This window comes from Acipenser ruthenus, chromosome 23 (assembly GCF_902713425.1).
Source record: "Acipenser ruthenus chromosome 23, fAciRut3.2 maternal haplotype, whole genome shotgun sequence".
NCBI lineage: Eukaryota > Metazoa > Chordata > Actinopteri > Acipenseriformes > Acipenseridae > Acipenser > Acipenser ruthenus.
The window spans coordinates 5,374,704-5,518,882 of record NC_081211.1 but is presented as its reverse complement, the minus strand read 5'-3'; the positions used below and the strand labels follow the sequence as shown (position 1 = coordinate 5,518,882).

The 144,179-nt window shown below is 39.3% G+C and overlaps 8 protein-coding genes across 13 annotated transcripts; 5 read left to right on the top strand and 3 right to left on the bottom strand.

Moving 5' to 3' along the window:
* The first annotated feature begins 27,356 nt into the window (after positions 1-27,356).
* Positions 27,357-41,474, top strand: LOC131699717 (serine/threonine-protein kinase Sgk1-like). 2 transcript variants are annotated; one of them, XM_058997587.1, is made up of 13 exons: positions 27,357-27,407; positions 31,989-32,064; positions 32,772-32,844; positions 32,984-33,027; positions 33,137-33,194; positions 34,316-34,399; positions 34,722-34,853; positions 35,246-35,358; positions 35,909-36,032; positions 36,461-36,556; positions 37,117-37,272; positions 37,909-37,998; positions 38,277-41,474. In XM_058997587.1, exons 1-13 carry the CDS (start codon positions 27,374-27,376, stop codon positions 38,442-38,444), a joined length of 1,248 nt encoding a protein of 415 aa, XP_058853570.1. In that variant the 5' UTR covers positions 27,357-27,373; the 3' UTR covers positions 38,445-41,474. The 2 variants fall into 2 exon arrangements, with proteins under 2 accessions (XP_058853570.1, XP_058853569.1); XM_058997586.1 differs by lacking the exon at positions 27,357-27,407 and adding an exon at positions 30,697-30,926.
* A 1,663-nt stretch (positions 41,475-43,137) lies between these two features.
* Positions 43,138-64,590, top strand: LOC117413320 (eyes absent homolog 3-like). 3 transcript variants are annotated; one of them, XM_058997582.1, is made up of 19 exons: positions 43,138-43,349; positions 50,364-50,461; positions 51,761-51,810; positions 52,330-52,439; positions 52,958-53,026; positions 53,757-53,811; positions 54,324-54,469; positions 54,767-54,904; positions 55,463-55,530; positions 56,236-56,413; positions 56,677-56,813; positions 57,084-57,167; positions 57,730-57,819; positions 58,525-58,583; positions 59,544-59,704; positions 60,124-60,238; positions 60,406-60,527; positions 60,807-60,907; positions 61,211-64,590. In XM_058997582.1, the coding sequence occupies exons 2-19, from the start codon at positions 50,429-50,431 to the stop codon at positions 61,289-61,291; spliced, it is 1,797 nt and encodes a 598-aa protein (XP_058853565.1). In that variant the 5' UTR covers positions 43,138-43,349; positions 50,364-50,428; the 3' UTR covers positions 61,292-64,590. The 3 variants fall into 3 exon arrangements, with proteins under 3 accessions (XP_058853565.1, XP_058853566.1, XP_058853567.1); XM_058997583.1 differs by having other exon boundaries at positions 43,139-43,349; positions 56,680-56,813; XM_058997584.1 differs by lacking the exon at positions 43,138-43,349 and adding an exon at positions 51,038-51,080.
* Positions 64,591-66,937: 2,347 nt separating this feature from the next.
* On the bottom strand, positions 66,938-71,645 carry LOC117412975 (XK-related protein 8-like). The gene is made up of 3 exons (XM_058997585.1): positions 70,942-71,645; positions 68,864-69,045; positions 66,938-68,154 (listed from the first exon to the last, which is right to left on the bottom strand). Exons 1-3 carry the CDS (start codon positions 71,247-71,249, stop codon positions 67,376-67,378), a joined length of 1,269 nt encoding a protein of 422 aa, XP_058853568.1. The 5' UTR covers positions 71,250-71,645; the 3' UTR covers positions 66,938-67,375.
* Positions 71,646-72,837: 1,192 nt separating this feature from the next.
* LOC117412976 (XK-related protein 8-like) lies at positions 72,838-78,594 on the bottom strand. 2 transcript variants are annotated; one of them, XM_034021646.3, is made up of 3 exons: positions 77,920-78,594; positions 74,919-75,106; positions 72,838-74,838 (listed from the first exon to the last, which is right to left on the bottom strand). In XM_034021646.3, exons 1-3 carry the CDS (start codon positions 78,249-78,251, stop codon positions 74,105-74,107), a joined length of 1,254 nt encoding a protein of 417 aa, XP_033877537.3. In that variant the 5' UTR covers positions 78,252-78,594; the 3' UTR covers positions 72,838-74,104. The 2 variants fall into 2 exon arrangements, with proteins under 2 accessions (XP_033877537.3, XP_034764475.2); XM_034908584.2 differs by lacking the exon at positions 77,920-78,594 and adding an exon at positions 76,467-77,059.
* Positions 78,595-79,321: 727 nt separating this feature from the next.
* LOC117964550 (transmembrane protein 244-like) lies at positions 79,322-84,117 on the bottom strand. 2 transcript variants are annotated; one of them, XM_058997580.1, is made up of 6 exons: positions 83,989-84,117; positions 83,484-83,569; positions 81,658-81,731; positions 81,199-81,324; positions 80,905-80,949; positions 79,322-80,720 (listed from the first exon to the last, which is right to left on the bottom strand). In XM_058997580.1, the coding sequence occupies exons 1-6, from the start codon at positions 84,019-84,021 to the stop codon at positions 80,626-80,628; spliced, it is 459 nt and encodes a 152-aa protein (XP_058853563.1). In that variant the 5' UTR covers positions 84,022-84,117; the 3' UTR covers positions 79,322-80,625. The 2 variants fall into 2 exon arrangements, with proteins under 2 accessions (XP_058853563.1, XP_058853564.1); XM_058997581.1 differs by lacking the exon at positions 81,658-81,731 and having other exon boundaries at positions 80,618-80,720; positions 80,905-81,015.
* A 515-nt stretch (positions 84,118-84,632) lies between these two features.
* Positions 84,633-91,109, top strand: LOC117412956 (serine/arginine-rich splicing factor 4-like). The gene is made up of 6 exons (XM_034021615.3): positions 84,633-84,796; positions 86,193-86,335; positions 87,377-87,489; positions 87,570-87,784; positions 88,197-88,292; positions 88,650-91,109. Exons 1-6 carry the CDS (start codon positions 84,690-84,692, stop codon positions 89,179-89,181), a joined length of 1,206 nt encoding a protein of 401 aa, XP_033877506.3. The 5' UTR covers positions 84,633-84,689; the 3' UTR covers positions 89,182-91,109.
* Positions 91,110-92,474: 1,365 nt separating this feature from the next.
* On the top strand, positions 92,475-111,877 carry LOC117413029 (lethal(3)malignant brain tumor-like protein 4). Its single transcript, XM_034021730.3, has 22 exons — positions 92,475-92,958; positions 95,198-95,322; positions 98,026-98,191; positions 98,754-98,907; positions 99,386-99,548; positions 99,741-99,792; positions 99,978-100,072; positions 100,205-100,309; positions 100,410-100,545; positions 100,985-101,076; positions 101,389-101,540; positions 101,933-102,009; positions 102,140-102,225; positions 102,469-102,579; positions 103,101-103,215; positions 103,524-103,623; positions 103,941-104,126; positions 104,633-104,764; positions 105,133-105,197; positions 105,581-105,747; positions 106,189-106,251; positions 106,543-111,877. The coding sequence occupies exons 2-22, from the start codon at positions 95,212-95,214 to the stop codon at positions 106,669-106,671; spliced, it is 2,457 nt and encodes an 818-aa protein (XP_033877621.1). The 5' UTR covers positions 92,475-92,958; positions 95,198-95,211; the 3' UTR covers positions 106,672-111,877.
* A 2,106-nt stretch (positions 111,878-113,983) lies between these two features.
* LOC117964047 (transmembrane protein 200A-like) lies at positions 113,984-120,436 on the top strand. The gene is made up of 2 exons (XM_034906287.2): positions 113,984-114,708; positions 118,569-120,436. Exon 2 carries the CDS (start codon positions 118,585-118,587, stop codon positions 119,893-119,895), a length of 1,311 nt encoding a protein of 436 aa, XP_034762178.2. The 5' UTR covers positions 113,984-114,708; positions 118,569-118,584; the 3' UTR covers positions 119,896-120,436.
* Positions 120,437-144,179: the final 23,743 nt, after the last annotated feature.

Below are 144,179 nucleotides of genomic sequence, written 5' to 3'. Positions count from 1 at the left end.
ATAGGCTCCTTCAAGTCATTCTTATGAAGGAGTGCTGCTGATGACAAACAGTAAACTACTCAGGACATGCCACGCAGATTGTACAGTATTTATGCAGCCTTGGCTTTTAAAAAGTCACCTCTGGTATGACAGAAGGTCCTCAAATGCACTACAGTATTTTTAGGCTAGAAATGTCAGCAGGTTTTATAACCTACAGGCAAATTAATATAGCTGGATGGTTTATCGAAGACTAAAATCTATTCCTGCCTTATAGCAGGGTTGGCATTATTATTATTCTCTTTCTATTGTGTTAGAAATCTTTTATCTTTGTCCACAAGCTTTCTTATAACATACAGTATGGGGACGGAGAAACGGTTTGTTTTTTTACAAATGAATTGCTGCAAACACTTGATATGTGGTCTGCAAATATAAGAATTATTCCAATGAATTAAGATTAATAAGGAATAATAACACAACCACATCATTTTTATTACATACAACTTGCAGAAAGCTGCATTCATAAGTATTTACAGTAGTTCCATGTTTGGTACTGTTAAAATGATTAATAAGCAGCTAATACACTTGTATACACTAACACAATTGCGCTCAGTACAGGATAATATATGGGGAGTTGCCTTCAAAGACACTTCCAAGACAACTTGAAAAGGTTTATGTCTTTCACTGTGGTAACAGAAGTTTAACTTCCTGAACGTTGTATTATTCACAATGCGATTAGTTTTACTCCCTATAAATATCTCCAATTGAGGCTAAGTCAGGATTATTTTTATTTTTTTTTAACATTCTGGACTCGTTCCTAACCTCTCTCAATACGGTTCAGTCTGTTATCTGCAGTGGATGTCTCTCTGTGTCCCTGTTGTCAATATTCCTAACTTGATGTAACCAACAACAAAATCAGGATCCTGGGGAGGGTTTAGCTGGCTATGATGAGACCAGACATCCACTTTGTGTTTTATACTGAACAAAAGAATCCTTTTTGAGGAGGAGGTTTGAATACTTTACGTTGTCAACACATTTTCCATACAAAGTACCACTGTATATAGATAGATAGATAGATAGATAGATAGATAGATAGATAGATAGATAGATAGATAGATAGATAGAAGCACTGTTCAAGTATAGTATTAATGTTTTGCTATTATATGTCAATAGCCTGAAAGCTGCAAGCTTATTGGTTGAAACAATATTCCCTGGCAACCCGCCTCAGACCTCCACACCAGAAACAGGAAGTAATATCCACACACGCCACAAGGTGAACAAAAGAGTAAAATACTACAAAGAAAAGACGCAAGCAAGAATACCTGAAATGCACATTCTATATCTTCACATAACACCGAGCACACTCCTGTTATCCCCCACTACTGTTTAAGATTTACACATTCTGAACATTGTAACTACGCATAATAACATTGTAATTATGTGTTACTACACATGTATTTTAATAAGTAACTACTATGTAAATACACAGTAATTACAGACACTTAATGTAAAGTGTTACCGAAAAAACAAATGTGTGAACCCTGTTTTTTTTCTATCCTTGGTCCTTGTATATTACTTTCATACATTGTCTAGTTAATAAATGCGACTATCTAGGCCAGTTCAATGACATTTCTTTCCAGCACATTGCATCCGTCTGGATTAAGCCCTGTAGACAGACTGGGGTAAAGTCCATATCCTGTCGGACAGAGCTGGAATTCATGGTATTTCTCACATTTTAACTTCCTTCACAACTCCTCTGCTACGGTAACACTGTTTCCAAGGAGCTTGTTACATTTCCATTTGCTGTGCACAGCTTTAAAATCTATTTAATTTCCTCTAAATAGATTTTATTTTTGCAGCATTATCACCGGTCTTACTTTTCTCTTGTAAATGGAGCACACTGAACTCCTCACCTTCCCTTTCCAGTTCTCTTACCCAGACTGCACGGATATATTAAGAGAAACCCTGCACATGATGTAGTGGCTTATATAAGAGATTGAACACCTGGAGGTCTATTTTAATGATGTAAAACTGATAAAGGGATCAGTACATTATCCTTGAAGGGAAAAAAACAACAGGATTAATATGGAATTCATCAGTGCTGATAAATCATTCAGTTTGTCCAAAAACTTTCTTTCAGTATTTCTACTATAGATTGTGAGATTTAAAGTTGAATAATAAGATTTATTTATAATGCTTAAGCAGAATAAAAAAGTTACAACCCCCTTTGCAAAGGTAGTTATTAGCGCTTTTATCACATTGTATAACACTGTAGTTCACATATCAGCATCAATGTGAATCAAATCCACCCAATTTGATGATGGTTATTTTCAAGAGGCTGATGTACCCTCCACTGTGAACCAACTGCATGAAATCTAAATACTGAATTGAAAGACATCCTTCAAGACACTCTCCAGCCTCTTGTGAAGTCTATGCCAAGTCGTGTCAAGGCTGTGACCAGGGCATAGCCCAAGCTGGTGGTACAGGTCCTAATGAAGTGGCCATGCTGGCTGTATAAAGCAGTGTAGTTTTTTTGGCACGATTGCATGAAATGAACGGTTAGATGAGCTGTCTTCCTCACAATCTCCACACTTTGCAAATGATGGGCCCCAGGCCAAAATGTAAAACCAGACCAGATTGCACTCTTTCTGAGTGCCAGTGACAGGGTGATTCATCTCTTATTGGTTCCGTTTGTCGTTTTTTCAGTCATATGACATAAGAGGAACTGTCACTTGCATCCCAAGGTTCCCATTTTGGATTTTGAAAAAATTAGAAATCTGCAATACATCATGATCTAAACTAATATCATTTTTAATATTAGCAACTCGATAATTCACATATTCATGTTGACAGTAAATGTAATATACCCTGTCCTCAATGTTTATGTAATATAGGCTTGAGTGTCTGGCTATGAAGGAATTAATAAATAACATCTGAATACCATGGTAATATTGTTAGTTTTTGTGAAATGTTACAGTCTGGCTCTGATTATAAAATATGACACAATGTGGGTCAAATATGGCTGAAGGGGGTTGATCTATGGTGTCACATTCTCTATTTATAGGCACTAAGATGGACTCTAGCACTGGTTTGGTTCTGCATCATCAAAAAAGGAATTTGTTAGCAACGTTAACTGTGTTTTCTAGCTTTGACCTGGACTGTTTTAAAAGATGAACTGATGCCCTGGTCTCTATTGCAGCATAATCGAATGGACAATTTCTTCCTGAGCTTAGAGATATAGGGGTACGCTGTTGATTTATCCAATCATTTTAAAAGCTATACTTTAATACAATATATATATATAATATATATATATATATATATATATATATATATATATATATATATATATATATATATATATATATATATATATATAGGATAAAGTAGCTTTAAAACTGTAAAATAATGAATAATGTGAATTATTCTGTGAAAGAAGCTGTGAAAGCCTCAAAGCTTTACTGCAAATACTTCTAACAATGTACGATTGGTCATGTATGGTTCATTGTAATGAGTAATGAGTAATGCATTGTTAGGATGCTTTTAAACAAAGCTTGATTGCAAACGCACAACGACATGGCCTGAAATGTGTTTTCTTTGATCTGATTCAGGCCATTCGATGGAGGAGTCTGACATGTTGAGCCAACCCAGCTGATCCAAGCCTGCTAACCACTCTCAAAAGGATAGCTTCCTGGAATAAATCTCCCTCAGAACTCTCTCTCATTATCTGCCTCTCAGAACTGAAGATGCAATGATTATTAAAATGTGCCTCGTCGGTGGCAGCGCGCCAGTGTTGAGCTTGGTGCAGCAGAAAGCTCTTTCAGATTTTAACAGTTAGACCTTATGCTGTTAGTATACCATGTGTTTGATCAGCCTCTGCCCTTATGTCAAGGATGTCCTTGAAAAAAATATGCCGATCTCAAGAACCAGCTTTTTTTTTACTCTTTCTGTTTCTAGAAAATATTTTTCTCTACCAAAGTACCCTTCTCCCGCAGTTTGATAGGCATGCATCAGAAAAGCCAGAGGTAGGATTCTCTCGCTGTCACAAACCCTTATAAACGTTGCCGAATCCAGGCTATGGATGTCTTCAAGCTCCTGGAAAGTGTCCACTTGTATACTCTTGCGTACAAGTTTATTATATAGGAATCCTGAAGGATTTCACAAATGAGCTACAATTTGTGTATCTGTGATGAACCACTGTGAGTTCCAGTTTGAATCCATCAATCTCACTCCCCTTTCTCTACAGTATTCCAGCTCATTAATGATCATTAGTATGAGCAGTGAGCTGTTGTTTCTGTGTAGCAATCCTGTGCACTCAGCAGGAAGACTGAAGCATTCATCTAGAGGAGAAGCAGCAGGAGACCTGCCACAGGTGCCTCCAGCACACAGAGGTGTCTCACGAGGAGCAGCACGCTCTGAAGAGGAAAGACAAGTGCAGGAACATTATACACTGGATACAAGGCTGGGCTGTGTGTCTGCTGATACCAATGCCTCCTGCCATGGTCTTGAGAAACATGGGACACAAAATAGAAACACTGTGACTTTAAACAGCCAGGATTAGGCAATAGTCTGCAAGGTGTTATAATGCGCAGTCAAAGAATAGGTAAGCAATGTAAAGTCCAGAGTATAGTAAAGCATATTTAAAAACATGGCAAACCATGGTCAAACCATGGGAAAACTGCAAACATACCATGCCAATTTACTTTGGTATACTTTTATAAGGGATGGCACATATTTCTTAATGAAAACTGCCATCAAATGAAGCATTACCATTACTGCTGAGACTGTACCTCCTGCAATATCAGTATTTTGTGCAGGGAGGCACCTGCTAACTGAGAGACCAGCTCTGTCCATTTTTGTGTCTTGCAACAGAGAGACGCATCTTTTATGTATAACACATGCAACACATAAGAAATGAATCACGTAAGGGGCCGTTGTGAACATGTCTCTTGTCTCAAATACAAAGATAGAATATTTTTTGCACTTCAATCAAATCCCTCTATTACTGCTGCCAAAGCTCTGCATCCAAAACACTGCACAGCTGGTTCTGCAGCACTTTCTTAATTGTACTGTAAATCCATTCCTATGTGATTTCATTTGGCCAAGCTTACTGCTGTAAACAAGCATGCACAGTAAACTGCTTCCCTAGGATCAGGGTGCAGCTAGCTCTATCTCATACTCCGGAGTCTGTGCATCTGTGCAGAGCTCCCTGGCTGTCTCTCTGCAGCCCCACTCACTTTATATTTGCTAATTAAATAGAACATGTAACAGGAACAGGCAATCTGCAGTGCAGGATTTACGATGGACTCCGGATATTGGACACCAGCCCACCTGACAATACATCATGTTATTAATTAATGAGTGACGACACAAGGATTACCTAACATTGAATCCTACAGGGTTTCATTCTGCAACCTCAAAGAAATGAACTCCTCATGCTCACACAAAACCAATACAGTTACGTCCATACAGCAGTAGAACTCAGTTTAGTAATGTGTATTGTTTACTCATACTGCTTTAGCAACATGCAATATAGATATACACCACATCTGTGATATTCATGGCTGACGGTACACACTCTAGCAGAAGAAAGGAGCACAATGTTGTGTGATGCAGTCAAACTAGTAGTACAGCATTTCCTCTCACAAGTCCAGCTCCAAATATTCTTATTAGTTCCCTCTGGCTTTGGTCCTGTATGCGCGTGATCTGTCCCTGGTTCAAATCCCACCTCAGCCACTGATTCATTGTGTGACCCTGAGCAAGTCACTTAACCTCCTTGTGCTCCGTCTTTCGGGTGAGACGTAATTGTAAGTGACTCTGCAGTTTGCACACCCTAGTCTCTGTAAGTTGCCTTGGATAAAGGCATCTGCTAAATAAACATTTTGAATCCTGCCAAGATCAGAGGAATCCTAACATTGATTGCAGAGTGATTTTCATCCCGTCCGCTGGTGTTGTTTACAGTGATGTTGGCACTAACGCGACTGGCAGTAAGTGGGCACACGTGACAGATGCTACCTGACTTTTGCATCGCAAAGCTGCACTTCTTTCAATTAGCTTCCTCTCAAGGGCTGAATAGAACTCAAGTCAAATGCACAGCAGGGTCTCAGCTGAGCTAGTTATAATCCTGCTTCAAGGCAATGCATGCACGACTCCATTCGTGATGAAAACAGAAATTGTTGAGAAAGAGAGCTTAAACTCTGTGTGCATGTGCCTGCAATGTATTCCAATAGGGATCATACATAAGACACAATATAACTCATTAACCTTCCACCTTTAGCTTAAGCCAACTGGTTCTAGCACTTGGTTATAAAGAGTTTAACTAAATATTTAGCAGCTGAAATCCTATCTACAAAAAAGAAATTAACAGAAATGAAGTCCTGGGTCCGATCCTGTATGTTCTTACCCGGGATAACATCTCAACACAAGATGGGATACATCCACAGCGGTGATTGGTTTATGTCTCTTATCCGTGGCCTAAGAACACTGACCGTAGGGTATTGTTGCCCCTTTTTACCTAACCCAGAATAGCATTGTATCCCTAAATAAAAATACTTTTGCTTGTATCAAAAAGATTTTGATCAGCATGCTGTCCCACCAACGCAGTGCTATCCATTCCCTGCCAATGCAGAAAGACTGAGAGACAGAAGCTCTATATTTGACCCTGCTAAGACTGGCATCACTCATACCAGAAGACGTTTCAACTCAACGTTAAGAAAACCTCTTAGAAATGGAAAGTTGAACAAACAGTTACAAGCCATGGAAAGGATAGGGAAGGACATAGATTTTTGAACCTTACTTCTAGACTCTTGAAGTGGTGCTATCCAATGCTTGAAAATGTATTTATGATCTCTTAGCAACTTTTTAACATTATTACTGGTTTCCCTTTTTATTGTGCAGAGAATCTTTTGTGTTTTAATGCTAATTCAGGATATGCAATGAACTACTACAGAGGAGGTGATAGGTACCAGGACACAGCATCAACTTTTCATATAGAGCCGTGCTTTTGAATTTTCTGCGTATTCCAAATCAAAGTATAAAAGCAAAGAACTGAATGATCTTCGGCAGAAGGGCAGAGGGACCAGTGATAATATTGTAAGCACGACTAGGAGGTAAGAAAATGGGTTTGGAATCATTTGTAAGCAGTTCAGAGGTACCTTTGTACTTTATAATTGGCTGGGAAATTGCTTTGGCTGGCATCCAGTTTGTTTTTTTAATTGATAAAACTTAATCCTTTCCTCCCACTTCCCCTCTCTCTCTCTCCAAAAAAAACAACAACACAGCTCTAGCTGAAAAGTTAAACTGAAGGCAGCCACAAATGAATCTGAAATTAATTTAATGGAATGTATTATGCTTAACATGCTGACTTAGAGCACTGACAAAGGGACCCTGATCCTAAGGAAGACTCTGCACTCAGTGATGCCATGTGACCCTTCAGCTGAGCACCAGCCTGTTCATTACAGACTCCATAGCCCTCCAAACCCAGAGATGCTACCTTGCAGCTTCACATGATCCCATACAGGACAAAAATATACATTTTAATATATAATAAGAAATGTGTGATACTGATATTTTCCCAACATGATTTTAATTAATTAAATAGAAAAATGTATGAGATATATGGTAAATATATATTGTATTTAAAATATATAAATATGTATATATGTTAAATATATCATAACGCTTTTAAAATGTAAAGTTAATATATTGAGAAATATAAAATTCATATGAGAAAAATGCATTATCTATACATTTAATACACAGTATGATGTTGTGTATGGCACATAATACAAAACAAACAATATTATAGACAAGCATGGTACTTAAAATCGCTATGGAATAATACTGAGCTCTTGTGTGTTATTTGACAGAGACTGCCAACAGCAATAACTCACCTCTCACCGATGGCAAACACATGCGCAGGGGCACCTCCCCCACTCTTTGGATTTGGAAATTATTATGTTCTAATGCTTTGTATAATAAATATACTGATTCATGTTAAATTAAAAAAGGTAAATACATGTTTCAGTACAATTCAATATATAATTTATGTACTGTATGGTATGTGTATATATATATATATATATATATATATATATATATATATATATATATATGTTTATATATATATTTAGTTAATGTTTAATCAATGTCTAAGGTCAACATCACATATTAGCATCATTATACATCTCAGGGAAACTTATGAATACATTCGTAATGTATTTCTATTCAGTTACAAAATATTTACACCAATTTGTTGCTAAATATATATTTTTAATAAATAATGTTTTTAAAATGTATGACAAATTTAAGGCAAAAACATAATATATTTTAAATGTATGATAAGTCTGTTGCAAATATATATTGATAACAATATATTGTAAAATAGATCTTTTAGTCAGTTAAATAAAATGAATTAGTAATGTATAAAACATATCTGGTGCATTTGGAATATATTTTAAATATAATTTGATCTGTGAGCCATATATTTATTTTATATGTTGAAAATATATGGTAAGGTTATAAATATAGTATTCATATATTTAACAAGTTTCCCATTCATAAAAAAATATATTTAAAATATATTTTCTTTCCGTATGGGATTGCAGTGTTACACAAGATCTCACCGTATATCTAGTGAGTAACATTCCATCAAATACACATTCCAAACTGCAACATTCAACTAGTTATTTATATACAGTGGGAAAAGGAAGTTCTGATATTTATAAAGCTCTTATCTGATGACCTAGATTATCGATCTGTAATCTTTCCCTGGGGTTTAGTTTATGGCTTGTTTATGGCTCGTACAACAGGAGTTGTGTAAGCACTGGATAACATTCCGATCCGAGAGTGTGCAATGTTTTGTTTCAATATAACAAAAGGTTATTTATATATGTATATATATATATATATATATTGGGTTTATGACTTTAGCATTGAACATGTTGCTCAGTATGTTTTACAATGTGTTGTATATTTTATATGTGTTGTATGTTTTAGTCAATAAAACCATCTATCTCCAAACATTTGTCCCACTTTTGAATATTCACCACTGTTTTTATCTTAGATGCATTTAACTTTTCAATATTATTTGCTTGCGTAACCCTTACAAAAATCTTCCATAGTAAAACCATAGCAAAATGTAATAAAGCTTAGTGAAAGCATGATAAAACACTAAAAGTAAATACAATAAAATTCAACATTTCCACTTTGGGGGACTGAAAAAATGTCAACAGGAATAAAATGGTGTGTATCATATTTAGGTAACCCAGCACTTACAGAAACATATTGTAACACTGTTCTGTAGTACTGACACATATATATATATATATATATATATATATATATATATATATATATATATATATATATATATATATATATACATACATACAGTATATATCATACTGAAAAAAACTGTATTTCTTTGCATTGATTCATTTATTAAACCCTCTATGAGATTAAATAAAATCTCCCGCTTTATTACCACAGGATGTAAGCTTATTCTGAAAAAGTAAAAGGCACTAGCATGGAAAAAAAGTAGCTGGCTATGGGGGATCCCTGTACAGAAAGACACACTATTTAAAACCTGGCCACCCCCTGACTTTCTGTACAATAAAACAGGTGTGCAGAGGTATCTCCACAGCAGGCTGGGAGGAAAACTGCAGTGTGGAGTAGTGGTTAGGGCTCTGGACTCTTGACCGGAGGGTCGTGGGTTCAATCCCAGGTGGGGGACACTGCTGCTGTACCCTTGAGCAAGGTACTTTACCTAGATTGCTCCAGTAAAAACCCAACTGTATAAATGGGTAATTGTATGTAAAAAAAAATAATGTAATTGTATGTAAAAATAATGTGATATCTTGTAACAACTGTAAGTCACCCTGGATAAGGGTGTCTGTTAAGAAATAAATAATAATAATAATAATTCACATGGGGGCATCTGATAACACACACGGTGCAAGGTGTCCCTAGATAACGTCTGAGAGAATTGTTTGTCTTTCACCTTCCAAATCCATGTCCCCTTCATAGTGAATTGTTCCACACTTTCCATAGTTTTCCCATAGGGTTTGTTTCCAGATTAACCCAGTTCAGCCTGTTATAGAAGGAATGAGTTCCTTTGGAATCCACACCACTCTTCAGTGCAATATCGGCTCGCTCATTTCATATTGGACTGATTTTGCTTTCCTGTTTCACTGAAACAAACAAACCGAACGTAACAAAGTTATTGGAAGTGGGTTGAAGTTTGTTAGAGCATTAATATGCCCCCCTCAAGCTAACCAATCCACACTCAGGGGGTTATTTTTCCAAGTTTAGTAACTTACGATTATTCAATCATGTAAAAAAATAAAATAACATAAAGCAAAAAAATCAAGCTTAATTATACTTCTCTCAAATTGAGTACTTTTATTCAAAATTCACTTACCATAGTTTGAAAATAACCCAATATAAACTGCCCACTAATTGAAACAGTATCTCTATTGATTCACCCCACCTACAAAACAAGGATGAAAATGGACTGAATGAATGTATTTATAATGTGGATGGATCCCAAACTGTGCTAGGTTTTGAACTTGGTATACTTGAAAATCTGCTAAGTTATGCACAACTCAAATATATTGATATTATTTTGTCAGTAGCGCCTTCCTGTATGAATACACAAATGTATGGACGGATTTAAAGAAAATCCGAAGGGGACTTTTCCGAGACAGGGGTGCACTTTCTGTTATGCCTGGGAGGGTATTGGGTTTTTAGAATTATATATCACTTTCTGGATGTTTTGGAATGATATTTCACTTTCAAAATAACCTCTGAATGAGCTCAGTTAAAACAGGGAGAAACTCCTTATATTAAATCCAAGCGTTAAATATCTTTTTGATATTAGACGCAATTCTTTTTTTTTTTTTTACAGTATCTCGTTTTGGAATCTTGCATTCATTGGAATCCAATGGCTGGGCGAATCACACTGTTCCTAATTACACTGCGTGAAGAAGCAGAATTAGAGCTTTGTTCCGTATAAGGAATGTTCCCTGGATCCAGCTGTTTATAAGGAACAAACAGGAACAAACGATCAAAGGGGCAGAAAAAAAAGAGGTGACATTTTGACCCTGAGTTGATTTTACATGGCACGATCCAATTCATTTTTTAAGGGTTACTTTGTATGCATTTAAAGAGAAGTGTGATGAGAATCAGAGTGCTGTCTATGCGGCCCTGCTTTATTTAGTCAGGCATTCATGCCCAAGGCCTCACCCTAATACTAAAACCAGGGACTCTGGCTAGCAGCTGTACTGTAATCAGATGCAGGTTTGTTGTAAGAAATGGTTGATGTTTAATATTTTACTTATTATACCCTGAAGAGGTATGTACTGCTGTACTTGGTGCGCCACATACAGATCCATCTGTATCATTTTGACTAAGCCTGCCCTGTCTTATAGGAGGCAGTGTGGTCCAGTGGTTAAAGTCCAAGCCTTGTAACCAGAAGGTCAAATCAAATCCCACCTCTGCCACTGACTGACTCACTGTGTGACCCTGAGCAAGTCACCTAACCTCCTTGTGCTCCATCCTAAAAGCTCAAAAGCTAAAAGCAAATATGTCACCCCACAAGGTGAGTGATTTATTACAGTATATTGTGAGCTCCTCAACAATCAAGAAAGAAAACAAAGAATCCTAACTCTATATAATACTATAGCCTGGGTAATCTGTACCCCTCCTATCTAACATGCAATCCACGCATTGTATGCAGAAACTCTTCTCAAGTCTATAATACTCTGAAACATTATGATAAACGGGTATAGGTTTGACTCAGGACAATATAAAAACACATCTGATCGAATTGGGACGACTCAGGCTATATTAATCAGAGGACACGGTTTTCCCTCTGTAAGCACGTTTTTATATTCCAGCACAAGGATTTATTCAGCACAGCTCAGTTTTTGCATACTTCCCTAGCATGTATGTGTCTCTTCTGTAGAGACATGCTTCATCCAGCACACCTGCTGCCTCAACAGTGCCCAGCTTGTGAGCTGAAATATCACTTTCCTCCGTGTCTCGTGAGCAAGGGGTGCTGCTTAAATAAATGACAAGGTCAAAGCTAAATAATATTGTGATCCCTTTTTTGGTTATCATTGGATTTGAATGGGATTTTTCACTTACACAATTATTATTATTATTATTATTATTATTTATTTCTTAGCAGACGCCCTTATCCAGGGCGACTTACAATCGCAAGCAAATACAAATACATTCAAGTGTTACAATATAAGTCATACAATAAGAACAAGAAATACAATAATTCTCAAGTGTGACAAACCACAAACCACAATTCAATAATTATAACAATATAAAACCTATTACCCAGAACAAGCCCCCAGCCAAAGTATTAGCAGAAGACTACCATGATCGCTACCAGCAATGGCGATGCAATGGTCCTGATGGCACACTGGTACTCACGTGGCACCATAGTACTGGAATGGAGAACCACCCCCATACCATTGGTATGTCAAAATATACAGCATTTACCATTCTACCACTGGAATTGCGCTAGCATTGCCTTTTAGTAGAGAACCGTTGTATTATCACCGTATTGCCATTGGCAATCATCTGATAAGGAAATGGCTGTGCAATATCCCCATAATGTCATGTGGTTGAATGCACACAATCACACATCTGTGGCATTCTTGACTTGCACTCAAATGTGAACATACTGAGTCTCTACATTCCCAGTACTTCACTAGGCCATGTGACCTTGCTGGACGCAGACTTTCCAATGCATGAGTGAGCATTTCACGCCCACATGACTAGTAAGAGCTCTTTATTCAAGAGTTTGTGTTTTACAAATACAGGAAGGATTTTATGTAGGGCGTCTTGATTGCAAAGCCTATTATATAGGATCGTGCAATCTTAGAATTACCTGAATTGAATCTGTAATATCTATAGCGCAACAATTCAGTAGTTGTTTTCTTTTTTTCTTTACATGTACAGTTCAATTTAGAATAGTAATCAAAAAATAATGTAATTGTATGTAGAAATAATGTGATATCTTGTAACAATTGTATGTTGCCCTGGATAAGGGTATCTTCTAAGAAATAAATAATAATAATAATAATAATAATAATAATAATAATAATAATAATAATAATAATAATAATAATAATAATAATAATAATATAAACTACTTAGAAGCTTACCGATGAGAGATGCCATTTTTTAAAGTCATATGAGTGAGCACCAGAAAAACGACATCAGGTCCCAGTCATAACCTGGTTCCATTACAACTGCACACAGTTTGTCTCGATTGGATGAAACCGGATTTCTTAATACTGCATGCAAGGGAACTCATGATACAATCGTACACAGGGGACTGTATTAGAAATGGAAGGATATTTTTTTGGTACTGCAATCGTGTTTTTTTTTTTAAATCTATACTAATTCTCTAATTCTGTGACATCCAAGGAAGCAACACAGGGAGGGAATTAATGAGCTGTCAACCTCAGATTCCTGCATCAAAATACACTTCAGAAAACTAAATGCGATTCGTCAATTACATTTAAATGAAACGTGAGGCCTATCGACAAGCTGGAAATAATAGCTCTGGTGGACATGAAATATGGATGAGTTTGTTTCTGGAAAATGCTAGGACATGTGTATCTCAACATAACACTGCAAGGCACTGTAAATATTATACACTGACTGGATGGTTTTTAAAATGTGCTAGTTCATTTAATTGAAATATCATTTTGATTCATTCTATCTCTATAATATGGCAATGCATTCTTTTGAAATAATTTCTCAAATTCAGACGGTAGTCAGTCCTGGTTTGGGGTGCTGAATTATACTTATATTAAGGGTGAACTCTTGATTGATTCAGTTAAACATATACAGATACTACATTGTATTAAATATTATTTTATCAACCTGCCAGACTGTCTGCCAGCCCCCAACCCAACACCTTCCTGCCTTCCACCAGCAACCAGAGCCCTTCTGTCTGTTACGCAATTAACTCAGTAGCTATATAAAGTGGACCACTTATATATAACTCCTACTACAGTATACATCAAATATCGAAAAATCTGATTGTTTTCAGTCATAACTATATTTTTCTTTTTCTCCATGTCATTTGGTTTTCTTTCATTATTAAAGCTCTCTTCCCCTCCTTCAAAAGTGACCTTTGTTTCTGTTCTGGGCTAAATCATCTGCTCTCAAGTCTGTGACCCTACTGTCCTCCCCTCCCTCCCTCTGAACCCGTTTCTATTTGCCCAGTACATGCCCTCCCTTCCCACTGCACCCCCCACTGTCCTCCCTCCCTTCCCACTGCCCTCCCCCTCCTCCTCTCTCCCTAACGACCAAGCTCTGTGTCCTCTGTCCTTTCTCCCCTCTCTCTCAGTGTGTCCCGGCTCCCCAGACACTCTCTTAAGCCCTCTGATACTCTCTGATTTATCAGCAGACGATGTTCTCATTCACAAGTCACTTAACAGAGATGCTGAGAGGATTGCTGGGGAGTGGATGACGCACACAGGCAGCCCACGAGTGTTCCCTGTGAAAAGGATTTATCCAGCGGCCGCTGCTCTCCAACAACATTGGTACTGTACAGTAACAATCTGCAATAAAACAATCAGATTGTTCAGTATCTGACACGCTCTTGTCAAAGCATGCTTTTCCTTTAGACCCTTCCCCGATTTGGGGCTATTTTGATGATCTTTAGCAGAGCAGAGATGATTCATTGACACGTTTATTTAATACAGTACAAATATAAATTCACAAAAAATGTGGTTTATACATTTTTTGGGTGGCGGTACCAAGATCCACCACTGTTTAGATCATTACAATAGACCTCTGTGCGTCTGATGGGATTTCAGGAATATCTGAGAACTGAAAACTACAGCTCTGCGGATGTAGTCCAAGCTGCTCCAGTGTTGTTCCAATGAAGCGTGTAGCAGGTCTGCTCTGTGGTAAAGCTCTTTCAGTTCCACACAGCTACTCTGACAGACTGCAGCTAGTTAAGCTAATGATCCTGGAGGAGGCTCTATCACATTGATCGATTGGGGTAATGGAGTGAAATCGTCGTCACTGCTGACGTCCCGCCTGCTCAATGAACAAGTCCAGCTGGCACTCCGTGTGTAATTCAGGCTCCCTGTAGATCTGTGGATCAAGACAAGAGGTGGGGCAGATCTCCAGCATTTACTCTCTCATGTATGAGATTCCCGCTCACCACCGTTGCTGAGGTTGTGTTACGTGTGGCTGTGGCGGAGTGTCCCGCCCCTATGTATTATTATTTGTATTTTTGTTTGCGGCGCGGATAAAAGCGCCGTGGCTTTTATTATTGTTTTTATATTTATAATTTAAAAACCCTGTGAGGATGCATGGCTGATCAGCTACTGATTATTTAACTAGCTGACAGTCATGCATCCTTACCAAACGCGTGCAGACTGTGGCCGAGGGGTATAATTAACAGCCAATTAACCCCTCGGCCAGAGTATAAGAACCGGCAGCTGTCCGTGCTGCGGGGTTGGTTGTTGGGTGCAGAGAGGAAGTACGGGGAGATAGAGAAGAGACATAAAAACAATTGCTAAAACGTGCTGGATTAGCCAGCACGACACTTACTTGTTTGTCTGTTTATTCGTTTGGCCCTCGTGCCCTTTTGTTTTGTGTTTTGTTAAAATCATTTGTTTTGTTTATTAATAAATACGCTGAGTGCCGTTGCATTCAGCTTCACCCGCCCATCCATTGTTTTGGTTTCTGTATTTCCTGGTCCGTGACGTCACCACTGCGAGCCATCCTGTCACACAGCTATGGCCAAAGGTTTTGCATCACCCCATAGAATGAACTAATTTTGCTTCATAAAGTCGAATGAAACCTGCTTAATAATGTTACGTTAACATACTGAATTACAAAACTGCTTTGTAGTTTTCCATATACTTAATGAATAACTGATTTTGTTTTAAATATGGCATTTCTAACCCTAACCCATACTGTACATGTACTATAATTGTGGCTTCTGGTAGACTTGAAATATAATTTTGTAGTTTCTTTGATTACATGAAGTTAAATAAAAGATCTTAATTATGTTCATATAGTTTTATTTATTTTTTTTAATTATGTCTCAATCCTACAATTCTAGGTGATGCAAAACTGTTGGCCATAGCTGTAGACCTCTCCCAATGTACTCTTGCAAAATAATATCTTATAGGAAATTACTTCAGGACAGTCTGGATGGGTCCTCTATATATTAAACACACCAACGTAGTTGATCTTTTCTGTTTCCATGGACATGTCTTTATTACTCAGGTATATCATTCTCATATTTCATGTGTACCATGCCTTGATATTGTGTTACTATGCTTTACTTGGATTGCCTGTATCCTGGTGAAAAGTCCTACACAGTTTTATCCTGGTCACAGCTGGTAGTTTGCTGATTCTCAGCCGTTCTTGCTTGTTCAAGAGACTTATTGGTGGAAGAGCCAGTTAAGCTGGATTTAAGAAAACCATGGATTCGTTTGTCAGTCATCAATTCCACAATAGTTAATTGCTTGATTTCCTCTCTGAAACCATGGATTCCCCTGCCGACCGAAGCCCTCCCTACCCGGGCGGCTCTCTGACAATTGTGCACCGGCCCCTAGAAACCCCCGGTCACAGCAGTGACATAGCCTAGATTCGAGGGTGCATCCTGTGGCATTTTGAATGAATAGCTGTTGAATTAGGAATGTTTAATGCACAAACGAACACGTATTTGCTATTGCTTCATTTACAAACACATTATGACCACATGCAGGATGAAATATAGAGGGGAATCACACTAAGATCAATTTTACCTGCTTTAAAAATATAAAAAAATAACTAATTTAAACTTCAAGCATTGAGAAGCTTGTCAGATGGATAAAATCAAGTTTTTTTTCATCATTTAATAGACTCTAAAGTGGCTAAAGTTTCAGAGACTTCTCTCCTGTATGTCATCAATGGTTTAATTCACAAGTTATTATGTTCTTTGATCAGTGTCCTTAGTTTGTGGACATGCTATAATGACTAGAAGCACAATTAGAGGATTTCAGTGTTTCTGTCACTGGTCCAGCTCCAATCTCTGTGGTTAGCCATGGGTAACCATGGGCAGAAAGGGAGACTGGCGAAGCATTGTACAAAGACTAAGTATGACAATGGTTCATCTGTGCTGTAAGATCAAAGTTTGTTGGAAAACTACTCAAACAGTGGACCAAAGGGTTTGGGAACTGCAATAAAGACGACCCATATTCACAAACTGTGCCAAGCAAATAGAACGATTGTGCTCCCGCTGTGCAACGTTATGTCTTGGAATACTGGAGCATCCAACTTTGTAAAGGGAAACTTCTTTGGTTGGTTTTACAGACCCTGATGAGCACTAATCTTGGCCCTACCTAATGTATCACTGGGTCAGGTGGGCCATGATGAGTACTAATAGGGGTCTGTGAAGCAAGCCCTATATCACCTATATTTTTCTTAATATTGAATTACTTTCCTGTTATAATCACGCGACTCGCAGGAGACACAGCGGTTGGAATGGCGCTGCAATGGCTTATGGGTACCCATGCGTTGAAAACAGTTCAAGTATGGTTTTACTATAGTAGTATAGCAACTGTTTGTCTGTTCTAGATGGACAAGAGCCAAGTCAACCTTGAATCAGGTATGTGTCATTTAGTGCATGCATATTAACGTTGAATGGATTATTTCTAAAATGTGCAATGCATGTAAATCATCTTACTGGAAAGTCAAGGTTAAATCTGAGATCGCAGTGTTTAGGTGGAGTACAGTACATCTGTGAGAGTGAAGTTTCTGTTTACGCTGAGCTAAAGCTAATGTGCTGACAGTCCACATTCATTCAGTTTCGTGATTGCATCACAATCATTCATGTTTAACGCAAAAACAGGTCCCTCCCTAGTTATGTTTGTGTGTGTTTAAAGTTCATACTAGAAGCGAACTAGCAATGACAGTATTCAGATTGTATTCAGCTAAATTGAAAAGGAAAGAAACTGTGAAACTGTTTCAAATGGACGAAAGAAAGTCCAGTTGTGGGAGCAACTCATTAACACATGAATGACATTTCAGATCATTAATAAAAAATCCAAACTAGTTGTACCTTTCGACTCTGTGATATTAACAGTCGTTCTACCCTTAGCATCCTGCATTTATTATTATCTATGTACTTATTTTATTCTAGATTGTAGTTAACATTCTAGAATAATAATAACGCCTAGGCATGCAACCCTTTGTATGAAAAACTGCCAAATGCCTGTGTGAGTGTGTTTGTGTCTGGAGCTTTTTCTCACGTTAGTGTGTCAAATTTCTTCTTAGTGTTGTTTATAGCAGCACTTATAAAAGATAAATGCAGCTCGCGGTTTGTACTTTCATCCCAAGTAAAACTTGTTGCCAGTCAGCCTGATCTTGTTGCAGATTTGCCAGAGCAGGGCAAGGCTGTGAAAACCATTGCTTCCCTTATATGTGCACGACAGCATTCTCTTTAGTCCCTTGTTGATTTTCATAGATTTCATTGATACTACCATCTATTGCAGTGCCAGAGTGTTAGCGTATCAGAACCACTGTACAATAATTGTGTAAAAATCTGTTTTAATTTCCCTTTCATTCACAGAAGCCCTGCTACTTGAGAACAATTAGTTTTTTTCTGGAGGGGCAATGCTTTTAGACCAAATGAAGGGCTGACCAGATAGGATCAGTAAACAGCTCTCCTGGAAATGCGTCAGGTGACTCAGTCTGAGGTACAGAAGGTCTTTGTAATTTTCAATGGGAGTATTGTGTTAACCCACATTCCCCGTCGCTCTTTGTGTGTGGTTATCAAATATGCTTATGCAACTATGGGGAGGCTATTTTACCTGGGGACCTGGGATAGTAAATTAAAACCATTTTTTTATTTTCTTTGTGCGTATCTGTGTTCAATCTAGATTGAAAGAGATTAATAGATTTTAAATGCTGTACGCTACGTCCAGCTGTATATAAGAAATGAGCACAGTAATCAGGAAAAAAAAATGACGTCAATGAATTTGAGGGATTACTGCACAAAACGTGAATACTGGGCTTATGAGTCTAGTCTTAATCAAGACTATAATAATGCAGTCAGGACACAAAAGCTTAGAGAACTAGCTGTATGTGCCTGACATCCATCCATATATACAGTGTTGAGAGTTTTAGTGTTCAATGCAAAAAAAAAACATTTATCTACCTTGCATTCATTGAAATTCAAGGACAGCATTACTTGTCAAATCACATTGTTAAAAATGACCCCACAGTGTTAAGCTGATGCACAGCTTGAACTGAGGAAAGTGTAATTCTCATAATTCAGCTGCTTACTTTAGGGTTAAACATATATAAAGCTACTTTATGATCTGAATTCTTTCATGAAGCCATTCACTCAAACCAGACCTAGGAGGACATGCTTTGAATATGCTATTTCAATAGCAAAAAAGTAAAAAGAAACTTTTGTGAAACTGTTATAGACCAGCAATGCTTTACCTTTGCTTTATCACACGCTGTTTGTATCGCATCAGTATATTTTGGGGGTCTATTCAAAATTCAAAGCAGTTCTCAATACTAGGACCCTCTCTGGCATTTTACATATTCTTACAGAGAGAAATGCTTTAAAGAGACATGGATGCACTGATATATGTTGGATTTTCATGATGTTACACACATTTAAATTTGACAGTGGCTGTATTGAGATCGCCCTGCTGTTTCGATCAATTGAATAGACCTCATGAATCAACCCCTAAAAAAAACAATAATCTACTTTTACACAGTAGCATTTTCCAGGAGAATTTCTCTTATAAACACCATGGTGTATCACATTCATGCTTCCTCCTGAAGCGTTGGTGCTATGACAGAAATTAATGGTGTATTGTGGGAACAGAAAACAACAAGCAATGTGGCAGGAGGGAGCATGATCTGGATACACTTGGATGCTTAAGAGAAATTCTAAATGTCCAGGCGAATTCTCTTGAGTAAAAGTTGAGAAATGTGTTCCCTACAGGGATTTATGACCCATGAGATGGAGGAATAAAAAAATCATTGATGCAATGTAGGCAACACAGGATACAGGACAGAACGTGTTAATGTAGGGTCATATTTGTTCAAATGTACTGGGGGTTCAATGTACTGTGGGTTCTATGAACCGTACAGCCCCACGCTAACATGAACCCTGATAGAAACACCATGAACTCTTACACTAACCCCAGTTTAGCACCATTGCGTTTATAGCATTGGCACAACTGTGTCATGTCCTTGCCAGAAGACTGCTTTCATTACTTGTCAGCTAATCCCATTCTCAATCATTCAAACCGCTATGTATCACAGGACAGCGTTCTTCTATGTTGCATTTATCATATAACATTCCCAGGATAAAAGCTATGCAAGAAAGCCAGATACCAAAAGGGGATATTAATAGGGCAAATCGCACAAAAAAAAAGAAAAACTCTAAATGTTTAATGTATATTGTTGGTAAGTTTGTCTTACATCACACCAGTGAGAAATGTTTCCAGAATTTTGTAATGTCCCTGGAAATCTCTGTTGACCAAGGGTTGAGAACCACTGGTCTACTTGACTAATTTGTTATTTTATTGTTGAACTAATGAATGTTTCCACCACAGCTGGCTGATCTGCCATTTTCACTCACTTTTAAAATCCATGCCACATTTTTGAAGTTCCATGCCGCTATGTCAGCGCTGTGTATTGCCGGCTCCTCTGCTATCTGATACTGGCACAGTGGATCTTAATATGAAATAAATTCTTCCTTGCTCATATTTTGTAGTCAGTCTAAGCTTTTCATGTTACATAAATTGACAAGAGATCACATCATTCTTCTCAAGTCATGAGGGACACGCAGTTACATTAAAAAGAAATATCCTTTATATAATATCATATCCTTAGTATTATATTGGCTTATGACTGCACAAATACCCTTTAAAGATGAATGATTGGTGTTGAAGGATTATTATTTTGAGGGTTGAGAATGTAGGCGTCTTCCACTAACCACATTTGTTCTGGGGTTATATTAGTTTAGTAAACTAAGTGCATTTGAACACTGACTCATCATGACTCACTAGGGCCCTTATTATAGGATGGAAGTTATTTGTGAATCAGTTGACCTCACTTAAGAATGACAAAGAGCAGGGCCATTCTAGAATCAGAACGAACCTATCAGCAAGAGAATCTCTGCAGGGGGAACTCGGGGGGCAGTGGCACTGGCTACAGTGAGACACGGTGGAGGTAGGACCCTTAGAGATTCCACTGCTACCAGCCCAATCCTGACCTGAGCACCCATTGCCTTTAATCCATGAGGCTGCCAATTGTTCTGCTTGGTTGATTCAGAACCAACCCTGTGACACACGGACGTGCATACGGACATGCACGGATGCAGGTCACTAACATTTTACCAAGTATCTGGAGAACTTATCTACTTATCATGAAACTTGGTATTAACATTATTTAACTTACATTATTGAGAATATATAGGGGTGTCTGTCTGTCCATCCATCCGTCCATCTGCATGTCACACTTTGGTTTTTGCATATAAACGCTTATTAAAGCATTAGATTGTGGAGGTGTCTGATTCTACATCTGTCCACCTGTATGTCACACTATGATATCAAGGTCTTAAATACCACATATGTTCATTAAACTATTCTTTCCCATTTCTTATTCTTTACTGTCCTGTATATACTGTTGATATATGGTCATCAACGTTTGTTCCTCACACTAAAACAGTTGCACACATGTTTTATTTACAGCCATGTTTGTAATTGACAGACATGTTTGATTGAATACTGCAAGAAGAGTGGATGCCATGCTCGTCAACCTCTAATAAAAGTCTGATGATAAAGTTACCTTTAAAAAAATAGTAATTCACTGACAAGTGGTGCTTGGTTGCCATTTTGCACGAGTTTGATGTACCTAAGCAAAACAGCAGCTGTGTCAGAACTAAGGGCCTTTTTTTGTGTGCATCTCAGCAACCCACAGTCCAGCACCTGGAAATCCAAGAAAGGCTTTAGAATAATGTTGATGTTCGGGTAGGCTTGCTAATGTCATGCAATGTGCTGCTCCAAACCCACACCAGATAGCTGCTTCGTTTTCAAAGAAAGTTGTATTTGTCTTTGTATACTTTTACTTTCGACTGCCCTGGAGAATAATCCCGAATCTGACCTCACTCCCAGACTCCCATTACGGGAGTGAAGCTGACCTGCAGAACAGGAAGTGGTACAGCACCCATGAGCAGCAGTTTACACTCTCAATCTTTAGTGTTGTATTTGAAAAAGCTGCATGTTTCAAATTGCTGAATCACAGAAATAGGATCATGCGCTGTAGTTTAAAGATCCATTTATAAAACATCAAAAAATGACTTTAAGTTATAAACAATCATACTGTATAGGGTGTCTTCTAAATGCCATAATTACATATTTTTATAACACTGTATGCTATTATTATATTCAGTAATAGTAGTACTAGTATTAGTAGTTGTGTTGTTGTTTATAATAATATCAGTCTATGGATAATAATGGGTTAATGTTTGTATTATGAGAGAGTATCAGGACGAGTAGATGTAAATGAGAGACGATATTTAAATCCATATATATATATATATCTAAGTTCTCTAATCATTACCGACCTTTATTTAGTCCATTGTCACTTTCATTGAAAAGAGGGAAACGGTTGATGAAGAGAATACCGTTAAGTGGCTGAGATATGCAGCTGATTGTGATGTCATCGTTTTGAATTGACTTTGCAGTTGAATGGAATTCTGAGAGGTGCTTCAGGTATGGTTTTTTAAAGCAGGTACTCAATATGGTCTGGTAGAAGTCAAGAATTACTGCATTAATGATCGTTTATCATAGATCCGTAAACAGAATTATTACCTGTAGATCCAGGCTGCAGTTATTTCTAAAAAGCATGTATTTGCACTTGTGTTTATTCATTGATGCAGGTATGTCAATATGATGCATGCAATGCAGACCTTATCTGTGACACCTGCGTCCAGAGCAGATGCTCAGGGTGCGTCCTGAACGACACGCCTGTGCTGCTCTACTGAACCTTTAAGAATCAAACAGCAGCTTTCCAACCATCCCCCTGCAGGAACAGGACTTCACCGGAGTGCTCCCAGAATGACAGCACTGTCCCACGTGTTTGGAATACACAGGAAGATGCACTATATTGAAGCTTTGTTTGCAAAAGTCATGTTCAAGGCCCTTTGCTTTCTGGGTATCTGGGTTCATTCCGAAAATTCAAAATCATGTGGAAACTGATGGAATTAATTCACGGTTTTCATTTAAACACAATTAACCCTCTAGTGACAGCTGTTAATGAGTTGGTAAAGTTTGGGTTTCAGTCTAAAAGATAAAAAATGACTGCTACTTTTATAATGTCTTATGCATAACAAAACGAATTACGTTGAATTACTAATTTATTTACTGCACTGTTTCCGTGTAATCGTTTGGACAATGCATGCAGTTGCAAGCTGTATTCTGTTACCAGGTGACAGGAGGGGCAGCCAGCTCAGAGAAGTCATGTCTGGGTTCGGGAGAGGAAGCAGGCAGTGACACATGGCAGCTGGTACAGGCCCTTTCTGTTTGAGACGTACCGCCTGTGTGACAGCAAGCTGTTCACGGTGAGTATAAACACCACTTTCTTCTGGACTGCTATGCTGCCAAGTTATTTCTGTCTCATACTCCTGAGAATAGGTTTTCTGAAACACTTTATAAAAACGGCTGCAAATTCATAATGAATTCTGATTGAATCCCACAGGAGTAACACTTGAACATCTTCTGCACTTCCTCTGTGTTCTGAAGTAATCCATTTTGAATTCAGCCCTGTTCATTCATGTGGATTTAATTACCCGTATTCATTCCTTGATTCTTTGTAACAAATGATGTTGATGACATGTATAAGACATGCATTCATGTATGAATTAAAACTGCTCACAATCCCCTGGTGAGTAAGAGGGCATGAATGCATGCCTTAATACATGTGATCAACATCATCTGTCGAGCCACTTGATCCTGTGTTACCTCACAGCATGAAAAGCGTAGATACGCCACAACTGGGAATAGGCTGCATACAGTTTAACAGGATAAAGGATAAAAGATGCATCATTCAATTAAGGGATCAGGATGGATTATATAAATGAAGCATTTAAAAGCCACCGCCTGAACTATCTATTGATGCAAATGTGTGGGGCATTATACTGTGTGTTCAATTGCAATCAAAGTGCATGGACCTACAAAATAACCTCAGTAAATCTTCTCTGATGCATTGCCATCACACGCTGGAAGGCACTATGCAGTGTCCAGAGCTATTGTGTTAGGCACTTGAAGAGTTGAGTCTCATTATTTATTACTGGGACTTTGGTTCCGTTTAACAACGAATCAAAAAAATAAAACGTAATTAGTCCCTATCTTTAACATTGACAGTGACGTTAAAAAGAACGCCTTTTTTTATTCTGCCTTGATAGAAAATCATAACAGGGTGTCCTGCATATCCAAGCAGGGCTTTGATGGTACTGTACTTACAAGATGCCAAAAAGAAATCTGTTTTTATACTTTCTTTCTCTCTTAACATCATTTTTAAACATTTGCAGTTTTTTTTACTAGATACTGTACAGGTTTCTCGTGTGTTTTTGGTCATTACACCTGGAGAGTGTCCCCTCCCATTCAACGCCTTCATTCCTGGCATTAACCAACCAGCTGCTTCTCCCACTGACTGACATGCTTTGCAGCCAGTAAACACGACTCACGTGAAAGGATCAAGAAAGTGGAACAGGGAACAGGCTTCCTGCAAGGCAAGCAAACTGAGAACTTTCTTCAACTAATTGCAGTACCAGAAACTAGGTTTTAAAATGGAAATACATGTTTGATATAATAGGTTTATCTTTCAAAACTACACATTTGACACATGATGTAAAGCAACAGGAAGTACACAACAGGGACCAAATACTGAGTTCTTTCTTACAGACAAAGCTAATAAAAACTCTTTCGATTCAGCATACCTCTGCAAACCCCTCACCTCAGCTGTGTTTTAGCATACTGAAGATGTCTCAGTGCAGTAACTTTCCACCAGTTGTAATATTTCAGTGTAAATTCAAACAAATATAGTATATACTGTACAAGGACATAATAGGGGAAGCTAAATATATTGTAAATCATATTGTGTGATGGGCCTGTAAATTCACTGAAGAGTGATTTACAATAGCTTGAATGCATGCGGCTAAACACAGGGACAGCAGGCCTGCGAGCCAGCCTCGGTCCTGGGGAACGGTTTGTTTTCCTCTCTCCCCATGCACTTTGTGTTTCCCATATAGGGCAGCTGCTGCAGGCTATTGTTTCCATTCTTTGCCGAGCCGAGCTGTCACATGCTCGCTATGTTTTTTGACCATAAATTCCGCTGTCTCGTTGTGTGAAGTCAGCATATTCCAAAGGAGATGTATTAAACGGATTCCTTTTGCCATTATTTTTAAGTCCGACAAAAAGGCAGTTGCTGACTAAGGTACCACCTGCGGGTATGCACAGGCTTTAAATCATTTTAACAGCAAAGTTTCAAGAAATAAGCAAATGGTTTGGTAACGCTGTATTTGAATTGGACCCTGTATAGCATTGATAATCCTTTATGAAGTCTACATTATACTGTGTAGCTACGTGCATAATGCTTCATAATCACTTTGAAAACCAAGAAAGCATGCATAGAAATAGTCATCTCAATGGTTGCTGAATATGGCCTTTTAAACTCTGTTGAAAATAAATTCTCTCCCTTCTTTCCTCTCCTCTGTCAAAATAAATTATTCAAAACATACTTAGGCCAAAAGAACATCCCTAATCTGCGGTATGTTTTAATTCACAATCTCTAAACTATATATCTCTTCTATCCTTCGTATTTTCCCAGCTTGTGTAACTATCCTTCATTCAACCAGTGATTTCACATTTTTCAGAACGACGTTTTAAATATGTCATATTTCAAAAGATGGCAGAAGGAAAGCATAAAGGTATAAATCCATCACAAAAAAATGATAATGTGATAGAGGACAACAATGTGCAGATAATATCTGATCAATGATGGGTAAGCTGAATGAAAATAAAACATTCTTCGCATTTTTTAGCATGGTAGTGCAGTTTTCTCATGCTTTTACTATGGTTATGCTCTGTATTAATCATCATTTTTTATAGTTTGCCATATATTTAATATGCTTTACCAAAACCTCTCTGAGCTTTATAATGCTTACCTGTTTTTGAACCCTAACCTAAATTAATGTAAATCCAATTCAGCCTTACTATGGTGTGGCGTTCTTCCCATCCCTCTGCTCTGAGAGTCTGTCTGTCCCTGCGGACTGCAATGCAGGGCAAACAGATGTCATATAGGCTGCTTGTGTCAGGATGTCAGCTCAGCTCAGTGGAAAGTCGTGGATAAGGTGGGACTGTGCTCCTGTGTACAGCTCAGTCCACATCTTTCAATCAGTCTGCATTCAGCAGAGATGCTATGGGCAGTATGCTGTGACCTTTATTTACCAGACACACGTATACATCCTTCAGGTTAACCCTGTGCACATGTTCTTTTATTAGGTAAAGCAACAGCATGAAGCCTCGAACAAAGCTCTTTGGACAAAGCTACTGCCTCTGCTCAGTGGTATTTTTCCAAATTCGGATTTCGTTGCAAGTTTAAAAGAAATAGACCTGTGTTCAGATATCACAAACCCCGAGGGGAGGGATCTCAGAATGGGACGTTTGCAAAATGTACTGGACTTCTTGTGCCCTGTCTAATACACGACTGCAGTTGTAATGCAGAGTAAATAAGAATACATTTAGTCATATTGCTTCTGCTATAGCGGCAAGCCTTGACTTTAACTGCTAGTGGAATATTCCATCTTCAAGCAAATTCTTGTTCCCTTATCTCCCTTCTGACACATTAAAACTGAACACAGAATGCAATGAAACATCATCTAGCTGCAAAGGTGAAAAAACGAGTAAAATGAAAACTAATTGCTCATTAAATATTTAGGCATCCATTGCAATAGTTGTCTCCTATTTGTTTTTATTCCAAGCAGTACGTGTTTTGAAAACTTTATAATAATTACCCAATCATCATCACCATAAAATCTTCCATTACCTGTGCAGTATGGGTTAAGAAATGTGCTGCGGTTTGCAGATTAATCATTTTCTAACTTTCGGAAGAAGTTTCTCAAACAGAACATTTTGCTTTGTGTTCCTTTGTAGGTATGTACCTCAGGGGAAGGGGATGAGCCTCCCACAGTGGCTGTGAATAAGTGAATAAGGAAGTGTTTGGGAAATCATTAACCAAGCTAGCAGTTAAAAGGCAAGGAGGGGGTGTTTAAAAGGCAAGGACTGGCAGAGAGTCGAATCAAATGACACGAGCAGCTCAGAGAGACGATGACATGAAATCAAACACTGGGAGAAACTCTTTTAGAGGTAAGAGCTTTGAAAAACAGAATTGAAACTTCTTTTTGGTTGATAAGACTAGTCATTATTGATTTAATAGCTGTTTGAAGCTTGTCTCTGTGGAAGGGAGAGCAGCTAACTGACTGTGCTGTATGCAGGTTTGTTAATATTGACTGCAGCAAGCAACTAATCAGCTCTGGGTGTTATTTAATTGGATCGTATTTCACGTCAGGTTATGATTCCTGGGGGGTTTTGAATGAGTATATTAATCTGTGTATGAAATAAAAAATGCTTTTCAGATGCCAGCATGGTCTTGATAAAGATGGTTCCTTTTATTGTCCCTCATTCCTTCTTTTTATATTTAATTCTGACTGGTTTTCTCAGCCTCTGTAACCCTGCAGCTGTAATCTGAAGCGTTATATTTAGCCATGGATACTTTGGGGCATTAAGGTGTACTGTGCAGTCGTTTCACTGAGAATAAATGATATTTTTATTGCTTGGCTTGTCGTGTGTTTATAATGTTACATTCCTTGGTTCTTCATGGGGGTTTTGTGTTCTGAGGAATTTGTATACTTCCTTGCAGGACAGGTTACTGAATCCTGAGCTTAGGTGTTTTATTACAGCTGCTGAACTGAAGTGTCTGTTGCAAACTGTAATAAAAGAGATCTGTTATGGTTTTAAAAGAATATTCATTTCTAACAAGATCTAGTGTTATGTTAGGTAGCTTTTTCTTATTCATCGCTACAAAGCTGTTGTTTTTTTTAGAAACCTGCTTGCATTCAGTGAAATCCAACGGGCAGAATGACTAAGACGAATCATCCTGTTCCAAATTACAGCACGTTGCTAAGCAGCTGTTTTGGTTTAAACATTCTTCCTTTTCCATGTATCATAACTGTTTCATCAACAGAGTACTGTAAGTGCTCCTGTGTTATCATTGTCCTGCCTGCTAAACGTTTTGGCAGAGTGAGTACAGGTACTGGTGAACTGGTTCTGCCATGGATCATGACAAAAATAGCTTTGCATTGTGAAGCTATTACTGGCTGTGGCAAAAAGATCTGTTTTAGATATGAGGATACGGTATGACAGTGACTCAGTATTCTTTTTCAACAAAGATTACCAGTGAATTCTAAATATGGACACCATTTCCTTTTGGCTAAATGAAGACTCCTGAGAAGATGATTTGGGGAAGTCACAATTAAATAGCAGAAAAAGTTGCACGTATGTCAGTAACATACTCCCTATAACAGCTGTACATTCAAAATCAACTGTATGACGAATACATTAACACTGTACAGAATAAGAATTAGCAGTGAAATGTTTATTCACAATTAGACAGACGACAGGTTCATTGCCCACGTGGCATTCGGGGAGTCGTGAATTTCAATATCTGACCTTTCTGACAGCTTTTCCATAGAACACACTAAATAAATACCATGCATTATGCATTGCTATATAAAGTATGACTACTGTATGTACTGTAGCCTGTAAAGGGTTAATTAAAAGAACGGTGTGAAATAAAGACGTCATCACCTTTGCAGAAACTTAAAACTTAATAACAGGGCCGATACCGCAAACAGAAAAAAACATATTTCATCGAGACATCTGCAGGGGCCGACAATAAAGGTGTCAACCACGACTATAAATGAGGTAACTTGAACATTTTCAATTTCCCCGAAGACGTCCAGTTAAACTGAACGCTGGAAATGGGTACGAAACATCTTGAGTGACGGTAAAGCTAAGACACGCAACCTCACAGTAGAGAATAAGGAAACAAGACTGAAAACAGCAGAACGCTACATAAACAAACAAAAAAAACCAACTTTGTTGCTTTTGTCCTATCAAGTTATTATGCGGTTATGCTTCGATATCCGTCTTTGACTTTCAGCTTCCGATCACAGGAAACTGTTACCTTAACAGCTCTGACTTAAGCACAAGGCCCAGTCCACACTACATAACCAATATGTAGCAACGATTTAATGAATCCAGCGCAAAAGCGTCCCCACTAAAGTATTATTATTATTATTTATTTATTTCTTAGCAGACGCCCTTATCCAGGGCGACTTACAATTGTTACAAGATATCACATTATTTTTACATGCAATTACATCATTTTTTACACATTATTTTTACATACAATTACCCATTTATATAGTTGGGTTTTTACTGGAGCAATCTAGGTAAAGTACCTTGCTCAAGGGTACAGCAGCAGTGTCATCTACCTGGGATTTAACCCACGACCCTCCGGTCAAGAGTCCAGAGCCCTAACCAGTACCGTTTCATGTTTAGTTGGGCTTAATGCGTACAAACACTATTAAATGATAATGTCTTGGTCACATAGAGTTTATAGTCTTAAATATTTGTAACAGCCTTTATCTTCATTACATAACAAACGAGACGCTATCCCATCCTATCTGCATACATTATATCACTATCAGCATGTATTTATAATACAGGACATGTGTTGTAGAATATATAACACATATTTATTTTTCAAATGGTCTATTATTATTATTATTATTATTATTATTATTATTATTATTATTATTATTATTATTATTATTATTTCCTGGTAAATACATTTTAGGAAATTCAAAACAATTTAAGACAGGATAGGTAATTCAAAAATACCCTACCGGTATGCGAAACAATTAAGTCGCATATACGTATAAGCAACATCTTTGCTTTATGAACATATGCACCATGTAATGTATTCACGTTGCACGTGAGAAATAAAACTGCCCGTTTTTGTAAGGGTTAATTTAAGATTTGTGGAAAATAATTACACTATTCACTTAACTAGCACTCGACTACAGCTATGGCCAAAGGTTTTACAGCACCTTGAATTTTAGGATTGAGGCATTATAAAATGTATATTAACATCATTTAGATACTGTCATGTATCATCATGTAATCAACCAACTATACAATTATATCGCAAAAGCCTACCAGAAGCCACAGTAGTACAGTACTAGTACAGTATTTCATGTTCCAATTCCGAAATGCTATATTTTTAAGTGTGTCAGTTTTTTGAGTTTATGAAGCAAAATTAGTTAATTCTAGGGAGATACAAAACTTCTGGCCAAAGTTGTAGTGGTTTAAAATGCAGCAAATCTCTGAGCCGTACAGATTACTAAGAGCGCTTTCCATTGATAAATAAATTTTTTTTAAAAAACAGACCTGAAAGTCAAGCCAGGAAGAGGCTGGTTTGAGCGGAGTCCCGTGACATCACAGCACAGTTACATCTGTGATGTAACTGAGAACGCCTTCCACACGTGCCCCGTATATAAGTAGCGGTCTGCGCAGGCAGTAGGGCGCAGTATTGTAATGAGATACTGGTAGCAAGTGTTGCATCAGGCTCTCTCTTGAGTTACGCACGACAGAGCAGTTTGCAACAGGACTGAAGAAAACCAAACCTTGCGAATCATTTGGAGGGGTCTGGCTCGTCGTCAACACCACTAGTTCGTTGGATTTAACAGTTCATGGCAGTTACGGACTCTACCTGCGATTTAACTCAGCCCAAAATGAGGGGACTCGTAGCATTTCTCACGGGTATGCATTTATTTGCGAGTGTGTAAATTCTAGCTGGTACAAATTGCATAATGTAAATGCAATAGATGTTTTGTGACCTGTTTAATAATTATTCACATAGCTGAAATCGTTTCAGAAATAATTTGCATAGCCTAATTTATGATAACGGTGAAAGGAACTAACCATTGCGTGTGTGTGTGTGTGTGTGTGTATATAGATAGATAGATAGATAGATAGATAGATAGATAGATAGATAGATAGATAGATAGATAGATAGATAGATAGATAGATAGATAGATAGATGTGTATATATATATATATATATATATAGATGTATTATTTTTTTATCTGTACATTAATAGAATGTCGATTGATCTTGTTTCATATCGATTTGTAGCCTGGTGCTGTAGTTTCTAGTCCTCTGGTCTAACGATTTAATCAACGCGGTTATATTTGCAAATGTTTTATTGATTCGCGTTTTGAAGCGTTTTAAGGCTAATGATGTGTTAACCCCGCTTAACTGTATTTTGACAGGCTAACACTTAATTTACGTGTCAGTATTTGTGGTTTTAAAAACACAGCGGGTGTATAAACTACCTATGAAGTGTCATACATACAGCAAGCAATTTAAATATATTGCAGTATATGATTGAATGAAACATACGCCGCCAGTGTAGAGAGGTGCCGTAGATGTGACTGATAAACCGGCAGACCGGCTGCTTGTGACCAAAAACTCAGCGTTCGCCTGATTGTTTATCACCAGAGAGCCGCGTTATCCGTTCCTGTTACTAATCCTCAAGTCGTGACTTGCCTTTGACATTCGTCATTCGGGCATACCGAGTTTAACGATTAACTTAGTTATATTTGTGTACCACTCGACATGGTAAAGGAATTACAGTATAGATGTTGCATTGTGACACTTATTTTTAAATGTATGCACTGTCATATCATGTACAGATTTCCCGGTGTATTCATACCGGCATGTATTATATTGCTGTTTCAATTGAACACTGTGAGACTGCATGCTGTACTGACGGTGTGTGAGCTGCTCGCTGACTCGTGTTCCCCCGCTTTGTGTTGCAGCATTCATCAAAGAAAGGAAAATGGGCTTGAACGACTTTATTCAGAGACTGGTATCGAGCCCGCACATGTGTCAACAGTGAGTACCTGTCTGTACCGGGATTATCTGACTGGAGCAGCGTGCTGCCGCACTGGCGAGTTTCCCACTTCTGAGCGCCGCAGCTCCGGTCTCGCACTGGTTCCGTTTTAGCATTAATGAGGGGTCAGCAGGCAGGGATCTGTGTTGCAAAAGGCTTGGCTGCAGAAATTAGCCCTCTAGTGGTACATTTTTGTTTATTTCCCTTATTTAAATAAGTCCTATGCTTCAGATGCTCCACAGCGGCTTTGGTCATTGAACCAGCGTTGTGAGTGAGAGAACAGGGCTTAGGTTCTTAAAGAATGTGTCCAGTACACAACCGGGTCTGGTCATGTAATCTGTTAATACCTGGTCATGTAATCTGTTAATACCATAAATAGCACTGAGATTTTAATGTGACGCTAAATCCGCATAGAAATAGTGCATTGACTGCCAGTGAGATGTAACGTCCTGCGCATCGAGGCAGGTATGATATGCTTTTAATACACATGAACAAATACAGGTTTGTTCATGTGTATTAATAGCATATCATAAGCCGGTGCTGTGATAGAATACAGTGGTGCTGCACAAAAAGCATTCAAAGGGCGCCATCTAGTGTCGGCTGCTTTGCAATTACAAGTTGTTTTAAATAATATTTTGCTGTAGAAATACTGTAAAGAATGTACATAGCTTTTAGATAATATGAAGTTTTTGTTTTTTATTCCTAATAGTTCTGATGTTCGAGTATTTTTAAAAATCGACGAAAACCAGAATGAGGAAGCAGAAGACCAGAGTAGTTCTGCTGTGAGTAATAATAATAATAATAATAATAATAATAATAATAATAATAATAATAATAATAATAATAATAATAATAATATCATATCCTGTATGCTTATGCAGTGAGATTTAAGTCACTAATCTATTTTCTCTCTTGTTTTAGGTATGTCTTGGTTCTCAGAGAAGCTCACTAGCTGAGGAGACCCAGTAAGTATTATTAAGCCTTTCTATTCTGTCCTCCTTTTTCATATAAACTGTTTTAATTCACTGAGCCTAATAAAGTGAAACTAACCAGCGTGCATCGCTTGGTTTTCAGAGTTAAGCCATCTGACTTCGACTACCTTAAAGTAATTGGAAAAGGCAGCTTTGGAAAGGTCAGTATTAATCCTTTATCTTTTTATTATCACGTACAGGGATCATTCATTTAACTAATCTGGCAGTTTATATAGCGATGGGCAAAGTCGTTGTATTTTCTTCCTGCTGACATTTCCGTTGACCTACCGTAACTATCGAATGTAAACACTCACAGAAGATCTCACGTTTTGCATATAAACAAAATATCACAGGTTTAAATATAGGCAAATGCAACCTGTCCACCTTGACAATGCAAAGGTAAGTGACTGATACCAAAGCTGAGTGTTGCCTTCAAAACTGAGAATATTTTGTCAGTGTTTCAGTATAAAAAAACACCAGTTATGCGCTATATCATGATTTCATTAATAACATTCTACTGCTGCAAGCAATAGCATCATCGTGTCTATTTTGAATCAAGGTGTGGCATAGGGGTTAACAGGTTTGGGAGGAAGCCTGTGTCCCTACAGCTGAAACTAACTGAGAATGTAAAGTAGATGGGCTGTCGGCATTCTTTCCTCTAAATATTATAGTAAACACACACCAATGAGGTGGTATTACTGATCTGATATAAAGTTACATTTCAGTGTAAGATTAAACACTATTGTGGGAAGCTGCAACTTTACAACCTCCTCACTGCACAGGCGATGAATCACGTCATACATTTTCCAGAGCGTTGGGCTCGCATGAAAAGGGTTCCTGTTGTTGCTGTTTGGAGTGCAGTGCGGCCCAACGTTCTCAGTGCTCAGTCTCATCCCCAGTGTTCTCAGTGCTCAGTCTCATCCCCAGTGTTCTCAGTGCTCAGTCTCATCCCCAGTGTTCTCAGTGCTCAGTCTCATCCCCAGTGTTCTCAGTGCTCAGTCTCATCCCCAGTGTTCTCAGTGCTCAGTCTCATCCCCAGTGTTCTCAGTGCTCAGTCTCATCCCCAGTGTTCTCAGTGCTCAGTCTCATCCCCAGTGTTCTCAGTGCTCAGTCTCATCCCCAGTGTTCTCAGTGCTCAGTCTCATCCCCAGTGTTCTCAGTGCTCAGTCTCATTCCCAGTGTTCTTATTGCTCAGTCTCATCCCCAGTGTTCTCAGTGCTCAGTCTGCTCCCCAGTGTTCTCAGTGCTCAGTCTGATCTGCTCTGTTGGTTCTGCTTCTCAGGTTCTGCTGGTCAGGCACAAGGAGAACTCAAAGTACTACGCGGTGAAGGTCCTGCAGAAGACAATGATCCTGAAAAAGAAAGAGGTGAGTGTGCTAGGCAGAGGCAGAGGCAGAGCCAAACCCCTCCGAGATCTTACAGTGCCATGTTGCAGGGCACATGTGTATAGATGCAATACATTGTGCCTTATAAGAACAGATACAAAAGAGCTCTCTTTCTTACTGCCGTGCAAGGCCCATTTAAAATAAAAATAACATTTTGAAAAAACGTTATTTTAATAGAGTCTTCCATAGGTTCCCCTATGTGAGCACTGCTGTGAATAGACGGGACACCCTTTTGTATGTGGGTTTATCACATATGCTTTTTCAGGGGCACTGCTAATGTGCAGGTTTGTGTTTCTCTGTCCAGCAAAAGCACATCATGGCTGAGCGGAGCGTCCTGCTCAAGAACCTGAAGCACCCCTTCCTGGTGGGGCTGCATTTCTCCTTCCAGACCACAGACAAGCTGTACTTCGTGCTGGACTACGTGAACGGGGGAGAGGTAGGTGCAGCACCACTCTGCATTGCAACCTGCCACACTTCCACATGCCCGGTGATCGTAGCCAACAAGCAAGACGCATTAACTGGACTTAATGATGGCTTCAGCTACCGTTAGCATTTGAATGAACACTGAAGGGCTAAGTGATATATTGGAAGAGTTTCAGACTGTTGGAAGGTTGTTTTAAGATTCAGGAATGCAAGCTTTTGGTGAAAAAAGAAAGCCATGTGCTCTATAATATACATTTTTTTTATAACTACTGTACGTTATAGAAACGTACCTTGATAGCATGAAGAAACCAGGAATGCAGGTGGCAGCCTCTTTTAGTTGCTACTGTGCTGGTGTTGCGAGACCTGTGGTTTTAAAATGTGCTCTTCCTCCCTGCCCGCTCCCAGCTCTTCTACCACCTGCAGCGGGATAGAGTGTTCCTGGAGCCCCGGGCCCGATTCTACACAGCCGAGATCGCCAGCGCCTTGGGCTACCTGCATTCCCTGCACATCGTCTACAGGTAAACCTGCACAAAATCCACCCTGCCAGCGTCATAATAATAATGTGATCGTGAAACTGTTCTAGACTCTAAATAGAAAGCTGACTAAATAGTTGCAAATAAATTAGATCCAACTAAGATAGATACTACTTCAGTGGTTTTCTGGGATTTTCCCTGTATTTAAACCCTTATTGGCCTAAAATTATATACTTTAAATCAAAACACATATATGGCCGCTCTAGTGCACTGACAGTGTTAGGATTATTACCCACATTGTCAAACAGGTAACACAGCAATAACGATGCATGATGTGGTACGGAACAGAAAAGCCAGAGCACTTGTTATATATGCTATGAAATCCTGCAGTGATTTAGAGGACGGTCTCAAACCCCAGTGCACTAGAGCAGACATTTCAAAAAGAGCTTTGAATCAGACTTTAAAGTTTTAAAAGTTGTCAGGATGTTAACAATGGAAAGAAATGACAGGTATGTTATAGCCCTAGCCAATTGATTCTCTGTTCTCTCTATTGCGGTAGCAGTGAATGACAGTGGTGGGGCATTCTGTTTTTCAGAGATCTCAAGCCAGAAAACATCCTGCTGGACTCTCAAGGCCACATCGTGCTGACCGACTTTGGGCTGTGCAAAGAGGGGGTCGACCCCAACAGCACCACGTCCACGTTCTGTGGGACCCCCGAGGTGAGACAGCCAGGCAGGGGAGTCTAATAATGGGGTTCACTGTTTAAAATAATAGTTGCAAAGCCATACGAATTCCAATGGATTCGCTGTTTTTGTGTTCATTGTCAATCTGTGGAAGTTTTGTAAAGTTGTCTTCATAACTAGAAAATGAATTACATACCATATTATGTTAGAAGTTTTATTTATTTATTACACTGAGCAAATATCTTTTCCAGGTTCTTTTTCTTGACCTTTGTCATTGGTGAATGTGGTTCTAGAAACTCAGTGTATAGAGTCTTGACTGTGGTTCTAGAAGCTTTGTGTATAGAGTCTTGACTGTGGTTCTAGAAGCTCTGTGTATAGAGTCTGGGTTTGTCCTGTAGAAGGTTGGGTACTCAAGCATGAACACTAATAGCAGTTTTCTTTTGCTTCCTCCTCCTCCTCCACAGTATCTAGCCCCTGAAGTACTGCAGAAGCAAGCCTACGACCGGACAGTGGACTGGTGGTGCTTGGGCTCAGTGCTTTACGAGATGATGTATGGACTAGTAAGTGGCTTTTTATGAAGCTATATATTAGACCCTTGTTAAAGTTCTATAGCTCCAACCCTCCCCTATCAGTCACCAGCCACCCTATTATGCTTATTTATGAAATGATATGACCAACTTATAGCTAAGTGCTCTAGGGTGTATATAATACCCAATTGATCTTGTGTTTCTTCTCCTTTGTTACATTACTTTCTGATTACACTACTTTATTTCCCTATAAGTGGCCACATCCTTTATACAATAAATTCAAAAACAGCAAACGGCTCATCCAAGGAGAATCAGGATCCCACAGGATACTAGAAATACTTCATGAAGGAGAAAAGTAATTGATAAACTGAAAACTCACTATGTTAATAATTCGCTACGACTTTTCAGCTTCCCCTTTCTTCAGATAGCATGGCAGGAATGCCTACAGTAGGTAGACTGATGTTACTAGCTGTTTCTGCCATGCAATCTGAAGAAGGCAGAAGCTGAGCTGGTGTTAATGTAGCGAGCGCGTGTACTGTGTAGGTATATCTATGTGTGTGTGTAACTGACCGGCCTCTGTGTTCTCCCTCCAGCCTCCCTTCTACAGCCGGAACACAGCGGAGATGTACAATAACATCCTGCACAAGGCTCTGGTGCTCAAACCCAACGTGTCCAACGCCGGGTGCCAGCTGCTCCAGGGGCTGCTGCAGAAGGACCGCAAACAAAGGCTGGGGGCCAAGGAGGACTTCGTAAGTACTGCTTCCACCGAAGAAGAGCGCGCTGGCAGATACTAAGAGAAACGTTGTCATTTCAATAGCAAGCATTCAGTGACCGCTAGTCAGTGTTTTATAGTTCTGGAGGAAGTACAACACACGTCCAAGCTGCCCCAGATAGACTCTCCAAGCTTCAATATGAGCCGTAAGATTTGGGGGCTAGGATCTGGTCAACTCAAGCCCTAGAAGGTGGTATTCCATTGTATTGAGTTGGCTCTTGTTTTGGGGTATACTGTTTTGTGAGCTGAGAAACAGCTAGTTATGTACGGCGTCTTTGTAAGTTTACTGTGGCAAATCTTCTCATCCATAACCATTAAAACACCAAACAGTGCTACATTTATAAAGGCTAGAAGAAAGTCAAATTCAACGACAACTAGTCTTCCAATGTCCCGAGGTAACGCACAATAAAAGCATCATAAATCACAGTTTGGTATAGCACTGGAAAATAAAACTTTTAACCATAACACTGCAGCATTATGTGAGATACAGAGTGAGGAATGTAAGGTTGGGACAGGCCTGTTACAGTTGACGTAACTAAACTGAAACCAGGTCTTGCTGAAATGTGCATGCTTGACGGATTCATTCAAATGTTCCATTTTCTTTTCTTTGCAGCTGGAACTCAAGTCTCACGCCTTCTTTTCCCCGATAAACTGGGATGACCTCACAGCAAAGAAAATCATCCCTCCTTTTGTCCCCTCCTTGGTGAGTTATCCTTCTGCCCCTATTTCAATTGAAATTAAACTGCAGGGCCAACAGCAGACCGCAAATGCTGACACTGGAAGTTGTTCAAACTATGTTCTGATTCAAGCAGTGATTAATACACTGATTCTGTTTTAGCTGCCTGGAGCAAATGCATTTAAAGTTATGGATATTTACAAAGCAGAAGTAGAGCAATAATATGATATTGTAATTATACATATCTGTACAGAGGAAGTAGTGGGAGGGGCTGTCTGATGTTCTGGTTTGCTGTTGGTTTGCAGGCAGGCCCCGTTGATCTCCAGTACTTTGACACCGAGTTCACCCAGCTGCCCATCACCAACTCCCTGCAGAACTCGGACAGCGTCCTGGTGACCAGCAGTGTCCGAGAGGCGGCCGGAGCCTTCCCCGGCTTCTCATACGGGCCACCCGCTGACGACGCCTTCCTCTAGCCTCGACGTGAGCCTCTCTTTCGCCGGCCGACCTCCCTCCCTCACCGCACAAGAGCACTGACCACTGAACCCTAAGGGACGGTCGCGTGCATCCCAAACCAAGAGCACCGCTCCCGATCTGTGCAAGACGAAGGGTGAAACCTGCTGCCAGAACAGCGTGGAGGGACACGCTGCAAACAAGATCAGCTGAGAATCTACTAAAATAGGTTAGCAGGCGTTGTTTAGCCTGTATACCCTTCGGATATGTGAGTGTGCAGAGTGGTTACTGGTGCTGCCAGCGTCTTGTTAAAAAAAGCAGACAGACATTTAAACCATCCAGCATCTTAGCTGCTTTTGACCCCTGGAGGACAACTGATAGGAATGCCATCTCCCCCTGTCTTAGGGGCTGAAGGATAAGGGCATTAGCTATTGGGAGTAGTGGGGGTTATTTATGTAGATTTATATCTGTTAGAGCAATCATTTATATATAAAGATATATTTTTATACAATGTACTGTATCACATTTTGACTGACCCAATCTAACCGAAGTATTTCTGTATGGTGCACTGATCCCTTAGTGTCTAGAGGGGGTTGTGAACTATGATCCTATAGTATAGTACCCCTCCTTTTCTTCATAGAAACTTGTGTATCCAATACACTACATGTTTTAAAAGTATAGTCTGCACTGCTTGCATTTTACTGTAGGCTATGGGCCACACCAGTTGTTTGGGACATATCGTAAACTAATTGCACAGAAATGGTACATGCTGGTTTGCTTTGTAGAGGCAAGATACATTATAATCACAAGGTTGATAACTAGGCTGTCACCTATCATTAATAGGTATTGTGACCAGCTTTATCGATCAAGTGGTTTTAACTTTGGAGGAGGTCATTGATACAGGGGTCAGATCTGAGGGTCTTCATCATTCTCAATAAAGCACAGTGGAGAATATATCCATTGAGAGAGGATCTTAGTTTCGGATCAGGAAAGGATAATCTGAGCAGAGAGCTCGAAAAAATATCACATTTCTGAATAGGGAAGTTGTGTTATCTGTCCAGCAAGTGGCGACATAGGCCTTTTTAAAAAAATACAATACAACCAGGCTATGGCGCTCTGCAAGTCCTGAATGGAATATTACATTCTGCATGGGCTGTATTGTTTACAGCTCAGCATTTATGACAAATGGTGGTCTTGACTAAAGAAGCTTGGAACTGAGACAGTGATATAAATAGCAGGATTCAGTGATCATACTGTCCTTCCATGTACCTTCCACCAGCACTTAGCTACAGACACAGTCCACTGCCTGATACTGTATAACACTGTTTATTTATTGACTTGGATTTTCAAGCAGATGGGATTGACTCCAATCTGAGTTTACATGGAGATCGCTTACTCTTGCTGTGGGGAATTCATGTAGAATTTATCAGGATACCCAACTGCAAGTGTTTTGAGATGGGTTGATTGAGTCATTGTATTTATATAGTTATGCATCATGTAAATATGAAAGATATATAATGTATGATGACGATCTCTTTTGTAAAAGATGTTAAAATCATGTGAAATGAAAAAGGTTCAAGCCTGTTGATTGGTTTGATTTTCTTACTGTATGTTTTTTTATTTTTTTTCTGGGGTCTGCATCACCGTTGGTTTTCGTTTTCCCTGCCACTTCCATGCATTCTTGTCTTCTATAAAGAATGCTGCTTGACATTGCAGTCGCTGTCTATAGTTCATTGCAGACTAAGGGCCTGATTCAATTAACTTGACGACCCAAACAGAAAAATGATTGACACATACGATTTTAATCTTGGTGCATTATTCCACAACATTGCCAGCAATGGCAACCCTATGGATTTGGAACAATGCACAGTAGTCCTGATACAGAAGCACATTACCTGCTGGTGATATGGTACCATGGTAGTGCAATACATTACCCCAAATCCAGATATTACAGTGATTTTAACGTGGACTATTCTACCAAGCCTCTTCCAGCCTCTATCTTGGGCTGTACATTTTAATTGAATAGTTCCTTCTGAAGAACTGCAGCCATAAACCCAGGCATTCTGGAACAAAATCCACAATAAACCCAGGCATTCTAGAACAAAATCCACACCAGCACTGAAGACCAGAATAGAACCACTGAGTTACCAAATAAACCCCCTGTATACTTCCTATTTGTTTACTCTCTGCCTGTTTACCCAAATTATACATTATATTAACCAGGCAGTAATTATCAGTCATTTTTTATTGTAGATATAACCAACGCTTATTTCATTTCATTAACCTAAACTGGCCCCAACCCTGAATATAATCAATACTAATCACTCACTAAATCGTATTAATTACTGCCTGGTTAATATATACCGAATGTAACTGTTTTACTATAGAATCGGAAGATATATTTCCCCATTTTTAGTGGCATACATACATTCCATCTTAAACCCATAGATGTAGGGCTAGTATTTAGCCTCAGTAATTCATGGCTTTTGAATTCTGGCAATTGGTTAAAATGTATAAATATTTAAGACCTGAGCCTAGCCTTCAGGGTGGGTAAAGTCCAGCATACAAGTGGGAAGACATGAAACGGAACGGTTCTGTAAACCCAGAAGGATGGAAATGTGCTTGTTATTGAAGCGTGCCCACTGTACCTGCTGAGACCGTTGCACAGCAATGCTGTCGTGCTGCGATCCCTCTGCGGGTACACGCTGACAAGAAGAAGAGCTTCACTGTTTTTACCTGAACTGAAACAACACGGTGCAGATCTCTTAAACTCTCCACAAGAGCAGCAGTGACCAGCATTCGTCGTTTTTCACGGCAAAGCTTCCACTAGATATTGCAACAAGCGATACAGCTCAGGTGTGCTGTCATTTCTTCCATATGTGGAAGACCTTAACTGTTCATGTATATTTATTTACATTTGTTGTAAGCATAAGGTATTGTACTTTGAAACTCGTGGTTAGAGAAAGCCACAACTAGCAAAAAAAAAAAGAAATATTAAATCAGGATTAAAATGTTCTGTATCAAAACTAATAATAATAAATAATTACGATGGATTTCTGTGTGCGGGGTCATTTTTATCAACTCCTTTGGTTTTGTGTTCCAGGGATGGACGTTTTGTTTGTGTACTTGTTTTTTTCTATACTTGTAAGGACCTGAAGTTGCCATTAGTATACAAGACCAACTAGTTAACAAGTCCATTATTTTGTGACTTTTAATAAGTGTAACAAATCCCTTGCAGCACAAGTCAACTTTCAGGCATTTTTTTATTCTGAAAACGGTTTAAGCAACTTAGTTCAACTTGACATATTGAAGAAATAGTCCTGCTGTAGTTGCCTAAAAAGTTGCCTTAAAAAGTTTCTAGACTTTCCTGGTGCTTCCAGCCTGTGTTGTAATATAATACATGTATATAGTATCATCGCAGGCTAGTTATTTTTAAGTAAAGGAATGTGAGCCCCAAAGGTAAGTATCCTTTCCCGGTTCAAGGTTTTTATCTTTGCACACGTGCAGTTCCATGCCATCTAGTAGATAAATACAGCCACAGTACTACAGCCAGTAAGAAGGGCTCATGTGCACAACTTTTGCAGCCTGATAAAATAAACCAAGATACAAAAAGTTGCTAACCAATACTTTAAAAATCAATTACCTTGCCTAGTATTAGCAAGAGCAATACATCCCTGGTCCCCAGTTTCTAATATTGAAGATCTTTTGGTTCTTTGTTTGTTATCTTATGCTTCAGTTTGGAACATTCAGATTTCTAAGAGGAGTCTAAAGTTCTGTTTCAGTCCAGCGTTCCAGCTCCAAGCAGATCATTTCACTTGCCACTCAATGTGTAGAGACATGGAGGTGACAAAAAGAAACTAGTCTGCATTTGAAAAACCAGTGTATTCTAATTTAAAGTATAAGAAAGAAAGCAAAGTAGGAAAGGATCATAATGCATTCATTAACCCCCTGGTAAGCGCTCCTTCAAATTAGTCATATCTGTAAAAAAAAAAAAAAAAGATTATTAGGTTTTTCACAGGTGTCGCTGTTTGAAGGCAAAGTAAAACTAGCAAGAAACTACTCCAAAACAAAACATTATTTTATTATTTTCTGAAAATGTACCATTGTGAAACCGGGCCCAGTTTACTTCTAGTCTACCTTGCTGAACAAAATACTTACCAATGGTAAAGAAGCAAACTTTACAGCATGTATGCCACACAGAGTACTGGGTGTAATCACATCATGTGTGAGAGCGGCATATATATATATATTTTTTTTAGGAATAATTGCTATTTTGTCACTGTTATAAATTGTCTGGACAACACGAGTGCTGCGATTGGCTGAAAAGGATTCCAACTATTTTCTCTTCTAGGTTCAGGTGAGACGGGGTTGAACTACGTGTTTGCGGGTGGAGACGCGCGACATTATAACGAGGGGCAGTAGGTGTTTGTCTAGCTATCGTGTAATTTACTTCTAAAATATTATAAATGTGAGAAAGGCATAATGTCCTCATTGGTCGAACAACAGGAAATCGACACGCTAGACATACACACACAAGGAAATCTGTTTTTTGGCACCCGTCCCACAATCCACTTTTTTTTTTAAACCTCACTTAAGTATCTTATTCAAGGTACATTGTTATTTTCCTATTAACACAACCTTCAACCCACTACAATTAAAAGCAATCTTTACAAAAAAAAAGATAAAACCGCGAAGGCATACAGAGCCTCTCGAAACTAGATTGCCCTCCACCATCAGCGCCATCTTCTGCCAAATAGTGATCTTTCGTTTCACTTGTATGAGCCAGGTGAGGGTGACGCGTGCGCACTGAGGCTTGGTGGCACTTCCTGCTAAATAGTGTTACTTGGCAACCAGTGGGTAAAAGCGACCAGGCTGCATATTGGGGTATGCGTTGTTGGGACTCAGAAGAAAATAAGTAAATCGTAATGGTAAGGTTATTTTGAAACTATTGCCATGCATTCTGCTTTAGCAGTCTTAAACGAGGATTTTGGTGTTGCAGCTTCACTTTCAATAAGAGAGATCAACTTTGAATTGTGATTTATTTTATTTTCTCTTTTTACGTTTTCTTTTGTTGTAACGTGTACCAATGTGAAAAAAAATACAGTATTGTGGCGTTTTTTGGCATACAGGGACTTTGCTGAAACAGGAAAAAGCGCAAAAAACCCCCCACAAAACAGTATCGACCCGTAACGTAAGCACGTTGTAGTTGTTTGTTATTGTTATCGGAGATGGGGGTAAAAAAAAAAAAATTGGGTGTAGGGCTTAGTCACGTCTGCTTGTTGGTCGTATGTGGATTTACCTTCTCAATCCAAGGTCTTGCAAGTTTTTTGTTAGTTTGGTTTTACTAACCACTGTACTGTACTAGTACCAATACAATGCACCATTGCACTGGGGCCCTTGTAAGCGTGCATCTTATCCCCGCTCATTTTGGTGTTTTGCACATATCTCTAGCTAGACGAACCGCATGCCCATTTCGTAAATGACATCCTTTTGCACCGGTTATTGAGCGCATTGTAATGTGGGTATAGTAAGACGGAAGGTCTATCCAACCACGTCTCTGCGTGCCATCTACAGAAACTGATTGTCCGATTAGGATGAACCCGCGTTAGCACAGGTTTTAAGAGTATCCGAATCTGGGAGGCACTTTGTTCGTCTCTGTCTGTTTGTCCGATTTCAGATATCTAAAGAAGAATCGATTTCATTGTTCTGAAAATGGTTCTGGACATACTGTAGCAGCACAAGCTGCTGAGATCATAATTTAGAGATTTATATGAAGAAATCTGTCTAGGTCAAACTTGTATTTTTCATGTGCACAAAGTGTATATAGGCCAGCTAGAGCCTACCCTTCATGTTACTGTGATAGCTCTAATTTTGAATTTACTGCCCTGGATTGGGGTGTGTGTCACTGGCATGCTTGTGTTTTCACCATACAGGGTGATCAACGCCCCATATCATTGATGTGGTTAAACTTACTTTCTAATCACACTCTACTTAAACAGTACATTACTATAAGTAAGATACATGCATCCTCCTAAGGTAAAATATACAGTATCATTCGTCAAAGGTCACAATACAGTATGGTGACAGTAGAATTATTCTGACACTTCTGCCAACAATGTGTTGTCAAAGCTGCTCTTTCTCACAGATTTTTCCCCAAAAAAATCTTTAACACATTTTAAAGTGACATTGGCTGTTTTTTGAGATTACTAGAAGAAAAATGGTCAATTCTTTGTATTTTATGAGGTCATAAAAATCTTTTTAGGCTGCAAGCCAAGTAAAAAGGATGGCGATGATAAGGCTTTGCTTTGGCCCACGGCAAGCTTGGAAAATGAAATTTCTGGAACACTCTAAATATCAATATTGATAGTTGACAGTATGCCCTTGGTTGAAGATAATCATTAGATTTATGTCTGCAGCTGTTTTCTGTATCCTTGTACTTAAAACTGGGCTTAGAAATGGATAGACAAACCGTTGGAGCAAACGCTGCTCAGCTTTAAAGTGCATTTGAAGCTGTGTGACTTGCAAACACTGCAGTTTGGAACACATTAGGAATCCACACTTTAAAGATATCAATTAGTTCAGTACACACACCTGTTTGCTGTCCTTGGCACTAGAAACATTGGGAAAGAGTTCATCTAGCATCTGCATACTGTATTTTCAGGAGCAGTCTTTTAAATAGCTGTCGACTCACTGCATTTGTGTTTTGGCATGCAAGTCAAGATTCTAGTTCTGTGTTTGATTGGGCGATCGCTGAAAACAGATCCATAGATTTGGGATATTCTAAACCATAAACTATAGTTTTAGGGCGTAATTACATTTAATGTTTTGCACGTAGCTTCTATAGGCCTCTGTAAGGTATAAATATGCCATTTCAGATGCATCCTCTTTGTCTGAATTGGCTTTTAACATCAAGACTTAAATTTCACAATACGTAATTTGACCAAAGTGGTTATAAATAACGTACAGCAGAGCTGGCCAACCTTTTTGTCTATAAGATCGATTTACTGTGAATTAAGAGAGCTGTACAGAAACATGTATGTACTAATATCACTGAAACAAAAAAGCTTGTAACCTAAAATACGTTTAGTTTCAGCTGGTAGTAGCAAAGCAATTGGAACTACACTTCACCTGGACATACTGTTTGTGAGCTCGTTAGCATGCTCAACAGTTGTGTTGCATTTTGACTGTACTTACCTGTACTTGCTACCAAAGGTGTGCATTCCTTTCCAACCCATGTGCCCTATTTGAACCATATCGTGGAGCTCAACAAGCCTATACTGTGTGGTTGAAGAGCCATGTGTAGGATAGCTGTGACCCATACTATCATACTGACAATGAAGTCATTGTACAGTAAGTGACTGGCAGGGCATGGCTGCCATTTGTCCTCCAGAGGGTGGTTGCTTGCTGACCTCCACTGTAGAGCTCCTGGGTATAAAGAGGCGGTTGGTTACTGATCAGAGGATGCTTCCTGACCTACAGTTCTACAGCTACAATATGGCCAGATGTTTTGCAGCAAGTCGAATGAAACCTGCTGAATAATATTACGTTAACATATTGAATTGCATACCTCTTTGTAGTTTTCCCATATACTTAACGAAAAACTGACCAAAATTTTTAAATGTGACATTTGGAAATCTAACATGAACTACTGTACTACTATTATGTCTTCTGATAGACTTTTTGCGATATCATTTTGTAGTTTCTTTGATTTATATTGTTACATAAAATATCTAAATTATGTTCGTATAGTTTTAAATATTTTTTATTGTCGCAATCCTAAAATTGTAGGTGATGCTAAACTTTTGGCCATAGCTGTAAACTGTTGTGGGGATTACTGCGGTGAGGGAACCATTTGACATTAAGTGGGGGAGAAAAACAGGGATAATATAAATCAGCACTCTATATGTTAAACACAACTTTGAATCTGGCTTACTGTGCCTTCAATTACATCTATTTCTGCTGCAGCTGTGGTTTATTGTAATATTCAATTACTGTACATACTACAAGTAGTTTTCACAATTCCTGCAAGCTTTTTATGCATTATACTATATGCCCGACATGCCAAAGTGAACAAACCAATAAATAATTAATGTCAAACTTTTAGTAAAAAAAATCTAATTATAGAATGAATCCTCCAAACATCAATCACTTAAGTTTGTTGACAGGTTTGCTTACCTGAACTCAGTTTCTTTTAGTATTTTCATAAGTAATTGTGATAAGGGTTAGTTCAGTATGTGGGGGTATCTAAATAAAAATCTCTTAAAGCTGCCATGAAACAAGCGTTGTAGTAAACATTTCAATTATCAGGCAGAAAATATGTTATTGTTTCAAAATTATTTTAAAAAGGCGTTTGTTTTTAAAAAGTGATTTAATAGAAGCCACCAGTCTTCAGTACAGAATTGGCAAAGTCTTGTGAGTCTCTGTTGGTTGAAATAATTGAGTTGAATTTGTCAAGATTAGTACGGTACCTAATCCAAGCCTGTTATTTATTTTTTTTTTTAATTACGATTACCCACTGTCAGAAACTTCACAGAGCATGTCAAGCACTGTACTCTCACTGATCTGATGGTTTCAGTTAATGCCGAGTTAGTGAGTGAGAGAGAGAGAAAGAACATATTTACCTACTTCATTGCTCTTTCTGCATGACTGGAGGGAGACCGGAGGTTACAGCTACGCCAGCGCCTTTCACGGAGTTACTCTGTCCGGCACATTTCTGATAAACACATTTGCTTAATTCTACAGTGTTGTACAGCATGTCCCAGAATTACTTTTGTCCAGTCGAACTGCTAGAAACTCAGTGACGTGCCACGCTTTCCATTTCAGTAGAACTGGATTAGAGTTTGTCTTCTCTGCAGCAACAGCACAATCCACCAGCTGTCTCACACGGAAACGCCGGCTTAGCTCCAGGGAGCTTGGGTTACCTGCAAGTCTCAGACCAAACACCTGTGTTTTATTAGTTCACACAAACAAACATTACATTTAAAAAGTCAGAAATCTACTAATTGCACTGTTCTGATGGTGTATGTGTAAGAACATTCAATACTGTACGTCCTGAAACATCAACTTATCCCAACACTTCTTTAACTGCCCATATCTCAAAGTGTTTGAGATGGCAAAATATAGCAGTCCCCTTCATTTACCTGTGCCCTAATAATATAGTTGCCATATTGTGGTCATGTGACTTTTTGGACAACAAATATTGCCTTCTTATTATTGCTGGGACGAACATGGGATTTTCATATAATAATTGACTATTCGCATTATATTTGCAAAACATTATCAAAGCTATTATATCTAACACTGTATTAGAGTTGAAAAATATCCAGTAAGTTAAGAATAGGTAATGAAGGCCTTTTTATTCCCCCCCAAGTGAATTAACTGCAAAGAAGAGGATGTCATACAGTAGTAAAAACAGTACATAAAGTAGACAACACATTTGTATAATTTTACTCAGTCGTGTCTTTGCAAAAAACAAAGTGGGCATAGACAGTTTCCATAAAATATTACCTTTTAACTTGAATTAACACTTCAAATAAAATAAATGTTTTATTGCATTCCACATAACAAAAACTAGGATCGCAGCATAAAAGAAAAACAAAACGTTGATCACTATGAGAGACATTTATTTTGCAAGTTTGGCCAGTGTTGGGAAACGTGAGGCGTTTTTGCGAGTGATGTATCTGATCTGTATCATGTGGGAGACAGACGCGGACTCTGCTTGACCTGATTCCCAAATCTGAGGAAGCCCCGGCACTTGCGTTGTGAAACGGGTTTCTCTTTTCTATCAATTGTGCCATTTCTGGCGGACATGGTTTTTCAGATATTTGTCACTGCTTTATGTCATGATTCACATGGTCAGGTTTGATCGTGGGTATTGCATTGCTCATTTTCTGGAGGCAATTTGAAGTAGTCATTTCATATTTGCAGGGTTATATAAACTGTGTCCTAAAATATGTTGATCATGTGACTTTTTCTAGTTTCATGTGACTTATTTAGTTCATATTAATGAATGTACTCTATCCATCTCTGTTCCTCTTGTTAAGAATATATCTTGTTGTGACGAGTACCTTCGTAGATTTCTCTTTCCCTGTCTCCCTCGTGGTCTGTGTGTTTTCCAGTGTGGGCGTTTTCAGATATTCAAGAACAGCCTTGAATATCTGAAAGAGAACCTCTGATATCGTGGGATAGCCAAAAAAATAAACCAGTGCTGTGACTGGAAACTGGTCAGCAAAACAGGGAAACTTTAAATTAATAACATTAATTATTCATTTAAAGTGTCCCTGTTTTGCTGACCAGTTTATTTTTCACAGTGACTGCTGGAAGCACGGCAAAATAATCATACTCTGTAACAATTCACACTGCATCAAATAACTTGAGGAACATCGAAATGAAGTGCCAAGCATGAAACGGAAATATTACTAGCATGGGGTCTCTGTAACCTGAACAGAGATGTCTGTTACCTGGTCCTTATGTTATTTAAGTGCAGTTTCCAATTGATCTCAATTTCCAATCAAAATGAAGTATATCTGAAATGGATGATTAAAAAAAAATAAAAAAAAACAGGTAGTTTGTACATCACTAAAATGCAGAATTAGAGGTCATTAGTGTTTGTTTTATTTTTGTAAGACCTCAAATGTAACGAAAACCATTTGCCATTGCCCCTATTTGTTTAAAGCACAAAAACATCCTGTTCAGAACTCACATTTCTGTAAGTGAACTTGACTTTGTGTTTTGTTTGTTTATTAAATGGCCCTAATAAATGTTATTGCAGATTTGTATTAGTTTTACTATAAAGGTGCAGAACAGAGACTATACTTATTTTAAAGGTCAATCCAAAATGAGCTTTTGGATGACAGTGCAACAATGGGAGACTGGGGCAGTACTTTAGTACTAATGTGAAGTGAAATTAGGTGCAATGCTCGTCACATTTAGCAGGAAACAGAAAAATGTAAATACATATAAGCAACCGGATAAACAAATTCTAGCATGATAATATTTGTTTATCCGGTTGCTTCGGTGTACGGTCTCTGTTCTGCGCCTTTATTTCCAATTTGTTTAATTGGGACAGCCACTTATTCAGGATCTTTTTACTTCTCGTGTTAAAGCAGCGGTGACTGTAATGAGTGGAATATGTAAGCAGTAAGGCCCGACAGCGAGGGCGGTATTGGGCAATAGCGGAAAGCCCGAGGGTGTAATAAGGTTCGACATCGCAGGCAGAGGGCCTTATAGCCCTTGGAAGGTCTGGTATTTCGCAGTACCACTCACCCTGGAGGGTCTTATTGTACTTACAAAATGGGGAATTGTTACGATAAAAGGACAAAAACAAGTTTTGTTGTTTTAAATTAGGTCGCTCAAGGATATCTGTCCACTTGAAAAAGCACTTATGCTTGTACTTTTTATTTCCTGGTCGTCTACTGAAAGTTTAATGTACCCCCCACCCCCTTCCAAGGCTACTAGCCAATGAGATGCCAGGAAATAGAGCCAATTTTCTAAGGGTTGTTAGAATTCCAGTCTGGCTTACCTGTATATGACCCTTCCTAATTTTATGCCACTTACATAAATGCTCTATATAAAAAATTTAAAAAAAGCAGGTTAGATCCTATCACCTTGTCGTATTGACAAGACAGCTTGAACTTGATCACTTGAATGCAGCTCTAGTAATCCTTCAGTAGGTACAGATAGTATACATAAAATCTCAGTTAACAGTGATGGCCTCATTAACTACATTTGGTTATATAAGGGGCATATTGATCCACAGGTCATACACGTGTACATGTGTTGGGTCTATTTCTGATCTTATTCAGCTGAATACTTTGTGTGAAAAACGTGTCATGTGTAAACCCTGTGCATGTGCCTTGTGTGCTTCATTGTTCAACTTGTACCTCCCCCACTTTAACAAATAGTATAAAAAGGACTGCAAAATGTTTGCTTTCTTTAAACAGGGTTTTGGGGAGTAGAAATCCCCTGTAGAATCAGCTGAAAAGACTCCTGATATTCCCAGACCGTGATGGACGAAGCCCTAGAATTGACAGAGCTTCCGGTAAGTGCAGGAAAAAATATAATCCATCAGAAACATTTATAATCGGGTGGGGGGGGGGTAGTGTGCTTTAGAAAAGAATGTTCATTTTAATGAGAACAAAAAGGCAGCATTCCATGTGAAAGCAATAGTTTTAATGTAATTGTCTCAGCCTATGCAAACACTAGGTGCAATTGTTTAGATCATCATTTGTGAAACCTGAACGGTTCTTCAGTGGTTTATTCAGATTGCTGTAAAACAGCAGTTTTAATTTGCTTTTGATTTGAAGTCTAGCCCTTCCTGACTGTACCCAAACGACACTCTTCAACTCTTCATTATAGTTACACAAAGGCACCTATTCTTTGAATGCATGATGTGAGCCTTTGATCAATTTTGCACCCTTTGTGTGTTGTTAATAATGTTTCATCATTATTTTATAACCTGCAGTAAATCAGAAAGTGCGTTTTATGTGTCGCAAGTGCACCTACAGCATTAGCAAGTTTCACAATTATTGCTATAGCACTTAATTGCAAGTTCCAAAAGCAGAAATCTGTATTGATGAGTTAATGAGCATATATCATTGTTGGTTTTCTTTTGAAGCTTGTTATGAACAAAAGTACGTCCTATTAATAGCTACCAAGAAGTAAGTATGTTATCAAGGATACTTGTCATTTTACTGTTTGACATATCTGCTTTAATAAACTGACATTTAAAAAAAGGAAGTCATGCACTTTTATCCGATAATCAATTATTCGATTTATAAACTGCTAGAATATTCAATTACAAAAATAATCATTTGGCACAGCCCTACATATTTTAAAATGCAAAAGTCTGGTAATCTGGTTTGCTTTTCTAACAGCTGGATAGGTATATACTTTAATGGAGACAGTAAATCACCAATGTTTCACTCAGGTCTTTCTCGTTGTCTTCCAGTTTTTTAATCATTGGGGGGGTGTATTTACTGTATATTTCAGCCAGGTCACCCAGAGCATCTTTGACTGGGTTTTTCACTTCACGTAGATCTAAATTACTTTTTAAAATGTATATTGCAAAACAGTGGAACTTTTAGTTGTATAAAGACTTATTTTGTATAAATTGTAACATTTATTTTATTAAGCTTTTTCTGCTCAAATGTAAAAACCCAATTGAAAATAAATATGACATCTAAAAAATGTTATAAAGGGGACTTATTTCTGTGCAAACGAGCCAGTAATGGATTGGTAATGCATTTAGTCTTAGAATACTAGTTTTACCTTACTTGTTACTCCTTTAAACTAAACAGACACAAGATTGTTTTTCACAACCAGGGTTTTTATTTTACAGGCAAAGAAAGCTCGACACGAGTTGCTGGATTCTGAAGAGCTTTCACCAAGGTTTCTCATTTGAATATCCTAGTGACTTAATACCTATTAAAAAATAGGACTAGTTTGTAATGGCATAGACTAGTAAAATGCATGTGCAACTAAAGACCACCTTGAGGGTGTTTAAGCAGCACCTTGTTTTGTCATTATTGCTATCAGAAATGATTTGATTTCAGATTTTTATTTTTAGTTTTTTCAAGTTTGTTTTTGGTGTAAAATTTTAGTTTTCTTCCTAATTTTTCTGTCCTGCTTTCAATAGATTCCCTTATAAAAGTTCACCATATTAAAAGTGTAATAAAGCATAGGTAAACATTGTAAAGAATAAGCAAGGTGTGATAAAACCTAGTAATAAACATGGTAAACCAGGGTGAGTTAATGAAGATGCAATGTAAATCAATGGGAAAGTCATGGTAAAACTGCAAAAATACTGTGGTAAACAAAATTAATTCTCTCTTCTTTCTTTCTTTCTTTCTTGCTTGCTTTGCCCTCTCATTATTATTTATCTGTGAACCGCGACTCTTCCTCTCGTAGGACAGAGGGGATGCCAGATACTCGCAGCCAGGTGGGTGGCGTGGAATCTGCTGCTCACAAACCTGAACCTGCTAGCTTCCTGGACTCCAGCATGACCCTTCTCAATGAAGGCAAGTCAGGGCGATAATCTGGGTATAATTAGCAGCATGCAGCAATGCAGCATCACGTCAGCTTGGTTAATGCAGATTTTTCTTGCAGTGCTGAAACAAGTGTTTAAGCAAATACGTTTAAGCAATTGTTTAATATGTTTAAGCAATTTTTTTCAGCAAGTACTGTGTGGTAATTTGATTAGATGCGTATCTTAAATTATCCTTATGCAATGACTGGCCAAAGAAGTATTGCATTGTTTGAGTGGAAGCAGATGTGTCTTGTCACATGTGGAAGCTTTCTGTGATGAGAGCCACTGTAGCAAGTCGATTTCCTTCTTGCTGTGCCTTTAGTTGTCATAAAAGTAATAACCATCTGATTTCATACTTTATTTCTGTTTACCTCCAGCACTCAGCTGCTTTTTTCCTGACCTAAAACACATCAGCTGCAACCTGCAGTAGATAAATATTTTGCATAGGTTGTTTCATGATGTTTGGAGCCTTGCATATCCAAAACTATCAGGCTGTTGTTTTGTTTGCAGTTAAAAGAGAAGAGCCTGATCCAGTGAGTCAATCTGGGAGAGACTCGGCAGACCCATACACAGAGGCGGGTATGTTTTCAATGCTTTTGTTTCATTCATTTTTTCAAGAAAGCAATGTTCTTTCTGCACCCATTATTAAAAAAAAAAAAGCTGGTCATTCTCAATATTAATTAATACAAAAAGCTTACTGTTTAGTTTGTTGGAAAGGTGTGGTAACTATTCATCTTCCAATGCTTGAATGACATTGACCAGAGCTTGTCATTTTTTTCCTTAACCCATTAAGTGCCATTGTTCTGATTTGAGGAGAGGCTACTTAGGAATTTTTGGAACATTTTTAACTGGCATCTACCTGTTTTTTTAATTCTCTTCATACTGTTATGATAACTTAATTTTGTTAACTGCAAAGTTAAATCGAAATGTATCTTAATTCTGCAAATATAGCCCTTCAGATGCTTACGACACCTCAATCTGAAATAAGAAACTGAAGCCCGAAAATTATTAATTTTTGGTGTTTTCCTCCCCACAGTGATGATAAAGCTCCAGTCAGTATGTGTTGAGCTTCATAGCCAGTGTGAAATTTCACTGGTCTGATTACAAGTGAGACATGCCGGACCTCGGAATAGGAAGCCAAAACGGAGGATTTAATTTTTTTTCGTTTAAAGAAATACTGATTTAGAATGTATCGCATGACATAAATGCAGCTTGTGTTCTAATTGTTTTCAGTGAAAAATGTATTTGGTACTTAATGGGTTAAACTATTCTGTGACGCATAACTGTGTTTGTCTTTAAACCTGCACAGGCTTTAACACAAAGACATCGCATGAATATACCTCACAACTGTACCAGACAAGCAAGTACGTTTTCTATCATGTTTACAAAGAGGTTGTTTATGTAGGGCAGTGCTTACCACGTATGTATATTTTTGAATAGGAATGAACTCCCAGAGCACCATAGTGTCCTAAGCCAGCACATTCTTTTCAAGCGTACTGTATACTGTACTTCTTGGTAGCTAAATGCTTCTTGTCCACAAGGACAAACACTTTTTAGTGCACATGTTCCAACCGCAGAAGGATGTGATCAGATGCCTGGAGTAGCTATCTCCTCTATAACTGCAAAGCACTCAGTTGTAAAATATGTACTAAAACAAAAGTTAACTTCTGAATGTTTTCAATGAAGAAATAAGTTTTGGTTCACATTCTTATAACACAGGGTTTGATGTACATATCTATAACTACACTTAACTTCTGCAGCACCTGAGTCCCCACTTCTATATTGCACCTCCCCCAGGACCTGACTGTATACTACGTGTAGCCGCAGTCTCTCTCTGGCAAGGGGATGATTGTTTTTATTGACTGTTCATTTTCAGGTCATACACGCACATCCTTTCCCCATCTGTAGCAGCACCGGCCATCACAACGTACTCTGGACAGCCTCAGTACCCCGCCTCCTCTCAATCTACCACTTACAATGCCTACCCGCAAGCTAGCCAGAACTACGGCCTACCTCCGTTCGGTAAGAGCTGTTTACAGAGTCAGGGCCATCTCCGATCTGACCTTCAGAAACAACACTGGCGTGCTAACTGAGGTGTACTTTCTCAGTACCATCCATTAACTTACCGCAGCTAAGTGAACACTAACAAAGTGTCATTTCTTAACATGGCTCTTAATGTGTTTTTTTGTTTTTTATATATGTGAAATCGGAAGACGAGTATATTTCAGGGTCTTTTTAAAATATGTTGAGAGACAGTGTTGCATATTTATGCCACGCCAGCTGGATTTGTTTGTTTATGTTTGAATGTTGCTGTTCTAGGTGCCATGTGGCCAGGTATCAAGTCTGAGAGCGGCTTGTCTGAGGCTCCGTCTGTTGCACAGCCTGGTTTCCTCAGTTTCAGCACAGCGTTTACCTCAACCCAGCCTGCTCAAGCACACTATTCATATCCTGCCCAAGGTAATCATTAAGAATCCCAGCTTCGTATTTTCAACTCCTCTGAGTCAACTTAACTACATAGGAGGCCGTGTGGTCCAGTGGTTAAGGAAAAGGGCTTGTAACCAGGAGGTTCCCCGGTTCAAATCCCGGCTCACTCACTGACTCACTGTGTGACCTTGAGCAAGTCACTTAACCTCCTTGTGTTCCGTATTTCGGTTGAGACGTTGTTGTAAGTGACTCCGCAACTGATGCATAGTTCACACACCCTAGTCTCTGTAAGTCGCCTTGGATAAAGGCATCTGCTAAAAAAAATAATCAAATAATGCGTCATGTTGACTTGTGACCTTAGATGACTGACATGTTGTGGTCATGTGACTTTGTTGTAATGTGTGGTATACAATTGTATTCAATTAATATTTGTATTAAGTTTGGTGTTGTCCACTTAAAATAGAAATTTTGTGTTAATTTCACCTTCTTTCAATCAACCAGCTGCTTGCCCCAATAACTTATTTAACCTAGTATGGTACCAGATGCCCTAAAAAGCCAAGTTTTAAAAGACCATGTATTTTTTGTTTGCAGGTACCAGTTTCACAAGCGTTTATTCCAGTATCCCTGCTGGTACAGCAACAGCGACTGTGGGACAACAGGTTCGGTTTTCTAGATTTTATTCTCATATGGCATCTTGCTGTGTACATTTTCAGTTTGCTCATTTCTAAAGAAGGCTATACATTTAAGTAACTATATTGCTGTTGTTTGTGACGTGCTTATGCATTGTCCCTGTTCTGTGAACTGTAACGTATACTCTTCTGAGCAAGAAAACCCCTTGATGTATACACCTTTACAGGTAGCGTTCATTTAGCTCCAGTCCAAACTTTGTAGTTAGAGCTACTCTTAAATGCAAATGAATCAACAACTCCTGGAAGTAAAGTAAAACCAGTTGAGTACAGCCTCTGATGAGCCCATGTTGGAGAGTATACCAGTGTCAATCTCTTTGTGTTAGTATTGCAGTCATTTTATTGCCACATTGAGCAGATGAATTATAATAAGTTAACGTATACCATTGACCCTGTCTCGTCTGTTCTTCTGCGTACTTCTGGTGGCAAGATGATTGCGTATTGTAAACTGAGCTCTGCTGTCATCTAATGTTCATTTACAGATTAAGTTTTCCTGTTACTGTAAGGAGAGGAGTCATAACAAAAATATGTTGCAAGGGTTGAAATAAACCATTAGGAATTGATTGATTGTGTGTTTTTTTCTTTTTTTTTTGTACAATACTGTTTTCTTTTGAGATTCTGTTCCATGTGATGATTTTCATATGGTTTTTCTTATATACCTCATTCTTTCTTTTTTAGGAATACCCTAATTACACCACCCTGGGCACAAACCAGTTCCCCCAGTATTACGCAGCTCCAAGCTTTGTGCCAGGCGGTGTTGCAGACAGCAGTGCTGTCAGCGGTCTTGTCAATACTGTAGCCTACCAGAGTGTGAAGGCAGAGATTCCTGCTCCTGCTGGGCAGCCTCCAGCAACAGGTATTGGGTTCATCATTGTCTTTGTTTTCTGTTTTTCAGATGGTTAACTTTGCCTCAATGGCTCTTTTGAATGTAGTTTTTCAGACTCGTTGAAATTTAAACAGGTTATTGTTGTCATGGCAGTCAAAGGTGTTTACATCCAGGCAAATATTTTCCTTCTCTATTTCAAACTATATATGTTTAAATGCTAAATCCTTTTATAATCTAATAATCTATCTTATATAACAAACAGAGGGGGAGAGGTAATTTTTTTTGTTTTCCAGCAGACTCCTCAGCAGGGTCGCCTCTGTCTGCGGCTGGCAGAGACCCAGAGGAGACGGGCCACCGGAACAGCAGCGGGAAATCAAAAGGGAAAGGAAAGAGATCGGATGCATCCCAAACAGCCGAGAGCGACCTGGAGGTAAGCACTGAGGAACTCCTGTTCAATTGCTCAGCGTCAGTGGGAAGTGCCGTTAGCTGTCTCTTTTCTCAGATCTTTAACAGCATAAGGAAGTTGCATTTCCCCATCTGGACAGAGCATTTGAGTTCACTGTTTGATTGGCTTGGCTGTCCTATATGTTTGTACAGTTAAAAAAAAAAAAAAAAAAAAAAAGAAAAAAACACTTTTTTGGTTTCTCTTGTGCTGTTTCAACTAAACCGAGTCTATAAGCAGGCTTGTTTTATTTTCCAGAGAGTGTTTCTGTGGGATCTGGATGAAACTATTATTGTTTTCCATTCACTGCTCACCGGTTCCTTTGCACAAAAGTTTGGAAAGGTGGGTACTGCAAATCCGTGTTAAACATTTGAGTGTTGTAGAGTCCCCAGACTTTACGCTTCGCTGCTTGTGTTTCTGCTACTGCGCAGCAATACAGTTAAATAGTTAAATTGATGCCATGGCATTTTCATCCTTAACCCTGAATCACAAACCCAAGAAAAACAAAGAAAATATGTCTACTTTAAGTAGAAGTAGCTTCATGCTTTACCTATCCCATTACCTTTACATGAGGCTTGTAATCCTTCAGAGTGGTTCTAATTACAATTACTTACATTTTGTTTGATTTCTCTGTTGAGGTACTTTGAGTTCAGGCCATGCACTTCAGCTCTAGTTGCCTGCCATAGACAAATGCAATGTAGGCTAGATCCGCCATCTTGTACACAGCAGTGCATATATCCATGACAAGCAACTAGAACTGAAGAAAAAAAAAATTAGAAACACTCAGAGTGGTTGAAATGTCATCAAGGTAAGGGAGCAGTAAAAGCACAAAACAGTTAGAAAATGAAATGAGACGCTACTACTCTTCAGCTGACTGGGTAAGTGTGTTTCTGTTTTTGACCAGGACCCAGCCACAGCTCTTACACTCGGTCTGCAGATGGAGGAGCTGATCTTTGAGGTGGCAGACACACATTTATTCTTCAATGACCTGGAGGTATCCATTCCTGGTAGACAGACGATGCTTTAAAACAGATGCTCTAACACCGTTCTCCTTCCAAGTACAGTAAAAGATAACTACAGTGCGGGGTCTCAGAGTGGTAAAAGCACAGCCCTGTGGTGTGCAGGGCGAGTCCTGTAGCGCAGGTTCACAGCCTGGCTGGTATCTCAGAGGGAGTTGTTATACTGCATTGTAGTGGCTTTATTAATGTTGGGTATTATACATTGACAATTTCAGTACAGTACTGCAGTACTATACAAAGAAAATCTGCAACTGACTTCCTGTCCTGCTAAGCATTGAATTCACTATTCTAGAGCCATAATCAAATGTGCATTGATTGGTTACCATCGGTACCGTTCAGCTGGTAGCAGCATGTGTAAATGATACATGCTAGAGGTCCATCGGTTAATAGAGGGGATTGTATCTTACAGCATCAGATATGGCAGGTCCTACTGTATATTTAAAGTATGTTTATTAATTGGATAGCCCTTAACAATAAGTGTCACTTTATGTGAATAAGGGTTGAAATTAGGCATTTTTATAAGAGGTCATATTTAAGATAGTATGCAATTGCATTTGGATTCCTGGCATTTATTGTTTTTTTGAATGCCGTAACTTCCTGATACAGAAGAGAAGGAAAGAATTGTCAATCAGTCATGATGGGTCTGCATCTTCATTATGTTTCTCTTGTTATACCTTTAGGAGTGTGATCAGGTTCATGTGGAGGATGTTGCCTCTGATGACAATGGTCAGGATCTAAGGTAGTATAATTGTTTTTGGTATGACACTATAGGTTCATTTTCACTACTCAAAATCTAGTTCTGGAAACAGTTCTCAGTTTATGCTCTGTTCTGATATTCCACTTTCAACTAAATGGAATAAAAATAGATTATTTCAAAACTAAATTAATAGCCAACGATGTGATGCCTTGTATCTGAGTTTTCTTATTTGTTATGGAAAAGTGTTTTGATGGTTAACTTGGTATAGGTATGACATTTCAGAATTATTTAAACTATTATTTAGATTCAGTTTATATTGTTTTCTGTTTCACTCCTCACATCCCAACCTTTTTTAAAACTCAGAAGTTTAAAGCACCCTGCTGTGGCCTAAATATGAGGTCTCAGTATTTCATGCACACCAGAGAACCATTAACGTGTCCCCTGTAACACAAGACAGATCAGTTATCTTAGTTAATATGTCATAGCTATACTAAATTGCTTTTTCAGTACTTTAGTCTCTCGTTAATCCCAACCCTGCTAGTCTGAACTGAACTACAATCCAAACCGTGCTATTGTAATGAAATGAATGCCGATATCGACTGTACAGCTGTGGCCAAAAGTTTTGCATCACCTAGAAGTTTAGGACCGAGACGTCACGTAATCAAAGAAACTACTAAAACGATATTGTAAAAGTCTTGCCGAAAGCCGTAATAGTAGTACAGTATTTCATGTTGGATTTTGAAATGTCACATTTTTCAATTTGTCAGTTTTTCATTAAGTATATGGAAAACTACAAAGCGGTATGTAATGCAGTATGTTAACATAACATTATTCAGCAGATTTTAGTTCATTCTATAGGTTGATGCAAAATGTGTGACCATACCTATAGACACAACACTTCAATATTGTAATTCTGTGAGCGTGTTAAAGTGCTTTGAAACTGTATAATCGTTAAGATCTTGACAATGGGACTAACTGTGGTCTGTTCTGCTTTCTTTAAAGCAACTATAATTTCACTACGGATGGCTTTAGCAGTTCTGGCAGTGGCGCGGGCCCCTGCTCGGGAGCTGGCGTGCAGGGAGGGGCGGAGTGGATGAGGAAGCTGGCTTTCCGATACCGCCGCCTGAAGCAGATCTACAACACCTACAAAGGCAACATTGGGGGTAAGCCCCTCATTATGTACCCTCCATAGACTTGCATGTGCTCAGCTGCAATAGTGGGGTTTTCCTCAACAACTATTGCATGATTTGAATGTTGGCAAACTTGAGTTGATTTAAAAAAAAAAAAGAAAAAGATATACCTCTTTAGTGTCCGATTTCTGTCAATTAAACCGTGAGGGGATTCAGGCTGTTCCTCATTATGTGTCACACTTCTATATATTTGTACATGTGCACAGGTCAGGGGATCTGCTTTTTCATGATACTTTATAGCCTTTGTGGGGGCTGACTGTTATATAAATACCTATTGTATAACTAACTGTTAAATAAGCCGTGCACGTGGCAGGGTTTACAAATCTATACAGGTGTGCCTTTTATTACACAATACTCCCGAGTTTAATTATATATTTTTCTTATTTTCACAGGACTCCTCAGTCCGATGAAAGGGGATTTACTGGGTCGGCTTCAAGGGGATGTTGAAGCTGTGACCGACTCTTGGTTAGGGACTGCATTAAAATCTTTGCTACTGATTCAGTCCAGGTATCCATTCTGTGTTTGGTAACTCACAAGCTGCGATTGTAACACTTAATCTCCGAGTTCATGGTTCCTTTTCATCTTGCATGGATGCTCGGTTCCTCGGTTTTATTATTACATTTTATTATGAATTATACCAGAAACCTGGTGAAATGTTTTTTTCCCCCTTTTAGAGGGAAGTGTGTAAATGTTTTGGTCACAACAACCCAGCTGGTGCCTGCCTTGGCCAAGGTGCTCCTGTACGGACTTGGAGAAGTGTTCCCCATCGAAAACATTTACAGCGCCACAAAAATAGGTAACAGACTTTACATCTACAACACTGCTGCAATGTCCTTGGCCCTTAGTGAAGCTAGTAATAACGAACATTCTGTTAAAAAAATGTATCTTTATTTAAATGTGTGTGTACAGGTGTCACATTTTTTGGTAACCAGTATATAGTTATCTCCACACACTGCTATCTTGTGACAGGCTTGAAATAAATTGTTATGCCACTTATCTGTGCTTTTTTTAAGTGCCGTAGCCTTCATTTGATGTATCCGGTACCCCTTTATTTTTAACTGGCGTTTCATTGCAGGGAAGGAGAGCTGCTTTGAGCGAATTGTGTCTCGCTTTGGGAAGAAGGTGACCTATGTGGTGATCGGAGACGGCCGTGATGAGGAGTTTGCAGCTAAACAGGTATTTCCTCCTCTGTTTTCAACAAAACTTTATTTTAAACTCAATTGTCTATTTCGATGCCTTACAAGGGAAATGGGGACGGGATTCTTCTGCAAACTGCACATTGTACAGTTTTGTGAAAATAATCCATTAAACTTTATTCTCAATAAATGGGAATTTGTTTTTAAATAATTTTCAAACATCAACTTTAGCAGTTTTACTGGACATCGCAATAATCCTTTGAAAAAGTAATATACATTTAAAAATACCATTTATTTAAATATAAGAAACCTATGCATCACTCTTTTTTGTTTTTTGTTTTAGCACAACATGCCCTTTTGGAGGATATCGAATCACAGTGATCTCCTATCACTATACCAGGCTCTGGAGCTGGACTTTTTATAAGGAGAGAAAGGCGGGGTCCGGAACCGAGGTATAACTAGAGGACTGTAGGTCTGGACTCCTATAGAGGACTGTAAGTCTGGACTCTTAGACTGTAAAAGGACTGTCAAACCTGATCCACAGAACAAGGACTATTGGCCAGGATTCACACACTGTCTCTAAGGAAAGCTAATCCTGTGCTGATCTGGTTGAATAGACTGAATCCTGAGGTATGCAATTGTCACGCTCACAGAGTGCTGGCTCTGAGAATTACAGCTGTAAAGTGTGCAGTCTGGTCCTAACACGGGACACAGCTGTATGAGTTACAGGCTGGGTCCAGGGACCAGTGATCCTGGTGGCGCACATACATTCATTTGTACAAAAGGGAATGCAGATTCACACTCCTAGCTGGTCCAACCTATGGACCCAATCCAATACTTGACATACTCACCCAAAGCATTGCCATCATGTCATAGATGGTGACTCATGAAGCATTGTTTCTCATGTCATAGATGGTGACTCTCTAACTGCCTGTTCTACACATGCAAACAATACTATACATGCTATTTGGAGTGGACAGTTCGGACATCAGGCTTGTAGGGTTTTAGTATAGACTAACATTCAGATCTTATCCAAAGGGAATGTTCTGGTCCATCTTAATTACCTTATTTTTTTTTTGTTTAATTACAGTATAGTTGTATCTAATCATGTAAGATAGGAGTGGCCTCATTTAACTGTTACATTTATAAAACAGATGTGCTCAAAGTTAGATGCAGGTGTTGAAATATTTCTTTTGCATATGGATTTTGAGCCATTGGGGGTTTAATCACATTAAACTATCATCAATTCGTTTTAGTTCAGTTTTGTCAAAATGAAGCTTGTAGTATTTCTTGGAATGACTCAAACTGCTATGCGACGGGAGTCTTATTTCCATCCCCAATGAGCGATACAGGCAGGACATCCTGCTGGGTACCTCACTGTTTCTGCTCTTTATTGCATTTACTTTTTTTTTTTTTTTTTACCTTTCAATATCTGTTACTAAAAAAGATGAACGTGAACATTGGCAATAGACCTTTTTTTGTATGGATTTTCTAATTCAACTTAAGCACAGGTCCAAGCCGTGTTCCTCAATTTCCAGTCTGTGTTTTAGACCAGGTGTTATACAGTTTCAGTAATTTGCAGTGAACACAGTCCTTGTAATTTTTCCTGTGTCTGGTTTATATGAAAATGTAGAGTTCAGTTTGCAGGTGAATTTGAGGAATACTGTTAATCAACGGTTCCTTACCACAGCTGGTCATTTTGAGCAGTTTTCATCTTGCTCAGATTACCAGCTTTTTAAATGAAGGTTGTTATACTTGGTAAAATCTAAGACATTTAGCAAAAAACAAAAAAACTTTCTGTGTTAACATAGCAACGTTGTGGCTGCCACCGAGTAAGTAGACCAGCTATAACAATACCCCCATGACTCAAGCTGCCAACCAGAACGTCCTTATCCACATGGTCAACTGTTACCACTGAGTTTGTCGTTTACTCCCAGCAAATTCATGCTCTGGCCTGACTTTTAAACAGTGTACATATTGTAACAGTCCATGCCTTTTGAATACATCTATTTTGAAATAAGAAATATTATAAAAAACTGTATAGGGTTGAAGCATAAACTTGTACTAGGCCTGAAATGTGTTACTCCTGTCCTAACCGGGACAAACAGGAACAGGGTCTGCAGCCTCCCACACTTCCTGGCTAGATTATTTACCACTACTGTATGTTTTGATGCAAACCTCTCTTCCAGGAAATGGGCTGAGATCTCCCAAACTCATTTTAATCAAGTCAGGGATCCATTTTTTGAGGCCATTATAACCCACAATACTGCCTGGCTGCCCACAAACAGTTACTGCGCTATCTTTGCAAACTCGGAATGCCTTGGAATGGTATGTAAGATCACAGTGAGTTCAGACACAGTCCTGAATGTGTGTTTGAGGATCTGACGGCTACGTATAAAAGCTTCTCATTAACACTTTATGAGAGTCCCGTCTATAGGATCGGCACATTTTATTTTGTTAGGGTTTTTTTTTTTTTTTTTACTTGCAAAGTCAGTAATGGGACAGTATCTCAGACCTTGCCGTGGTCACTATAGGATTGTTGACCTTTTGAATAGTTGTGTATTAGTTGTCAAATGTGAAAAAATTGAGCCTGAGCAAATTGCATTTTCTTACAGCAGCTTGACATAAAGAATGTGTATACAACATGTTTTGTTTGTGTGTCTGTATATATATTTATATAGTGCCTTTTAACCTATGGTAACAATAAATCCTATAAATGGAAACTAAAAATGGGACAGGTTCTTTAGTTTGGTGGCGTGGTTGCGTTATTTAGTTTAGTTCAGTTTAAGTTGACTTTCGGTAAACCACACAGACTTTAAAGCTGTAGTAACATCAGTTTAATAGTGAGACTGAAAGAATACAGAGCACTGAAATGACGCCAGGTTTTTTAGTTTTATTGTCAGAAAAGCCCTGGTTTCAAAAGTTTTCATTTAAAGTTTAAAAAAAAAAAAATGGAATAAGTTGAATGCCTGCTGTATGCATGCAGTTTGGACGTTAACTGGAGAACTTTCCAAAATCCATGCCAGGCAAAATTGCATCATGTTACTATGGTACTTTTTAATGTATATTTTACTATGTTTGTTTTTTTCTACTTTTGTTACAATACCTTTTAAATTCAGAGACACAATATACATTAGTCTCTTAATGCTGGCAAAGACAATCAGGTGTTTTCCTGTAGGTAGGTAAATACCATAGAGTTTGAGCATGTGGGCGATTAACAGGGGAAATTCTTCTTTGTTGCTTGTGTCCAATACATGCATAGCATCACAATACAAGGTAAAAGGCTATTAAGTGAATGTTGTTAAGTAATTATCTGTAACATTTTGTTATCACTGTCTAGCTAAAAAGTGAATTAAACTGTGTCCATCTAAGTTCTCTGATTTGCTTGTTTCTCTGTCAAAAGGATTAGTGTCTCAGTGATCTGCATGCTATAGACAATCATATAGAAAAGGATTAGTGTCTCCGTGATCTGCATGCTATAGACAATCATATAGAAAAGGCTGTTCCCCCTTATTTAGGGACATGCACATTTAAAGATGAACAATAACAGTAAAGCATTGCATAGCCGTCACAGCGCCCCTTTTTAGATGTACTGTCCTCTGTCAAAAGGGAATGGCCACATAACTTTTTTTGAGTGCTTTCTTTACAAAGACCCTGTACAGGCAAAAATACAGTTTTGTGACCAATTCTTAAAAATAAATAAAATGATGTTTTATACCAAGGCATTAAAACCACCTTGAGGAAAATGGGTGTGTGTATTGTTTGACACCTGTCTTTTTAAACTTTAACTTGTTTAAAGTACATCTTGGGGCTATACTGGCAAGGTTGTATTGTGTAGAGACAGATATCAAGACAAAAGTATATATATATTTTTTTTATTGTTCCTGTTGTCAATCGCCTACCCTGTATCAATGTGTGTGTCTTGTGTGTGTGTTTTTTTTATATAGTTTTCTCAAGCAAATAAAATAACATTAGGTCTTGATCATTGCACACTGAAAGGAAATGATAACTTCCATTGCAGTGTTTGTATTCCTTAGGTACAGTACTTTGTGTTGCTAACTGTCCTCTCTTTCCAGATTCTAACCGTCCTAGAACTTGAGTGCATATGCTCCCTCTAGTGTCCTACATGTTTGAAGACTTGATCATCAAGCAATTGTAAATGGAGTAATAGAAAGGTTGACTAATATTCCAGCTGTCTGCCATCTTTAATGTATGCTGAATGTTAAGCTAATTTCCCTCCAGTGTGCAACCTGTATTTGAACCTCGTTTAGTTTGAGAGAGCTTTAACACTTCACTCTGGATACCAGCATGAATACCTTATTGACACTAAAGATTTATTTTTGGAAACCTCACTGCTGCACAGTACTGTACATTCTCTAATATACATTGTGTCTTCTAGACAATGAATATGGCCTTAACATATTAAGAATATAACACTGCACACATTTGCAGCAGTTCATTCTCAGAACTGGGAATTAACACATTGAAGGAAGGCAGGTAACATTGATTCAAAAGACAACGCACCATTCTGCTGCACACAATTATAAAAATACACAGTTTCTCCTGTGCATCAATCCTGTGGCTTTGTGTCTTACATTTTTAGCACATGTGTTTATTTCCCTCCCATGGTCTACCAATATACAACTAAATCAAACAAAACATAATGGTAAGCTGTAATACATTTTGATGAATAGGATTCACCTTGAACCGATAAATAATGACACACTCAATGGCCTCCAAGTGGATCATTATTATTGGTTATAAAAGTAGAATGTATTGCATTTAATGTGTGTGTGTTTTTTAGCTGTTGCTACACATATAGGAAGACTGTGTTGATGCTTCATCACATTTCTTTTAGCAAGGACTGAAATTAACAGAAGCCTTATAGCTGGTGTACTGATCTTGTTATGGGAAGTCCACTCTGTCTAAGTATGCTTTTAAAGGACAATGTGCTGATTTCATTATTTTATACGAATGCACACATGGCTATAATGTCCCCAGTTTAAGGAAACTCTGATGCAACCCCAGGCTGTTAAACACATTTCCCCTAAATAGGGCAGCAGTGTGGAGTAGTGGTTAGGGCTCTGGACTCTTGACCGGAGGGTCGTGGGTTCAATCCCTGGTGGGGACACTGCTGTTGTATCCTTGAGCAAGGTACTTTACCTGGATTGCTCCAGTAAAAATCCAACTGTATAAATGGGTAATTGTATGTACAAATAATGTGGTATCTTGTAACAATTGTAAGTCGCCCTGGATAAGGGCGTCAGCTAAGAAATAAATATTAATTATTAATATTAAATAATAAAACCTGACATTCAAATGGTGTGTAAGATTTCAGCAGTCTAATCTGGGCTAGTAATCAAACCTTTGTTTCTTTCTACCTTTACTTCAGAAAACTCCTGTATTGTACAGTTTTTATTTATTTTTACTACTTTTTAAAAATGTGTTTTGTCTCTTCATTTTTGTAACGTTTACATTAAAATCTAAATATGATGTCTTGCTCTTCATTTTATTTTTTGGTATGTGTAATATATAATCTTTTTTTTTTTTTTTAATTGTGTTGCATTTGGTTCTTTCCTCCCTGTCTGCCATCCTGGTTTAAGCAGTTTGATTCCTTCAGCGTAACCTCTAGTGCTCTACAATGTAAATGAGCCGTTCAGTCTTCACATGGGACCCTGGGAAGAACTGCAAGCAAAAACTGTCAGCAAAAAGACACACTGCCCTTCTGTACATTTAAAACAGTAATTTAAAAAAAAATACAGGAAACTCCTTCAGTGCGGTTATCTTCAATGTGAACTTGAATAACAATGTGATAGATAGGGGGCACTACATTAGATCAGCATGAGGCCAGGTTGTGAAGTTTATTGGATAGGTTAATGCACTAGCCTTTCAGTTTTGAGAGACTGGACTAGAATCTGTTTGGAGGTCTCAACTTGTTCCTCGGTTGCAGCAGGAAATGGAGACCAAACTCCTCCCTGGCACCCTATGACAGTGGTTTTCAAGCCGGTCCTCAGGAACCTCTGTGTCTGCTGGTTTTCATTCCAACTGAGCGCTCAATTACTTAACTAAACCTTTAATTGAACTAATAATTAGCTTAACTGGGCCTTTTTAATTGTTCTCCGCTTCTAAAAAATTGCAGATCTCAAGTTATTTATAACATTTTATAGTTAAGTTGAAATCTCCAATTGTTTAGGAGCGGTGAACAATTAAAAAAGGTCTAATTAACCTAATTATTATTTCAATTAAGGGTTAAGTTAAGTGATTGAGAGCTCAGTTGGAATGCAAACCAGAAGACATGGGTCCCCCGTGGACTGGGGTTGAAAACCACTGCCCTGTGAGGGCGGGGTAACCTACTGTGTACGTATCTTTGCTTTGTGGATAAGTAGAGAGGACTTTAAACTCCACTGCTGCCAATACACTTAATACACTTTTCATGAGTACTAAAATCCGTCACATAAGGTAACCCTTGATGCGATCAAAACCAGGTCATAAAGTACCTGGCATAGTATTAAACAAGGCTGTCCATTTCAATCCCATTCATGGTTAAATTACGGGGTGTAGATGCAGAAGAGTAAAAGTTATTGGCGAGGGTCCTCATCCGCTTGTTGACCACAACTGTAGAGGGATAAACAGTCGGTCCGGACCGAAAATCGACATGTATATCATGACTATCGCTCGATTCTGAGATGGAAAGAGAACGCATCTGTAAGTTACTTTCCTCTGATTCTGGCAGTGGCTGCCAGATTTTAGGATGGAAGAGCTTGTAGTATATGGTTTTGAGCAGTAACCCCAACAGGTAGGAGGCGAGCAGAGCTAGCAGCAGAGGCAGCACGTAGTGGTCTGTCACAATGGGGTCCCTGTACCAATACCACGTCCCCAGGAGAATGCTGCTGTCTACTGCCATGAAGGTGTGGTAGATGAGGCTCCTCCCCATTGTCTTGCCCTCCGCCACGTTGAACCAGCTGAAGTACCAGATGAGGGCCACCATGGCGCGATAGAGCCACTCTCCCGGCCCGCTATCCATGAAGTCAGTGTGCTGGGCCCAGGCCCAGAAGAGCAGGGCTGCCCACAGCAGCAGGAAGTGCAGTGCGATGTAAGGGGGGAAGACGGAGGTGAAGAGGGCCACAGCGCCCACACGCGGAGCGATCAGCAGCAGGTTCCACAGGAAGTAGACGATGGAGGACCTGCAGCGCAGTTTGCTTTTCTCTGGCAGGAAGGAGCGCAGCGAGCGGTGGTAGTCGACAACCGATCCAGTGATGGCAAAGAGACAGAGAGCGATCTTGACACCTGAAACAGAAAATGGGCGCGTGGGTCTCAAGCTGAAAAGTGATCACTGGGCGCACAAGTTCATTAGGTGGGCCACGTTCATGTGACATACAAACAGTTGAAATAAAACACACAGTACTGTTTTTTTTTTTTTTTTTTTTTTTTAAACTATTAAAAGCTTATATCTATTGTCAAATGTTTTGTGACACTTGTAATCAGTGGGTCTGATTGTGAACATGTTACTGTCAAGCAAGTTTCGTTGAGCAGTCGTACGGTCACTGGTACTGTTTGAAAAACCCTGCATATTTTTCCAATAAATTGGTATTTTTAAACTAAGCTTTTACAAATGTATAGTACATGAAAGAAGAAATCTGAATCTTATCCCTCCATTATCTGTAACTGCTTAATCTTATAGAGGGTTGCGGTGAGCCAGAGCCTAACCCCGCAGACTAGGGTTGCAAGGCGGGACTACACCCTGGACGGGACGCCAGTCCATCGCAAGGCAACTAAGGGGCAATTTAGAGAGGCCAATCCACCTAGCCAGCAGACAGACCCCTGAGGCCGGAATCAAACCCAGGACCCTGGAGCTGTGAGGCAGCAGCACTAACCACCACACCACTGTGCCGCCCTTCTGAAACTTATGAATAGTATATTACCCAATGTTTCTACGTAGTTTTAGCTGCTACTGATGTGAGATGTCTACAGTTTTTTTCTGAATACAAGTACTTACACAGGAAGATTTCTGCCTTGTTGTTCTGGATGACGATATAGACCATGAGGGTGAGCTGAGGAGTGCTTTCAGAGAAAGTCTCAAACAGTCGCAGCATGCTCAGGTCACATGTCCGGTAAATGGCGTGTCCTGATTGGCCACCCTTGAGAGCCATGTGCCCCAGCTCTATGGCAACCATGTACCTGTACAAGCACAAGCAATATTAAAGATTGATACTAAGTTATTGATGTTTGCAGTCCCACTGAGTGCACTTGGTCAGGACATTCTTTATCTGTAACTTTAAACACGCAATCATATTTTCTATGGGGTGGGCAGTTTGCCTCCGGTTTTCAGTCTGAAAATAGGCCCTTATGTATTTTACTGTGTACAATCCATGTTAAAAAATTGCTAACTTGCAACATAGGCAGTTACCTGTAATGCCAAACCTGAACTCCAGTAATTTGAAACCTTGGTCGTTAATGATGGCTTCTGCAAAATGACTGACTCAATAAATGAGTTGCATGAGAGGCAAGATCATTTACAAAAGGCAGAAGTAGCCATTTATTTGAATACAATTCAAGGAGAACCTGAACACAGAGCAATCCAAAAATCCACCTGAAAGTTCCTCTGCCTGTCCTGCGCATGTAATTAAATACAGTGAGCCGGGCTCAGTCTGTGTGTTCGCTGTATTTACTTGCAGGCTTCATCACGTATATATTGTCTCTCATACAACTCATTTATTTATTCTCAGGCTGCAGCAGCCTGTTTGGAAGTCAGCAGCTCTCTAAAGCGTGAAGTCATTGTGAAAGAACTTGCGGTGTATTCCCCCTCCAGAACAGCTTGTCATGTAGAAACAGTCGCTTCCTGAACAGCTCATTAACACAGCCATCTAATATTTACTATGATACTTTAGCATTTCCTTGACTCTTATATTTTCAAATGAACTAATCTCACAATTAATCCTGGATGTGACTTTATAGCATCTGAAATACAGGACTATTTGGGCTCCCACGGCAGGGTTGTAAGCTATGTTAAAGATACAACACATTTTCTGAAAAGGATTAATAATATATATTATTGCCTGGATGTAAAATCCCTGTACCCCAGTGTTCCTAGACATGACACTTTAGAAGCATGTAAAGAGACACTGGAACACAAAGCAGATAAGAACATGATACCTACGAAATAAATATTAAATATGATCAGGATAGTTTTAGAAAATAGTTATTTTACAGTTTAGAAGTTAGAAACAGAATAATGGCACAGCAATAGGGTCAAAATTACGTGTATGGGCAAATGGGAGGAAATGTTATTGAGTAAACTAGACAAGAAACCATTCGAATACATCAGCTATGTGGTTGACATATTTGGAATATGGACACATGGAGAAGAATCTCTTGTACAGTTTCATAAATTAACAAGTGATATTCACCCTAACATTTCCGTGGATTTAAGGAAGAGAAAGTCTGAAATTGAATTCTTAGACACCTTGGTTAAACTTGATCAAGGATCTATTAAAACAGATCTTTACTGGAAACCTACTGATCTGCATCAGAACCTACATATGTCATCTGCACATCCTATCTATACTAAAGAGAGTAATTCCTAAAGGACTGGGTATAAGGATAAAAAGAATCTGTTCTGATGAAAATGACAACAACAAACAGAAAGGAATTAAAAATAAATTTAGATAATGTACAGTATAGAAGAATACAAGAAAATAAATGGATAAATAGACTAGATACCACGATGCCTGAAGGTTTACATAGAAAGGAACAGTAGATTGTTACATGTTAGCTATATAGTGAATGCCATCACAAAGACATTAGATTGAAAGGGAAATTAATGTGTGGTTACCATGGCATCAAAAGCCTACCTCCAATGTTTGTTTTCAAACACACTTCCCCTTGATAAAGGCACGTTAAACATACCAAAACGTTGGGAAGTTGGCTCTTTGAGCGACCGTGTTCGGCAGTGTTATGGCAGGGGTTTATTAATTCTTAAATTAAGATAATAATAAATATAATTTCTTACATTATAAATTAATAAAAACTCAGGGTTAGTCATTACAGTTGAGAACTCAAATGAATCATACACACCTCAGTGGAAGACCCAGCTGGAATATGTGAAAAACTAATCCGTATTTTACCATCCACCCTTCAGTCCTTGTCCCGGATTTGAAGCCTGGCTCCAGCGTGTCGTTCCTAAACCAGATCCAGCTGAAAATATGCACCAAAACAGAGGAGAGAAAAAACAGGGATAGCTGCACCCCGAGCCAGTGATAGTCTCCTTCCAAATAAAACTCGACTGCAGTCCAGATATCTGCTCCCAGGTCGAAGAAGAAACTGATGACTCCAAAAAGAGTCATGAAGAAATCCAGACAGGAATATTTAAAACGATCTTCCATGGTGCCTGTATCCTTTTGTCTCCTAATCTCGCTCTCTTCTGACCCGGGTTATCAAAGTCATACAAAGCACCGGTTATTAAAACGTCATCGGCTTGTAACTCCCTTTATAAACTGGCCCAGCTTGTTCATAATATTTTGTACTTTGTACTTCTGAAATTAAAAGTGAAAGTGCAATGGCTATATACAGTATGTATTTGTATTAAAGGGTTGGACTTTCCAGTGCTTTTTCAGATAACAAGAGGTTTCATCTTAACACAGTGGGTTAAAAGACTCTTTTAATTTATCAACAGTGGTCAGACAGACAGACATCACATAGTTTTACATATCTCGAAAACTTCTTGTCCTGTTGCGACTAGATAAATGATATAATGCATCGTAATCATACGAGTATATGTAGGCTGTTTGATACATTTTTGCTGTACTTAGTAATGAGTTTAGCCACTGACTCATTGTGTGACCCTGAGCAAGTCACTTAACCTCCTTGTGCGCCGTCTTTCGGGTGAGACGTAATTGTAAGTGACTCTGCTAAATAAACAAATAATAATATCTACATCAAGCTATGCTGTTTGGTTCAGTGGCTGACAGTTTCAAGAGCTGTGGTCTGCTGCGGAGAATAGACTTAACTTAATATACCCTTAACAAGCTCTTAACAAGTAATCTTTGCAAAGAATATTATATTATTGAATGATTTTAATGCCACGACCTGCTTTTTTAGAAATACTAAAAGAAACCTTATAAACTCCCTGACAAAGGAAGTGCATGAGGAAGTGTTTTTTTTTTTAAATTTCGCAATAATATGCTTTTTGTGGTGTGGTAAAATGAAGAAATACTGGTTTATCATTCTGTATTTCGGTATTGCATGTTGTTTAAGGCCTTTGTTGTTAGCACTCTTGAAATCCTTCATCTTTTCCTTGCTGATCCCCTTCGGTCACTGCAGGTATGACTGTACCATGTTAGGTTTCCTACCCATGCTATACTTTTACAATGTGTTTGATTTTTTGGGAAGGGTTTTAACATTTTCTAAAAATGTAAATTATGTATAAGCTATTGGATAAAGAACAACTTATTAATTCTTCTAAGGTTCTCTGAATACGGCCAGCAGGCCACCTGCAATCTTCAAGCAGCTCCCACCCCAGTCCTCCCTAGGGCACTGAATAATATTTCTATAGAAAGCAGTTAACACAAACTCAACTGCACAGGTGAGCATGTTAGAGCAGTGACCCAGGTGCAAACTCACCAGCACAGCTGAGCATGTTAGAGCAGTGACCCAGGCGCAAACTCACCTGCACAGGTGAGCATGTTAGAGCAGTGACCCGGGTACAAACTCACCTGCACAGCTGAGCATGTTAGAGCAGTGACTCAGATACAAACTCACCTGCACAGCTGAGCATGTTAGAGCAGTGACTCAGATACAAACTCACCTGCACAGCTGAGCATGTTAGAGCAGTGATCCAGGTGCACTATCAGCATACTTTATAATTCAGAAAGGGAGATGCACTAAAATACCTCAGCATTACATGAGTCTCATCCAGTGAAAAAATAAAAAGATGCATTTATTTTCCCAAAGAAATAGCAAGGAAATGCAAAGTAAAAAGTGCTTGTTTTATTAACACTGCATTGTGGCGCGTCAAGTACAAAAGCTACATAGGCCATTTATGTTTAGCAAAACATTCAAGAAAAGGTCCATAAAAAATAATACTCTGTGTGTGTGTGTGTGTGTGTGTGTGTGTGTGTGTGTGTGTGTGTGTGTGTGTATTACACCCATGTGTGTTATAACATTAAACTTTTTGAAAAGTTGAGATTTTGATCATTTTTATCAGGAAGCTTCACAGAACTCCAATTTTTAATTTGTTGACATTTTTCAGTAAGTATGTGAATATTGTCTTCTTCCTTCCTGTTAAATATGTCAATGTAAAGAAACATATTTGTAACCGTGTAACAAGTACAAACAAGCATTCATTTCATTTATGTATTCATGAAACCTTCAAGTATTTGTCACAACAGACTCTAGTGTTTGATAACCATGAAAGATCTTCGTTCATAATGCTTTCACAACTGTCCTAGCGAAACAAGCTTAGCAGGCAACTTCAAATCCAAAAACATCTGTTCAACTGTACAGCAAAACACACGCTGTTTAAGGCATGGCCACCATTCTGAAGGGCACTGAGGCAATCTTTCCTTTGTTTAACCTTTCTGGTTCCCTAACCCTTATTTCCCAGCATGCACCTCCTGCTTCCTGTTCTTCATGTTGTGATTTATCCACCAGCACTCTCTTCCCCTTTATCGATTTTTCCTGTTGTTTTTTTTGCCAGGAGACTAGTAATGGATCAGGACCTAATTTTTTTTCTTCATTTTTTTAAATTAATAATTCTCTATAAAAATAGCCAGACCATCACAGACCATAATGTATACCCTATAATAAATATTTTATGAAAAATTGTTTTAGACCATCTGGGACATTTTAAAACTGTGCCCCTAAAATCCAAACAGTACTATGAACTATAGTGTAACACAATAAATATCTGGAAACAAAAACATCTGAATAACTTTAAGATCAGCAGTAGTTTTCATGACAGTAACAGCAGCTACAAAAGTCATGAGCTTCTTCTAAACAAAGGCACAATATCATGGCACTAAGTCTTTGGCTCTTTTTCCATGGCTAAATGTAGTTTGATACAGCTAAAATTGCTGTTAATAGATCATAGAAACCTAAAGTGTCTCATTGTGATAGTGTGGTTTTATAAACCTGTCCAGGTACAATGAGCCTACCCTTAAGCCACACAAATCCAATCCAGATTCACTTATGTTGTGATCACTACACCATTAGTGTAACGCTGTAACAGCCCAACCTGCCATTACATGATGGCATTTATTTCAATCCCATTCGTTTTACCACCAGTCTGCATTGAGGATGAAAAATAAAAGCTATTGGCAAGAGCCCCCATTCTTTTGTTTATCACACTGGGCAGGGCATCCGTTGGAGAGAGAGACCTGTAAACTAGATTATCAGGTACATCCTCCCCGGCCTGAAAGAGGGGCTGCCAGATTTTAGGATGGAAGAGCTTGTAGTATATGGTTTTGAGCAGTAACCCCAACAGGTAGGAGGCGAGCAGAGCTAGCAGCAGAGGCAGCACGTAGTGGTCTGTCACAATGGGGTCCCTGTACCAATACCACGTCCCCAGGAGAATGCTGCTGTCCACTGCCATGAAGGTGTGGTAGATGAGGCTCCTCCCCATTGTCTTGCCCTCCGCCACGTTGAACCAGCTGAAGTACCAGATGAGGGCCACCATGGCGCGATAGAGCCACTCTCCCGGCCTGCTATCCATGAAGTCAGTGTGCTGGGCCCAGGCCCAGAGGAGCAGGGCTGCCCACAGCAGCAGGAAGTGCAGTCCGATGTAAGGGGGGAAGACGGAGGTGAAGAGGGCCACAGCGCCCACACGCGGAGCGATCAGCAGCAGGTTCCACAGGAAGTAGACGATGGAGGAGCTGCAGCCCAGTTTGCTTTTCTCTGGCAGGAAGAAGCGCAGCGAGCGGTGGTACTCCAGGACCATCCAGGCAATGGAAATAAAGCAGGCAGTAATGCTGACCCCTGCAGAAGGAGATGGGTACATTTTCATTCAAATGTATGAGTTTCTGCAAGTGATTTTTAAAAGGAGTTTGGATACTTACACTGGAAGGTCTCTGCCTTGTTGTTGTGGATGATGATGTAGATCATGAGGGTGAGCTGAGGAGTGCTTTCAGAGAAAGTCTCAAAGAGTCGCAGCATGCTCAGGTCGTGGGTCAGGTATATGACATGTCCGGGTTCGTTTCTCTTCTTCCACCAAACTTGGAACCCCTGCTCTATGGCGGTAACATACCTGCACACAAGTAGAAACTGAATTTAAGAGAGGGTTCGTTTGAACGGCTTATTTTGCTGAGAAATGGATCTCCAAACACTACAGCTGGATTCTTTAACAAGTAAAGGCACTTGAGATGGAAATCCTGTAAGAGCAACAGACACTCGTCACAGACATTGAAAGCTGCACAGAGACACATCTTAATCCATGCACAAAGAGATTTGGATCAAGATTGCCAAGTATGTACCCTCAACATGAATACATAATCATTGATTTCAGTCAGGAGACTTGAATAAGACATAGATCTGGTTTACTTATGCATTGTTTTGATAAAAATTGGGTTCTCCAAATGTTCAGTCGTGTTTCAAACGTGTCCAAGCTTGTTGATTTCAAAGAACAACATCTCAACAATTGCCAAAGAGAAAGGGCTCAGAATAAAACAGCTGCCGTGTAATTGCAACAAGTTCATCCCAAACACATCGCTTGGCAGCCAGCAACCTCAACACCGGAAAGGAAACAAAACAGCCGTGGAAATTGGTCACTGATTGAACCTCCAGTTAGGACATCTTCTGTTATATAAAAATACACAATCAAAACTGATCGCAAACATATTACAGGAAAAAAAAACAAAAAAAAAAACAAAACTAAAAAACGAATATTATTTTTCCTGAGGGCTGAGTGTACTGGACACATCTAAATATCTTTAAACTATAATTAATTTTCCCTCCAGGGTATAGGTTGCACAATTCAACACCTTATTAAACTGGAGAAATGTTTAATCTAATGACTAATGATTTAAACAGTACTGTAATTTGCCACGTTAACGTCTATTATTATTTGCAAAAATGCACTGGGCTGTCACAAAGGTGAAATTTTAAACCAGTGTTGTCACAGAACAAAGTACTGATTCCCCCCTGAAGAAACTGAACTGCTATACCTCATAGATTGGCTGAAGAAAACTCCATGATTAAGTCTAACTTCTATAAATACGTTTTAAACAAGCTATCAATTTAAGATCCCAACTGTGAATTGTGTGTAACATGATTGCAGTCTGAAAATGTTCCGCTCTAAAATTCCCAAGATTTGTATAGAGATGCCTGAACAGTGAATGTTTCTCAAGTTCACAGACAAGCAGCCTAGACCTTGTCACACAGCTGTGTACAGTACATAGCTGAGTATGACGGAATAAGCTTAAAGCTGATAACAACTGTCGGTATTTAAAGAATGTAATTACTGTAGATAATGTTAACAGGGTCATACCAAGCGTAACTTGGTCGGCTTTTTTTGTTTTTTCCAGTTATGTGGCAATTTGCATGCCGTAACAATGAAACGCAATCTCACTGTAATGAAGTTAGATTAACAATGGTAAACTAATACTCACATCGTGTTGGTTTAGGTGGGTTTACAAAAAGCAAAACCAAAAAAAAAAACATGACATTGAAGATGCTGTGTCTTTGTGGTTTCCTGTAAAATGTTACCAGCATAACAAAAACATAACGTGGCGTTATATTCGTTAAATCCGAGTTTAAAGGCGTCTATTTGTCTCGCGCAGCAGCAGATTCGTTTCACAGCGTTTCCCTGCAGCTGCCTTTGTATATTTCAGAAATGGTATAGTCAACAAGGACCTTTTTATACAAACAAGGGTATAGCTATGGAAGAATGTGCACTGTAGTACACAGACACCAAGGCAATGAATGACCTATTACATTACTGTGGGTTGTAACCGGTTAAAACATGATTTTTTAAAGACTTGGTAGGGGTCCTTGAGGAGGGATAATAGGAATAACAGCTGTTCTAACTATTTAGAATTGCACAACAGATATAGTTGTTCTGCAACAGTCACCAAGGGTATTCCCCAGGGCTGCGACTGGGTAGTTGTGAAAATCAGGAGTTACAACTTGGCAGACAGTGAATGCACAACTGGAAGTCGTATCCGTCAAAAACGAGTTTATTTAAAGACATTCAGACTGTCCCGTGGTCTGCCTTTTACAAGATGACTGAGTGTACTGTACGGAATAAAAAATATAACAAATGATTCGCATGCGCTGTCGGTGTTACCGGATAACAGTCATCATACTGTACATACAAATATATATATATATATATATATATATATATATATATATATATATATATATATATATATATATATATATATATATATATATATATATATATTGAAGCAACAGAAAAAAAGAAAAAAAAAAGTTAGTACTTTTTCAATACTTACAAATGTTTCATATGGGAATAATGTATCTGCTGTCAAAATGTACCATCTTGACAGCAGTGGTGGAGTAGTGGTTAGGGCTCTGGACTCTTGACCGGAGGGTTGTGGGTTCAATCCCCAGTGGGGGGCACTGCTGTTGTACCCTTGAGCAAGGTACTTTACCTAGATTGCTCCAGTAAAAACCCAACTGTATAAATGGGTAATTGTATGTAAAAATAATGTGATATCTGTATAATGTGAAATCTTGTAACAATTGTAAGTCATTCGTCTGCTAAGAAATAAATAATAATAATAATAATAATAACAACTGGGTATTGCCTGCTGTGTCGGGGTAATGCGTCTTATTTACTTCCTAATCCGTACACAGAAGACGGTACCACCCAAAACGTTTGTCTGCTTCCGTGTCTCCTACTTTTAACTAATTTAACTGCTCCAGTGAGACATTCTAAAATAAATTACGATCACCAGTATCCATTTTAATATACATAGCCGTCTACATTATATTCATCACCGCCCCTTTCATATAAAGAATGCATTTTTAGAATGCGCTTTGTAATAATAATAATAATAATAATAATAATAATAATAATAATAATAATATACAAACCTAAGAAAAAATCCCAGCTGGAAGATGTGCAGCAGCTTCAGTCTATCACAGCGCCCGCCGTTAGCCAGCAGTAAAGTTTCTGTTGTTGTCCGGGGTTTAAAGTTTTCCAGCTCTGTGTCGTATTTAAACCAGGACCAACTAAACATCTGCAGCAGAGCAGAGGATACAAATACAAAGGAGAGGACGATGCCGAACCAGTGATAGTCTCCCTGCAAATAAAACTCCGCAGCTACCCAGAAATCTGCTCCCAGGTCGAACAAAAAGGTGCAGATACCAAGAACCGTGAACACGAAGTCCACCCACGAGTAGTTACAGCAATGTCCACATTCCATTTTCAGTTTCAAGTCAAATGTATACAAACCTCAGCTGACGGTTTCTCCGTTACGTTGTCATTATTACCAATACATTTTTCTTAAAGACAGTCCCGTCCGTGTGTTTTCATTCTGCAACTTTGAGACATTTTCTGAACGTTATTCCCCTTGACACGTAAAAGGGAAGGGGATAATAATATCGCAAAGACCACTAGTAGTTGGCAGTTTCTTAAGCACTTCCTGTCTTTTTGGTTGATTTATTTTACAGTTTACGGTATTGCATTTCCGCAAGCACATTCACAACCAAAGCTGCTAATAACAAGCAGACAAGAGATAAACTACTTATAGTGCTATGTTAGTAGGCTGCTCCCTGTGTGGGCGGATGTAAAAAGTATATACCACAGACTGTGCTGTACCGCTAGAGTGGCTATGTGGGTGGTGTTATACGCAAAATCACTATCATATAATAGTCTTATCCCCTCAACTCAATACCGCACGACCACCATGACAGTAAACATAGACACAATGGAGCGTTCTTCCCTTTGTATACCGGTAAGTTAGTGATCAGCAGATGTGTCAGCCGCACGAAGAGCACAGCGTGTAGTTTTCACTAACTCTACTGTGCAGAACAAATTATTTTTTTTCTATGTGTAAATATCAGTACTTTCTTCCTATGCATCGGGACGCGGGACATTTGCTAGGAAATCGGGACTGTCCCAACCATACAGGGACTGTTGGCATGTATGTGTATAATATGAAACTTGTTTCCCTTATGTTCTATAATAAAATGTGTTTCATACACTATAAAGCATTATAAAAGGTTTACTATGGTACATTTAGTGGTATTTGAATGCTCAAGTCCCAAGCCGTGGTCTCCTGTGCCTGCAGGACACGGGACTCTGTTAATTCCCACATAGTTATCATGGGACACCAACGCTGTCATATGTAACAGATCATGGGATAGCCATGAGGTTTTTCAGGTCTTACAAACTGAGCAAACAAATAAATATTATACTGTATCTGTGATGAAAACAAATGAAGCAATAGAAGTCTCATTAAAATATTGAATAACAATAAACCAGTCAAGGGCACCCACCAGCTGCTTCAAGGGTGTGTAATTACATCTGTTAAATTAAGACCAGTTTAAAAGAAGCTTTTCATTACATTTTAAAGATACGGATTAAGCAACAGTACAATCAGAATCATGATTTCAATGTATATTTAATACACAAACAACTGCCTTTCTCAACAACATTGTTGACGTGTTGTACATGAATTCTGTACAGGGTGTTCTTGTTCGACCTGTGTTACAAGAAATATTCCATCAATAGAGCTGAATAACTCTTATTATACCCTGTTTATACTATCTTAATAATTCATGATCCACACATGACTGCCATTCACCTCATTCACAACCTGCTGTTTCATGCTGTGGTAAGTGTGACTGGAGTGCATTTAGCAAGGGGCCTGATTGCCCAAGTTCCTGGTTTATGTGAGTTTATAACATGGGTTCCTTGGGAAGGTAACTTTAAAATGACCTTTGTACGTGTGACATGCATTACAAGGAGTTGCAGAAACTGTTGTGAAATATTAAAATGTAACAGTGTATTTTCATTTTTATTAACAACACATTTTCTACAGGTCTATATGTGACTGATTTTGATGATGCAGACCACAAACAACAACAAAAAAGGGGAAATGTTTAAACCACACACTCATCAGAAGACTTTTTTGGCACTATTTGAAATAAATTAAGTAAAGTTCAATTGACAGGCACTGTCTGTGACCCCAGGATGCCTGACCAGAAGGTGTCATGCGAAGCACTGTGAGGTAAACTATGTCCAGGCGATTGCAAAAGGCCAACTAAGTGCTCCTTGTGAGCCCCCAACCAAGATCGGCAACTCAACACAACCAGGATTCGAACCAGCAAGCTCCTGAAGGTATGACTTACCGTTTGTAGCGGCTTTAACAAGCTACTGTGATAAACAGCTGGATTACGATCTGCATTCAGTGTCTTGGTCTAGCGAGATTGTGTTTCAGATGCCACACTTCTTTGCAGCTGTCATCTTCCCCATATGATCTACCAGACCTCATGTAGACCAATGTGTGTTGTGTTAGGATTGCCAATTTTCTGGATGCAGTTGAAGTGACCTCTTAAACTCCAATGAATTTTACTAAAACAACGAACCGTTCTTGGCCTTATAAAGGGCGCATAATGTACAGTGTCCTCATCCTGTATTTTGAATACCACAAACACGGCTTTCTTGACATCGACATTATGGTATTATTAGTCCAGGAGTAAAGCTGTTGTAGTCTGTGGAATGTATTTGACCCCCCAACATCCCCAAGGATGTGACAGAGTGGAGCTCCGTGCTGATTGCTACAGAGTGGTCAGTCAGTAGCTGTCGAGCGTGGGATGGCTGTGGTCATTCTCGCAGGCAAAGTACGCAATCAGCTGACCATTGCAGATCATCAGGAACAAGCCACTGCCTGGAGGAAGGAGGAAGGATGATTGAACATGTGATAAAGAACAATACTGTACAGCAGGTATAAGAGTTCAACAGCAACACATTCCCCACTGCACCTTATCCTGTGTGCAAATGTGATCCTCTGCATAGAACACTACTGAACAATACCAAAGTCTGAGTAAATGAGTGAAACAAAGTGGACTTACCCAGAGCCAGCCACCACTGCCACACAAGAGGGAACTCCAGCATTACTGGAAGACAAACAACACTCAGCTATTTCACTACACAGTGCTATTAAACACTCCATAGCACTACACCTAGAAATACCAAAAGAAACATAAGATGTTCAGTTACTGCTGCAGACAAGACATTGAACAGACTGGCACTGAGCTTCAAGTGATTCTATGGAAATGCATCAGAATCTGTAGCGTACATGCTGTTTTCCATAGACACTGCGACAGTGATAAACCAAATGCATGCTGCCTGTCTGAGCGCCTCACCTGCGGAGGTCAGTCCAACATGCACCAGGGTGACAGTGATGGCATAATCCCACACCCAGCGCTTCACCACCGCGGCAAACAGGAGCCCGCTGCTGAAATAGGTGAGCTGCATCGACAGCAAGTTCACTGAAACAACAAGCACACAATCAAGACTGCTGTACACTCAGCTGTACTGCTAGCCAATCAAAATGAAGCAATTGATTGCGCTTTACTTTCTCACATACACACTGAGAAGCTTCACATTGGAATTACACTTCCTTTTAACACAGAAGATCTCACCCTATCATAGTACCTGAGGGCAAATTGACAAACTGGAAGCTAATTCAGAGGCACTGAGGTTATTCAAAGGATTGACTGATTCTATTCTGCTGTCTGATATTAAACTGTTCTCCACAAACCAACATGACCCGCACTTTCACACACTGTCTGCACTGTTCCCTGCCTGGACATTACACCTACCAAGGTATTTTGAGTTGGATTCGGAGGGTTCTGTCTTAAAGTCAAATGGTATGAGCCCATCGAAATGATCAAGCCTGCAACGCAATTACACCAGGATTAAAAACAAAATACTGCCATTCTAAAATCAAAACAAAACTACAGCTATGGACAAATGTTTTGGGGGCACACAGGGTCTGAAGCAAGGGCTTTGTGCTGCCATGGACATTTCAAATTGGAGGGGAAATAGGGAAGAAAAAAAATCTAGATTGGGCAAATGACAAAAATAAAGAAATAAAATGTGGTAACCAAATGCTATCACAATTTGAAAAGTGTTTCTATAGATGTAAGTGTGACTTAAACATCGTGTTGTTACATTTCAGCAGTGATTGATTAATTATATCCTCATAAACATGCCTTGAGAACAGATGCAACTAGAATGGTGTTAGGATATTTGTTGATATTCTGTGTATGGTGTCGCAGCAAACTGACAGCATGGGTGCTTCTGCCTTAATCTGAGTTACTGAATATACAGAGCACAGAGTGGTATGCCAGGGAGCCCCACTGGATTGCCCTGTCTACAGCCTTTTAAATGTATTTATTTATACAGAAGATTTACCAATTGAGACCGAGGCCTCTTTTACAATGGGGTCCTGTTAGACAATAAAACACTTACAATACAAGCAACACAACAGATACATGTCAGCAAACTTAGTCAGCAGCCTACAAAAAAATAACAACACAAATAAGACACTTCTGTATGTTAATGTGGGCTAAAGGAAAAACAATGGCAAGAGGCTCTAAGCAATTCCATAATACAAATTCTCTCAAAACTTTTGGGACTGCCAAACAAACAGAATCCTGAGAGTGTAAACTATTGCCAGTGTTAATCCTCTCCACCACAACATTCAGATAAGGAGCTACCAAACCCTGAAGAACCTGAAAAACAAACAGTACCAAGGAAAAAGCCTACGATTTGTGAATGAGAGCTAGACGAGTTGTACATACATGTGACAACGGTGTGTCAAAGCAGGACAATCTAGAACAAATCAAATAATCTAGATGCTCACGTGCCTAAGTTTTTAAAAGAAGAAACTTTCTAAAGTATCTCTCCATGCAATGTAACAATAACCCATGACAGATTTCTAATCTTCCTCCTATCAGAACAGAACAGCATTGTTTGTGTCTTATATACATTTAGTAATAATCTATCTTGAAATAGTTTTTGCTGTACAGTATCAAAGGAAGTCTGCAGATCGCTCTGTACTGCCTGCATAGAATATCCTACTGTGTACAAAATAGTGTCATCAGCACGTGGATATTTGTGTTAGTGTTCCCCAAATCAGATCCTAGCTCATTAATATAAAGGGTAAAGAGGATTGGTCCAAGGACTGAACCCTGAGGTACCTCTTTACATAGAGGTAGAAAGGTTGAAATAATGCCATCAGCTCTTATTTCTTGTGTATGATTTGTTAGATAATCCTTGAACCAATCCACAGCCCTCTCACTAAATCCTAAACAGCATTTTTTTTTTTTACACAGGACTATATGATCTACTGAGTCAAAAGCTTTAGATAAGTCTAGTAATAAAGCACCAGCAAATTTGCCAGCATCTAAAGCTAGCCATATATCATGAATCACTTTAAGCACAGCCTGTGCTATGTTTTGATCAAAATCCAGATTGATGACCTACTAGGATATTGTTCTGTTCTAAGAAACTGTTTAATTGCTCTTACTAAACTCTCAAATATTTAGCAGTAACTGGTAAAACAGATATAGGTCTATAATTATTAAGATCTGAATGATCGCCTCCCTTAAATACCCCCTCACCACAAACACGGTTTTCTTACTTGAAAGCACCAAAGCAGACGCTGCCGATCATGTAGTAGAGGGTGTAGAAAATAGCCAAGCACAGCAACAAATGCAGAATTACCGTCTGAAATAATAATAATAATAATAATAATAATAATAATAATAATAATAATAATAATAATAATAATAATTGATACAAGTACAGAATGCAATATTTCGAAGTTTTTTTTTTAAATAAATATACATGTGGCTACAGATACCATAGCATCAATCTATACAGTACACATCAGATCATCCATTTCATGTTTTCTTATGATGCTACTTGATTGTTACTATATTTGTAAAGATCACCGCTAAACACTGTTGTCTCTTTCATGATTTAGACATGACTTAATTTGCAACGCAAAGAAAAGAAGAGAGAGGCCTTGCTCTGTACCGCTTTGCAACCTGCGCGTTGCGTCATGTTACAAAATGGACAGGTGTGTAAATAATGACGTAATTCAATAGAAGTAAACAAACACAGAAACGGTAAAAGCATGGTACCTTTGTGTCGGCTACTTTGCTTCTGAAAGCCATGGGTGCAGTTCTCGCTGTTTGTTTTATATCACACCGATCTACATTTCATGGAAATCATTCTTCTAAATCCAAATAATATTTCTCTCTTGGACACCAGCGCCCACTAGAGGTAAAATTGGAAACTGTTTGAGCGTATTTAAAGTCACTTTTTTTTTTTTTTTTTTTTTTTTTTACCTCGGTCCAGACCACAAAATTGCGCGCTCTGGTACATTACTAAAAATGAAATTGTCTGGGTCCAATCACAAAACATTATGTTTTTAATCCCATTTTGGTTAATTAAATCAGGTTTGCAGTTCATAAAACCCATTCAACTGCATTATCGAGTTTCCTAATAACTGTTTAACATAATATAATGTTTATAAACACTCTTTAAATGTAAACCGTCTAAGGAATTTGTGAATATGGACTATATATCTGATTAAGGGGATACAGTTTATTTCTTGTGGTCCAGCACAGAATATTCCAGAACATCTTTGGCTGAATCTTGCCACCTGTTCGCGAGCTTGCAGAACAAAACCACGCCTCTACGAAGGAATACCCTCTTCTCATTGGTGCGTTTGAGGGCATGTGTCACTGTATACGTCACGCAACCGAGTCTGTGCTGAGGGGGGTGTGTTTGTGTGTTTCAGAGAGTGGCCTGGGAGGCGCAGAAGCCGAGGGAACGGGACATGTCGAGGGTTTATATTGGGAGGCTCAGTTACCAAGCACGGGAGAGGGACGTCGAGAGGTTCTTCAGGGGCTACGGGAAGATACTCGAGGTCGACCTCAAAAACGGGTAAAAAAAAAATACAAAAATGAAAGACAAGCGATATCCATGGCAACCCCCCCTTTCACCCGCTGTGCAACTAGACATGGCTACCCTGCCTCACCTTCATCCCCGGCGCTGTCATAACAAACCTGCTTGTGTGAATTTGTATTACTTTTAAATCCAATTGCTACATATCGTCAACGCATAACAGTTGTATAAGAATGGGTCGGTCATCTGGGTCGGTTTTTGTCTCCGCGCTATACAGTTTTCCAGAGCGCATGCGTAGTTGAAATACAATAACAACAGTATCTGCCGACTAAATTACTTTATTTTAATTTAAAGACATGGCAATTTAATTTAGGGCCATAACAAGCTGAGCACAGACATAAACCTGAAAAAAAGCACGATGAAAGAACTTGTCCTTTTGAAAGACATCTTGACTGTTATACTGGAGCGTTTTCAACCGCCTTTTTTGTATTGGCATCAGTTTTTCACCAAGTGAACAGCAAACCGTTTAAGTTCACCTGTAAAACACAGCAGCAGACCATGTTAAGTGTTTTTAAATACATACATGAATGTTGGGTTATGTTTAGGGATAGCTAGCAGTTGGTCATATTAAATATATTTTCTAAGAAACGGTGTAAGGCATCAACTGATCTTACTAACACTAAGATATACACTGTATGTGTGTGTGTGTGTGTGTTTATTGTATTGCCTTTTGAAATTAATAAAAACATACTTCACAAAAAATGTTTTTGCTTTACCTCTTATGCTTACACTCGTCCCCTTTTTTCTTGCGTTGATGTTTTTTCTTACAATACGGGATATGCGGATATGTCAAATACAACACTAGGATTAAATTATGCAGTTGCATCCTGTAACCCAATAACTACATGAAAATACATGCAGTGTGAGTTACGGGATATGAAACATCACAGAGCTTGCACCATTTTTTTTTTTTTTTTTGGAAAAGGAAAAACAAGTTTATAATCTTGCTGAGCTACATTAGAGCTTAAGTAGCTTCAAATGACATTTTAACTTTTTTTTTTCTTGTTCCCTACATTTTTATGATGTTTGCAGTCATACTGCTTGGTTCATTTTGTCAATCCTCAAATATGCCGGTGTTAAGGTGACTTGACTGTGAATTGAGGAACTGTTCTTCAGTTCCAGTTGCCTATCTGACAGGCAGCCAGAACTGAAGACAACTCCTGCTTCAAATAGTAGCAAAAGAACAGCATTCCTGCTTGACTCACAGTAATTTCAAGAGTGTCCATAAAGCTACCCATGGGGTGTGCAGACATGCTGGGTTATTTGTTCAAAGTTGTAACATTTTTATGTCTTATTTTTTTCCTTTTGCACCTGAGCTGTGCTTAGTGAAACTGGCTCATAACCTGGCTCAGTTTGTTTGTCTCTTTCTCTGAAGGTATGGGTTTGTTGAGTTTGATGACCCGCGGGATGCAGACGATGCTGTCTATGAACTGAATGGCAAAGACCTGTGTGGGGAGAGGGTCATTGTGGAACATGCAAGAGGTCCTCGTCGCGATGGAAGCTACAGCTCCGGACGCAGTAAGTGTATTACCTCTTCTCCTGCTGTTTTATTTAAGCAAAGTTTTCTATTTCAGTAAAAAGCAATTGAAAAATTTTAAAATGTATAGATTGGAAATTACTTTTTTTTTTCTTTTTTAAAAGCCTAGTAATAATTTGCAGAAATGTGTTTTAAAACAAACAAAAAAAAGAAATAAAAAGAATGATGATTTGGATATTTGCAAAAAATATATAAATATCAACATTGATTCGCAACAACAACAAAATTGTGTTTAAGTATTGAAATACTGCTGTTTATTGATAATTGGTGAATTTACTAAAAATCTGTATTATAATTAATCTGAACAATTTGAATGTTTTTTTTTTTTTTTTTTTGTAATGTGATTGTTTAACAATAGATTTAACAAAGACCTCAATGTTTTAATTAAAAGAGTCCTTTGAGGCTAAGATGACTGACTGCCTGTTCCATTTGCTGGCCTTGGGTTACCTTTCCATGAGGGGCTCTTTGACCTTTGTGGCTCTTGGCTGACCAAAAAAGGAAGCCATGTGATGACCGCTACCTATTCCCATTAGGCCTGGGTGGTGAGGATGCCAAGGGGTTAGAGCCAGATGTGATTAAACTGAAATAGGTGCTTGGAAATATTTTTTTCATATCAGATATAATTACGAAAAACATAATTCACCGTAAGTATAGTAGAAAGACATGTTGGTAAATGGTTTAGTGGTTTGGTTGCCTTTTTCAGATTTATTTTATATATTAATACATTTATGTATAATGATCTACATATATATTTAATAATTAGTGTGCATGTATAATGTGTTTAGTGTTTTTTTTTTTTTAAGTGTAAATTCAAGTTATGATCATTCTGTAAAAGTAGCTTTTAAAAAAAAAAAAAAATTAAGCAGGGAAGATGGCTAGTTGTAGAAGATGACGACAGTCTAGTAATTTATGACTTTTTCTGAATTTGGGACAGAGTAGTTTTTTTAAACGGGGGTTTACTTAAGCAGCTGATGCCTTGCTTTCTCTGTCTAAACTACCTGTTTGTGCTTGTCACCTTGAAGGTGGATATGGTTATAGACGAAGTGGGAGAGACAAGTATGGGCCTCCAACTCGTACAGAATACAGGCTGGTTGTAGAGAATCTGTCCAGCCGTTGCAGTTGGCAGGATCTAAAGGTATGTCTTTGTGGTTATTTTCATGAGGTCAAACGTTTTGACTGACTTATTACTTAAATCTCACTCTTCATTTGTTTTAGGATTATATGCGTCAAGCAGGGGAGGTGACGTATGCCGATGCACACAAAGGAAGAAAGAACGAAGGTGTCATTGAGTTCAAGTCTTACTCTGACATGAAGCGCGCCCTGGAGAAGCTGGACGGCACAGAGGTGAACGGCAGGAAGATCCGCCTGGTTGAAGACAGGCCTGGCTCACGACGCCGTCGCTCCTACTCCAGGAGTCGCAGCCGCTCCAGGTAACACAGCCTCACCACTGCTGTACAACTAGTACAGTATCATTCAGACTTGTATAGATTGTGTTACACTCCTTGCGCTCCATGCAACATGATGGAGATGTGTGACCATCAAGTGATGGAAATGTGCTGTAAAATACATTCACTAGAATAGCCCATAGAGTCATCACACAAGATTTATGGATACAGAAGCAACTACCAACCGAGCAGCGGTTATCAATCTGCTATCAGAGTGATAGATCTGCAGTCTTGCCCATGTTTGAAACTGACTAGCAGTAGAAAGATGCAACCTTCACCTCTTGCAGGGTCATCCACTTTACACAATGTGTATGGTACAAGTTACCTAAATCACTAATAAATAAGGCTTTTGAATGAAGAGCATTTCTAAATTGTCGCTGTGCTTCCGTCTCTTCAGGTCTTACTCCAGAAGCAGGCGTTCACGCAAGAGTCGCAGCACCAGCAGCCAGAGCAGTCGCTCAAAGAGCAGGTCCAAGAACCGCTCTCATTCCAGGTAAGTAAGGTTTTTTATGGGGTGTTTTTGTTGTGTTTTTGGTCTTGTATCGCGTTAAAAAAAATGATACATACCTGTACTTCTATTACGATACAATATGTCATGTAAGGAAAGTATCATGATTCATCGATACACAAATTGTTACATTCTAATTTGTGGGTCCTTAATTAGTTGTATAATGAAATACAAACAGAACCACATTTCTTGGGTGTTTTTAGTATCTCACCAAACCAGTAGGGCAATATTTCTAATGATGCTGTTAATGCATATTGGCTTTGGTCATTCTGAATTTACAAATGGATTTATAAATGTTAGTATGTCTTGCGTATTTTTATTTATTTATTTTTTTCTCTAAAGGTCCGCTTCTCATTCGGCGAGCAGGAGCAAGAGCCGCAGCCCGAGCAAAAAGAAAGAGAAAAGCCGGAGCCACAGCAGGAGCAGGGGAGGCAACAACAACAGAGACAGTACATATGAGAGGGGGAGAAGCAGAAGCAAAGACCGGAACGGAGGCCAGAGTACCAGCAGGAGTCAGAGCAAAGAGCAGAGGAGCAGCAGGAAGAGGAGCCGCAGCAGGAGGGAAGGCAAGAGCAGCAGCAAGCACAAAAAGAAGGGAGACAAAGACTATTCCAGGTCCAGGTCTGAGTCTGAGTCTGAAGACAAGGAGTGCACCAGGAAGTCTGAGTCACAGAACGAGTCCAAGAATGGTGAGGTGGGAGCTGGTGACAGCCACAGGTCTCGCTCCAGCTCAAAGTCCAAGCCCAAGGGCAAAACCACACCCCGATCTAGATCGAAGTCTGCTTCTAAAGCCAGATCTAAATCCAGGTCTCGTTCTAGGTCAGCTGCTAGATCTGCCTCACGTTCCAGGTCAAGGTCTCTTTCCCCATCTTAATTATTATTATTATTTTTTTTTTACCTTGCCTTTATCGCTGTGAAAACATTTTAATTAATGTTTTGGTAGAAGTAGCACAAATGGATTAGTGTGTTACACACAGATCTGCACACAAATTCACACACGTTTTTTTTTGTACTATGTCACATTTATGTAGTGTCAGCTGTTTGATAATTAATGGAGTGATGTGTATTAACAAATCATTGATGAAGACAATACCTTATGAAGGTAGTTTGGGTGTATCTTTTTTTCATGCTTTTTGTTTGTTTTTTAAAGAAATGTCTACCATGTAGTGAAATGAGGATGTAGTCTTAAGTTGTAATTTCATACTTGTGTAGATTTGTGTTTTCAGTTCTGAAATAAATCTAAAAAGAAATGTTGAGCAAAGTTGCATCGCAAATCACATAAGATTGTTGCTGTATAAGCAGTTTGCAGTTTCTTTAAAAAGAGGGCTCTGTAGGCAGTGATTTAACCTGCATCTTGGGCCCATTCAAAATGTAAATATAGTTTTATTTTTGCTCGTTCTTTATGACAGATCAGACCCTTTAAAAAATATATATATATAATTTGTTTTCTTTGCATGCTAATCGCTCCACCTTCTTTTACCAATGTTTTTTTCAGAAATGTACTCTCACAAGTCTAAGACACCTGCTTTTTCATTTGTGTAAACCTTGCTAAGAGAATTCTGTTGCACATGTCACTGAAATTGCTAGAGATTTAAGGAATCATTTTATGTACATTTCTTCCAAAAAGGTGTGCCATGAAAAAGAAACAAATCCCATACAATTTTAAAACTTAGATTTTATATATATATATATAATATATATTTATTTTTCATAAGGGGTTACCTTGCCATACACTGTGAGCCAGTAATGAAAATATTATCAGCATAAGAACATATTGTGAAAAGGACAGCCCACTTAATACTTAATAACAATTCAAGCATAAGATTAGAAAGTTTCCATGCTTGTGAGTTGCTGACAGTACTGTACTGAAATATTATATATAGTATTGCATACAGAATTACATGTGTATACAGCTTTCTTAAATTTGTATTATTACAATGTGTTATACATAGTAGACTGTATATTGAAAATACAGTTTATTAACATTATTGTAATCAATGCAATATCTAGTAGATCTGCTTTATATTACGTTCTACAGCATTTCTTTTGTGTTTTAATGCTTTGCATTTATATATATATATATATATATATTTTTTTGGTTAACTCCTGATAAAAGTCAACTTGGCTTGTCCCAGTATTTGCTCTGTACCTTTGAGGTGATGTTGAAAGGGTTTCACTGTTGAAGTAAAACATATATGTGCTTGCAAACTGCCTGTGCCAACACTCATTAATGCTTTAAAAACCCAACAAGGGAAGGTTTTAAGATCTTTGTCTATGCATTGTGTCCTGTTGGGGACTTTAAGAATATAAAATACCATTCCTTCACTCAAGTTCATACCAATTAGTTACAATTACAGATGTTTTTCTTTTCTTACACTCTAACCCTTATGTAAGTTTACCGTTATCGGCTGGTTTCACTGACCCCTATCGACCCTAATTTTGGACAACCTAATGGTACCTTGGGTAAGGTAGCCCAAGATTAGTGCTAATCGGTGTCTGAAACTGGCAGTATGTGTACTATACAAGAATATGAACTGAATACAATAATGTTAGGGGTCCCAGAGGACTTGAGTTTAATTGACAGTGCACTGGAACACTCCAATTCAATTTGCTACTCATGAAGGCAATGTAAAGTAATCTTCTATATTAAGGCAGCTCCTCTATTCAGTATTAAAGCCAACATGTGCTGTTCCAATTCTATCAAAGCTCTGTAAAATTACCAGTCTAATAAGACCAATGTAGTAAAGTAACAATGATCGTTTATATATATATATATATATATATATATATATATATATATATTCCAAACCCAATGGACTAAAGGTCCCACTCTCACCGTCATTTGATTTTGCATTGGGAAGTGCCTGGAAGTGTTTCAATGGAGCCATGGTACATTTGCCAACCTCCATGCTCACCAAACCAGTATGTCAAATATTGGAACATTCTTAAACTAGAAGAGATATCTTGCATATTTTGAAAGTTACAAACCCATAATAAAAAAATATATATAATAATCATTATTTGAGAGCTAATTCTTTGGGGATTCTTCCAAAAGCTATCTTAGATGATGGGACGGGGGGCAATCCAAAAATATGGTCCACTCTCATTAGCCTGTGCTAAAGAAGATCCTTGGCAGGTTTCATCACTACTGGGCTAGCAATTCTCTATATTGTGTGGCAGACAGTTTGACAGACTCAAACCCAATTTTCTGACACATGACTGAGCTGTAATGAAGAGCATCCTTTGCAAATGTATTCACTATTATAAAAATGTAAGCAAGACATACACAGAGATACACCCAAAAGGATGTGATACATTTACAAAGCAAGTTTCAGCATGATATGACAAATGGGTCTCTAAATGCAAAACTCAATATCATGCATCCCAAACAGTTGATAATAATATAATAATGTAACTAATTAAGTATTAAACTAATCCAATCTAATTTCTTTTGTTCAGATTTTCCAGTGAGATATTCAGAAATGTAGCAGTTTTTTGTTGCGTTTTGTAACATTAAGGTGGAATCGACTCGTTTAAAAAAACAGGAGTTAATAATTACTGTAGACCGGAGTTCACGCTTTGTACATATAATTAACAAAATATTTATCCCCTTAGATCACATATTTGGAATTAAAAAAACATAACAAGTTTGTGCGAACTCTATGGAGTTCGAGAAGTTGCCCTGCCATAACTTTGAAAAAAAAAAAAAGAAACAAACAAAAACATATATGATTTATAAAATAGATACATAGGAAACTTTACATGGTACAACTGTACAAACAGTGACTAAAGGGGACATACTTCAGTTAATGATTGGTACTGTGATTCCTACGAACAATTCACAGCCTTGTTTAAGTATCACTAAGTTTTGGGGGCCAAAAATCGAACTGTATCTCAGAAAAGCCAACGCCTCGCCTGTCTGCGTATGTACACGTCTGAGACGAGACTGAGAACATTTAAAGTATGGTTTGTTTACAATTAGCGCAATGACAGAAAATGCAGACCGTTTTATATCAAATAAAATAAATTAAACGGTTAAAAAAAAAAAAAAAATTATGGTGACGCAAGAGTATTGCACGCAGATACATGTCATCATTTGTTTCCTACAAATTTCCGGCTTTGAAATAGCATGCATTGCTCATTGCCTGGTTCTAAATCGATCTGATTTTTTTTTTTTTTTACCCATTAGACCGATGTTGTTTAACCCATTGTAGTTTGGATCGTATGCAGGTGTTCTTGACTCGGTTTCGTAAGCGGGGGTTCCTTAGTTTGCTGACTATACAGTACAGTCTACGTTGTCTGATGTCTGACCACTTTTGCCCGGCTTACCAAATCCCAATTCAAACGTACAAAGGTGAAAGCACAATTCATAGTTATTATTATTAATGGTGGGCTGTAACACACGTTTTCCTCTGAGCTCTACACGATTTCAGCTTTGCTTGTAGATTATACTTGCAGAAATACGGTTGAGAGCGCGTTTCTGATTGATTTCTAGATCGCCTTTGCTGTATGAAATAATACTCTCTGTTTATACCTTGCACGAATAGTTCTACTAAAGTTTGTCCTGAAAGTTGGCAGGAGAGCGTATACGCTCGACGCATGCGCGCTGACCGCACTCTCCAGCACCAAATAAGAGTTGCAGAGAAACGAGGTGAGTTCCATAAAATCCAAATAATTTCTTCGTTTTAAAATCTTAGACACTAACAACCACCGCTTGCAAAAGGACATGCCTTGTTTTACAGTTTGCATGGAGTTTGGTTTATGGCGTCGCCTTTTAAAGATGGGAATCTTTGTAATAATGGCAAGTTTTCCCAGAAGAAATTAAAAGCAAAAGCATTTTAGTGTCAATTGCAAAAAAAAAACCCGACAACAATACAGAACACGAGCGTGCTCATTCTGTTGCCAAGTGGGTTCTTCGGCACGTTTTCAAAAATATTTTTCTGATTTAAAATGCAATATTGATAAACTTTCTTAGGGCAAAATGTGATTATGTCTACCGAATTGTAATTACGTGACAAGGAAAAAGTAAAGGATAAACTTCACAAAAATTGCGGTAAAATTGAGATACTGTCTATTATCTATAATAGTAATTGTACTAGTGTGTTGTGTATTTATTTTATTTGAATAATAAAGATTATTTACATAGTTTAAGCGTGTTTGGGGGGCCTCTTCCCCGTTCCTCCGCCATTTTGTATCAGAGTCTCTAATCATGGGCGCTTACACATTACGCTTTATTATTACAGGAATGTATTGAAAAGAAAAAACTTGAATATACAAATAAACTTCAAGCCTGTCTCTTGTATTTATGTGTCCATGATTCATCCTACATATTGTAAATAAAGAAAACCCTCTTTTAAAAGCGTCAGGCCGAGAGCGATGGGTTTGTGTTGTTATTTAAAAAATAAAACTTTCATTTCACCTTATTAGCAAAAAAACGCGTAAGGAATCAAATCATTTTTGATAATTTGTGGTTTTTCATTTCACCGACCCAAACTTAATAATGCAGTTAGTCAAATATTGTTAAAACAGGTGAAAACTGAACTTGTCCGTTTTATTTAAGTTTGTGTCGTCTTTTTTTACCGGTAAAAGTTGAACGTTTTAATTTGAAACACTGTGGTGATTCCAATTGCATTATTCCGTAATTTGACTGTTTAGATATGTAAATATATATAATTGTTTTCTGGTTATTATTGCATCTGAATTTGAAAATAAAGCTAGTCGCCCCCTAGTGGACCTTCGTTTATTAACGGGGCGGATTTTTTTCGTAATGTCTTGTCTACCTCCCCAAAGTATTTCACAGGTACCCAGCTGCAGATTTAAAAAAAAAGCAAAATAGAATTTTGCTGGTTAATACGGGTTTTTACTACAGTGACTGGATGTGATTGGGTAAAACCAAGTCTTGTGGTTACCCATTACACACTATACAAGGTATATTTACGAGTGATTATGTTTTAAGAATGTTTTTCAAAGTAAAAGATTTGTACGTAGCCCACGTTAACCATTACCCATTCAGTTTATTTGCCAAATTCATTGAATGAGGTAAACAAACAGCAGTATAAACACAGGACCACTACAGTACTAGAACATTTTCTTTTAACACGGGTCTGTGTTATTCAGGTTGAGCAATATAACGTGCTTTCTTCAATTTTTATTTTATTTGATTAATTTAGAAGAAAATATATATGTATCTAAAATCTGTATTTATTTGAATGTGTGAATTTCAATAGAGATTTCTAAGGAAAATACAAGTTCTATAACCCTATGCTTGAGAGTGTCTGTCTGCTACACACAAAACATACAGTGAAGTCCCTAGTTATTTTTTATATCACAAAAAACTTTATTTTAATTAATAGATACTGAATAGAATAGAATAGCAGACCCCTAAGCTAATCATCTGTACACCCATATATATTCAGCCCCATTTTTATTTCTTTTTCAGTACAAGACACTGAACTTAGTGAATAAGTTGTCATAAGATTATCATCTTTCTGTGAAGTTGTGTTGCTCTGTTAAGGTGTCACTCCGAAGAAGCGAACTAACTTTCCCGTTTGGCTTTTATATTGGGGTGGCATTTGCTTGCCACTGCTCCAGCCCTCTAACAATGAAATAAACTGGTATTGCATGGCAGCTGCAGCCATTGTGGGTCTCACTATTAGGCTGATAAAGCCGAGGTATGACTAAAGAGGTCACACAAGAAAAACAGTTAGAGAATAACAGTGTTTCTACCTACTCTGTTCGTTTCAGTGTCCCCTGAAACACAGTTTAATTTTTTGGATGGCCTAATGCTAATAGGAAAGTCTGGAATGTCTCAAACTGCTGTGCTCTGGGGAGTCTATGCACTTCTTTCTTTATCTGCAATAACATGGCCCTGTTTCCATTGGTGTTTGAAGACGTTCCCTGAAAGATGGCAGAAAAGCCCCCAGCCGATACCTCAAGCTCGGAGACGGACTTCGACATGATGAGCGCCTTGGACTGGCAGAACGGCATTGCCACCCTTCCTGGCAGTGACATACGGGTGAGAACAGGGCTCTTATCAGCTCTGCATGCTGCAAGTGGGGTCATTATTACCAGCAAGGATAGTGGAAAGCTTTCCTTGTATTGTAGGTAGTCTTGGGATGATAATGGAGTATCCTGATATTGTATTGATTTACAGTTTACAGTTTTTTGTATTGGTTGGGAGACTTGGGGGTAGTCGTTTTTTTCAGTAGTTCTTGTTTGCTTTATCTTGCTGATGATATCTCTTTGAGTGAGTTGGGGAAACTGGGTTCTACCAGCCTGCAATCCTAACTGGGGCTGACAGAGTCCCAGTTTAAACCAGTTAGATTTCGGTCTGCTGTCGATAGAAGTGAACAGGATTTTTGAAGCGCTGACTGTGTTTGACAGTAATGCTGACATAACAGCACTATGAGGACCTATAACAGTTTCCCATAGTAAAAACAAAGCAAAATAGAATACATTTAAGTGAAAGCAAAGTAAAGCCGAGAGGGGTATGGTAAAACACATCCGGGCAAACAATGGTGAACTCTGCATACAGTAACTGAGGGATAAGCATGGGAAAACTGCAAAATTACTGAGCACGTTTTCAGCGGTACTCTTTTCTCAGGTGGAACACACTACTCGTAGTGTGTCAGCAGCTCCACTAGGCCAGTCTGTAGATATCTGTGTTCACCAAACTAAGAAAACAGGATTGCTAGACTCATTTCACTACTGTCAACTGAAGCCGTGTGTCAATGGTCGTACGTTTTTTTTTTTGTTTGTTTTGTTTGTTTGCGAGACCTGGGTGTAGACTGGAATTCTACAAGTCCAGACTTTAAAATCCAGATGCGGAGTGGCACAGCCTTGCCTTGCCTGATAGCCATCACTTTAGGAGAGGCCTGGGGTAAAATCTGACTGACAAGGGAAGTGAGTTTGGTGCTGTCCAGACCTGAGACACACACGTGTGTGAAAGAAAGTAGTAACATCCAAAACACTGGGATCATTAAAATAGAAAAAATATAAAACAAACAACAATCAAGTGTAATTCCCAATTGGTGTGCTAGCATGGGAGGAGCTTCTATAGAACATCCTCTTCTCATTCCCAGCATTTTGAATGCTCTTATGCCTGGTTTAAATTTCAATGATCTCAACCAAAGAATTCTTCTTACTGTAGAAAAAAATGTTGGTCTGTGGATGTCAGCGTGGTACAGCAGCAAACAACACAGTTGAGTGGATAAAAAAAAAAAAATGCTCATTTTAAACTGACTGACTGACACAACCAGGGTGTGATTTGTCAAGTTTCCAGTGGGGAGGATAAATACATAAACTACAAAACAGCAGGCAAGCCGATAGTAAAGATCATTCATGCGCCAACATCGACCACCATACAAATTCACTTATTGTCATTTTTTTATTATTCTTTAACTAAAAGGCAATAACAGTATATCCTTATAATCCACCCCCCAAAAAAAAAAAAAAAACACTCGGGACAAGTAATTACACATAACCTCCTTGACAACTTGCTGTGCTCCTGTAGGAAGTGTATTTTGACCTCAAGAATAACTGAGCATGGAATGTACATGTTTGAAACTGCCCTGACTTGCAGTACAAGACAGTTCAACCCGCTCTGTGATATTTCACGTTCCGTTAAACTTACCCAATCCCAGCAGAAACAAAGGGTAGCTGTTCTTCTGAGAACTAATTCCTTTGGCTTTGTGTAAGGCTTGTGTATGAATCAAAACAATAAGGAGGTTTAAAAGGCTTTATTGGGAGAGTACACGGTGCGAGGATGTTAACAGAGCGAAAGGGATAGTGCAGCTGTTTAGTCTTCTCACTTCCTGTAACCCCTACTGAAGGCCCAATCAATATAACTGTTGAAATGCAAACGCACATGAAATCAAACCTGCAATTAAGGTGTAGACACACATTTCAAACATAGTGTAACCCATACATTTATTTTCTGCCCTACAATTGTTTAAATACATCTGCTATCGATTTCTGGTTGCTTCTCTTCATTTTTCTAACTTGACTATTTTTTAAAAGGTTCAATACTTTTCAGCAGGCCCTTTCAACTCAAAGAGAGCATAGCAGTGATAACGATGTGAACGTACTGACGTTTTAAATGTATGTTCTAATGAGTCTTATTGGCTGACTCCTGTTGAAAACAGTGTCGTCAGTGTATTCGCTGGTTCACAGCGTCTGCATGATGGAGAGTATCACAGGCAGTAGCTAGAAAACAGTTGGATAGGGTTAGAACCAGCGAGGCAAAGCCCTGCACGAGATGCAGCATACATGTATTTGGGCATGAATATCATCTGTATAAATGAACATTTCCAGCAGAAAGACATTGTAAGTGTAAAATCTATTCTTCCTGCCGGGGAGAGCCAGGGAACTCCGCACGTCAAATCGCACCCTGGACAGAAGTATTCTTAGTTTTTTTTAAGAAAGCAGGCATGCATTTTTATCCCAGCCTGTGCTCTGTGAGGGGAGGTGGAAGTCTGGATCACTCACAGGGCTTATTGAAAATGCACACTGTTTCTGAAGGGCATTGTGTGACACCAATGCTAAGTGATGATCTAGCTGAAAAGAAGAAAGCACAGCAGTTTATTCTAGGAGTACTGCTTTCCTCTTGGAATGCACTGGCCATCACGTTGCAGGCTCTGATAGCGGGGACACTGAGAATGGATTCGGATTGCTTACGTGTCTGAAGGAGATCTGTAACAGTGTTATTTCTTGCTCCCAGTTTCGTATGAATGAATTTGGAGCTCTCGAGATCGTTACAGATGGGGAGATGGAAGCTGTGCAGGCAGCTGCCATGGCAACAGAGTCTTCAGACCCCTCTCCTGCAGACAAGCCCACCCCGCCTGTGGAGGGCGCTGCAGGCGGCACAGCTGTCGTGGAGTCTGCAGGTAAGCTAGTCTTGTATTGCTGCTTCTGTTCATTCAACACCTCTAATAGTTTCTTGTTTTCATTTTCATTGATCTGTTAATTATTTTTTAGTGTCAAGCTTCCTCTATGTACAGTAAATGCAATGAATGTCTACTGAAACTCATAGCTATACCTGGAAAAGATGTAAGGAATGAGTTGATACCACAATAAATGTCATGGAAGACTGTAAAAAAAAGTTTATTTATTTTTTCATAATACTGTGCATACCAGAAATGAGAACTATAATAACGCAATACTTTGAATTTCTTGTTGTTTTATCCAGTTATGATTACAGTTGGCATGGGTGTTCTATAGCCTTAGCAATGTTGTATGTTGATCTTTGGCGAGGGATATGTTTGGACATGCCTCGTCCCAGTATTGAGTTTGATCAAATTTGCTGTAATTTATTTTTAACTTTCTTACACAAGGCACTTGAGATTTAAATCTATTTTACAAGAGTCCTGGTCAAAGCCACAGATACTCACAATCAAATACAAACAATTCAAAGCCAAGTGAAATAACACATCTCTCCTGGCCCCCCAGAGCCCGTGCTCCTGGCCCCCAGCATCGTCACCCCAGAGGAGGCTCCCAGTGTGGAGGTGGTGTCCTGTGGGGCCTGCGGGGCCTCTGGCACCTTGGAGAACTTCATTGAGGGCAAGTTCTGCAGCAAGGCCTGCATTCAGTCACGCAACAACAGGTACGCTATTATTATTATTATTATTATTATTATTATTGTCTTTAACATTTTTGGAGTTCAGTGCTCAGGAGATGTGCCAGTCAGGCACAGTGGTGGCAGGCACCATGAAAGTCCTTGGCTTCTCTTAACGAAAGACCGCTGAATTGCTGAGACCATCAAACCTATTTTCTTTATTACCTGAGAGGAATGGGAACCTACGCTGGCCCCAAGTAACCCAAAAAAAAACATCCCCTTAAACTTCAGCAGTTAAGGAACAATTAAAACTTCATACAAAGCTGCTGCATGGGGTAACTGGACAACTTCAAACTGCTGCACAATTAACAGATTTTAACAACCTCGCTTAAAATAAACACGTTGCTCACATAACAGTGAATTTCATTAAGCAGTGTTTTGTACGTCCTTAAGAAAAAAAGGGCCCTAGGTATGTAGTGAGTGCCAGAACGTTGAACCTGTCAGGCCTTGTTCCCTAACCGAGCAGCAGCAGCAGCAGCAGCAGAGCCAGCCCGGTGGAGCAGAAGAATGGAGAGACGGCCAGCAATCCCAGCAACGAGAGCGCGCAGCCCCTGAAACGCATCCGCAGGAAGAGGAAGCTCCTCACAGAGTCGGACGATGAGGAGGTGGAGAATCCAGAGGAGGAGGAGGTCAGGAGCTGCTTTTAACCTTTCGATAACTGTGTCGAGGAGGCTACGTGTTTTACATTTGTTACTCTACCCTCCCCCTTGGTTATTGAAATGCATCTTGTCCGCCCCACCCCCCTATGCACCACCAAGTATAATGGCTGTCTTTGTCTTGGTAGATGTCTACTCCCTTTGTAATGTGGTTTGGTTTTACAGGAAAAATCCAAAGTTGGAAAAGGACGCAGAGCAGCCAAGCAGACAAAGCCAGGTGAGGGGGATTATAATAATTTGAATCTTCTATATGATAGAGACGCCTATGACATGTTAAGCATGTAAAGTATGTTTAACGCTGTGCATTGAAACCCATAGATGCAGCATTGCACACTGAAGCATGTTCTGTCTCTTTGTTAATATTGGGGTACCCCTGACGTTGTTCTGTTTCCCCCTTGGCAGTGGCCACGGCCCCTGGGAGGAAGAAGGTGTGGAGCTGGCCAGCTTACCTGGAGGAGGAGAAGATGATCGCTGTGCCACTGAAACTCTTCAAGGAGGTCAGTGACACTTCACTGGAATACTGACAGTGGCTGTCAGGGTATTCTTAGGAAGAACCTGCATGCTAGCATATTTAACAAGTCTGAAGCGTTGTTTAATATGGAGGCTTTGTCTGTTTTTTCTCTCTCCAGCACCAGTCGTTCCCTCAGAGCCGCAATGGGTTTAAAGTGGGTATGAAGATGGAAGGGCTCGACCCTCTTCACCCTTCCATGTTCTGCGTGCTGACTGTGGCTGAGGTCAGTCTCTTAACGGTGGACCTGAAATGTAAAAGATCCATAGAAAGTGACTTGCTTACAACAGGTTACTGTTCAATGTTTTCATTTCCGTTTTTCTCAGGTGCAAGGCTACAGGATCCGGCTGCATTTTGACGGATACCCGGAATGCTATGACTTCTGGTTGAACTCAGACTCCTGGGATCTGAAGCCAGCAGGCTGGTGTGAGAAAACCGGGAACAAGCTGCTTCTTCCAAAGGGTAGGGATTCGCTCTCTCCTCCGGCTCATTACTATACTGACCTGTAGCCAGAACATAACCTTTATTTATGAAGCATGTTAATAACCAAGAAACAATATCATCTTGTGGAACTCCAGTTACTTGAACACGTCAAATTACAAAGCTTTAGATTGAATGAAAGTGCATTCTCTAGGAAAAAACATTGTCGGAGCACAGAGGCCAATACAGGCCACTGGGAGTCCCAGCAAAGATCTCTGCATGACCCGGATTTGAACCCGGCACGCTCCTTATCCTATAACTAACCCTGCACTGCGCTGTGGTAGTTCCTTTTCTGTGTGAGACACTGGGAACCCTCAGTCTGTTTGTTTATTTATTTATTTATGATGGTGTTTTAATAGCAAAGTGATGCATGGTATAAATCTCAGTGGACGTGTTATTGAAATACAGAAATTGTCTGCAGGTTGCAAGGATGGCGAGTTTAACTGGAGCACCTATGTGAAGAACTGCCGGGGTCAGACAGCCCCTAAGCACCTCTTCAAGAGCCTCAACACAGTGAGTACAGCTGGGAGGAAAGGCCTGGCCATAGGGGCACTTTACAGGAGCTCCGTATATCTGGGTGAGAAATGAGACACCCGGCGCATCACTTACATTTAGCACAGGTATTTCTGAAGAGGCACATTGATTGCATTTTTCTGTGGAATGATAGCTACTGGGATTCCTTTACTTGTAAACTTTTATCATTACAAGTCTATAGATCCTGCCAGTGTGATAATTGTTTGCCGTTCCTTTAGCCCTTCATTCATTACTTGCGTAACTCTCCCTTTTTCCCGTCAGTAATTGTTTGATGCTCTCTTTGCTTCTCAGTCCGTGACGCCCTCGGGGTTTCGGCCGGGGATGAAGCTGGAGGCAGTTGATAAGAAGAACCCATCTCTGATCTGCGTGGCCAGCATCGCCGCCCTGGTGGACAACCGGCTGCTCATCCACTTCGACAACTGGGACGAGAGCTACGACTACTGGTAACTGACTGCTAGGGTGATCAGTGAGAGAGACGGGGCAGCTTACTGAGCTGCTTCAAAATTTGCAAAGGAAAAACGAACTTACTAGACCCACAGGGACAGGTTTATGAAGGTCTTTACATACTCAATAATATATGCCTATGTATTAAATATTATCAGTTTTATTTTCTTGACAATAAAATGAAGGGAATTGCATTTTGGTGCAAAGACTTTCTGTCCCATTGGTGCCCAATTCAGGTTGATATGGCAACAGGGAGATGGTGGTGGCATTATGAATTCATTTTTTGATACAGTGAGTTTCAAGGTTCTCGGAGGGACTAATGACCGCTCTGCTTGACTTAATTGCCTGAGATGATCGGTTTTATTTTTTTTCTTCTTGTTTTGTACTCCAGGTGTGAAGCCAGCAGTCCCTACATTCACCCTGTGGGCTTCTGTCAGAAAATGGGGTTAACCCTTACCGCGCCAGCAGGTGAGTCTGCAATGCTGCTGCTGCTGCTGCTGCTGCCGCCCCATGAACTGATAAAATGGGCAACTGTCTCCAAGCATCACGTATCAGAAGGGCTGGTTGAAAACTGAAGCACTGTTTTGCTCTCTTTCAGAATACAAGCACCCGAAAAGCTTCTCCTGGGAGAAATACTTAGAGGAGACCGGATCCCAGGCAGCCCCGGCAAGAGCCTTCAAACAGGTAGGGGCTGAAAACAGAGGAGAGCCAGCAAATTATGATATTTTTTATGTATTTAAAAAAGTTTTTGGCGTATGTTAAATATACGTGCTTTTGGGGGAAGTTATCTTGTCTCCCTTTAGTTAAAACTATATGAAAGATTAAATAGGACACCTGTGCTAGAAATTGCTGAACTGTGGAAGGTGGTCAGGTTGGAGGGTGTCGGTCTTCAGTGTCCTCAATGTGTCCCACTCTGTCCCCTCTCAGAGACCCCCCCATGGCTTCCAAGAGAACATGAAGCTGGAGGCCGTGGACAAGAGGAACCCCATGCTGATCCGCGTCTCCACCATCACTGCCACAGAGGAACATCGCCTCAAGGTAACCACTAGGGGCAGCGCACCCCCCACTCCAGGGGCGTCAATCCGAACTGGACCAAAACCTAAAGACCCCTGTGATCAAATTGCATTTCATAAATGGATTAAATTAAAAATACAATGTCCACTTCTATAGAATGCAATATTGGAGCTTTCACCAATGGCGATGTGCATTGCAAAAGCACGCTAAAACTATTAATGTCGTTAATAAAGATTTAAAACCAGCCAAAGATTGATTGGTAGTGTAAGTAAGGTTCTCCCTAGCTGAAAGCCTTGCTGCCACCTATAGACCCCTTGACCGGTCAGGGGACCCAAGCCAACACCAGATGGGTGAATTGGGAACATCTTTCTTTGTGCAAATCTGTTAGAATGAAGGGGTCATACCAGCATAATCTGTCAAATTTAAAAGAAGTGCTAGCAAATCTGGATCTGTAACCTACAAAATATAATGTAACATTTCCTTGTTTTAGGTTACAAAATGTCTTGTAACTTTGTCCATTAAAACCTCCTCTGTCTGTATGACAGATCCACTTTGATGGCTGGAGCCAGGAGTATGATTACTGGGTGGATGCAGACTCCCCCGACATCCACCCTGTCGGCTGGTGTGCCAAGACTGGGCACCCCCTGCAGAACCCACTGGGTAAGAGGCTAAGGGGACACGCAAAAACAATGGCCTTTCTCTGTCACAGTGGGTTTTACCTGTGGATGCCTGAGTTCAGATCTGATGTTATTGATAAATCTTTGCCTTATTATATGAATATATAGTGTGATTATCGCACAACTGTCAAGGTCTCATAAGTTTGTTGATCCTCAGTGAAAGTAGTTGACACAACAAAGCCAGCTCAGATACAGCCCTGCTTGACACAGTGGGTGGTCGTTGCTGGAGAGCTGGAGGGAGGCTGAGGATCCAGCAGCTGATGCTTGTCTTTGTGTGCCCTGCTGTTGTAGGACCGGTAGACTCCACCGCTCCCCCGGGACAGGGCTGCCCCACGCAGGGGTGTCATGGAATTGGGCACATCAAGGGACCCCGCTACGGAACACACTACACGTAAATAACACGTCCCCCCGTGTGCTCCTAATCTCGTTTATAAAGAACTAGATAAGGAAAAACAAACTGGTAATAATGTTACAAATCCAGCAAGAAACAACAGTGAATGTTCATCCATGTTCTTGTACTCAAACAGGGATGTCCATGTTTAGCTGTTGTGTTCTGTGTCTGTTTGTTCTGCCTGTTGCTTATGGACATGAGAATGACCAAAATCCACATGAAATAAGGCGGACAAAAAAAAAGTTTGCATTAATGAGCTGTGCCTTTTCAGTGGTGGTCTTTGCGATTTATAGTTTTGTGTGGGGTTTGGTTCACAGAGCGGTAAGCTGCCCGTACTCTGATGTCAACCTGAACAAGGAGGGGCTGCTTCAGGACCGTCTGATTGGAGAGAAGCCGCCCGCACTGGCAGGGCCACAGAAAGCAAAAAGAGTGGAAGTGCCGACGCCAGTGAGCATGCCAGCACCCACCGTGCCAGAGCCCTCGGACGACTCGCCACAGTCCAGGTCAGCACCCAGGGAGGCATGTACCAGGAAGCAGGGCGGTAGTGGAGGAGCATGCCCATGGGTTTGAGATATATCTAGAGGACTGAAGTATCTTGCTCATAATTGTACTGTAATTCTTGATATGTATTTTATTGTATACAACTGTAAGTCGCCCTGGGTAAGGACGTCTGCTAAGAAATAATAATAATTGTCCAATTGTGATGAAACTTGGTAGAACTATTCTTAAGTTATTGAGAGTACCTCTATCTTAGGATATAAGGATTCAACCTGCCCTAGATGACTACCCTTGTTCCTAGGTGAAGGTCAATTCTTTTCACTTTTTAGGTTTAAAGGAAAATCTCCTAGAATAGGTGCATTATAACTAGGATAAAGGAACACTAGATGGTGCTGTTGTTCAGCAGGAATTGCTTATTACTAGTTTTTCACAAGAAATCAAATGATGCATGTTAGTTTGGAGGTTCTGCAGACCGCTCTCACTCCCCGCCTGCCCTCGTCTTTATCTTCAGGAAGTCGTGGAGCACAGAGAGCGAGCGGTCAGGCCGCAGCAGTGTCCAGAGCCTCCCTGAGCAGACGCAGAGCTCCGAGGAGAGGACAGAGGGCACCAGAGAGCCCAGCGAGAACAGCATCAAGACCAAAAAGTAAGCAGGCAGAACTACTGTTAACATGGCGCAGTGCAGCTGAACGCAGTAGATATGCAACTGTCTAAACCCAGGAGAGCTCATCACAAAAGCAGGTTCACAATGAAGAATACCACGTTCCGATATCTATTGCAGACGTCCTGTTTTGAGAAGCAGTGCGATGTCATTGTGATAGTTAACCATGCTGATTGCAAACATGCTGTATTGGTAAACTGCACATTAGCAGGACAGAAGGCTGAATAGAACACATTGTATTTATAAATGCATCGTTGAAAGGGCTTTATGTATGAGGCATGTGATAAGAGAACTTGTTTGTAGCATTACTGCTGGTATTGTAATAAGGGTTGCATTTTTTATCCCCCTCCAAGGACCGGTCCGATTCCCAAATGTTTGAAGCTGCACCTGGTAAAACAAGAGCTGGGAGATGGAAAAGGTACCTTGAGCCGTCTCTGCCCTTTTCTCTCCTATTTTTTTCTTGCTTTATTTAGAGTATGTTTCGCTGTATTTATTAAAACATTTGTTACATTTTTTCTGTTTTATGATATCAATTTATCCAAATGCATGCACATTAAGATTTATTTTGTGCCAAGGTCTTTACACAAAATGCAATTTGCACCATTTTTAAAAGGAAAATAAACAAAGTGTTAATGTTACATAACTAGTAACAAACTTCTTAAGCCTCCATTGGATGTAGGAAATACCACATTCAGACTTTCTTACATCAACAAGAGGCAGCTTTAGAAAAAAAAACATTTTTAGTGTATGTGGTGTTTATGGAAGGGGAGTGACAGTCCTTTCTGTTTGTTGTCCCTGCAGAGACAGCGCTGAGTCTGCAGGAGGCGCTCCACGAATCAGTGTTCATACCTCCATTCTCCTCGAACCCGGCTCACCGCATCCAGGTGTGCTGGGAGCAGCACTGCAAGTTGCTGCCTGAGGTGCTGGGGCTCACCGCCAAGGGAGTGGCAAAGTGGACCACCGAGGAGGTAACCACCAGTGTGGCGCCTATAGGGATGGAAATGAGTTTGATTAGCCACAGTATATAGGTAACAAGCCCAGGTGTGTCTTATTAAACTCCTAGTAAAACCAGGAATGGGTCAAACTGCTATGCAATATGAGTCTTATTTCCATCCCTGGTTATCTATTTTACATGGATGATTCTGCTTCAACAAGCTGTCATTGATAATGTTAAACAAGACATTGTTTCCAAATGTAATGTGATTTCAGCTGACAAAAAAAGGCTGACTAATTCTTTGTTTCTTTTCATGTGGAGATTTTTGCACTCGTGTAAATGGTAAGAGCTGCATCTCCCTACTGCAAGTCATAGTGGGCAAGACACTAAGCCTGACACAGATAACTGACGTTAGATCACCTGGGATATGGAAATGCAAGCATTAATGTAATATTTCTTTTCCTGTGTTTATTAGGTGGCCAGCTTTGTTCAGGGATTGCCTGGATGTAGAGAACATGCTCCCGTTTTCAGGAATGAAGTAAGGATTTTATTATTCTGATGCTTTTCACATCATTGTCAGTGGCCCGTTGATTGCTGTGACTCATGCCCCGTATGGTGGGAGGGTGTCTGAAGTTTGCAAAAAGCAACAGTCTTGCTGACCTTTGACCTATTATATACAATTCACGTTGGTGCCACTTTTAAGCTTGTTTCATGGGCTTTCCAACATAAAATATTAAACAGAGAAAGGAATACAGCAGCCCCTCCTAGTCATCATGAACGAATGCGCGAGGCTGCTTAGGTAAACCTGGCCCTTCCTTTCTCCCCCCAGCAGATAGACGGGGAGGCTTTCCTCCTGCTGACCCAGGCGGATATCGTGAAGATCCTGGGCATCAAGCTGGGGCCGGCGCTCAAGATCTACAACTCCATTCTCATGTGCAAGAGTGCTGACGAGGAGTGAGGCGGGCAGGTTAATGAACTCTGAGCGAGCAAACACAACTGGAGCTGCTAGAACACTGCATCCCTAGAGAAAAGAACAAAACACCCAGAACCCACTTACACTGACTTCTCATACAAGGCCCTCCCTAAGAGAAACTCAGACGCCATGTAAACTGTCCAATACAGCCCATCACTTAAACAGGGGGATGAAAAGCACACGGGCAGTGCTGTTACAGGTGAAGTCCCTGTGTGTCTGCACTGATGGCTTTGTTCTGTACCTCTTTTAAACACCAGAGGGTGGTGGAGGGCTGTTTTGAAGTAAACGCAAGTGCAAAGACACATTTTCAAAGAGGAACAAAACCAGCGAGACACAAATCAGAACAATAACTTACTTGCATCTTCCTCATACAAAGAGCTTTCTTGCTTGTTTTAAACTATTGCAATTGCCTTTGCACGTGATTCCAATTGGAGAGCTATGAATCAAACCTGCTATCAATTCTGGATTTTGAATCATCCTTTGTCATCTTTGTCTGTCTTTAGAGATGAAAATGATTCAACTCAAGTGTAACCCAGATGCTTATTGACCCTACAGCATCCACTGTTATCATTCATCGGAGACCATGTGGAATAGTTCACTTCTCTGAAACTGTCAATGTGCAAAGAGTATTCAGCATACAAGAGGGATAACCTTATGCACACAAAATTAACTTACGTTTATGTCATTTTAAATAGTAAGTCAGATGTCATTGTACTTGCTTTTTAACATTTCCCTTACTGTTGTTTGGTATTTGCAATCATTACCCCTCTACCAGCCCCCTGCCCCACCGACTCTGCAAGTATATAGACAGAGAATAGAGGGGCTAGTAGAGTTGAAAGGTGATATTGTCACATGATGTGAATGGATGAGGAAGTCTGCTCAGTCCTGGCACATAGGATTCTCCATACAAGCTCAAAGCCAGGTACAGGCAGATTTAGAGTGAAAAAAATAGAGAACTCAATATTGTAGCAACAGACTCCAGAACTACGTAGAACGATTGCAACACCATCAAATAGTTAAGAATGTAAAAAAAATCAATTTAAATGACATTTGACAAACGGTAGGCAAGCGTTTTGTGAATTGAATCAAACAGAAAGAGCGTTACAGAAGTAAGGTGGGCGTTTGAAAGTTTTGCTTAAAGGGATCACTGTTTTCACTCTGTATAAAGTTTGACTGGCTGCTCAGAGCCCTAGGGGCCTGTTTTCCCAAACTTTGTGTCAGTTATACGGTTCTACAATTCACTTTGGAATTCATATAGCGCCTTCCACGACAATTTCTTCCCAAGGCACTTTGCAAGAGTCATAATTCTATCTTTTGAACGCAATTAAAAACATATTTAACTATTATTTTTAAATCTCCCATACATCCCAACTCATAAATAACTAACAAGTCACAAACTTAATTAATTAGGAAAATGTCTTTTCTGAAGAAATGCCATTTGAACACCGTCATAGACTATGAATCTCACAGGAAGCGTCAGGAAGAGTCAGGGGATTTCAGGGATTCTGGGTAAAAATAAACCCTTAAAGAGTAAATAACTTCAGATGTCATTTGAGTGTCTGTAGCTCTGTTACTCCTGGTTTAACTTATTTAAGTTGTCTGGCTTTCAGAAAACTTTCCTTCCTTCTAAATGATGCTATAATTTTATTATTGCAAATTGGCCACAATTCCACTTGAATTCAATATGAAACACCACAGGCATAGCAGCAGGTAATACATTGGGTTTCCTTGGAATTTGCAGCCATTATTTTATACTGTAAAAGATACAACTATAGCAACTCTGAATCTCTCTGAATGATTGCAAAGATCGTAAAATGGTTAAGGAACGATTTAAGAGAGAAGTTCAAACTAAATTAATGTAGTTTGGAAACCCAAGGCAGGGTGCCAGGCCCCTGCAAGTTTTCTTATTTTGGACATAGGGGACCACATCTTAGCCAGACATACTGGAGCAAGCAAAGCCGAATGCTAAAATACATTCTAAATGTATTCCCAGGAGCCTGTTCTGTGAAACCACAACGCAATGGTTTGCACCAATGAAAAGGCAGATTTAGTGTCTTGCTGAATATTATTATTATTATTGTTATTATTATTATTATTATTGCGATTGAAAAGCAAGCTTTTTAGTTTGTTCATTATATATATATATATATATATATATATATATATATTACACACACGTTTCAGTGTGTAGAGGATTTTGAACGAGCAACTGGAAAGTTGTCTTTATTATATACATATATATATATTTATTAAAAGTAATAACTATGGTAATTAACTTTTGAGTGGCAGGAATCATTTTCCATGGTAATAACAGGCAATGCTGACTCTACAGTTGAGTTTCTGATCCCACAACATGCAAGCCTCTTAACAGAGTGATTACCAGGCATTTAAAGAAAATCGATTTTCTCTTCTCTTACTGGCGTCAGCAACATTTAATTTCATCAGCTTTGCAACCAAGCTCATTTTGTCTTGGATAAGTGGACTATTTGCTTCAAAATATCATCCAAAATTTGCTTTCAAAGTATCACACTTCTCGCCACTTGTCAGACCTCCCCCCACCTTACCCAAGCTGTGGCACTGACTGCTGCTCTATTGCTTTGTGATGCCTGTGTATAAACCATGAGTTCACTTCCTGTGCAGCAGGTATTAGAACCGCACCTGAGCCCTGTGTTCTAGTGGTGTTCTAATACCTGCTGCACAGGAAGTGGACTCGATGTTGTAGCAGGTTAAAGAGCCTCACAAGGTCCAAAGTAGAAATAAAATCATTTGGTTGTTATTTCTTTAAGTAGAGTTTATTATAAACATCACACCTTATTCTGGCTCACTTCAACCTGCACTGTCCAGACAATCATGCACCATTTTAAACTGATCCCTTAGTGTTCTATAGTTCATTCTTAGGTAACAATTCTTGACTAACGCTATTACATGACATTTGCATGTTCTTTTTTTCTTTAGGTGTTATGTAAGGGACAACTTTGTGAAACATTTAAAAACCGAGTGAGACACTGCACCTTTTTAAAACATTTTTTGTTGTTTTTCATCTGTGAAAGTCTTTTGAACATCTTTGCCGAGAGAATTTGCACACAAATTCACCGTTCAAATCCTAATCCTCCTAACAAAGCCTTCATGAAGAGGCCCTTCTTTTAAAAGTGTCACCACAAGCACTTTGAGATTTAGTAATTAGCTGGGGATGCTCAGTGAGCTGCAATTTTGTTCGTGTCCAGTAGACAGCGCTGTTTTACAGTTCCACATAAACCATTTGTTAAATGCTTGTATATGCTGTTGTATTTTTTTTGTTGTTGTTTATGAAATGTGTATTTAAAAACAACAATACTTCCGCAAATTGAATGTTAAAAAAAGCCTTCCATATTCAGAATCTGCCTCACACAAAACCTGTGAATTAGTTTAGAGAGAAGGAAGGCAGGACTTTTATACTTTGTTTTTATATTTAATGTACTTAAATAAGACACATACATAGGAATGACAATGTAAGTAAAACACATGCTCTAAGCAGCTATACCTCGTCATATTATAGTTTCAGAGCAAGGATATTTTATTTACACATCGTTATTCTAAATGAGATGTTCTGTATACAATGGATTGCTGGGTATATTCTGTATGAAATGTTTTTTTTGTTTGGGGGGCGGTATTTACTATTATTAATAATTTGTCCACAGGACTATAACTGTTTTTGTGTAAATGATAATAAAGATCTACAATGTATTGAACCAGCAGCTTTAGAGAGGGGTTTGAAAGGGGAATCTAAGCGTCTGCTCCTGGTATTAACTGCATAGATTTTGCAGAACCCAGAGATGTACTGAACAGTATAGCAAGCTCTGATTTCCCCTTTCCAAGAAATACTGCAGTTCTCTTTAAAATAAATAAATGAAAGCGCAGTTACATGATTTGTCCACAAGGTGGTACTGTGATTAAAAAAAATCCTTTAGAAATAAAGGTACATTAAAAACAATGTGGATGTTGAAATAATAATTATGTTTACAGTGCACACTCCTCTCTGTCCTCACCAGGTGTTCTTGTAAAGATATCAAGACTGACCAGTAGTTGTCATCTATTCTTTAATTTTCTTCTTAGGAAGGAGACAGACGAAAGGTTTGTTTTCACAATTTAAAAAATTGATCCAATTTCATTGAATCAACATGACTGTGAAATGCAGGGCCTATGGAGAACAACAAAAGGACCAGCAGTGAATTAGGTTGCCCTATGTATAGCTGATGCTACCCAAAAAATAAGTTTTCATTTTATTCTGTCGTCTGCAATCTGATTTTGGGTACTTTTACACATTTAGTAATATCATTTTAGTCCTCAGTTTAGTTGAGTTTTTTTTATTTTTGGATATTATTTCAAAATGCAAACAAATATTCAAATGTTCTTTTCAAGCTGAATTAGCTGAACAAATGCTACGCTGTACCATATTGCATTAAAGATGGCTGAGCGCCCACTATCCATATCCAACCCCCGCGGCTGTAATAAACTGTTCGTGATCATCCGTTGAAAAATAAAATAAAAAATAAAAAAAATGTCAAGCTGGATTCTGCCATGCAAGTTATCAAGCATAAAGCATTACAATCCAGACCTTAACCGCTTGAAGCATCAGAAATCCTGAATTCCTCAGCACTTTACTACAATTGATGATGTGTGCACTGGCCTCACTCAGCATCTCTAACTGCATGTAAATCTATTTATGTCTCTTTTGTGCTGTACATCTGCAGGGATGGGAATAAGACTCCCCATTGCATTGCAATCTGATCCAATCCTAATTTTATTATGAGTTTAATAAAACACACCTGAGCTTGTTATCTATACACTGGGGCTAATCAAACACATATTAAAACTGGGACAGTGTGGCACTGCTGTGCAGGAGTCGTCTTATTTCCATCCCTGTAGCTGTGCTTTATATAGAGAATAGATTAACAGTTATTTACATTTTAAACTACTATATTCTACATACCTGGCAAGGGCTACAATACAGTGGTGTGCCATTTATTTAAGAAATAGTTTCCATGCTTTATACCTGATTGTACTGTATTAAGAATCTTGTTTCATCTTGTTTAAAAAATATTCTGAAGCTGCATAATATAATTTCATTCATTGTTTATTATCCCATGTTATTACTGTTTCTACACTGAGTGTTTGGCATGCTTTATGAAGTTATAAAATTATTGCAGAGTGATTTCCATCGGTCCTGTGCTGCCATCTTCGGATCCTACAGTAGCTGTTATGTTGTCACGGTGACTCAAGCACTGAAATGCTGGCTATCGGTGGTCGCATCCGACAGATGTTATATAATGTTTGCACTCCAATTTCACTGCACAATGGTGGTGGGTAGGTTCACACTAATCCGTAGATCTATAGAGTAGTAAACTCCACCAGGACAGGGCCCTGTTTATCCCTTAAACTGGCTGCTTTTAGCTCTGCCACAGTCCAAACCGTTACCATAGTCCAAAGAGACTCTAATGAAATCCTTTCCCAGTCCCAGACTACTTATTTGTAACCGTGGGCTGTATGGACACACAGTCTGGTTTTTATGGCAAAGAGGCAGCGCCTCTCAGCCAACGTGTTTGTGAACCTGGGCTCGTGAAAAACATCCAGGAGACAAACCAGCGTCCACTTCATGTTGATTTTCTTGTTTACGCAACAAATTCGGTTGTCAGGTTTCTGCTGCTCGGATTTGTTGCAGGGAAGTTTACATTACATTAAATGGCAATCCTCGCAGCTAGAGTGAGCAGAAAGATTTACTGTCAGCAAACAGGAGATGGAAGGTTAGGAAGAGGCTGAGTAAGGGGAACTATCGGGAGGGAAGATTAAATAAACAGACTGGAGTGTTAGTAATGAGCGTCTTGAGAGACACAATTCTTTGCCATGGCAGCCTGAAAATGATTGTCCTCACAGCAGATTAGTAACTTCAGTGTCTTGCTATCTTTTGCAGCAGATGTCTAGGAATCTTGGGAGACGGTTGAGGGGTTAATTAGAAGTTTGGGGTTAGATTCTTAAAGCTGTTTATTCCAAAGGCTGCTATCACCTGATACATAAACATGTTTGTTTTGCAGGGTGGCAGCAGGGGCTTCAACTTTAATACAAAATATACATTTTGGAGTCTTAAATATATTTTAAAGTATTTTTAATGCTGATGGCAAGCCTGAAAATGTCTGGTCCTCAACCATTTAAAATCCCAAGCATATACACTATTAAACACAGAATCATCTGTTTACTGTACATGTCTGCAATATTGATAAAGGGTGTAAAGATTCAATGGCAGTTGCATATATCCCTCCTAAACATTTTCAACACTTGTATCTATAGTTCGGTGTGCAGCCCCTGTTTGTGCCCTATTTCATAGAAAAGCGCTGTGCTGTTCAGCAGTTGTTTAGCTGTGTTTCTTTGTGCTGGCAGTAGTAGGTGCAGTCGCCTGCGCTTGTTTTTTGCTGCCCTCCCACTCTCCTGCGTTGGCATCAAGGGACTGCTTTTATTCCCAGCAGACCCCTGTTTCCCACGACCCCCGATTCAGAGCAGTCTGGCTGTTTCCACAGTACAGGCCAGAAACAGCAGAGGCTCCAGCCCAGCCCTGTCAACACAAACCCCAGCTTGAGAACTCACTTCCAGTCATGGGAGCGTCGTACTGCCTGGACATGTTAATCCCAGCTCCTGTCTACCCTGTGGCCAGGAAGGGCCCCAGGGCATCGTCAGACTCCCCAGGCTAAATCCCTATAAAGTCAACATTAGCACTGGTCTGGCTGAATTACCCCTGCTGCCTAGGTGACTCAAAGAAGTGTCTTTAGCTCTCCTGAGCTCTGGAATGAACAGCAGCAGAACATCCTTTACTGCTTACATTTTTAAAAGTAAAAATAAATAAAGAATTAATAAATAAATAAAACAAGACTAAATAAATACGTGAATAAAACAATCAAAAAGTAAGCAACATGCATATCACTCCATGTTATGATGAGTGGCCTAGAAATTGCATCTAGTTGGAATGTATGTTCAATACATTTTACAAATGCCCATGGAAAGCCAAAAGACACTCGAGGTAGATATCAAGCCACTGTGGTGACACAACTGGATGAGCAGTACTCAAGAAAGCTCAAATATATTCTAAAGGTATAGGATGTGCAAACGGGCATCCAGCAGGACGGATGGACCATGACCGATACTACCTTTACCAGCCCAACCAATCACAAGCCAGAACTCGTGAATAAATAGTTTGCTTTGCTGACCGAGGTTATGAATACTGTCAAGCTAAGGCTGTCCAGCTGTTTCATCGCAAGGTTCTCTAGTCTAAATGTGATACTCCACCATGGTTCATACTATAGTACGCAACAGCAAGAAGAGATCAAAAAAAGATTTTTGAATCTGCATTCATCACACGTAAAAACGGACGTCAAGTCTTAAAAGCAACCTATGTAGTCAAAACCGGCAGTCCGTGAAGTGAAGTCGTAATGTGGGTTCGAGTGTTACTGCAAAATAAGGACCACAGCCAATGAAAATTAACTACACACAGAACGAATTTAGATGTTTGCTATTATTTTGTACATGCACTTAGATCAAACTACTATGGTCGTTGAAATATTATCAGTTTAAAAGATATTCATAATTATATCACTAACTTTCCAGTATACGTATCACTGTAGAAAAGTGCAGCTACAAAATAACGTGTTCTTAAAACAGCTCGTCTCACGGCCCCCCTCCCTCACTGACAGGCAGCCCGAGTGGAGGCTTTTTTACGTGGTACTGAATTCCTTATTCTTTCCACATAGAAGTTAGGGAGAGAAGGAGAGAGACGGGAGCGGGATACGCTGAAAATTCACCAAGTGTCCATTCAATTTTTTTTTCACTGAGTAGTCTGGATTTATTGCCAAAATGACAGAAGGGAAAACTGTTTCGTAGAAGGAAGAAGCTTTTTGCCAGCTCGAAAATCGGAGAAAGAGAGTCGAAGGAGACGCAACCGAGATTCTCGCAACATGAACAACAATTCTTATCCGAAAAACAGCAGCTGTCATCGTTAAGGCAAGTATAAACAGATTTTTACTATGCATATAATATTTATATTTTCACAAACAACCATTTGCATTTTTCCGGTGTTTTCCAACCCATTGACACCACGATGCAACAGTACGGCGAGAGTCAAACAGCAATCTGGTCTACTGCTGTTTAAAAAAACCAAAAAAAACCAAAACGTTTTAAATGAAAAAAATTGTGTAGGCTATGTACATTTTATATCTTATCAAGTTGCTTTCCTGCAACAGTCTCAAAAGAGGATGAACATGTAGGCATATAGGAGTTTCAATAAAAAAGAATAAAGATTATACATGCCAAAGACTGTAATGCACGCCGCAATTCGAGGTTTGATGTGAAAATCTGATTCCTTTTTATGTACACCTTGCTAAAACGAACCCGGAGACTACTTTTCTTTCTCACTTTTCCCAATAGTTTTACGTCTCCAAATATTAGTTTTATAGTACCGGGGTACCTTTATAAACAGTGTTCTGTACTGTAGGCTATCACTCTCAGAATACAAAAAAAACATCTTATTGTTAACGTGAAATCACCCCTGTAATAACAGACCATCAATTATACAACCAGGTGTTGGGATATTTGCGCGAATATATTAAATAAGGGCAAAAATACAATCGCCAAGAAAAAAAAGGGGGGGGGGGGGGGGGGGGGGGGGGGGAGCATACGATATCCTCTCCAATATATTTTCAATGTTCAGGAATCATCTTTAATTGCAGCTGCGAGGATGTACTTTTTTGGGGGGGAAAAAAGAGTTGAGGCGACCCACCCGAGTTATTCATTGAAGTGTCAGCCTCTATTTGCATTGTGTCCAGGATATGTTCCACTTTAATGCAGAAAATTACACACAGAAGAAAAACAGACCCGCCAAGTCGCCCAGGTTCTCTAGGGGGTTCTCTCTTTCTGGTTATGTGACCTGTTTCTACTTGAATCTATGTCACTCTTAAACATGGTTTTAGCACTGACTACATCTCCAGCGCGACTGGATATATATTCTTACCAAAACGTTAATTGTTGCGTTCTCATCTGTGCCAAACAAAGGCTTATTATTATTATTTCTTAGCAGACGTCCTTATCCAGGCGACTTACAACTGTTACAAGATATCACATTATTTTTTACATACAATTCCCCATTTATCCAGTTGGGTTTTTACTGGAGCAATCTAGGTAAAGTACCTTGCTCAAGGGTACAGCAGCAGTGTCCCCCACCTGGGATTGAACCCACAATCCCCCGGTCAAGAGTCCAGAGCCCTAACCACTACTCCACACTGCTGCCCTGTTTATACAGTCTATCCGTTTTAACTTTTAACTCTGCAGGTCATTTTCGTAACTTTTTTTAAGAAAAAATGTTTTCACTGTTTAAAAAGCGTGATAGCGTTGCGGATATACGAAAATAACAATAACAAGGGATTCAGCACAGTGATGAGGGGGAATCAACTTTAAAAAAATAAATAAATAAGCTGCCTTATTGACACATTGCTTAGTTATAACACTGTATGTCATCTATTACGCAACGCGTAGTTATAACACTGTATGTCATCTATTACGCAACGCAATCCCCAGAGGACTTTTTATTTTATTTTATTTTACATCTGTTAAGCCACTTTTATTAAAACTGCTGGCTAGCCTAGCAACAGAGGTCCCAAAATGACATTGCATTGTATTTTAAAGGCAACATTCAAGAAATAACTATTATAAGAAAAAATATTGCTTTGCTTGACTTATTGCTTTGAAAGTGACGGGACGTTTGACAGGGAAAAAAACAACTTTCAATAAACTAGGAAGGATGTCATGAAGTATTCTTGTAAAAATTCTAAACACGGGTATAGCCTGTATAGCGATTGAAAAAATGGGTTGGGGTTTGGGGGAATGCAAGCTAACAATTTAAAGGCGATTTCGTAGCAACACAGAGCCCCGTAGATCGGTTGAAGCGAACTGTACATCGTTTCTTGTAAATTAAAGTTATTAAGAGGGAATTAATTTGAATTCGATTGATATTACCTTAAGGTCACTCTGCAGTCCCAAACACGTCACACCGCTATATTACCCCTCTAATATGACAAACACGCCGTGCTCTTATTTAGACAACTAAACAAGCTCTAAACTCTAAACACTAAACCCCGAAAACTGACCAAAACTAATAACCTAGAACCGTTTATATAATTCAAAACTATAATAAATAATACAGCCAAATTCACTTCATATAACTCCTGTGAATGTCACACACAGCTTTGACAAATCAAAGCTTTTGCAAGTTGCTGAACAGTATTCAAAGTTGCAGAATACAGAACACAGTTTTCATATGCTTTCAATCGTTACATGTGTTGCACTGTACATGTGCAGCATAGTAGACCTTGTATTAGTGGACAGTACTGCAATGCAATGTTTAATTGTGCTTTTCAGGTTCTTAGTGAATTACTGATAGTCAGCTGAGCTTATTGTCACAGTCTGTGCTCAGTCATTTTGAAATTGTACTGAAATTATTTATTGAAAAATGGGTCTATACATGAATATCCACTTAAATAAAGTGTCAAATAATAGCTTCTTCCTATACTGCTTATGAATGTATTACTGTATTTCAAACACATTCTGAAGGCAAAGGCATATCTTAAAGAAATAGAACTAGCGTGTCAGTATACACAGTTAAATGATTGGTTGGCATACTTTCTTCAGAACATTATTTGTTATGTTAATGTTTTTGTATTCATCACTGACAATTTGCTGTGGCATTTGCTTCAACATAGGGCAGTCAAAGTTTAAAGAGCTGCTTCCTGGTACCTTGGCACTTCCTACAGTACAGGAAGTGATTAGGTAGCAGGAAGCAGCATTGTCTTTAAATGTATGGGGTAACACTGCATTTGAAAACACCTGAAGAAAGTGAGGCCAGTGCTGATGCTGCTGGTGCTAAATAAGGTAGGTTAATAGATTTGAAAGCAGAGCCTCTCATCCTCAAGTGTCACAGTAGGTAACACACGCTGGCAGTGCATTTCCAGTACGTTTATTTTAAGCATCCTTAACTATTTTAATAAGCTCAGTTAAAGCATTCCACAGAACCGATGTAAACACATTTACCCTGTGTTTTACATCTTTAATTTCTATATGTGATCTGCTAAATATGGCCCATGTGCAATGGAAGGGTGTCACCCTGACGTACTGAATTGTGGAGTGATGTTTGTATGTACTAAATAAAATAAAACATAAAAACAAGTCTCCATGAATTAACACACCAGCTGCCTCATCGCACAGGACTTCCATTTTAATAGGGTACCTGACGAAGGACCGGAGCAATTTTCTTCCTTAACCTCAGCCTTTTCTAGTATTACTCATAGAAAGAAAGAGACCAGAACTCTGAGGCAGCTCTGTTTTTGTTCAACTTCAGGCCAGTAAACCAATCAGGTTGCTTTTTCAATGCCATGCTCTTTCAGTAAATTATACTAGACATCAAAACTGTATTATTATTAGTATTATTATTATTATTATTATTATTATTATTATTATTATTATTATTATTATTTTTTTTTATTTCTTAGCAGACGCCCTTATCCAGGGCGACTTACAGTCGTAAACAAAAATACATGTATGCATATGAAGTACAGGAACCGGACAAAAAACACAGGCCTGTCATTTTTAGTACAACAGTGTTGTGTCAGTGGGCTAGCCCTTGGCTGATAACATGCCTGATTAATTTATTATGTAGATTACCATGTACTCTGTACTATAGAAAAGCTACATCTGTATCCAAGACTGCACAGATGATGAAGGAACAGTCTCATCGTGAAGACTGTATCTGCTTAATAAAAAAATCCTGTTTCTGAAAAAAAAAAAAAAACTATTTTTTTTCTGTTTTATTTTAGCAGAACGAGTTCAGAAATGACAGCTGCCAGGGGCACTGGAGCGGACCACGCCATGAGAAGCCAAGAACCGTGGCATCTGGCCCAACCCGCTCCAACCCACCAGCGACTGCTCAGGTTTGGCTGCCGTTCCAAGCGAGAACCGTCCATCAAGGGGAAGCTGAGGATCAAGTCACCCCCTGGAGCCTTCCTGATCCTGGGGGTGTTTGTGGTGCTGGTGGGCACGGCGGTCGCAGTGGCAGGCTACTGGCCACACAGGGGACAGAGGGGGGGCTCCATGAGCCATGCTGGAGGCGGCTTAAATGATTCCCGGCCTTCCAGGAGAGTCGTGGGTGGTAGGACAATCCTATCCACCCCACACCTGCTTCACCACGACAGGATGAAGCTGCTGGGCCCAGTCATCATGGGAGTGGGACTGTTCATCGTTATCTGTGCCAACACCATGCTGTACGAGAACCGAGACAAGGAGACCCAGCTCCTCCTAACGCAGGAGATGATCTGCTCCATTAAGGCCACAGGTCTCTTTGACAACCAGGAGAACACAGGCTCCAGGCATTACCAGTGGATGACCAACCTGTCCTCTGCTGATCTGAACATCCGTTGCTTGGAGGAGCTGGTGGGATCCGATTGTCTCTGTCTGCAGACGCAGCCCAACCACGGAGGCAAGTGGGTGGATTGCTACCAACCTGACTGTCTCCAGACCAAAGTCCAGCTGCTGCACCACAAGGAACCTTCTCCGACCCTGTCCCTCTGCAGCGTCCACTCCGATTCCTGCAACTCCAGCAAGGGGAACATCAACGTCCTCTCCTGCCAGACTGTGGAGACTGCAGGGTTTAGCTCCAGCACCAATACCCCCTCCCTGCCTGTTATCAAACTCAACAACCGGCTGATCGAAGCAGGTCTCTCAGTCAGTGCTGCTGCAGAGCAGTGTGCCTCTCCAGAGGAACCAACTGGAAGTACCTTCAGCAGTGGTAGAACTTCCGATGGAGGTGGCCTGGCAGGAGGTCACTCAATGGTGGCTGGGCCAAATGTGGACCCTTTTTCCAGGGGAGAGATCTTTGTCCAAGACCCTTGCAGAAAAGAGTTCAGCTCTGATGTTTGCCTGAACTTGGCCGGCCATTCCAATTCCTTAGATCTGGGCCGGGGAGGAGTGCAGTTAGGGGCTCCGTTGGAGGAGCGCAAGAACCGGAGCTGGCCAAGGCTGGACCTTTGCAACATGAAGCGGTACATCAAACTGGAGAGCCACGAGGACTCTCTGGAAAAGCTATTGGACCAGCTAGAACATCAGTATTCTCAATGGGAGAAAAACTATACAGGGCCCTATCAGTGAGGGGACTTAGTCAGACGGCATGTCTGTAGGTAGAGGAGGACCTCTCAGTTTTACTATTAGTAAGAAATGATAGAATAGAACTGCTGCGATCCATAGAAACCTGCCTGATTTATAAGTAAAGCATACCTTTCCCGGCAAACTGAACCCTATCCTGGCTAATTCCTTGTTTAAGGGACGGATAACCATTGTGGGGTACAGTTCCTTGATGGGTTTATAATTTCCAGAGGGCTGTCAAGGGCTGTATTTTCTTACTACTGATGCTTTTTATTCTAATGACAGAAAAACCATGTACCCGCTGGGCTGCTGGTTCTAGAACCCAGGGCTTTTAGTATTAATATTAGTTAGACTACTGGTCTTCAGGGAAGAATGCAGTGGGTTCACAGAGTTTGGTGTATTAGCTACTGCTGTTAGAAAACAATGTAAAAAATCAGTATCAGAAAACCCTAGGCACCTATAGCATCAATACATTTGAGATTTGAGCAGTCTTTGATATACAAGCACCTGCCCACCAAGGGTCTAAAATCAACCCTCGATCAAAGTCCGTTTGACCTATATATATATATATATATATATATATATATATATATATATATATATATATATATATATATATATATATATATATATATGTGTGTGTGTATATATATGTGTGTATATATATATATATATATATATGCATTGGTTAGTATATATATATGTGTGTATAAATATATATATATGTATATATATATATATATATATATATATATATATGCATTGGTTAGTGTACAGAGAGAGTTTTATACCACTGTGTTGGGTTCGGAAGGGTCAAGGGTTAAGGTCATTAATAAGCTCAGGAAACGAGGCCAGCTGTATATGAGTTAGTGCTGCACTGTGGAGAACAGCGATCCACACAAATCCAAGCAGCTGTTTCTTCACTTGTTTCACTCTGAATGGTAAATTAGCCCAATCAACCTCAAAGCCCCTCCCCTGATTGTCAGAGCCTATGATTTCTGTGGAGAGCTCGATCCTAATAGTCGAGTAATCGGTTCGTGCAGCTCTAATGTGAGCCCTTGTATGGTGGAGCCGGAGTGGTGCATTGGTAGGGGAGCAGCTACATGAAAGAGTTGAGAAAGAACACTTGTGACAATAATGACATTGAGATCATATCCAGATTGCCTGTTTATCTTTAAATTGATTTTAAAACTACAAGCAGGACTTCTTTGCTGTCAGTAATGGATGTTGAGTGAACTGATGGGAATACAGTGATGTAATACAATTCTCCGTTGTATAAGGTCAATTATAAGGAGATCCACAAATTAAAAGGGCAGATGGCTACAAATCGTTTGATTGAAGTTGTGTTTTTTCTTTATTGTCTTCAAGTGAGAGCTGGGACCGATCCTTCCTTTCTAGTCTCAGCTTCAAATCCAGTTCAGAAAACGACTTTCCCAACATCTACTCCAAATTTCTTGGTGATACAAAACAAATGGTGTATAACTAGAAGGAAACAACACAAATCCAGCCACGGTTTAAAATGTAGGTAAGGGAGCCCAAGATTAGTGTTAACCTGTGTCTGTGCAGTGGAATCTCCCGGCCATTCTCTCTCACTGGAATTCTCAGTCCTGTCATCCTGTATCCTCCAATGGCGCAACATGTGTTGAGAAACAAATGTCACAAAGGCTCCCATTCTCAGAACAGCACAGCAGTCTACTGCTGATTTTTTTATAATTCAAAACCAGGAACTTAAAAAAAGAAAGTCCAAAGCACATCACAAAAATGAACTGTAATTAGTGTTTGGTGTACTGTGCTCTCGTTGTACACTAATCACGCACTCTAGTTATAGTACTAAGAGTAAACATTTCTTTCAGTCGTTTTGTCTTGGCCCTGTCCGTGCAGTATGTTCCCCCAGGAAAACACACTTGAAAAGGACATGTATCCAGGGCTGGCAGATAAACTTGATATTTCCACTGTTACCACACTGGTGGTTGCCTTTGTTTTGTCTGTGACTGCAGTATTTAATGCTGCATTCTCCTGTCGAGTCAGCATGAGTCTGTGAGGTGGATATGGAAGCCCTGTGTTTTCTTTGAAGAAGGCTTTCCTGTAACAGCCAGCGCACAGATTTGTTACATAAACGCTGCTGAATTGTTTGGCAAATGTATCTTATCTCATGTAACTATTAGGTAGTTACAGCATGTTAGCGTAATCACTTTAAATTGGTAATGACCTGATGATTATTTAGGCAATAAGTGCAGTGTGTAGGAGCTAGTCTCCTGAGTGGATGCAAATAATATACTATGAAGGGAGAGTGTTGTGTGTGCCCCATCGTTATTGCTATTATATGACAAGAGTTTGGTATTTCCTTTATTAAGGTCTTGAAATAAAGAAGTGTGAGTCTGCAGCCGAATAAGTAGACTTGATGACAAGCTGCTGTTGCCATGGACTCTTTGCTGTGTGTGTTTATCCAAACTACACTGTGTCTTGTTATCAGGAACCCAATGAAAGTCAATGGCAGGGAGATTACACTTGTCACATAATATATATATATATATATATATATATCATCCCGTGTACAATATTTGTGTGTGTGTGTGTGTGTGTGTGTGTGTGCGCGCGCACGCGCGCGCAGGGTGTCACTTACTGTAACAGAAATCCTTTCGCACGGTTTGAGCAGCCAGTAATGCTATGCTATAACAATAACAGACACCCAGCAAACTATGTGCTAACTTATAGTATAACCAAAATGTATCTCCATAACTTTAAAAGCTAATGGCTTGTTTCACAGACCCTGATCAGCACTGATCTTGGACTACATGATGTTATCTCAGGTAGGGTTGTCCAAGATTAGTGCTGATCACGGTCTGTGAAACCAGTCATCAATCATAAAATGACACTTGTTCCTGTGAATGGATATGATTGGAGGTTTCTGCATTCATGTTTGTATTTCTGTCACCTGTACATTTTTACAAGACAGGTCTGCTAATTGTTATGTAACTTTTTGCATTACGTATTTTGTTTTTAAGTAATAACATAACATGCACAGGAGAAAAGTGTGCAGGGCCACTGTGTGTGTTTTATTTATGTATGTAATTTACACATTTTTAAAGTATATTAAATGTTACAATTCTGCAAGCCAGGGTAATGAATCACGGCTGGCTGGGCAGTGTACTGAAGTCAATCTCAATTGTTTCCCAATCTGTGTGTGTAATCATTCTTGCAGTATCTGTGTATTAAAGGAATAATGCTGTGCAATGGGAAGGCTGATAGCCAATTGATATCATTTACCATTAGAGCCATTGAAAGTGCTGGCTTAGTTAAAAATCAAACTGGCACCTTCCTGCCATTTAAACGTTCAAAAAAAAAAAGTATTTCTCACAAACAGTAATTACCCTCAGTAGGGCTCGTTAGCAGCCAAGTTTTCCCCCTTATTAATTTTTATTGTTCCTTCCGGGCAATCACAGCATCTTTCGTGATCTTTCCTCATTTAATTATTTTTTACAATATGTTTCTACGATTCTTACAGCCCATAAACTCCAGCGTGCCTGGAGCCTTCATGTCCTGTCCAAAGAAACTGTTAGGGCTAAGAGCCGTGCTGTGCCTGGGGACTCACTGGCTGAATAAACGCACCCTCTGATTAGGATGCAGCTGGGACCTGGGTTCAAGGATTGGGTGGCACAGTGGGGTTGTCTTAGTAAAGCACTTTCTTAGTACAATACCAGTGGATGATCCTGGAAAAACCCAAGCTAGAATCATTAGCAGACTCCAGCACTACTACCAATGGCAAATGGTTTGTGAAAAAGTGGACACTGTACAGTTGCATTGATATAGCACTGCAATGGGTTACCAGCAGTGGTTAGTGGGTCACACTATTAATTTCATTGGCAATATATATTATAGTGATACACATCGTACCATGACCTGCATATCATGATAGTGATTTTATCATTGCACCCTGCTTTCTACACCTATTTTACAACAACACAAAAATACATATTCAGACAGTTACCAAATATCAAAAGTTGTATAGAGGATATAAAAGCTCAAATCCTGACCTCAGGATGCTATATTTTTTATGGGGCCATTTCAACACCCATGAATCTCATAAATAGCGTGACACTTTATTTGTTTGACACAAATTGCTTTAATTAGTTTTCTTTAACACCTTTTAGGTATGTATTTGTTTTGTTTATCTTCTTAAATATGTGTTTTGTTTTTTAACAATAGGTACAACTTTACAGGGAACTTCAGTAATTGGTGCCAGTAGTGGTATTTGGTGAGAAGAGATTTTGTATATAAGACAGTAAAAAGGCTTTACATTGCTAAAAATATTGTGGCAACAATGCAATGTAATTAAACACTGTAATCACACATATAGTTGTACAGTTACAATGCAACAACGTGCTTAATTACAAAATAAAAAAAGTTTGGCATGTAAGGCCAACTGTATAAAAGACGGTGCTGTATATTTCTGTTTTTTTTAAGATCTTGAAATGTTTTACCAAAACCAGCAGGGTCTTCTGAGAAACAGTCTGCAACTCGGTGAAACCTGGTTGCAATTGGTTTTAATCTGCTTGTAGTGTAATTATTTTTTGCACCGCAGTTTTATTGTTGTTTTTCTAAGAGTCAACAGGATGCATGCACACTCCAGAATGGGCTCAGAGTAACTGGCTTACACACCATTAATCTTTGGTGTTCTGCAGATGTGTACAGTATATACAAAACACCCTGGTAGAGCTCATATAGTTTCATAAATCTAATGTATAAGAAACTAACCCAGGCAGACACTGAAGAAGGCACTAGCTGAAACGTTTGCACATTTTTACTACTGTAGTACAAACCTGAGATAAACTCTTTTTAATACTAATTCTGTTCCATCACATCCAAATGCACTGCTGGTGCAGTGGTTTCTCAGTATAATCAATGAGATCAAACCAGTTCCTGGAACCTCCATGTGTATCTATCAGGATGGAAGGTGAGATTCTCAGCTTCCGGCCAGATTCCGTCAATTTCAATCTGTGAGCACTCTTTAAACTCAGCAGGATCAAACAGCATCATTAAACCACATGCCTCATGACTTTCTCCTGTTATCCACTCTTATATCTACCCCCCCTAACTGAGCTCTCTGCAGTCCTTCAGTTATGCAATGAAATAAATTATGCATGGAAACGTGGGCGCAAATGGAATTGCATAGGAAAAAACAAAATCTCTTTTTGTGGGGGGGAAATACAGTACATACTGTACAGTAGAGTGGTTAGCTGGCTGTGGTTTTGTGCGACAATAGGAAAAATACTTCATTCTGCTGTTTTAAATTTTAACGCAATCAAGGAACCGTTCTTCCAAATCATTTCAAAGAGGAAAGAAGCTACACTGCTTTAAAACCAACTTGCTTTAAGGCCTGAACAATTGCCTTGTCAACAAGTTTTATTTACATGGAAATTCCAGCTAGGTGGCCTCTTTGAGTCTGTAATAATGTCAGAAAAATAAAGTCAGAAAAAAACAACATATGAATCCAAATTAACATGTATTTATACTAAAGTAATACAAAAATGACGACAAAAGATTTAGAAGCGAGTAGTTTTTCGAGATTTACGATTATACTGTAAATCACTTTCACGAATCAGTCCCCAAATGTAGTCTCCCATCATGTTCTCGTTATACTGTCTTGGTAGCGGCGTTCAAAGTCCAGTATATCCTGGTGGAAGCGCTCGCCTTGCTCCTCCAAGTACACTCCCATGTTCTCCTTGAATTTATCAAGATGAGCATCAAGGATATGGACTTTGAGGGACATCCTACAGCCCATTGTGCCGTAGTTCTTCACCAGAGTCTCAACCAGCTCCACATAGTTTTTGGCCTTGTGATTGCCCAGGAAGCCCCGAACCACTGCGACAAAGCTGTTCCAAGCCGCTTTCTCCTTACTAGGGAGCTTCTTGGGGAATTCATTGCACTCCAGGATCTTCTTTATCTGTGGTCCGACGAAGACACCGGCTTTGACCTTTGCCTCAGACAGCTTAGGGAAGAAGTCTTGAAGGTACTTGAAGGCTGCCGACTCCTTATCTAGAGCTCTGACAAATTGTTTCATAAGGCCCAATTTGATGTGCAGTGGTGGCATCAGCACCTTCCGGGGGTCCACCAGTGGCTCCCACTTGACGTTGTTCCTCCCCACAGAGAACTCGGTCCGCTGTGGCCAGTCCCGCCTGTGGTAGTGCGCCTTGGTGTCCCTGCTGTCCCAAAGGCAAAGATAGCAGGGAAACTTGGTAAAACCGCCTTGGAGACCCATCAGGAATGCCACCATTTTGAAATCTCCTATGACCTTGATGCCATCTCAGAAAAATGCAGATATGTCTCCACTTAGGTAGCTGGAACGAAACTTAACTGGTGGGCTTAAGGCCCCTGTATTTATACTACTATTTATATTACTGGAAAGTTCTAGAAGTTACTCCAAGTTTACTCAGCACTGAATCTATCTGGAATGTTCTGGAAAATAGGTAAATTTCAAAATATCACTGTCCTGGTCACAAAAGCAAAGTTTGTGGGGAATAATAGCCATTTTCTATACTTTTGAGGCATAAGCAATTAGGAAATAACACTTACTACCCAGGAACCAAAAAAAAATAAATAAATTGTTACACGGTGTAATTACTCTTTCACTGTTGGGGAGTGTAAGGATATAGGCTGTGTCACAAGTGTTTTTACTAATTAACTACAGTCCACATTGCACTACACTGCAATGGAATACATTTTTCCCCATTGTGTAAGCATGGAGGGTCATGTGACCTCACTCCAAACCCAAGACACAAGCAGGATTCTTTCTACACGAATGCAATCTAGATTATTTACACACCCGCGTGTGAAACAAATAACAGTGTGTTACAGCAGTGTTATGTGAGAGGTAACCGGAAATGAAAAAAGGAACTCATATAATGTTAAACAGACCCCTCAGGCTCATGTAAATCGTGTCTTGTAAATCCTCTCTTGTTTTCAGTTTCAGTAAATGTATTTACAGCCCTTAATGCTTTGCTCACTGCCAGGAGCCCTTCCAGGCTGCTACTGGAAAATGACATTGTAGTTCGGTCAAGAGTTCAGCTTGAAATATGTGCACAATACAGCCTGTACCCCAAACAAGTCCGTTTGACCTTCATTTCAGAGTGGTTGTGAGATTTGAAAACAGCCGGTCTTCCAATAGGCAGTTTTGCAGATGCCTTTCCCTTGGTTGTACTCTGCATTTACCATAGTTTACTTTGTATTTGTTTTAAAATGCTTTGCCATGCCTCTCTGGGCTTTACAATGCTTACCTATGCTTTCACTATGCTTTATTACACTTTGATGTGCTTCTACTATGGGAAATCTATAAGGAACTTTTACTGTAACTGTCATTTATAAACCAAGACGCCTATTCTTTTAGAACCTGACTGCCACAGCCTCACTTCAAAGAGCTCAGTGAGGCAGATACTGAGCAGATCTGCTGTATGACAAACACTGTGTTTAAGCTGAAATGCAAATGAAGCAGCTTCATAGAAATCCCTATATGCTTTCTGAAATACTTAGAACTAGGCACAATTGCTTGAAGGCTCAAACACTGTAATAACTTTGTTTGCGACAGCAGGCTGCACATCAGCCTTGACTTTAACTGTGTCACTTATGTAACATACGTCATCTTGAGGGCCAGAGACTCCCTGCCAAACTCTCTTTGTGCTGAGCCCTTTGGAGATTTGCAACTCATTTCCAGGATACATTTTTCATCTGTAAGCACATACCAGGGGTTCCTGAAATATTCCCAAATTAACTGTACGTCACTATGTGTTGAGCAGGGCGAGTCATGCAGTCAGGGGTTGGCAGTTTTGCATCCTGGCAGTGCCACGTGGATGATCTTCACTGGAGATCCCACAGCTGTTGTGAGGAGTTGCTGTGTTGAGGAGACATCCTTAATAGGGGTTAAATTATCTGGGCACTATCAATTAAAAACTAAATAAATAATGCAACTGCATCTCGCACACTCCCAAAACATTACTCTGCTTCTCAGCACATACGCAGTGTTTCAAAAAACACAATCTGTGCCTCCTAACAACTTTCTACTGGAGGTGCAATAATTATGAAGATTCAGAAATATTTATTCATTGCTAACATATAACCAAAATCACAGTGATATATTGCACAAAAGAAAAGCATGTTAAAGCTGTATATTTCTCAATCTCTAATGTACCTATCCTGGTTTAATTTGTAAGGCACAACTACGTATATTTTTGGTTTGTAACTGGTAACGATCTGTTAAAAAGGCAAAGGTGCTAAAAGGCCTAGCACGTGAGCAGAGTAGGGCATGGAGGAATAGATATACGTCCAGTAAAATAAATGAATTCATTGGCTTTTGTAGGATTTAATTCTCAGTACACAGTACACAGTTTTGGTTTGTGCTCTAGCGGGCTTCTGTCAGACAGTAGCTGCCCGCTGCTATGTCACGGCATCATCTGTGAATCAGTCAATCACAGCCTGTCAACGCAGTATCTTTCAACTGCAACAAACCGAGACAGGGACATTTCAGTAATATTGCTCTATTCAGATATCTTTAATAAAGTTTTTTTGTTTTTTTTTCTCTCATTACATATGTGATCCTTTATGAATATTTTCTGAACTATTTTCCGAAATAAAATTCTCAGTGGAAGGGTACCCAATGAATAATTAGAAGTTCGAGGTATATCTAGGTTTTAAAGTGCTGTTTTAAAGAAAATAATGAGAAAACTAATTTTTTAATCGCGATAGTGCAATTTCGATGAAGGCTCTACCGTGTGAGACGCATAGTTTATCAATTACTTCTTCAAAATGCTGTATAAGACACATTAAAACTAATTTCTACATCATTTGTAAGTTTATAATTATCATCCATAACTATATCTCACTCCAAAGGGCTATCTTTCGATATTTTCTTTACCTTTTAAAAATATTTTTCTCTAAAAGAAAAAAATAGTAACTTCTTTCCTTGCCTATGTCACCAGCTAAGAGATCCTTGGGAGTGGAGTCCACATCACCCAATGATATAAGTATATGAATCAATAGTCCTTTCAACAATAAAGATAACAGACTGGCATTCAAAACATTGCTCATTGAACTTATTTAGGTTATTTTAATATTTCTAAAGTTTATAATTAGGCAAGCATTTTTTTACCACATCACATTACTAATTAACACCATCAGTGCTAATAACTTCGATTGCTCTAGTTTTGTATTCAAGGTTTAATTATCCCCAGATTAGTTATGCTGTTTGAGACTGAACTTTCTAGTAGCAGCTATGAAAAGGAAACAAGAGCTGATTTATTTAACCTTTTCCGGATTCTCTTATCCTTGGATCACCCTGGTATGAGGACAGCACTGGAATTCCTTTCATTTCTCCCAGTCTTGGCTTTCCATGCCCCAGGCAGTGAGGCAGTGAAGGAGGGGGAATGAGCTCAAAGTCCCAGCCCCCACTGTGCAACAGAGAACAACCCCCAGCACTGCCTGCCCTGGTAAAAATATCAAACAGAGCCAGAATCAGTCCTATCTCGAAATTGCAATTAAAATAAACTTTACGATTACATCAGGACTGTCTCTCTGGAGGGCCTGATTAGTACAAGTTGATCTGCTATGGTGGGTGGGGACTGAGGAAAGGAATTTACGCAGGGCCCAACATCTGGTGATAATGTTTAAAGCGATGGAGGGAGGGGGGGAGTGTTTTGGAAAGTGGACAGGGCGTGCGTGTGTGTGTGTGTGTGTGTGTGTGAGAGTGTCTGTGTGTGTGTGTGTGTCTGTGTGTGTGTGTGTGTGCGTGTGTGTGTGTGTGTGTGTGCGTGTGTGTGCGTGTGTGTGTGTGTGTGTGTGCGCGTGTGTGTGCGCGTGTGTGTGCGTGTGTGTGTGTGTGTGTGTGTGTGTGTGCGCGTGTGTGTGCGCGTGTGTGTGTGTGTGTGTGTGTGTGTGCGTGTGTGCGTGTGTGCACGTGTGCGTGTGTGTGTGTGTGTGCGCGTGTGTGTGAGTGTGTGTGTGCGTGTGTGTGTGTGTGTGTGTGTGTGTGCGCGTGTGTGTGCGCGTGTGTGTGCGCGTGTGTGTGCGCGCGTGTGTGCGCGCGTGTGTGCGCGTGTGTGTGTGTGCGCGTGTGTGTGCGCGTGTGTGTGTGTGTGCGCGTGTGTGTGTGCGCGTGTGTGTGTGTGTGTGTGTGTGTGTGTGCGCGTGTGCGTGTGCGTGTGTGCGTGTGTGTGTGTGTGTGTGTGTGTGTGTGTGTGTGTGCGCGTGTGTGTGTGCGCGTGTGTGTGAGTGGAAGGTCTTCAGGTCGACAGGCAGCACAGAGAGAACAACAAAAAACAAACAAACAACTCAGCAGTTGATTGTTGCAAAGGCTAAGTCAAGCACAGATTCACTTCACAGGCTCAGAAGATGTTTGGTTTATCTAGTTGGCTGGGAAGGATTGTTAAATCAATTGCTTTGTGGTTTGTTGAAAGCCTCCATCATCTTTTAAAGTCAGCATACTACACTGCAGTGTCATTTTCAGTGCCACTCAGAGTGTATTAAAGTTACAGATGCATATATATCTCACAACGGCTTAGAATGACTTACAGTCAACGCAAGTGTAAAAGTTGCTCTGTTGTTAATATCCAGCCCTTGAAACATAGCTTACATTACAAGCACCCTGCCAACATAAACTAGGAAGCTCCACCACAATGTTTATTGTTTTAATCGATATTATAGTTTAGAATGTAAAAAGTGACATACACAATGTACATATTTAACTGATACAAATATCTTTAAAAAAACATAATACATCAGAAGCAACAATGTAACTGTAATTGAATAAAGGATTTACAATACAGGTATATTCTAAGTGTTTATTATTACAGGGGATGGAGGGATGTATATATTACAGAGTGTATTGTATTTCATTTCCTCTTAATAAAAATGAAGTAGACCGTTAGTAGTAACAAACACTGGGTACAGCATGCAGTGTTATAAAAACAAAGGCATTTATAAGGACTCTTACAATGACTTGATATGAAGCTTTACACTTGCAAGGTGTCATTAAACTGTTATTAAGCTGTTACTAAGCTCTTAATAACTCAACCCGCTGTAATGTGGGCTACATCAACTGCCAGCAAATCAAAAGGAAATGGGAGCCAAAGGGCCAGGCCACTAGATGGTGCTGGCTCTCACTTATAGAGAGACACTGTCTGATCTAGTCTATGTTACATGTCTATGGCAAGCAGCTTGAACCTAAGAGCAGCTCAACACAGACTTATACATTGGGGAAAAAAACAGTATTTGAGCAACAGCGGCCAGCGCAGAATGAAAATGTTGGCAAACGTTGGTTTTCTTAAGATGTGTTGAAGGACAAATAGTGCAAGGCTTCAGTTGTAAGATCTGGGTCGCCTTTGCTGTACTTCAGAAGCTTCTTCACTGATTCGATTTGAAAGTATAATGAGCCCCCAATGCATTTCATACCCATCGCTTCTGTCCTATTCAACAACCTTGAAGCAGAAGACTAGCAAATTTCAACAGCACACTCCACTTAGTGCAGGGGAACGATGCTTAGCATGGTCGCTTTCTTAAGCGGTGCTTTTAAAGCGTTTAATTAGTTGTGTTTGTGACATGAAATGAGACTGAATTATTCATTAACGATCAATTAATTTGCCATACTGGGTAATTGCAGACACCCTGGGCCAGATGCACTCGGCAGTGTAAAGTCTTTCTTGCAGTATCTCTGCTGTGTGACAGCCCTCTGCTCCTCGTGTGCACAGTGAGTCAGGTTAGCAACTGCTGTCTGAGCAGATCTCTGAGAGTTCACTGTGATATGGTCTGACAACGCAATGTTTCAAATGCCTGTGGAATATGAGAATTGTCTTTTCCCTGCCCTCTGAAGGCATTAGTGTTGATTTTGTAAATGTCAAGGGATGGAAATAAGACTCCTATTGCATATCAGTTTCACCCATTCCATATTTTACTGCAAGTTTGATTACAAAGTGTTTAGATTAAACTCATAGTAAAACCAGGAATGGTTTAAACTGTGATGCAATGGGAGTCTTATTTCCATCCCTGATGTTACATATTTGATACATATTAGCTGTATTTTAGTAGAGGTACTGTGATTCGCATCTGTGCTGTCTGATCACACTATGTAACACAATTTTTGTTCCTGGGTAGTAAGTGTTATTTCCTAATTGCTTATGCCTCAAAAGTATAGAAAATGGCTATTATTCCCCACAAACTTTGCTTTTGTGACCAGGACAGTGATATTTTGAAATTTACCTATTTCCAATGAGAAAACGGGCAAATTTGTGTCTTTTCGTTCACATAAAGTCAGAAAAAAAACAACATATGAATCCAAATTAACATGTATTTATACTAAAGTAATACAAAAATGACGACAAAAGATTTAGAAGTGAGTAGTTTTTCGAGATTTACGATTATACTGTAAATCACTTTCACGAATCAGCCCCCAAATGTAGTCTCCCATCATGTTCTCGTTATACTGTCCTTGGTAGCGGCGTTCAAAGTCCAGTATACCCTGGTGGAAGTGCTCGCCTTGCTCCTCCGAGTACGCTCCCATGTTCTCCTTGAATTTATCAAGATGAGCATCAAGGATACGGACTTTGAGAGACATCCTACAGCCCATTGTGCCGTAGTTCTTCACCAGAGTCTCAACCAGCTCCACATAGTTTTCGGCCTTGTGATTGCCCAGGAAGCCCCGAACCACTGCGACAAAGCTGTTCCAAGCCGCTTTCTCCTTACTAGTGAGCTTCTTGGGGAATTCATTGCACTCCAGGATCTTCTTTATCTGTGGTCCGACGAAGACACCGGCTTTGACCTTTGCCTCAGACAGCTTAGGGAAGAAGTCTTGAAGGTACTTGAAGGCTGCCGACTCCTTATCTAGAGCTCTGACAAATTGTTTCATAAGGCCCAATTTGATGTGCAGTGGTGGCATCAGCACCTTCCGGGGGTCCACCAGTGGCTCCCACTTGACGTTGTTCCTCCCCACAGAGAACTCGGTCCGCTGTGGCCAGTCCCGCCTGTGGTAGTGCGCCTTGGTGTCCCTGCTGTCCCAAAGGCAAAGATAGCAGGGAAACTTGGTAAAACCGCCTTGGAGACCCATCAGGAATGCCACCATTTTGAAATCTCCTATGACCTTGATGCCAGCTCAGAAAAATGCAGATATGTCTCCACTTAGGTAGCTGGAACGAAACTTAACTGGTGGGCTTAAGGCCCCTGTATTTATACTACTATTTATATTACTGGAAAGTTCTAGAAAGTTCTAGAAGTTACTCCAAGTTTACTCAGCACTGAATCTATCTGGAATGTTCTGGAAAATAGGTAAATTTCAAAATATCACTGTCCTGGTCACAAAAGCAAAGTTTGTGGGGAATAATAGCCATTTTCTATACTTTTGAGGCATAAGCAATTAGGAATTAACACTTACTACCCAGGAACCAAAAAAAAAAAAAATTTGTTACACGGTGTCATCAGAAAGTCTTGCCAGCAGTCTGTATAACATTTACATGGAATTGGACACAAACTTCATAATAAAGTTCCATAGCCATTGCCAAATGTAAACAGTGACTTAATAATAACTAAAACATTCTCAAATTTCTGGTTTGTTTCATCCAAACTTGGCTCAAGGTACTGTTTTGTAAATTGTAGATTGGTCGTGTGAAAAAGGTTCCTGGCACTTCCAGGTCTGCAGTGGTTGGTTTCACAGACCCCGATTAGCATTGATGCTGGGCTACCTGATGAAACCAGCCGCAGGAGTATCTACACATAGTTTCCCTCACTAAGGGGTTGGATATCTTTAAGCGTTGCTGCAGGGGCATCAATGGAAGGAGGGTAGCGACCTGGGATTCTGCTGTGGACAACAGAGTTTGCGTCTGGATGGGGAATTCATTAAAAAAAAATAATGATGTAGTAAGAATTAAAAAGCATTCCTTTTCAAGCCAAAGGGCTTGTTTGTTACTTTGTCTCGGGTTTCACTGATTAATATTAGGGCTGAAGAACATTAAATATTGATATTTTATTAGCCTTAAGTTTATAGACAGGGGAACAAGTAAGATTTCTATTAACAACTTAATGAAATATTTAAACAGGAGATACCCCAAGTGAATTCTGAGGAATGAGTTGTGTTATTGGATCACTTTACTGCGTATGTAGAAGCTCATCCATGACTCAATGGTAAAATATGTAGCAACACTAAAAGAAGCTTTGACAATTCTTTGACGTACGTAGAAGTCTTTCTATATGTCTTCTTGAAGGCTCGATGATCACAGAGCTGGTAGTTTATATACAAACGTGTCCGGTTTGAGTGTAGATGTTCTCTAAGTTATCACCAGACAAATGCACAGCCTGGAAATCATGTGGATGCTAATATTAAAAGTAAAATAAATATTATATATATATATATATATATATATATATATATATATATATATATATATATATATATATATATATATATATATAATATTTATTTTACTTTTAATATTAGCATCCACATGATTTAGCATCCACATGATAAGCTACAGAGATCAAACATGTCCTAGTTCATCTCAATCCTTGCAAGCATCAAAAAGTTTCATTAAAAACATTTACTTTGCATTTTGCTTCTTTAGCAAACAGAAATAACACGAAAGACAACTCCCGTGCCGTTTCTAACGTAGTTCCTCTGTTTATTTTAAATTGGCTGGAGTAACTCCCATGACGCTCAAAGTGTCCGCCTGACTCTGGAAGCGCAGTATAATGTAATCCTGCATTATTAGGTCGTTGTTTACTAAGCAATTGACAATGACTAAAAAAACTCGTTACAAAGAGCTTTTTCTTGCAGTCTACTCAAGGGTAGCTTTATCGTCTATTATATTAATTTAAAAAACATTAAATTCAAACTGGGGTCAATCCCACATCTGAGCATCAATAACATGCTAACTAAAACCTAACTAATCCCAGCATATTACATTACTAACACATGCTTAGCTGAAAAGGATGTCTGTGTGTGTGTGTGGAGTTATTGATCAATCGAAGTACTGTGATTGTTTTCAAAGCATTTGGTCCCGCTTTCCTAAGTGTTTGTTACTGAAGCTTTCAAAGGGAAACAGTAAACTCCAATTAAAAATCTATCGAGAGCAGAAGATGAAGGAGGAGGGGGAGATTAGTGAAACACAAAAGAAAATGAAACCTAGGTGCTTCTTGTTACCTGCTGAGGTTTTCAAGGAGCTGTGCTGGAGTGGTATTTAAAACAGCTTGAAGAACCAAATGAGATAGCGTTTGATGTGTGCGTTCAAGAGGTTACTGTAGGGTGAGCCAGGAGGGAGGGGGGAGGAGGTGAGGTAGGGGAGGAGGGAGGAGGGAGGAGGTGAGGTAGGGGAGGAGGGAGGAGGGAGGAGGTGAGGTAGGGGAGGAGGGAGGAGGTGAGGCAGGGGAGGAGGGAGGAGGGAGGAGGGAGGAGGGATGTGGCACAGGGTCCAGTTTGATGATAAACCCACAGTCCTGAGGGACTTGCGGTCAGGTTTACTAAAAAAAAAAAAGAAACTCTAATTCAGGTATGGAAATAAGAGTAGCAGTTGCATAGCAGTTTGCTCCATTCCTGCTTTTACTATGAGTTTAATAAGGCACACCTGAGCTTGTTACCTGTACGCTGTGGCTAATCAAGCTTGTATTTAAACCTGGAATGGATAAATATGCAATGCTAAATATTCAGTGAAAGAATCCCCTAATTGATTCTGATTTGAGGGCACAGCATTATATTGCATGGACCACCTGTGATTCCCAAAGTGCTGTTTGCCGTGGGACTGCCTCCCTGAAAAAAACTGCAGCCTTGTTTTTATTAGGCACCCTTAAACACAGACCAATTAAAACTGTGATTGCGATAGCGCAGACGCTTTGGCCTCGATTCTCTTTCCCTGAGAGACCGGTCTATCCCAGACAAGAGACAAGTGCAGCACGGTGCTGAAGGAGGTGAGATCTGAAGGTATTAATAGTATAAGAGAGCAGAGGAAATCAGGTGCATTGAAAAGGGCAATGTGAAGGCAAGGTTACAAACACAGCATGGCTTTAATATAATGCTTTCTATCAAAGGGAATATCAGCTGCAATGTCATAGTATTTAATTTCTTCCACATCTAATCTATTGTATCTGTTCTGTGTGACTCTGTGCTTTGATCATTATATACCAGGCTTACTAACAATTCCAGCATTGCTTAGCCAGGGATGACTGTAGAGGGGAGATATGATTGAAGTCTTTAAAATCTTGAAAGGAGGTGACATAGTTAACCTGAAGCAATACTTCAAACACAGCACAGAAACCAGGACCGGAGGACAGGGTGGAAATGAAGTGGAGATAGAGGGAAGGACATGTTCACACAGAGAGTGGTGAGGGGATGGAATGGGTTGCCTACTCATATTGTTGAGGCAGAATCACTTGGATTCTTTAAGATCCAACCTGACAAAGTTTTGAGATCAAACAGTTGCCAAAGTTGTAGAGGGGGCAGAAATTACAGTTACACAACTCTAGTGGTAATTTCTTAAAATGAACTCATTACTGGTAAATACTGTAATGTAAGAAAATAAATTGACATTCCAAATTTTCATTGACATAATCTCAATAATACTCCAAACACGAGGTGCGGTTAGGCCCCTTTAATGCTAAAAACCATATCAGGGTATTATCACTTTAATATTGCTTTGTGTGGTTCTTTACTGGGGATGTGAAGCAGTATCAAACAGGATGTGTGTTTTATTTTCTTGTGGCGATGAGTAATTAATTGTACAGTATGATTGATGATTACAGCTTGACTTGCATTTTACATTTTAATTGCTTTGGGATTATAAAGCACTTTGAGACAACAGAGCTGGCATGAAAAATTATGATTTTTTACTATTATTATCGTTTATTAATGCGTTAACTACGCAGATGATTGCCGGAGGCTACACACTGTCTCCAGTCTGTTAGTTTATGAATGTCTGCAGACTTCCATACAGAAACGTTTCAGCTAATGCCTTCATCAGTGTCGTGTGTTCAGCATTATGGCGGGGTGTTTTTGAAGTGTTGGAGGGAGTTTTTGTGTCCCTGTCTGCTCCTGAAGAATGTAAGGGGAAGTCAAATGAGAAGAGGGAGGTTGGGAAAGTGGTTTCATTTTGTTTAGTCTTGTTTTTAATTCTGGTAATTCCTTGCTCGTTCTTGTTTATTCATAGATCAAAGCGTTTTTTGGATATTTCCATGCTGAGATGTTTGATTGAAGAGCAGATTTGTATAGCCGTGAGCTATCTTTACTAATGTATTCCCCTTGCTGTTTTGATTGACTTTGAATATCATTTTCTGTTTCAGTCATCCTGGTGACGTTTTAAAATCTAGAAATTAAAAGCACACTGGTGGCCTCAACAGAGCCCTCACAAACATGTCTTCTCTCCAACAGCGGGTGCACCAGAGTGTACCCACAAACCTACCCCCTCCAACACTCTACACCAGTAAGAAATACCACATAGAACACATTACATGCACTGGGATTGCAGGGGGACAGGTTAATGATACAAAGTCAATCTAAACAATACTATTTTACTCCCCTATCAAGTTCTCTTGAAGTTGTGAGCAGTTTCTTGTGATCACACCAATAGATGTATACCACCTTGATGCAGGTAAAAAGTACCTTGTCCTGTTGTTACCTGCATGTGCGTAAAGTGAATGTGCAACACATGACAAGTCAAACCTTAATTGTAAAACACTCACTAGTGCTCAGTTTATAAATACTACTTAGTATTTGTAGTTTTTGTAACATGCATTGCATGTATGCAGAACACTGAGTGCCATGAGCTCTTTGACTTCCACAAAGTAGACAGGACCGCTGTGCAACATCTAATATGAATATGGCATTGGTTGAGTGCTGGCTCAGCGGGGCTGACTGCTCGACTACCACCAACACCATTCCTTTTGTAACACTGGGCTCCCATCCAAGCACTCCTTATGACAGCATAGTCCAAGATAGAATGGCTGAGAGCTACAATGTGCACAAAGCAGAAGGAATCTGGCATTTTCCTTTTTTGCACGCAAAAGGACGTCACTTCTAACAGCACAGTGCACACGGACCCAAACAAAAACACAAGGCATGCCAGGGTAATGTTGCTTGGACTGTTCTCATGTGACCAGAGAGACAGATTTATGATGTAATGAGGAACTTTTTACTGTAGATGTGTGTGTTTTTAAGGACCCCAGTGATTGAGGATATAGAGAAGCTGTCTGTACATCTGCACGTCTGCACATACAACCATCACACTTTTACACATATCCAGATAACCGCTTATCCAATTGCGATGAAACTTGGTTTGTGCATTTAGTTATTAAGATTTCCAGAATCTTGAGAATGTAGGAGGTGCTTGTTCAATTGGATGTGCTTAACCCTATAGAATCACTTCCCCAAGTGGGATAAAACTTAGGTTAAGATGTATGTAGTTTAACTCAATCAGGCTAGGGATTATAGGAAGATGAATGAAAATATCTGTAGAGCAACAGAAGAGATCAGGAAAGAAAATGTATTATAAAGACTTGGTTCTCACTACAGTACTTTATAAAGATAAAGCAGACCAACTGCTATTGAAAAAATAAAATCTCATTTCACTGTTTGTATTTTTGACTGAAAAAAAAAGATAAGAACCCGTGACATTCTGTAGGGGTGCCAAACATCACAGGTGCTCCTCTGTCGAAGGTCACTGTAAATAAATTATTTGGGTGACCTTTCCTAAAAGCTCCCCCCCCCCAATGGAGCAGAAACACAGCATCCCTCCACTGCATCTCTTCTGCTATTTATAGAGACGCTCCACTGGGTTTAAAGGGGTCAGATAAAGTTCCACACTGTCCCAGCCTTCACTTGTTATTTTAAGAATAAAAAACACAACTCTAAAACTTCAAAAGGCTTTTTTTTCCCAGATGGTGTGACCTGATCTAATCAGGAGGCATTGGAAACCCTATTTTACTATGAGTTTGCCTGTACTTTCCTTTTTGGGAGTTACTGACAAATTGTTGCTGTTTTAAAGCTTGTTTTTGTATCTTTAAAATTGGTACTTTATATTTGTATTCTTAATATCTCCTTTATTAAAGTTCCCCATAGTAAAAGCATGGTTAAGCCCACAGAGGCATGGTTAAGCATATTAAAATACCTGGCAAACCATTGTAAACTATGATCAATGCATAGGGATAGGGAAAAGCATGGGAAACACTGCAAAATGCGGATTTATGGTTTTTTGTTTTTGTTTTCCAAGCCTTGTTTCCCTTTATTTGGCTCCCTGCAGGTAAACCTGGGCTAACCTGAGGCATTATAAGAGAAAATAAACTCAAGAAAACAAAAGGATCTAACAGCAAAGCAATGCAAAGCATTGTGAGAGTGTTGCTAAGGTGATGAGAGATTTTACAAGCCTTGATTGTTATAGCTTTAAAACACAACAGGGTTCCACTTACTAAATCAACGGGAACAATACCTCTTGGAATGATCTTTCTAAATGTGCATTTCCATGAAGCAATGAGTCTAATGTGCTTCGCACAGGGCTTTGTGATTGATCATCTGCATGCATCCATACACCGTGCACAGGAATCCGAGTATGCATTGGCATTAATGCAATCAATGCTCTTTTTATAATGTAATGTGTTTGTAATTTAATTCTACACCTAGGCCAGGGTCACAGTATTATAGGGTTACAGTCTAATGGCAAAGTCATTCATTCCTAATGAGGTAAATATTGAAGTTCTTTACTGTATCTTCTGAAATTATGTTATAATATAGCTGTGATTACAGACAATAGTTTGTCCTGCACAGGGGTTCATGATAGATGAGACTGAGAGACAATTTAGGTATATATATATATATATATATATATATATATATATATATATATATATATATATATATATATATAGACCTAAATTTGTAAAATGAGCTAGCTAGGTCTATGGTAAAAGCAACCCTTGTTTGCCTCTGTCTAATCTCAACCCTCACATTAATCAGTTCACTAGATGTTACCTTCTCACCGCAGGATCTACCCAAACAGTGAAGGCTTTCATTTTGTAAAGCTTTTAAATACTGATGGCTTGTATAGAATTTGGTGGATACTTTTTATTGTAGATGTGTTTATAGATAGATAGATAGATAGATAGATAGATAGATAGATAGATAGATAGATAGATAGATAGATAGATAGATAGATAGATAGATATTTTCCAGTAAAAGTCAGAATATTGTCAAATCTTAAGATTTATTGGAAAATGTAATTTACCAAGTAAAGTGGTAAATGTCCGAAATAAACATGATAACGCTTTACTTTAGACATTTACCAGTAAATCTCAAGAATAACCAAGTGCCTTTACGAATAAGCTTCGGTAAAGATCGGAGAAGCCATATATTTTTCCCGAATTCCAGACAGTTACCTCCTTGCTTGGTAAATGTTGACAGTTACAGGTAATACTTAAGATTTGCCAGATTCAAACTTTTGCTGAAGAAGGACTTGCTGTCCGAAACGTCCTGATATAATCCTTTGTGTGTGTGTGTGACTACACAACCTTTTCCTTTTTGATGTTGCTCCTTTTGGTACACAGCAGTTGTATATGTATAAGAGGGTGGAAATGTGTTTTTCATTAAAATATATTGATTTATGTATATTTCAGGAGCCACTTCATAGCTGCCTCATGGGTTATAAATAAACAGAAATAGGTGCTTTTAAAATATTGTAATTTAATGTTTTGCAATGTGAGCAAAACTGCAGTTGGTAATGAAAGGGTTAAACCAAGCTATAAAACACTTCTGTTTAGCATGAGCAACATTGACACTGATCCCCTTATTGGTATGTGAAGATCATTCTTTTTTAAAATAACACTAATGACTTCAAAAGCTTACATTGTTGCTTCCTGGTAGTCTATCACTTCCTGTGCACACTGGCATCTCACTTACAGCACAGGAAGTGATTCGGCACCAGGAAACAGCAATGTCACTTATTTTAACAAGCACTTTTTTTTAGTTTATTTACTATTAGCATCTATTAGCAAATGTTGCTAATTTATTTTGTTAATGGTTAGTTAATACATAGTGACCAAGTTATAAACTAATAATGGTCAGCTAAAATTACCAGGTATTGTCAACTTCAATTAAGTTAATCATTCTATTGAAATGGGTTACATTTGTATTTTTTATATTATTAGACACTTTTTTGTTAGATTAAGAAGTGGTTACTACAGCATAAAGCAACTATTTAAACATACGAGGAACAAAAACTGAATGGAGTAGACTGTCAACAATATTATCACCCAAGGCTCTTACTTTACATCAGAGGGATACAAAGCAACAGAGACAGCATGTCTAGACAGACAGTGAAAGAGAGGGGCCACTTGTTCAGCACTTTAGACCTTTGCTGTAAAAGAGGTATTATGCAAATTGTTCTTGAAAGAAAAAAGAATGTGTGTCTCTGCTGAGACAGTGTAGGTGATAGGCAACAGTTTCCCAGCGCCAGAGCCTTGTGGGTGGAGTCAGAGACGTGTGCGTACAGCAGGTAGTGATGAGTGGAAGCTCCTGGGAGTTTGTGAGGATGCAATATGTATTCAGAAAAATAATTCAGGGCTTCCCAATGAGACCCCAGTGTCTTCTGGTTTTCATTCCAACTGAGATCTCAAATTACTGAACTAAACTCTTAATTGAACTAATAGGCTTTTTCACTGGGGTCCTGAGAAGCGGGTTTGCCATTCATAATCATGTCTACAAATTGTGATGATCGCGTGAATAGGGTGTTAGTAGCTTTACATACCAGTCTATTTTTTTTTACTAAAGCAGGAAACTACCAAGTCTGAAAAAACACTCAACATACATATGAAATGAGAGCTCAAACAGAAGTCTAATGACACACATGCATGGCATATCTATTGGCTGTTTATTAACATGTAACTAAACTTCAGTAGATGGTTAATTGCTTATTAAATAAACACTTATTTATGCCACTCAGCATAAAGCATCCCAGTTTCCTTTCAGTCCTATAACAGGTTGTGATGTATTAATAGGATGCCCCTTGACAGTAGATAGTGGCGGTCTATCTAAGTGGGGCCCTGTCTTGTGTATCTCTTTAGTCTTTTTCTAACTGTATAAACATGTCATTTGAACAGTTTAAACAACAGCTGTTTTTAGATCGGCCACGGCTTACATCAAGCCAAAAAAAGAATCTAGTCACTCCAAGTCAAATGCATACTGTCAGTTTTTATTGAAGTTACAGTAACAATGAGTTTACAATAAATGACTACAAAATTTGGCCAGGGCTATGTAGAGAATTCCGAGTATCATGAAATTTGTTTAGTCCAAGTTCGTTTTAATGAGAATTTCAGGGGAATTGAGTGTGTGTGTATGTATGTATGTATATATATATATATATATATATATATATATATATATATATATATATATATATATATATAAAAAAGAAAGATGCTGAAGAGGGCTTTGATTTTAACTTAAAACTTTAACATTGTACTAATGACTTTTACACGATGTAGCACCCCTCCCCCCTCTGTATTCACAAGAACTTGAGCTTGTCACCCCCCCTGGAGCGCACCACTACAGATTCCCTGACTCAGGCAGTATTCAAGGCATAACCTTTACATCAAGGATTCCCAGGGCATTTCCACTGGCACAACTACACTTGCATTTAGAATTCAACACAGTGTCAGCCCAGGCAGGACCAAGGGCTTCTATATGCACTGCAGCACAGAGAACAGTTAACTGTTGAGTTATGCTGTTTAGCATGATGAGTATTATAGGATGATATTGTTCAAAGGTGACTACACCCAGTAAAACGTCTTTCTCTTTCTGAAATCCACTCGAACCTTCAGTTGTGTTTCTCCTTGAAGTGAGTCAGAGCGCGTCCCGGGCTAGCATTCAGAAGCTGTTTGCCTCACTTGTGATTCTTTCTTTGCAGCCACAGATTTGTGCGAGTTGCAGCAGCACAGCAAGACAGGTGACTGACACAGCTTGTCGTCATATTAAACTGGCAGCTATGGCACAGCGCTTGTGTCTGTAGGCTTGAAAAGTCACTCGACCTCACCAGTTCGCAGAAAGTCCACGGGAACAGGAGGCGCTGTCTGTGCCTGTCGTTGAGCGAGGCAGCTTGTCAGGTAGCAACAGTAGACCATGTAGAGGAAGGTGGTGTTTCTGGTGCTGGTTAAGATTGAGTCAGCGTGACTACAACAGCAATGCAAGGTGCCATCCCCATGTTGAAATGTTTGTCTACCAGGGGGGGAAACGTCTTCATTTGTACTCAGTTTCAATGTATTGAGTAGCAGACACAGTATAACAATTAGACAGGACATTTGAACCAGTCTTTTTGTTAGCTAGCACAGTGGCTTACCTAGTAAAAGCACTGCAGTGTGCTTGGAGCCATGCAGGTCAGAGATGCAAATGTGCTAGATTTTAGAGCCAGGCTGCATCGTATAGCACCAGCAACATTGAATTGTGCCGCAAGTCTAATTATTATTATTGCTTAGCAACCATAGATGATGATAGTGTCTCATTGGGGCTGGACTAGTTACATGACCCTCCCCCCCACCCACATACACAGGAGAGAAGGTTTGTGTCGTGTGTGAAGTTGTGAGGGGGGCGGGGGAGAGGCGCTTGATTAGGACGGGCTCCACCTGGGTGTGGGACTGTGTGAAACAGGTATACAGTCAGCACTCACATATCCGACCATATAACATTGTTACTTCATTTACTGTTAAAAGAGTGTGACACATATCTGATTGTTTCATTTTGGCCCGTTCCAACTCTTGTCCGTGTTTTAAAATAAACACGCTTCCATTTAGATGTACTGTAGTTCGTTATAGTACTATAATTTCAACAGAAGTATTTAAATTCAGAAACATCTGATTCTGAAAATATAACTTACCAAAAGAGACTGTACAGCACATTGTTTTAAAACCGGTAAGGATTCATTTGTAGTAGTATTTACAATTTCACATTACGTCCCAATAGCAAAATGAAATCAAAATGTTAACCATGCACAGAATTGCATAAAACGTAAAAGGCAATGCAGTTAATCAAAATATTCCGAAAAAAACCAACACATTATCCTGAATTGAAACAGTATTCAAAATTGCATGTGCTGCTCAATAAGGCTCTAATTTCACAGTTCACTTGTAAATGAAAATGCACAAAGGCAAGATCACAGATTTTAAATTGAATTGCAGATAACATGGATACTGAACGCAACCCTATTCTCCAGCGTTGCTTCAGTACAGTCTGTCAATGTCACGGTGATTTTGTGGTTTCTGAAGTCCACTGTACTCTGTGTTCAGTTTCAGAAGGT

Excerpts from the sequence above, each read along its gene's own strand:
- LOC117413029 (XM_034021730.3), top strand. The coding sequence starts at position 95,212 with ATGGCAGAAAAGCCCCCAGCCGATACCTCAAGCTCGGAGACGGACTTC. Across the intron at positions 102,580-103,100 it reads CAGAGGAACATCGCCTCAAG|ATCCACTTTGATGGCTGGAG; the intron begins GTAACCACTAGG and ends TCTGTATGACAG. Across the intron at positions 105,198-105,580 it reads AGAGCTGGGAGATGGAAAAG|AGACAGCGCTGAGTCTGCAG; the intron begins GTACCTTGAGCC and ends TTGTCCCTGCAG.
- LOC117964047 (XM_034906287.2), top strand. The coding sequence starts at position 118,585 with ATGACAGCTGCCAGGGGCACTGGAGCGGACCACGCCATGAGAAGCCAA.
- LOC117964550 (XM_058997580.1), bottom strand. The coding sequence starts at position 84,021 with ATGGCTTTCAGAAGCAAAGTAGCCGACACAAAG. Across the intron at positions 81,732-83,483 it reads GTCTGCTTTGGTGCTTTCAA|GCTTGATCATTTCGATGGGC; the intron begins GTAAGAAAACCG and ends ATTGCGTTGCAG. Across the intron at positions 80,721-80,904 it reads GCAGTGGTGGCTGGCTCTGG|GCAGTGGCTTGTTCCTGATG; the intron begins GTAAGTCCACTT and ends TCCTTCCTCCAG.
- LOC117412975 (XM_058997585.1), bottom strand. The coding sequence starts at position 71,249 with ATGGAAGATCGTTTTAAATATTCCTGTCTGGATTTCTTCATGACTCTT. Across the intron at positions 69,046-70,941 it reads CAGCTGGGTCTTCCACTGAG|GTACATGGTTGCCATAGAGC; the intron begins GTGTGTATGATT and ends GTGCTTGTACAG. Across the intron at positions 68,155-68,863 it reads CAAGGCAGAAATCTTCCTGT|GTGTCAAGATCGCTCTCTGT; the intron begins GTAAGTACTTGT and ends TTTCTGTTTCAG.
- LOC117412956 (XM_034021615.3), top strand. The coding sequence starts at position 84,690 with ATGTCGAGGGTTTATATTGGGAGGCTCAGTTACCAAGCACGGGAGAGG. Across the intron at positions 84,797-86,192 it reads GAGGTCGACCTCAAAAACGG|GTATGGGTTTGTTGAGTTTG; the intron begins GTAAAAAAAAAA and ends CTTTCTCTGAAG. Across the intron at positions 86,336-87,376 it reads AAGCTACAGCTCCGGACGCA|GTGGATATGGTTATAGACGA; the intron begins GTAAGTGTATTA and ends GTCACCTTGAAG.
- LOC117413320 (XM_058997582.1), top strand. The coding sequence starts at position 50,429 with ATGGACGAAGCCCTAGAATTGACAGAGCTTCCG. Across the intron at positions 53,027-53,756 it reads AGACCCATACACAGAGGCGG|GCTTTAACACAAAGACATCG; the intron begins GTATGTTTTCAA and ends AAACCTGCACAG. Across the intron at positions 56,814-57,083 it reads CAGCCGAGAGCGACCTGGAG|AGAGTGTTTCTGTGGGATCT; the intron begins GTAAGCACTGAG and ends TTTATTTTCCAG.
- LOC117412976 (XM_034021646.3), bottom strand. The coding sequence starts at position 78,251 with ATGGAATGTGGACATTGCTGTAACTACTCGTGGGTGGACTTCGTGTTC. Across the intron at positions 75,107-77,919 it reads CAGCTGGGATTTTTTCTTAG|GTATGTTACCGCCATAGAGC; the intron begins GTTTGTATATTA and ends ACTTGTGTGCAG. Across the intron at positions 74,839-74,918 it reads CAAGGCAGAGACCTTCCAGT|GGGTCAGCATTACTGCCTGC; the intron begins GTAAGTATCCAA and ends CTCCTTCTGCAG.
- LOC131699717 (XM_058997586.1), top strand. The coding sequence starts at position 30,857 with ATGGCAGTTACGGACTCTACCTGCGATTTAACTCAGCCCAAAATGAGG. Across the intron at positions 36,033-36,460 it reads CGTTCTGTGGGACCCCCGAG|TATCTAGCCCCTGAAGTACT; the intron begins GTGAGACAGCCA and ends CCTCCTCCACAG. Across the intron at positions 37,273-37,908 it reads TGGGGGCCAAGGAGGACTTC|CTGGAACTCAAGTCTCACGC; the intron begins GTAAGTACTGCT and ends TTTTCTTTGCAG.